Source organism: Heterocephalus glaber, unplaced genomic scaffold (assembly GCF_053883595.1).
Source record: "Heterocephalus glaber isolate CG9 unplaced genomic scaffold, H.glaber_assembly_v1.0 deba00001504, whole genome shotgun sequence".
Classification (NCBI taxonomy): domain Eukaryota; kingdom Metazoa; phylum Chordata; class Mammalia; order Rodentia; family Bathyergidae; genus Heterocephalus; species Heterocephalus glaber.
In genome coordinates, this window is record NW_028258324.1 from 22,808,586 (window position 1) to 22,929,141 (window position 120,556).

General features: G+C 35.9%; 2 protein-coding genes and 1 long non-coding RNA gene across 7 annotated transcripts; all 3 read right to left on the minus strand.

Annotated features, from left to right (window-relative positions):
- Window positions 1-11,432: 11,432 nt before the first annotated feature.
- On the minus strand, window positions 11,433-31,216 carry LOC147825274 (phospholipid scramblase 2-like). The gene is made up of 4 exons (XM_087185980.1): window positions 31,118-31,216; window positions 29,323-29,562; window positions 20,417-20,581; window positions 11,433-16,766 (listed from the first exon to the last, which is right to left on the minus strand). Exons 1-4 carry the CDS (start codon window positions 31,214-31,216, stop codon window positions 16,743-16,745), a joined length of 528 nt encoding a protein of 175 aa, XP_087042106.1. The 3' UTR covers window positions 11,433-16,742.
- An 8,379-nt stretch (window positions 31,217-39,595) lies between these two features.
- On the minus strand, window positions 39,596-74,116 carry LOC110347708 (uncharacterized). The gene is made up of 3 exons (XR_002392452.2): window positions 73,735-74,116; window positions 65,933-66,002; window positions 39,596-54,827 (listed from the first exon to the last, which is right to left on the minus strand). It is a non-coding gene; the product is annotated as an uncharacterized LOC110347708 (long non-coding RNA).
- A 14,795-nt stretch (window positions 74,117-88,911) lies between these two features.
- LOC101701036 (phospholipid scramblase 1-like) lies at window positions 88,912-109,891 on the minus strand. Of its 5 annotated transcripts, none has more exons than XM_013078302.3 (9): window positions 109,563-109,891; window positions 102,524-102,598; window positions 97,692-97,772; window positions 93,782-94,005; window positions 92,472-92,514; window positions 91,914-92,134; window positions 91,634-91,795; window positions 89,641-89,802; window positions 88,912-89,105 (listed from the first exon to the last, which is right to left on the minus strand). In XM_013078302.3, exons 3-9 carry the CDS (start codon window positions 97,768-97,770, stop codon window positions 89,076-89,078), a joined length of 921 nt encoding a protein of 306 aa, XP_012933756.2. In that variant the 5' UTR covers window positions 97,771-97,772; window positions 102,524-102,598; window positions 109,563-109,891; the 3' UTR covers window positions 88,912-89,075. The 5 variants fall into 5 exon arrangements, with proteins under 5 accessions (XP_012933756.2, XP_021108419.1, XP_012933773.2 ...); XM_021252760.2 differs by having other exon boundaries at window positions 109,122-109,582; XM_013078319.3 differs by lacking the exon at window positions 102,524-102,598 and having other exon boundaries at window positions 109,563-109,834.
- Window positions 109,892-120,556: the final 10,665 nt, after the last annotated feature.

The window sequence follows — 120,556 nt, forward strand, 5'->3', positions numbered from 1 at the left end:
TCCAGGGTTGGTGCTGTCCGCGGGGAGAGAGGAGGAGAAGCGGTGAGGAGAAGGCAATGGGGCGGCTTCCGAGGCAAAGCAGAGTCCGCGAAGCGCAGGGCGAGGCCTGGCTTCGGGGCGCCCCGAAAAGGCTGAAACCGGGAGATGGCGGGAAATGAAGAAGAAAACAAGTTGTCACCGCTCTAACAGCAGAAGAAAGTAAAAGATAAGGCCGGCCCACACTGGCCTCTCAGCAGAGACAGACTTCTGTGCCTGGGAAAGTCTTTTGTCAATAGAGGATTAGCACGCTTGGAGAGCTGGGCAGGATCGGGTGCAGACTTGGCTTTGGCAGTGCGGTGCTGGCTGGAAACACTTGGGCAAGGGGCCCAGGCGTTTTATTTTCTTTTGCACAGGCTTGGAAGAGGCCCAGTTGATCTGGGAGGGAGGAGAGACAGCGGGAAAGAGGGGTATTGGGAGCAGGGTGGCCCGTGTTTCCTGACAGGACACACAGATACCATGCGTTACTGTTATAAAACACAATGCTTCTTTCCCAACTAATGAGTGTGAGACCAAAGCGACTCCATTTTGCTAAAATCCACCATTCCCCTAGCCTCTCAAATTAATGGTTAAAATGTGTTTGCTCTAGAACAAAAGATACAATCTGTAACAAACCAAAGTTCCTAAGTTAATTACTCAGCCATCTGTTTACCCAGGAAATGAACATCCTGGGCCCACTAGCTGTAGGAACCGTCTGTCAATGTGCTGACTGTCAGTGCTGGGTGGTCGTGACCATTAGTCACCGTGTCTGCTGACCATCAATACGTGACAGTTGCCCACTAACCTTTGTCCTTCTTTTCTTTTGTAAAACCTATACATGATCCCCCCTTACCCCTGATGAGTTCCGCCAATCAAAAATGTACACTTCATGCTCGCTAAATGTTAACCAATCATGTAACTGCTAAGTGGAGAATCTCCAAACCTTGCTGTAACCTCTATAAAAACCCCGCTAATTTGGAACTCGGGGCTCTCAATCTCGATCCGCTGTGTCGGTGACAATTGAGAGTCCCTGCTTAAACTTGAATAAACGACCCTCGTGTGCTTACATCGGAAACGGCCTCCTGCTGGTCTTTGGGACTTCGCAATCTGGGCACAACATGAGATTCAGTGAGTGATGTGGTTCGTGGGGAAACCACAGAGTCCCGACAGGAGTGGGAGAACCCGGATGTCCTTCGACCTCACTAGGAGCCAGAAGTGGACAAAAGGAAATTTGATTAAACTCTGAGGAGTATTTGGCCCTGCTTCACTGTGGGGGTGGATGATCTGGTGAAGGAATGTGGGAGTGGAGCTAGAGAATTTTCCATTTCCAATTGAATGCATACTGTTTTTAGTGTGTGTATGAGAAAAGTTTTTAAAGTGATAAGAGAAAAGTTCTGAAATGTCCTCGATTTAATTTCAAAGACCTTAAGGATGAAAGGGAGAAACCATTGGGGGGGGGGGTTATTGATAGTCAGTGACCAGCTACCACCTAGAAGAACCACAAACTGTTTTAAAATGTATATTAAAACCTCAGTTCAAATCCTATCAGGACCCCTTCCGTGTCATGTGTTATCCTTGCAGCCTCAGCCTATTCAAAGGCAATAAATGCTTCTTATAACTTGCCCTCGGGGTCAGTGCTTTTTCTCCGTTACATAATCCAGTCCCTTTTACCCATAGCCAAGGTGTGTTTGACTTAAATAATGCTTTCCTCACCGCCCCCCCTCCCCATTTTCATTTTAAAGTACTCTGGCTTTTTAAAGCATCGTCTCTTCCCTGAGTCTCCAGCCTGCCCATTTACTGTGCAGATTTTTGATTTGGCAACTTTCACAATCATGTAAGCCATTTGTCTATTTTTTCCAGAGAAATTGCAAACATTGTTTTGCTTTTTTCCTAAGTACTAAATACTTTTCTCCCAAACAGGAGCTTTCTCTTCCTATTATTGCAAGATAGCTACCAAAATTAAGAAATAAACATCATATAATATTACACACAGAATTTATTGTGAGAAAGATAGCTTCTAAGAGAGACAGAAGGGGGACCTGAAAGTGGGTTGCCAGCCCACCCCACTTCTCAAAGGTATTTTATGGGGCAAAGTCTGGAGGTGAGGCAGGTAAAAAGTGGGACAAAACTAAAATACTCAATGGAAAATCACAAGGTGGGCATGAAGTGGGACAAAACCATGATCAACCAATAAGATTACACATATAGTCAGCCAGGTAATATCAATTAAATGGAGATCAAATGGGGAAGCTAGTAATGTAGCAATCATACCTGGATTTCCAGGAAGGAATGGGGTAGGGATGTTTTGGTCCCCAATTAAAGCAATTGATGTCTATTTAGAATATCAGTCACTGCTATTCATCCCTATGGGAAGTAGGTGGCTGTAGTAGTTTCTCTCTTTTTATTATGTTAACCTTCAGGGAAAGTGCCTCAGTTGTTTTCTAGGCTGAGGGCCCAGTCTTGTAAAGGCACCTCATAATAATTTCTAACTAACTTAGCTGTCTGCAATTTTTTTTCACTCAATAATGTATTAAAATGATTTCTACTTAATTAACAAAGATCTATGTCATTGTCCTTATCATTAAGTAATATTACACCATAAACTCACCACAATTTGTTTGACTAATATGATCTTCAAGTTTCTTCTACAAAGAACATCAAGGAAAATGTTACCATGTAATTAAAATGATAATATATTGCAATATTGCCACATAGAACAGCCCATTTTAGTTGGTAAATATGCTTGAATTCTTGTGGTATTTCCCTCCTTGTAGTAAAGGCCCTTATCACACTGCATTGTTGCTGCAGATCTGTGAATCTTCAAATCCCAGCAGACTGTGAAATCATTACAGGCAGAAATCATTTCTCTCATTAACCAATGCATTGTATTTTTTTGGGGGGGGGGGGTATTAGGATTCGAACTCAGGACCTTGCATTTGCGAGGCAGCATGTGGGGGCACCACTGAGCTAAATCCTTGGCCGTGATTGTAGATATTGAGCCAGTAGGTAGACTATGCAAGTGAATAGTAAGTATGCCATAGAATTTGCTCTAGTTCATATCTTATTGAGAAACTGAAGGCTAACAAGAGTGAGCTTCTTCAACTCTGTGTCCTACCTACACCCTCTAATTAGTATTCACATCTATTCTCATCTTAATCCTAATTGCAGAAGATATGTATCCCCTTAGGCCTCCTGCTTCTGTATTCTTGCTCCATTGGTCATATGGCTTAATCTGTATAGTGTTGTTATAATAAAATATCTGACACTGAGTAATATATAAAGATGCTGGCAAGGCCAAACTCCTGGTGTTGGCATCTAGTGAAGAACCCCTGGCTGCATTACAACATCGCAGAGAAGCTGAAGAAAAATAGCCAAATTTCCTCTTGCTTCAGTATCTTCGACAGAAAAAGAAGTTTTTGTTAATATTAAATGTGTTCATAAATAAAAAGTATAAGGAGTCTGGTACATAGTAGTAATAAGTTAGCTACTGTTCTGTTCCCCAGAGTCTATCACTGACAATTTATCTTGTAGTAGGAAGATCAAATGCCATATCATAAATGTTGATCGCAAGATTTGTACTCATGGGCATTTCATTTAATCCATTTAATTTTATGTTTCTTTCTGGCAAAATGAGATAAAAAAATTTTCTGGCCTGAATATCCCATGATAACTTAATTTTTTATGGTGTGAAAGCTGAGGGCCCAGAGCATCATGCTTCACATATTACAGGTGGAAATCATAGGCATGGGTGAGCAGGGACTTGGGACCCTGCTTTCGCAACATTCTAGAAAGGTGTATGTGGATTGTGGTGCTGGGTGCTGGCAGAGATGCTGTGCCCTCTGCCTCTTTCCCTTTTTAATAGGGTGAGAAAGTTTTGATTTTATTTGAGAAAAAAGATAATTTGAATTTTCATGATAGTTGTCTAGGGATGGATGGAAAAAAACAGCTCTCCAGTACTTGGAGACAGTGAAGTAGACAGACCACCAAGAGAGGGAGCTATACATTTAAAAAACAGCATTTCAGCTTTTTTTTTCCCCAACCAGAGTGTAGGACAAAATGTAAGTAACATGCTCTTAAAACGGTAAAAGTCTACATAAAATAAATGAGTATCTCTGAATACACAAATTCAGTGATGAACTATTAGAATGAAAAGTATAATTTTTGAAACATGGAAATTATATAACATAGATATTATGTTCTTAATCCCAAGGAAATGATATCACCAGCCCAAATAACTTTTATTTAAGTATTTAAGATAAAAAAATAAATATTTAAGATAACTGTTCTTAAAACAATCTTTTAAAAAGTGAATCTAAGCGCAAGGACCTGAGTTCGATCCCTGGTACCAAAAAAAAAAAAAAGAAAAAGTAAATCTAGAGTTTGATCTTGGTACCAAAAAAAGTGAATCTTATTTATGATTAGAACTCACACTTGGAATGAAGGATGAAATCAATGGACAAAGGAATTAAAAGAGAACACATTGTTTTACTTAAATAAACCTATATTTCTAAAAGTAATAACAGCAATTTAAACCAGTAATTTCCACACTTTTAAAAAATTAATACATTTATTGATTTGTATATTCAACTGAAGAAAATTAACATGTGAATTCAGATATGATAATGAAACATAAGTGCAAGTATAAATTTGTGTGGCCACATTTCAATGAGGAAATATAAAATTTCATAATTTGTCTAATACCCAGTAGTAATATGTCATGGAGCTAAGACTTAGACCTACAACTGCTACATTTTAAGATTTATAGTTTTGCATTCTAGGCCAAATGAGAAAGACTTTAGCTTGGTGCAATACAATGATACAGCTCTCTGGCCAGTCCTGACTTCCTGGCCTGCAACCTGTTCAGTTATAAACGGACAGCGCTTGAATCATTGTGCTGCTTTGGCCATCCTGAAATTTCAGTAATATTTGAACAAGGAATACTGCATGTCTAGTTTTCACTGGCCTTAGAAATTCATGTAACTAGTCTTGCTTGTGGGAAATATCTGAACATTTTCTTAAGCAATCTTCATGTTTATAATGAATGTGATATAACCTTTACTAATCAATAAGGAAAATTATTCCTAGAAAATCCTGAGACTGATCCATTTATTTTCACTATTTGTAAAATAAAATAGCTTCCCCTCTCAAATGTAAATTTTTGTTTCCTAAGAGCAATGATATTCACTGTGTTCATTTGCTACGGAAATGCTCTCCACTCATAATGCTGCTTTCTGGAGCTCTTCAAAGGAAGATAGATACCCCTTGGATCCTTCTGTAGTTTTCTAGAATGTTGTGTTTTTGGCTTGAACAAACCATAGGATTTGGAAGAAATGTGACTTCCCTTGGTTTACTGAAAGAATGCTTTGACTCTTGGAATTATCTTGAAAATGCTAAATGTATGGGGGTGGGAGGAGGTGAAGATTCAAAAACAGTCTCTATAGACTTTGTCTTCCACCTAGAATGAATTTATCAATCATAGTTTTCCAATAACATCTCATGTTAATTTGTACAGTAGTCCTTATTGCCAAGTAGAGTTTTTACCAGTTTAGTGGTGTCCTTCCTCCCATACTGGGCTCCTTAAGTACTAGAATGTGAACTTGACTGCTTTTTGTATTTTAGGACCTCTAGAATTTACTGCAAATTTCGATGGGGTGTTTTGAAATGAAGTGAAATGTAAAAGGTTTCCTGATACTGAGTGGCAAATTATGTATTTTTCAGGTGAGTTACATAAAAACTCTCTCATAGTAAATCTTTCTGAATTTCCAAACAGATATGTAAGTGTTTTACTACCTTAAAGCAATGTGTCCAATTAGATTTTGCTTCTGGGTTTTATTTTCTCATTGTAATCTAGTTAATGATTTAGCTAAACAGAAAACAAGTTTCTTATTAAATTAATGTCTTAGCATGAGATAAAGTGAACTACTATAAGAATAAATCTTTCTCTAATGCCATTTGATAATCATCACTGATAATTATTAGTCAATTAGAAACATACTTGTGCAGTGGGATCAGGAAGTTAGGAAGGTTTTCTTTTCTTTTTTTCCCCTTTTCTTCCTTTGATTTTGTTTTTCCTAGAATATGGCACTTGCATATTATAAAAGAGTGACTCTTGAAAGACATAATGTGATTGAGGCCATCCTGTTTGTAAAAGAGGACATCTTTTCTACTTTAAAACTTATACATATATAGTATGGAAGTAATACATAATATATGAATGTAATAACTACATATACCATTATTAATATACTGTATTGTGTTATGTATTACTTATTATAACCATATATATTCTAAGCATATAACTACATATATTTAGACTTGATAAGGCTCATATTCAAATTCACTAATTAAAATCCTATAAAAAATTCTCAACTTTTTTGTTTGTTTAGGTCAGAACAGAGTTGTGTTGTAGCCAACTTACACAGGCTTATAAGAGCCAATTGTAAACACTGCTGCCCAACTCTGCATTCAATGGCATCACACTGATAGGTTGAAATTAGTCATAGTCAATGTTATTTATACCAAGGTCATTGCCAACTACTATGAGCTAAGGCTTATTAGGCTGGAAAGCCAGTGATTTAACATTTATTACCATACCACTGGGTCATATTAACTGTGATTCTATAACTCAATAAGATATTAAAAGAAAAGAAAATTATAGGCCAAAATCCTTCATGAACACAAATGTAAATATCTTTATCAGAATACCAGGTAATATAACTCAACAAAAACAAGTGAGATATAGAGATGTAAATGCTATTTTAAAAATTCATAATTAGCTAAATATCCTAAAATCAATTAATCAACTTTATTAGATTATCAGAATAAAGAAAAAAACATGGCTTTATAAGCAGATATGTTAAATGATTTAATTAATCTTAGGTTGGTAAATAGCTCAACAACTTAGGACTAAAAGTATATTTTCACAATATGACTATGAGTATCAAAACTATGAAAAACCTGAAGGTAGCATAATACATAAGGATGAAATATCAAAAGGTTTTTCCTTAAAGAAAATTTGAAGTGGAGCAAAGATGTTCATTGATAATTCTTTTCTTTATCAACACCTTCTAAGTTTCCACCACCTCTCAATAGCACTGCTCTGGAGAATAAGTCTTTTACATGCAGGATTTTGGGGGATTTCAGATCTGAGTTACAGCATCAATGAAAGAGTTCAGGAAGAAATAGTCAATAATATTAAATGCCATAGATAAGTCAGGGAAGGTAAGTTTTAAAAGAATTTCTTGGTGAAAGTTAAGGGATGGTGGAAATGCAAGAGGAATCAAAGTGAATTGGGTGGTGAACAGAGGGTAAGGAAGTGGAGAAAGAAAGGAAGGAAATTCAAGAAGCTTCAACATGAAAGAAATGCAATAAGAATATTAAACCCAGAGGTAGATATGTGATTGAGGGGTAAGTACTAAGCATATTTAAGTCACTGACCTAAAGCATATTAAAAGTCTAGAAAATAGGGGTGAAATTCACAGGCTACAGTCCAGTCATCTTCTGGAAGGTAGGAACTTGTACTTGTTCCTGGTCAAACCAAGGGGATCTGCACGTGGATCTTCCAGACCACAGCACTCAACAAACAGCATCTCAGACATACATGTGGGCTTTCATCTACCTCTTAATGAAGGGGAATAGGTGACAGATCCCTACACTCTGCTGTATGTGTCTTAAGTCTGACTACTATCCCTTTTGGTGGTCTACTTCTGACCCTTCAAATTTTTGGTGGTATGTATTTCTAGAGTGATCTAGGTCATAGCCTTTCAAGTAGAAGGGTTTTGTTTTGTTTTGTTTTCTAGCAAAACCTTGCTGTTTTATTCTGCAGATTGAAATTCCTCTTACCAGGACAGAATTTATTGAGAAATTAAATATAGTAGTAATGCTTCTATTACGGGGACTGCGTTATCCAGAGACTTTTATAAGGAGAAAGATTAGTCTTTGAGTAGAAATATTCAGGTCTCATTTATTAAATTTCACTGAGTTTCTCTTTTGTTTCTCTTAAAGCCCAATATATCTTGATGTAAGAATGCCCTGTTCATTTGGTATTATCTCATTGAAACCAACCATATCTAAGAATTATCATAAATAATATAATTGATTAACATTACAAATTAAAAACTATTCCCTAGGTAATATAAATCAAGAAAAATCACTTGTTAAGTACTGTGCTAGATTGTGAAAAAATGTCCATAATATTTTGCAGTTCCTTCTTTTAAGAAGTTGGGTCTCTTTCAATATCGCTAGAATGTAGATTTAGGCAGGTCTCTTTATTTGGCCAGTGGAATATTAACAAATGTGATATAATGTAGGCTTTAAAAATGTTGTGCAAAAGAGGATGCACCTTTTCTGCTTTTTGAAACCTATCTATCATATAAAGAAAGTAGGCTAGCTAAGATTAAAAATTGTCATATGACTTTTCAGTTGAGCAGACCAAATCTGATACACAGAAGCCCACAAACATAGACTCCAAAAGACTGAGAAAGTTCAAAATAGAAAGAAATTTCTGTTTCCAATATTTTATAGACAAAAAGAAGGCTGGGAAACGTACCCAGATAAATACATAGCTATTTTACTTAGTAAAGGACAAATGTCTCATCAGCAAAACCAAAATCACAGAGGGCAGAGTAAAACAGTGGAATAGAGAGCCAAGTTCAACAGGGTATGCTCTATTCCAAGGGTAAGGGGAATTGGAAGCATGTGACCAATTCTAGACTTACTGTGGACCAGTGACTACTATATAGATTCCATTTGTTGATGGTGGTTATTTTGGCCTTAGCCAACTAATGAATGTTCAGTAGCTTTTGTAGTCAAATCTCTGAATTCATGTATGCTCATTTGCATTCATAGAAGATACTGATCCTATGATACTTGTCTTGAGCCCGATTGCAGACTTGAAACAGACTTCTAGCAATACTATGAGTGTTGAGAATACTCTGTATATTAAGAAAATGTAAATATTTATTGCCACAGCCTAGATAATGATAAATGAGGGGGGCATAATATTTTGTAGCAACTCCCATAAAGATATTGAGTCTATTTTTCTAGCCCTTGAATCTAGGCTAAGAGATGGAACTTGCTTTAACTTAAAATGAGCTTGAACATTTAAACTTGCTTCTTTGCTCCTTTTGTAACATAGTTATCATGTACAAAAGATAGGTAATAGGAAATATGGATATAGAACCTTCTCAAGTTGGAAGGGCATCAAGAGATGGAGGGGGAAGTGAGGGAAGGGAAAGGGAATAAAAAAGGAATTGGGATGTGTTATGTGCATCTAGCAACTCTCCACAACAAATGTAAACATTATGTACCGAAAACATGTACTAATGAATAAAAAAATTAAAAGTGCTTTGGCTAGCCTTGTAGATAATGAAAGATGTGTGCACTACTGCCTCTGTTTTTCCAGCTAGAATCCAGATTAAGTGACTAAAACCTTCTGTAATGAGTCAGCCTTTAGCCAATGTTTCAATTGTCTGTGCGTACATGAATGAGTCAGGTCCTGATGAGAACTACATAGCATTCTCCTGAGCTAAACACAATGATTATTTTAAGTTACTAAATTTTGACATGGCTTGTTATACAGAAAAATTCATACAAATAATTTTAGCAAAATAAATATACATTTTCAGTGCAAGTTTGTAAGGAACAGGGAAAAGGGATGTTACTAGGACCTCTGCAGTAAGTCCTAGTCCCCTGCGAGCCATGACAACACAAGGCAAATTGACTTATTATACAGGAAAGGTAGAAAAAATAAGACTTTGAGAAGACGCTGAGCTTTGGGCCTGATCAGTGCTCCTCTGGGCAGCAAAGAAGAAAGCCTCTGAGATTGGGGCACCTTTTATTCAGTACATGGGGAGAAACAAATGTAACAAATGACTGAGGACAGAGAGTTCAGCATATTGGACATCAGGAGAAACAAATGTAACAGATGCCTAGATCAATGAGGAATTATGCAGATGAAGATTTTTTCCTTCCAGGATGTCTTCAGCTGGTGTAATCTTGTCCTGGAGCATCACAGCACCACTGGATCATTGAGGTCTCAGTTGTGACTGGAGGCCAAAATGGAATTATGTCTCGATATGCCAAAGCTGGCCTGTAGGCAAGAGAGCTAGGCCTAATCAAATTATTTTTCCCCACAATTATGTAGCATTGCTCCCTACATATCTCCTTTTCTTTTTGTTTTATGTGAGGGTGTTTTTAGGAAAAGTGAGCACACCCAACAATGGCTATATCTATAGTGTGTTTGATTGGCTTAGCTGTCTATAATAAGCATAATTTCTCTTAATTTGGACTGTAAAAGGATTAAAAATCTAACAATTTTTTAAAACAATGTTGGGTAAAAAACTTAAAACTTTTGTTGAACTCAAATAAATATCTTCAGTTATACTTTCCTACTGGGTGTTTAAGACAAGTTACGGTGAGACCTATAATAAATAAAATTAACCCCTTGCTATCTAACAAGGTCAATTAAGTCTCCTCAGGCACTGTCTTGGAACCATTCATAGAGCCTCTTAGCTCCTCTTTCAGTGTCAGCCGCCAGGATATGTCACGGCCTTGCTTGAGCATGTTGCTTTCTGCGAAAGCATGGGAGACTTTTTCCTCCAGATGACATTCCTTTGGCACACTTTCTGTTGGATCTTACTGTTTTGGTGTTCAGCAACTTCCCTGCTCAGGAGGTTGGATGACTTACCAAAGATGCAGGATCTTGGAGAAGGTTCCCTCATGTCCTGGATCTTTTTGTTGTTGTTGTTGTTGTTGTTGTTGTTGTTGTTGACCTTGGAGGGCCAGGGCCAAAATATTGGCTATCATGTTGGCCCAGATACCTTTTTAGTTCTATTCTCTAAACTTTGGTTGTTGAACATTAGTGTTGTAAGAGGAGTAGTGAACTCAACTATCATAACTTTACTTGGATATTGATAAGCAGTTTGAAATAAAAATATAGTTAAAAGACTGTTATTATTGCCAATTATGGTCATTCTTGTGGTTGAATCCCTAAGTAGCTATCTTTTTACAGGATGTCATCTAAGGAAAATATATCAGCCTACAAGCGTGCCTATTATCATAGGTGACTGGAGCGTAAGAGAAAGGCAAATATCTGAATCAAAACGTTATTACCATAAACAACATGTTGGAAGACCCATACAATTAGAGGGCATGAATGCATTTCATACATCAGAAAAGGAGCAGTAATAAATACCACAATTATATAAAACCTTATGTTCTTCAATGTAGTTTGGTACCAAAAGCATCTTTCTAATAACACTTTTTTTTATGCCACAGAAATTAATCTTTTGAAGATGACCAATGTAGACATACCACGAAAACATATTTAGAACTTAACCAATGTAAACATTTTATAATAACATATTTAGAACTTAAACTTCAATGATAACCAATGTAATCAATTTATAATGGCAAATTGAGATAATATCTGTTGTGGTATGTCTCCCATAAGATTATGAAAATTACTAGGGGGTCCCTTCAGTGAATTAAGACCAGAATAATTATTTTCTGGGCGGCTGCTTCTTTATTAACCAAAGGGAGTACCGTGGTCTTTATTTACTTTGACAAATAAACAAATAAAATATATACATGTTTATTTTTATAACTGCTTATGGCAATTTGTTTATTGCAAGTAGGTGACAATACACATTACTTTTGTAAAATAAATCTTGATGGCACTTTGACCAGTTAGCAACCTGGGGGAAGAAGGGCATGCCTTTAACATAGTAACATTTATCTGTAAGCCAATTTAATAATAGGTGAATATCTTTTAAGAAAAAAAAAGTTTTCAAAAGGTGAAAAGGAAAAGAGAGGGAAAAAAAATTGAGCTCAACTGTACAAACGGACAAACAACAGACAAACATACAAGATAATTTATGAAACTAGAGTGCACTCAAATATATTTGGCCAAATTGAATTATAATATCCATTTTCTGGTTTTTAGGTTTATAATTATATATAAGACTGGTGATAAACTTTTGAAGCCTGCTACAGGATTTAAAAAATTAAGTACAAAAGCAGCTTGATCTAAATGGGCTTGTGGAGGCACCTGATTTTCTTTTGAATGTTTAAGCAATTGATGTTTGAGGGTGGCAGGGGCTCTTTCTACTATGACTTGTCCTTGTGGATTATATGGGATACCAGTACTATGCTTAACATGACAAATAAGAAAATTTTTGGATACATTTATTAATATATGATGGACCATTGTCAGTTTTAATATTTTGGGGCATTCCCATGGCAGCAAAGGCAGACAAGCAGTGTTGTTGAACATGGTGCCCTTTCTCACCAGTGACACGTGGCATGTATCATGTGTGAAAATGTATCTATAAAGACATGTACAAATCGAGACTTTCCAAAAGAGGGAACATGCATCACATCCATCTGCCAAATCATATTAGTGGCTAGGCCTCGAGGGTTAGTTCCCTCAGGGGTAATGGGCCATAGAATCTGCTGGCAACTAGGACAGACCATAACCATCTGTCTTGCCTGAGCTCAAGATAGCTGAAAATCATGTTGTAGTGCCTTGGAGTTCTGATGGAAATAGTGATGTGATTCTTTAGCCTGATCAAAAGCAGCAAGGAATCCTATAAGCTGATCTGTTTGTGGATTCCCATATGAAAGTGGTCCAGGAAAATTGGTATGTGATCCAAAATGTCCAATATAAAAGGGAGCAGTTCTTTGATGTATGGCAGTTTGTAATCTTAAAAACAAGTTTAATAATTTAGGTTCTAAGGTAGAGTGAACCATAGCTCCTTCCAGTCTTTGAGTCAAACCAACTGCATAAAAGGAATCACTCAAAATATTAAGAGGTTGGGAGGGTAAGTTTTCGATCACAAATAAAATGGCTAGCAACTCTGACCTTTGAGCAGAGAGACCAGGTGTAGGCAACACATAACTAGAGGAAGAGCTCCAAATTGCTGCTTGGCCCTTAGAGGAGCCATCAGTAAAATAGGTTGAGGCACCTTCCAGTGGCTGAAGTTGAGTAATCTTTGGGAGAATAAACTCATGTCGCTCAAAAAACTGAAACAGAGGATCACTAGGGTGATGATAATCTATCTGTCCAATGAAATCTGCAAAGACTACTTGCCAATACAAAGCAGTTTGTAGCAGCATCTGCATTTGATCCTTATCAATTGGGATAAGATGAAATGAGGGTCAGCACCAAATAATTGTTAGGGTACGATTACATCCCAAGGAAACTATTTTTGCAATTTACTCTAGATACAATTGTAGAGATTTCACTAACTACTTAGATAAAAATAACCATTCCATGGGAAAGACCTGTTTCTGATACCATTGCCCTATTAAACCTGTAGGTGAGTGGGGGGTGTTAAGCACAAACAAATGAACCAGATAATTAGTGTTTATATGAAAAACCTGATGGTTATGTATGCATTGTTCTATTAATTGTAACTCCTTTTGTGCCTCTGGAGTTAATTTTTGAGGGGAATTAAGATCAGAATCTCCCTGTAATATTTCGTACAAATTCTTCAATTGAAAAGTTGCTATCCCTATTTTAGGCCTAATCCAGTTAATATCACCTGATAATTTTTGAAAATCATTTAGCGTTTTTAACTTGTCTGTCCTAAATTGTATCTTTTGTGGCTTAACCGATCATTCTGCTAACAAGGTACCCAGGTAAGTATAAGGCTCAGATAGTTGCACCTTTTTGGGTGCTATGCACAATCCAAAACACACTAAATCCTTCTTTGCAACAGCAAAGGCCTGTAAAAGTAGCTGTTGTGTATTCACAGAGATTAATATGTCATCCGTATAATGTGTTAAATATACAGTAGGAAATAATTTATAAGTAGTTTGAAAAGCCTGTGCTACAAAAAGCTGACACAATGTGGGGCTGTTAGCCATTCCTTGAGGTAACACAGTCCACTGGGAGTGCTTCATCCATTCTTTAAAATTTGTACTAGGTACTGAAAAGGCAAATCAAGGTCGGTCACTTGGCCACAGAGGAATGTTAAAGAAGCAGTCTTTTAAATCTATAAGTGGCCACTTCTGCAGGATTGCCACTGGGTTTGGTAAATCAGATTGCAGTGCTCCCATTGGAATGAGGCTTGCATTAACTGGATGTAAGTCCTGAAGCAAATGCCATTTGCCTGACCTTTCAGGAATAACAAAGATAGGTGTGTTCCAAGGGCTCACAGATGGTTCTAAATGCCCCTCCTTAAATTGTTCTAATATGAGTTGCTCTAGAATGGTTAGTTTCTTCTGTGTTAGGGGCCATTGATCAACCCAAGTGGGATCATTTGATTTCCACTGTAAAGGCAAGGCTGCCTTGGGTGGAGAAACTTCTTCAATAGCCCCAACTAAAAATTTTGATCATATCTAATTCCAAAGCAATTATTTTTGTGTTTCTGTTCTATACACTGTGTTCTGCCCTGAAGTTGCTTGCCTAATCCTTTTCCTGGTTCATATCCCATTGTAGACATCATCTGTTGGCCCGGTGAAGTTTCAGGGGACAACGTAGTCACCATGACTCTTCATTCTTCCAATAAATCTCTGCCCCATAAATTTACAGGTATGGGAGCTATGTAAGGACAAATATGTCCTAATTGACCATCAGGCCCTTCATAAGGCAGGGGAATGGAGCTTTGCAAAACTTGTTGAGGGGTGCCAAGGCCTACCAGAGATGTTTTAGTTGGTTTTTTCCCCCAAGATGATGGCCAAAAACATGTACCAATCACAGACATGTCAGTGCCCCTGTCTATCAGTCCTGTAAAAAATTTACCATTTAATTTAATTTTGTACATGGGGCAGTTTTTAGAAATCTCTTGGGTGAAATAAATCTCTTCTTGAGGAATTTCTGGCTGAGGATCCTCTCAGGAATTTTTTTTTTTTTTTTTTTTTGGTACCGAGGATCGAACTTGGGCCCTTGCACTTGCTCAGCAGGCAGCGAAACCACTGAGCTAAATCCCTGGCCCCATCTTGGGAATTTTTAAAGCTAACATTATTTAATTTTGGTTTAGGCAAGAGCAAATATTGTACAATATAATCTCTTCATTCTATTACCCAAAGTCCTGTGGCGCTAACAGGAACACACAATTCAGAGGTACAATCAGAATCAACAATAGCTGGAATAACAGTAATGCCTTTCAAAGTTAGAGAGAATATTCCAAATATCAAATCAATTGTTCCGGGGTGTGGGGGTCCATGAATTCCTGTGGGGACAGATACCCGAGTCTCACCTCCCAGCAGGTGAACTCTCTGAGCAGCAGGAAGAGCTACGCCTGAGCTCTTGAGTGTTTTCCTGATTAGGGAAGGAATGTCCCTCCAGACACCCATGCCATCTGATTGCATACTTGTGTGCGGGTCTGAACCGGGTACCACTGACTCAGGGGGACTGGAGCCCCCTGGCCCTGATCCCCTATTGTTTCCCAAGCCTGGGGAAGGGCTCGATTTCCATTTCCCAGCAGCAATGCTCCATCCCTATCATATTTGGAGTGACAATCTTTAGCCTAGTGAATGCCTTTTTGGCATCGAGGGCAAAGGTCAGATGGTAACTTATTTTCACTGGACTCAGTGGCTCTGGGTCACCTTGTAAAGCCACTTTCATTTTGCAGTTTTCTGAGATGCCCTGTTTTTCCACAATTAAAACATTTTAAATCAGTGTGTACCGCATAAATGTCGGGAGATTGCTTGAGCCATCAGAGCCGACTTGTATAAAGGAGACCCAACATTTTGGCATGCCTTAATATATGCTCCAAGATCTTTAGAGGAGCGAACAGGATTTATTGTCTGTTTGCAATCCATATTAGCATTTTCATAGGCTAGCTGTAAAATCAGGATGTATGCTGCCTGGGAATTAGAAATCTGTCTCCTAATAGTTTATTGTAATCTCACTACAAATGTTGTGTAATTTTCCAATGGCCCTTGCATGATTTGAGTAAAAGATTGCATAGGCGCACCCTCAACTGGGACAGAAGCCCAAGCCCTCTGGAGAAGGTCCTCTAGCTGGCGAAAGAGTAACACTGGGCAACAGGCTTGCCTGCTTCAATCCACAAAGTAACCCGTGCCCGATAACATATCAATAGTAACTTGTCTTGACTGAGCATCTCCCTGAGAATTCTTATGAGCCTGTTCCCTGATGAATGAACGCAGTTCCACTTTAAAGTGGAGATACTGAGCAGGGGACAGACATATTTTCACAAGGTGAAAAACATCATGCGGAATCAGAGAATAAGTCTGAAGTACATTGTCCAACAAACCCACTGTATTGGAGCTTTGGGCGCCATTAGTTACCACGCTCTGCCTGAGGTCCTTTAGGATGTTAAAATCAAATGAGGCACGAACATACATGTCCACCTCTGAGTTGTCAGGATCAGGCAAAATTGAGATAGGAAAGCACAGTCTCCAACTGTCTTGCTCGATGTCACAGCTTTTTGCAGAGTTTTTACAGAGTTGCCCCAGAAGTGGGCTTCACAAGAGGGGCAGCTAGACCTTTGCGAGATACCTGAGAAGGCTGAGGAGCTAGTGAACTAGAGTCCTCAGCCTGATGCAGTGGTGGAGCAGAAGCCACAGTGAGAGGAAAGCAATGGGGGAAAAAGCCGAATTGTATAAAGGGGACCCAATGTTTTGGCATGCCTTAATGTATTCTCCAAGATCTTTAGAGGAGTGAACAGGATTTATTGCCTGTTTGCAATCCATATTAGCATTTTCATAGGCTAGCTGAAAGTAATCTCTGGCATAGTCTTTCAAGATGATTCTTAGGGTCAGATTTCAAAATACATGTAGTCCTAGAATAAAAATCATAAATAGATGCAATTAGGTAGGTTGGATAGTAGAAACAGCTAAAGGTATTAGACATATGAATGTTTCTTAAGTCTTGTGCTAGAATACCAGGAATATAGCATACTAAAAAACAAAAATCTCAGGATCAGAACTCTCAGGCACTAAAATCTAAGGGCATAAGAATGATAGACTACTTCTAAAAACATTGAAATAACAAATTTGATATAAAGACTCTTAGAGATCAGCAACTAATTCTAGTTCATTTTATTTATATATATATATATATATATATATTTTAAAATGTGGCTATACTCATAGCAGAAAATTGAAAAAGAGAAGGGAAAGTGTTATAGTCAAGCCCTAAAAATCTACCATTAATAATTTGTTTCAAATTTTTTCTGGATAGACACAACTGATTTTGTAGTATGCTTATATTTTGCTGTTTCACTGCATAAAATATCCTCAGTGTTCAGATCATTAAAATTTTGCAAAAGTACTTATTTTGAGCCCTTTTCAGTGTAATACCCATTTAACATACTATTTTAGATACATCATATATAATTTTAAAATTTAGGTTGCTTTTTTTTTGCTCTTTAGTTTTAAAAAGATTGCTACATAGATTTTTCATTGCTTACTACAAAGCTTGTGCATAATTTTTTGCATCTGAATGAATGTAAACATTAATTTTTTATATTTTCCATTTATTTCCTAGAAGTTGTACTCATAGCATGTGAACACTTGAGTCTCTCATCCTTCATTAGTATTTAAGGTTCATCCTTAAAAAGAAAAACTTTATTATATGATAAATGAAAGGGAATATTTGATCTTTTTTGTGTTTCTTTGTGTGTTTTTGAAAATATTTTCTTGTGACCATTGGTATTTGCATTTCCTCCTTGACAAGGTGTTTGAATTTTTTTCATACTCTTTGTACATTTTTAATGGGAAATTGATATTTTTCTTGTCATTTAAATGCAATTTTATTAACATGAGAATAGTATTTCTTGGTCATATTTTGTGGCATATATTTTCCTTACTTCATTATTTGCTTTTAATGATGAATATTATGATTTCTTTTGAGGTATATTGGATTTCACGGTTTGTTATTGTGTAATTTCCTGGCTTTGAAAGACTTTTCCAATCTAGAAACTGTGAATGTTTGTTCTTTACCTTTGTTTCCCCAGAGATTCAATATCTCCCTCACACTGCTTTTGGGTTTGTTTTGTCTTTTTATTAAATTTTCAGATTTAATTAATATTAGCTCTTTAATTTGCCCTTCTTACTCAATAAGTATTTACAGCTATCCATTTTCTTTAAATCTTTAAGTGTATACCAAGACTTTTGTATGTCAGAATATTATTATATATTTGATGTATTTTAAATTTGTCATTATATCTTTTTGATTTTTGAATTATTTACATTTCTGTATATAAATATTTAAATTTTTTAAAATTAGCTTTATTAACTTCTTGTCTTATTTTCTCAGACAATCAAGGCCTGAATGATACTAATTCCCTGAAATTTGCTGAGATGTACTTCTTGGTCCTCTATAAGATAAATTTTTGTAAACAATGGTTGTTTGAGAACAATGCATGCTAATCACTTTGCATGCTAATCACTTGGTATGAAGTTCTATAAATGCCCAATAATTAGCCTTGTTAATTTTATTGTTCAAATTTTGAGTAACTTAATTAATATTGTGTCTCATATCTAGTAAAATTTAGAACTGTTAATAAATTTCTCACTATGGTGATTGTTTCATCAGTCTCTACCTTTTTAATATATCTCTGTTTTAAGATTGTGTTATTAGGTACATAATAATAATAAAGTCTAAGATTAGTCTAAGTCTAAGGTCTAAGTCTAAGATACTAATAATAAAGTCTAAGATTGTTATTGTACTCTGTTTGAGTGAAGATTTTATCATCATGTAGTTACTCTGTCTCTAATGTTTTCTTGTCTTAAAGTCTAATTTTTAAAATTCTGATATTAGCTTCCTTCTCTTTCTAGCCTGTTAATATTTTACTCATATTTTTTTCTTTCAAATTTTGGTTATTATTTTTGGTTTGTCCCTTATAAATCCAAGGTCCTTTAAAAATCTGGTAAAAGCCAGGGATTTAGCTCAGTGGTGCTGCTGCCTGCCTTGCAAGCACAAGGTCCCAAATTCGATCCCCATTACCAAAAAAAAAAGAAAAGAAAAGAAAAAAGAAACTCTTATATTGGATTTTTTTTTTCTTTTCTTTCTTTTGGTACCAGTGATTGAACTCAGGACCTTGTGCTTGTGAGGCAGGTGCGGTGCCACTGAGCTAAACTTTACCCTGATTGCTTAATTTTTTTTGCTATTCCATTGCTTCCCTGCGATTTAAATAGGTGTTCATTTTTAGTTTACTCTTCTTGAGATATATTATCTTCTGAATAAATGTTGCCTTGTTGGGGGGGAAGTTTTTTGTTTGTTTGTTTTTGGTACCAGGGATTGAACTCAGGAACTTGCACTTGCAAGGCAGGTGTGGCACCACTGAGCTAAATTCCTGGCCCCATCTTCTAACAGAATTTAACTTTCTCAGTTTTGGAAATTTCTTAGCAGTTATCTGTACTTTATTTGGTTTCTTTTCTTCATTTGGAATCCTGGACTTTTATATTTCTTTGTGTCTGTACACTACAGTATGAAAAATTTCTTTATATCTCTTAATGTACAATTTTTTTTCTCAGATGGATCTGATCTGCTGCTCACCTGCTTAATTCTTTCCCTGAATCCCTTCATCTTACTTACAAGATCATAGAAGACTTAGTCCTGCAGACTTCACATTCCCTAAAATTTGGTATATAAAGGTAGTTTCTTATGTTCTTTTGCCCCAGGATACAAATATAATCGATAATGATATTTTCTTTTTCAAAATTTCTACATATCTGCTATGGTTTGGTTATTAGAGTCCTTCTGTAATTCGTGTTAAAACTAATTTCCAGTGCATTACTGTTAGGGGTAGGACCTTTAGAAAACAATTTGGCTACGGGTGCTTGCTCCATGAAGGAAGTGCTTAAGAGAATGAGCCCATCCTTTTGCCTTTCTATCCAACTTGTCATGTGAGGAACCAATGTTCACTGTCTCTAGAGGACACAGGAGTCAAGATGCAAATATTGGTCTCTCACCAGGTGTCAGAACAACCAGTGCCTTGGTCTTGTACCTCCAAATCTCTAGAACTATGAGAAATAATTTATACTATTTAAAAGTTACCCAATCTCAAGTTATTTCGTTATAGCAGCATGATGCATTAAGACAAAACTCTATAGTTTCCAAATTAATAGTACATTTAAATTTAAATGAAATGCTACAAAAAATTTTAGTAAAATTTTAAATAGTAACAAATACCAGTAATTCATATTGAATACACCTTTTTCTCCCTATTTTCAGTAGGTTAATGGAGGTTTCTTTCATTAAGAAAAAGCCTTTAAACTTCAATGATCATGGTTCTAAGGCACTCTAGATTTTGCTTTCTTTCCAGTGTGAACACTGAATACATGATGTAATTTGGGAACTGAGGATGATATCAAAAAGGAACAATTTTCAGTTGATCCAGATCATTCGAGAAGAACTATTACCAAAGGTGCAATGATAAGATCAGAAAATGTAATTTTCAGCTGAGTAAAATAAAAGCCAACTCACAATGAGGAAACTTGCTCCAAGAATCAATGCTTTACTTTTAACATCAAGGTCAATTGGAAATTGGATTCTAAATGTATCGGCATCTGTTAGCGGTGGCGCCCTCACAAAACTAGTGGAATGCTTTGAAATATTTCCAATAACAATTTCTTCATCCAGAGATAATAACTAAAAGGAAAAATATATCTATAATAGCAGAAAATATCTGAATTTAAAAAGATAGTCTTATAAGAATTTTAGTAACTAGCATAAGTTATAGAAATATATATTACATTTATAGAAATACATCTTTATGTTATATTTATAGAAATTATACCTATAATCAACAAAGTATGCAATATGAACACGTGACAGCCTAGAAAATATCTATAGACTTTCTAATTTTGATATGAGAATCTGTTTAATTATAACATGAAAACCACTAACTTTTCAGCTCTTTTCCATAGTTAATCCATGACTTCCAAAGTGATTTTGTGGATTCCTCTATCTTTCTCATCCCCACCCTTCCCTATTTAGACTTGCCAGAGCATTATTTTTTTTCTTTTTTCTTTTTTTTTAGTTTTATTTTTTTATTAAAAATTACATGTTTGCATAAGCATCACTTCTTATACCACATAATATTAATTCTTTCAGCACAAGAGATACTCAAGCAAATATAAAACAACCGAGCTGGGAAAATCCTACTACTTGCCCTGCAATGAGTGAGTGGCATAAGGGTAGAGGTATGGCGATATGAGAGAGTACAATAGAGAGGCAACAAACAGACTAAACAAATTGAGAGGACACTTTTACCACAAGGTGCTTGCTTATAGAATCATTTAAGGTGACATTTGGAGGATCAGAAGACATGAGTGAAGAGAGAAATCAAAAGACAGAGAGAGAACAACATTTTGTGACTGAGGAGGTATCATAATTGGAGTGAAGTGGGAGAGGGGCTTAGTGGCAGAAAATGAAAGTATCACATATATAGGTCTCGGTCGTCTATTCTATGCTGTAGTCTTGCAAGCAGTGAACAGGCCATTTCTATGCCTATTTGAGGCTAATTCATTACATGTGTCTTAGATCTCATACTAAATAAGAGACTGGGTTCATCAGGTACTCAATGTCTGTTGAATCTCCACATTTTCTCTCTCGTTTTTTTTTTTTTCTTTTAAAATCAGAACGTGCTAAGGATATTAGAAAAATACCTCCACTTCCACCCTGGGCTCATCTAGCCTGAAGCAGCATTAGACTAAGGCATTAAGACAAGTCATTTAAGGCAAAATTAACCTAAATAGTTTATATTTGTTCATAATGGACTTTTTGGTATTAATTTTGATTTAAAAATATTGTATTCAAGTATGATTCACTTTACTGAGTTTTTTGGTACCCCTTATATTTTATACTTATGATGAATATCTTGTTTGGTTCATCATAGTCCTGACCCTGTAACTAGCTATTACTTTATGTCCCTTCTGTTCTTCTTAGCCCGAATTTTTAGAGATTTATCCACATTCAAGCAAAAGAGGGCTTTCTTATTTCTCCTTCATGGAGTTTACCAAGAATGCCAGCTTTAACACTGTTTTACTTCAAAGTTAGAAGAAATAGGAAGTTTTTTATGTACCTTAGAAAACCTTTGAGGACTTTAGAATAAAGTGATATTTGTTACATCATACTGCAAGTACAACAATGCACAAAAAAATTTTTGTAATTTTGTATCAGTAAAAACAAGCCAAGGTTGTTTTGGCTATTAAAGTTTTGTGCATAAACAATTTTGTTACTTTGGTAACTAATTTGAAATAGAGTGAAATACTACATGCTCATTTTATTATTTTCTAAATTTAAAATATTCTTACTATTCACTTATTTGATTATGTATATTTTAATCAGAATATGCAGGTGCCAATCAAAATCAGTGTCACTAAAATGAATTGACATATTTGTAGGAAAGGAAAGACAATCAGTTTTTAGCTTGGTTGTGCTCAAATGCCCGAATAGATTTTTTTTTTTTAATGTCCTTGTTGAACCTTTAGGGTTCACTGGTTTTGCATATTTAGTATCTTATCAAATCAATACAATTGTTTTTCTTACTTTGGAATCTTAAGCATTGCATAAATGAAGAAAGTTATTTAATTTTATAAACTGTGTTTAATATGTCTAGCAATTTTCAAAATTATTTTCTGTATACTGACCAAAATCTGGGAAGTGAATTAGCAAACATAAAAATATTTAAGAATTAGGGCTGGGGATGTAGCTTAGTGGTTTTGCTGCCTACCTCTCCAGTGAAAGGACCTGAGTTCAATCCCCAGTACCAAAAAAAATGTTTAAGAATTGTATTATACAAAATACAAGTTTCAGAATTTTATAAAATGAAAAAACCTGTATTAATATTGACATGTTACCTACAATACCAGATTAGGTCATTGTCCATTGCAATAAAGTTTAATTTTCTCAAGGACTGGGGATTTAGCTCAGTGGCACTGCACCTGCCTTGCAAGTGCAAGGTGTTGAGTTTGATCCCCAGTACCAAAAAAAAAAGTTTAATTTTCTCTTGCACTAGTTCTTGAAATATTAAATATCAAATTTGTTGGTTAATAAGTATATACTTATAAACTTTTAAATAGTGCCTTATAAGGTATATGAACTACTAGGGCTTAATTACACCAGAGCACCTTAAATTAGTAATTCTATTTTTGCAGAGACAAGTTGTTATAGTAATACTAAATTTTTTCTTTTAATTATGTGACTAAATTATATATACTAGAAAATAACAAAATCTTTAACTATTTTGAACATGATAATCTTAAAATATTATGAATTACTCACATTAAAGTTTAGATCCCAGAGACAGTTGGAAACCAAACATGGCCCTTTGATTTTCATTACATCTTTCTTTTTCTCATTTTTTATTTTAAATTTTGGAAGAAATGGGTGAAAATGCTGATAAACATATCCAATTTTTTCACCAGGTGGAGCTTCAACTATTAGCTACAAAAGATTGAAAATCACTATTGATCCAATATACATGTTAGATTTGTAAGTCGTACATTTGATTGTGTGTTACCTTTTAAGTGTGGTATATTTAAATAGAACTTTCTGTGATTAAGGTGTGCCTCATATTTGCAAATGAATATGGAAGTGAAAGGTGAAAAGATCCAGGGCATAGTGTAAAACCCGAGTTAAGCCATAATTCTGCTGCTTACTAGCTGCTTGAAATGTGAACAAGTGACAACTCTGTGAAATGCCCTTTACATTTGCAAGAGAAGGAAAGTAATAATCACCTTCTTTAGGTATGAGGATCATTTTATAAATTGCCACTCCTCTGAGATATGCCTTAAACTCTATGACAACAAAAGCTGTTTATTTACCCAATATGTCTATGTATTCTCATAACTGTTTGACAATGAAAATATGAATTCATTGGATTCTTTATCTTCATTGTTATTTAAAGTCTAGTTCATCAGAATCAACAGAGACTGGTTGAATACATTTGGTATGTCAAGTACAATGGGTTATCATGCAGCCATTTAAAGGAATGAAGGAGCTCTATGCAGACTGATAGTCTTCAAGTTTTATTGTAATGTGTGAAGATTGCATGATACACTACTAATTGTGTTAAATACACACACATAGCACAAACATACATACATTAAACAAGTATTGATAGAATAACTGTGGAAGGATACATACAAAACTCTAAATATTAGTTGCATCAGAAGAAAGATATAAGAGGCCTAGGAAACAAGCATTTGAGAGAAATTGTTTCTCTTAATTATACTTCTATTCCCCTACTTCCTTCCCTTTTTCCCTTCCTCTCTTTGTGCTTGCCTTTTTTTCCTTGTTTCTCCTTTTTTAAACCTTTTTTTTTTAAAAAAGGCAGATATTATTCATTCAAAAAATAAATGAAGCCTGATAAATCATGAAGGTAATAATCATGGTATAGTTTGTGAATTTCCCCAAAATTGCCATAAGAATAACAGAACAAATATAATTGCAAAACAAAACAAAATCACTGTCAAATTCTTTATTAAAAATTAGGAAAAACATAGCACCAAGACTCAAAATACAAGTAGATGTACTGAAACAAGTAAAAAAAAAGTCCATGAAATCCAGACACCACAAAGTATTCTTTACAAAAATGAAAGCCACTGGGCCAGGGATTTAGCTCAGTGGTGCAGCTCCTGCCTTGCAAATGCAAGGTCCTGAGTTCAATCCTCAGTACCAAACAAACTAACAAACAAACAAAGCCATCTCAGCATAAAAGCTCACAGAATTAGCTAGAGAAATGCAGCTGAAAATGGGATGGAACAAAATAACTCCTAATTTGTTGGCCTGCTGCGGGAAGTATGAATTGTGATGAAGTTGTCCACCCATAAGAATTCGTTAAATAATCCATCCAAGAATCTCTTACATGACAAAGCTTACACTGGCCAGACACTGTTGGGATTAGACTAAAAACTGAGCAAGGCAGGAGGATGTGGGGGTTAAAGAAATAAGGTCAAATAGTTCCAACATTTCACAGTAAAAATAGAAGAGAAATTTCTAGAAATCCACCCTTCTGTAAAAATACAGCATGGAGTACGGTAAAAATACAAAAAGCAAGCAAGCAAAAACCCTACAGTAAGCAGATATAAGCAACACAAACATAAATAATATTGAGCCAATGTTGCTATTAACATTCAGTGATATTATAATAAAAAGAGAATAGTGTCCAGATAATGTTTCTACAGAAAATAAATTTACACTGGAACCTTCCCTCAAAACATAAAACTTTACTAATGTTAATTTTGAAATAAACATTTAGAAATCATAGAAGATATGAATAAGGGGTATAAGCAAGAACTAGAAAAATTCAGAACTGTAGTGACAAAGGGACAGAAATAGAAAACCAAGAGACTATGAAAGAAAATTTCAGAGCTCAGAAAATACTAGAAGAAAAGAAAAGAAAAAATAGTTCAGAAATGAAAACGTAGGAGGAATACAGGGCAGATACAACCGAATATATTATAATGATACAGGAGATGGGGAAAAAGCTCAAAATATGTAAGAATTTCAAAAAAAGAAAATAGTGAAATTGAATAAATACCCAAATCTGTAGATCAATAAACCTTTTCTAAATAAAAGAAAAACAGCTCATCTATCAATTGAAAGGGCATCCCTGAAGAAAACCAGCCTAAAATAACCAGCCCTGAGATGATTAGGAGGCTATGAAAATGTAAAATAGAAGGGAAAAAAGCCCCTTAAAATGTAAAATATATAAAAAGGATTATTATGTCACTTACTTTATATCTGAGTGACTTTGGAAAGTGAAACATGGCATTATTAGCACATATGGACAATATACTTAAACTAGAATGATTCCAGGTGGCTTGACCCTTACAATCACATTACATATGGGGAAACAAAACCAGACAACAGAATCTTGGTTAATAACCTATATTGTATGCCACGGTACAATGGGTTAACATTTTAAATATTCAAGGAATGAAAAATATTAACCAAGAAATTTATATTCAACATAATTAAATTGACCCAGAAAGGCTATGAACAAATTTATGAGCCTGAAAGGGCGGGGGATGTTGTTACTTTGAGCCTTTCCTGGGAAATCAGTCTAGAAGTGAGGTGACAAAAACCAAGATGCAATAAATAAAGATAAGCTGTACACAATATTACATAGTGACTATCGGTACTGACAGTGTACAACACTGCAGCTATTCAAACTGTGAGAAGTAAATGTTGGGGGAAATTGTGACAGAAGAATATGGGGTGATTATCCGTCCTAGAAAAATAGATAATCAGGGATAGGTGGAATTCCACTTCATTATGAAGTGTACTCCACAACAGAAAAATGACAGTGACCATGCAGTCTTTGTGCTCCAGTATTGCAAGTGCCTCACCTTGGAGCAGCCTTTCCAGTCTTAGCAAGAAGACTTCTCACGTGCATGCAAGCGGATCTACAAGGAGCTGTGTGAGTGCCTGCTCCTGGACTGAAGCTGGCGAGGACTTGCAAAGTCTGACCAAGTTGGAGCAGAAGGTTTGTTACTTGACTCTTTATTTATTTAGATTTTTACAGATATTTCAGATCAGTGGTTTTGAACCACTATTGTTACCTCAAATTTATTTTTGTCCTTATTCATTTCTCCAGTTACTATGTACTTTTTAAATGTTATATATATCTCAACTGAATTTAAAAAGATTTCAAAATGAGTAATAACTTATCAAAGCATCAGAAAATATCAAACCATCTAACATATGTAACTAAAAACACCTAAAGAGGGAAGAAAATGGAGAGAGTAATACTCTTAAACTATGGCTTGAAATTTCAAAAATTGGAGAAAATTCCCACATTCATATTAGAAGAAGCTCATCAAACTGAACAGAATGAATACAAAGGAAATTACATCTTGCTACATCATGGTCAAGCTACTGAAAATCAAATCATGCCAAGAAATCAGGGCCTCCTGGCAATAGTCAAGGAAGAAATAAGACCGTCTTCCATTAGTGATTTGGTGATCCTTCTTGGAAAAAATTTTTTGTCTTTAGTCAAATATTATGCTAACAGTACCTCCAGCAAACTTCTTGACTGTTACATTATGAGAAGCTATGAACCAAGACCACCTAGCTAAGCCATTTCTAGTACTTGAACTGAAGCAAGTGTGTGATAATAAATCTTTAAAATTAAAGCAGCTAAATTTGATGATAATTTGTTATACAGTTACACTATAGAACAATGGCAGAAAATCACTAAGGAGATAGGAAATCTGATCTAATAGCAATCTTGATCTAATTAACATTTTAAAATATTTCATACAACAATTTCAGCGTACACATTTTTTCAGATCCATATGAATATTCTACAAAGTAGGCCATATGTTAGCTCAATAAATAATTCTTGGTATGTTGAACAATTATGAATTGTGCTGCTATAATATGAGTATGGTTGTATCACTATAAAATGATGTCTTTAACTCTTTTATGAAGAATCCTAGAAGAGGAATAGTTGAGTAAAATGGAATTACTATTTTTAGGTTTTTGGAGGAATGATCCATAATAGCTGTATTAGTTTACATTCCCACCAAAAATGCATGTCATCAATAGATCAGTGGATAAAAAGTGTGGTATTTATACACAATAGAGCACTACTCTGACGTAAAGAAGGAGAAATTTGAGTCACTTATAGGAAAATGGATGCACCATAATGTGAAATAAAATAAATCAGACACACAAGCTTAAATGTCACATGATTTCTCTTATATGAGAAACAAAAAATATAAAAAGCAAAATAAAATTTAGATAGCATGAAATGGAGAAATAGATTTTTTGCAAAAGGAAGGGGATCAAGAGATGGAGGTAGTGGTGAGGGAGGAGAGAGGATGAAGAAAGAATGAAGATCTGCTACAAATATGTACCAGCTCTCTACGAAGAATGTAATCATCATGTACTGTAAATATGTAATAATGAACTATTTAAAAATTCTTAGGGAGTTTAGAAATATTGAAGTAATACAAATGTTCTCTACAGAATAGAACTGAATGAGAAATAAATAATCAAAGGCTATAAATATACCTCAAAATTTAGAAAGTAAGCAACAGACTTGATAAAGAATATCTTCCAAAAACTGACAGATAACATACATAATGATAAAGACTGATTTTTTTCCTCTACAGTCCTGAGAAAAGTTAACTCTATCTTCTCTTCTACATTTATTCGACATTATATTAGAGTTCCTAACCAGCGCAAAAGTCAATAAAGAAATATGTACATTTGTGTATTTGCTTGTATAAATATAATGAATACATATGGTAAAAGTAGTAAAACTATTTTCATATTACATAAGGGTAAGAATCATTATTAAAATCTACAAAAAAGCTGCTTGAATTTATAAGTGATTTTAGCAAGGTCAATGATAAATGGTCAATACACATAGACCAATTATATATATATATATATATAAAATAAATAGAATATATGTAATAAACATATGTGACAAAATAGAAAATTTAAATTAAGATACTAATAATAGTATACTATTATAAGAGAGCATATTATATCTAAAAACATTAAATATCTAAATATACCCCTTATAGAATATTCTGAAAACCTGAATAGGATTAACCATTACCGGGAATTGTTAAAGAAGACCTAAATATCAGGAGATGTATTCTATAGTCACTGAGCAGAAGATTCCTTTTCTATTTAATTTTCTTGGCACTATTTTTTGAAAATGAATCTCTAATATATGTGTTTATCTAATTCTGGAGCCTCACTCTTCCATTGTTTTATATATGTAGATATCTATTGTACACATGTATAGATATGCACAACTGGTGATAGATGGGAGATATAGTAAAAAATACAAATCACTTGCTGATGAGCCCAGCTGTCTTTCTCTGCTCCCTTTCTGCTTCTTCTCTTAGTGCTTCCCCTGTGGCCCCCATGGCTTGTGGCGGTTGTATCTCAAGGAACTGTTGAGTATCATAAACTTTTTTTTCCTGAACCTCTCTTGTGGCCACTCTTGTGGCTATACTTAACTGATCATCTCATGAAAGAATACCTAATGTTACACTAGTATAGAAACACTAAAATATAAATTAAGAAACTCAAAATTTGCCCTATTCTAGATCACAAATGGATACAGGTGAAAAATGAAGACTTGAATGAATCATTAGATATTTTAGAATTTAAAAAATAAAACAAAATCTAAAGATCTTGTGACCTTCATTGCCTGTAAAAAACCTTACAGGGTTGTTAGCAATTCTCACTCTGTAGATACACGGTCCAAAAATTTAATTCTTTCTCATACTTTTTATTCCAGGGAATTTTTTGTAACTAAGTCCAATGTTTAAGTTTTATCCTACTGCTCGGGGTTGAGGCTTTTTTGAATGTACTCATATACATTCTGAATCACATGATACAAAAAATTTACTGACCTTTTGTAGGCAGCAGCTACTCCAGCAACAGCTGCATCTTAGAGCTTTATGAATAGTAATTATATCTTGACCTACATTATCATAAACTGTCATGGTGAAAGGCCTTGAAATTCCACAAAGGTACAGGAGGAACCAATTATTTCTCTCTTCTGCAAAATAAATTCTCTGTCCTTGATTATTCATGACCTCATAGGTTTTACTAGTTTTCAAATGACCAAGGACTAAAGAATGAAACAATAGGGTGATTTATTATTAATACTGTACTAATGTAAGAACTGTATAAATTACATATCAAATTACTTTCAAATAAGGGATTTTATAGTGGATAATTTAAGTATTTGGCTTTCAGTAGTTTATTAGTATCTTAGCTTCCCCATATAGAAAAATAAAACAGACTAGTTACTCTAAAGGTTCCTTTTACTGCTAAAATTCTTTGCATGGCTCTTCTGTATAATTTTGACTCCAGAGAAGTTGACCCATTACTGTTATGTTTTGAGTTATATTAAATTTTGTCCTCTTCATCTTTTTCTTCCTACATGATATCAAAAAGACCTTATCAGGATTCAATCTGAGTAGTATAAATTAAGAAAAATATTTTGTTTATGGTAAATAGAAGGATATGTGAAGGACTTTAATATATTATTTAGTAAAATAACCCAATTCATCCTTTTGCAAGAAAATAGAAACATTAACTTTTGTCGTAATAATTTTACTTTTGTAATTTTACAAACAAAACTATTCTTAAATTTAAAAAATATTTTAGGTGCCCAAGTGTTCACCATTGTACCATCTAGAATAGGAAAAATAAAACACAAACAATATAGGTATCATATAAGACAATGTTGCAATACTCCCCCTCCAGGAGTACTATGTCCCCATTTAGAATGCTAGGGTTTATATTTAAAAATAACATCAAATAAATAGCTATAAAACATTCCATGGACACTGATTAAAAATGATATTTACAAACTCTCACCAAAATAATAATTATTTTTGTGGTAATGGGAATCAAAGCCAGGGCCTTCCACATACTAGGCAAGCACTGTGCCACTGAGCTACACCCTTAGCCCTGAAATTATCATGTTAAAAAGCCTTAGAGGAAATGCATCAGTAGTTGTGCATAAAATTTTTTCTCTCACTTTTCATAATTTTTCAAATGTTCTTTTATGGGTATATGTTTAATGTTTATGTTGCTCTAATACACATTTAATATTTTAATGCTAAGCTTTAAAACTGCTATATACACTTTCCTCATTAATGATTTCATAGGGATGTGAAAATATTGATATTTCTATATTGTGTCAGCATACTAGAAAGGCATATATTTTTATTTTATATTGAATGCTAAATCATTAAAGTTTATGAATGTAGTTCCTATTTCTCTTTCAAAATTAATTTCATTCTGTAAGTAGGAATTACAAACGTGTGACACAAATTTTAAAAATGCAAAATGGAATGTAAAATTAAAATTAATTTTTCCTTCTAGCATTATTCCATATCCTCTGCATTCTCCAATTTCATAAACATCCTTCTAGAGATATATCAACCTTATGCATCATCTATGTACATATATTTTAAACATGCACACACTACTATATGCTGTGTTTGGTAGTTGTTTTTATATTGAAAATTATCTTTGGAGATACCCATGATAATTCTGTAGAGTTGTATTATTCTTTTAAATAAGTACAGTGTTAAAGTATAAGAAAATTTCCCTTAGCATAGTAGTTTTCTAAATTTATTCTGCATCGGAGTCACCTGCAGATTGACAAAGCACAGCTTACTGAAAACTCACCTCTTGACTTTCTGTCTTGATGGGTCTGTGATGCAGCCTGGGAATCTGTATTTCTATCATGGTTCCAGATGGCATTAATGCTACTGCTCTAGGGGCCATACTTTGAAAATCACTGGTTTGGAGAACTAGTTACCTACACATGACTGTTTAGATTTTTCCAACTAATTTGATGATTTATTAAATTATGAGCGACTACTGCTGTACCTCTTTTGCATTTCCACAACTAGTTTTTACCCCTCTCATAACTTTTGTGATGCTATTATATGCTTTACTTAAGATAATTCATCCCTGATACTTCAGAAAAAGCCCATCAGGGCAGGCCCATCAGGGAAAGCCAGATTTATGTCTTCTTTGAGTCTCTAAAAATGACTAGCCTATGCCTTATTCATTGTGGATACACAAGGGAGTTTCTGGAAGAAGTGATTTTTACTAAAACTACAGCACTTTCAAGTGAAGCAGCAAGAAAAAAAAAACAAAGTATTTTTTTTTAATAACAAACCTAAATTGGAAAGTTTAAAAAAGACATAAATGATCATTTTAGTCTTAAAATCTCTCAAGTTTATAAGAAAAGTCATCAACGGTGATATTACTGTTTTTAAAACTAGAAATTTTATTTACATGGATTGTGGTTTCATCTACATGAAAGAAACACTTCTCTAGAGTGTCATTAAGGTAACTAAGTTCTAAAGGACAGTTTAACTTCTCAGACTTCAAAACTGCCTGGAAACTTACTTCATTCTGCTTCTACTAGCTGAATTCCCAAAGAATCTGTAATCGTTGCTCCTTTTAAATACCTGTATTTGAGAAATTCAGGATGGGAAAACCATTTCAGCTCTCAGGCCTATGTTTAGCAAACCTCAAAGTGCATAACAGCATCTTGAGGGATAATCCTGGAGCCAGTATCATTATCCTTTTCCATGAGAAGACTACTACTGCATTCAGCTTCTCAATTTCTAAGGACCTTCCATGTAGTCCCCTTATGTTTTCATATAGTCTCCTTTATGTTTACTTTCCTCAAACATGAGCAGTGCTTTAATTCATAGGAGTTGATCTTACTACAGCAAAACACATCACATCTTTAAATATGTATATGTATTTGCATACATACCTTCCAAATCAAAACGTTGACACACTATTAATTGATTTATCTATTAGAGTAAAAAATAAAGATAGGGAACATGAAGTAATCAAATTAAATTTAAAGCACATACTAACACAAATAAGTTAATGCTTTTAAGATTTTTAAAGTAATTGATCAATTGTCAATATCTAATTTTCTTGTCATATCTTCTATGTTATGGGGGAAATTAAATATTAACATTTATTTAACCATAGAAACAGGCAAATAGAAGATTGTTAGTCTGTAGAATATTTTATCTTATACCTATTGATAATGTATTTAATATTTTGGTTAAGAAAAAGTTATTGAACAATATTTTGGTTATATTTTTAAAAAATATTATTTAAATTCTGAGAGAATTTTCTATATGCCATTTAAGTAAATTTTTAATATAATTTTTATCCAAATTCTAAAAGAATTTATTACCTATATTCATTTGTGAGATGTTTATAGCTAAGCAGTGAAAATCTAAACAACCCTTTTAGAAGGAAAATGCATACCACTTCATTTTTAAAGTATTACAAAATAGATTGTGATCAATGATCACAGACATCTCAATTGTCAAAGTCACTTATTCAGAGAAACTATCACAAGAAATTATATCAGAATTGATAGCATAAACAAATTATAATTCATTGTCATACAACCTGGTACAGAATAGCTTTACAATTACTAGTATCCATAGTTAACACTTGTATACTAGTTTGGTAATACCCAAACATTAGATGAAATGAGAATTTCTGGAGTTAATTTTCCTTTTTTTTTTTTTTCTGGTACTGGGGATCGAAATCGGGACCTTGCACTTGCAAGGCAGGCACCAGAACCACTGAGCTAAATCCCTGGCCCTCTGGAGTTAATTTTGTTACATTCTTAAAATTGAATCTCCTCTTTTAAAAACTAGGTATTGATTCTTAAATGGGTTTCCTAGAAAATAAATTTGTAGGTAGAAATATTATAATATTTAAAGTATAAGCTTACTACCTTAATAAAAACAAAAATTTAAATTCAAATGAAATGTAAAAATCTTAATATTAATGTTATAGTATTTTAATCCATAGTCAACATTTCATAGCATCAATTATAATATGAAAAAACTAAATTAATATTATGATGGATCAAATCAGTTATGAAATAATTACTGTACCCCAGCCAAATGTTCCAATCCAGGTGGAGAGTTACGTATTGTCACTGATGAACACATCCATTGTATTGCAGGTTGTAGATCACAAAAATCCATAATCTGGATTATGTAAATGCTCTAGAGTTGGACAGATTGAATTGCTTGAGCTTTGTAGTTTTGAAAGTTAACACCATTGAAATATATTTACCTGGTTAGAGTCAAAAATCAACTTCAACTTCAAGGTTTTTTTTTCTTTCAGTGTTGTAATGTCTCCACTTTAAATTGTTTTCAATGAAAACATTTATGACTTTGTATATGTAGTCTGTTTCTCAACTAAAACTAGAAAAGAATCTTGGGAAAACAAGAAGTCAAGTCATGAAAAGCTAAGGGTAGATTGTTACACATATTCTCATGTGACCTTGACCTATTTAAAGAAAACTGCATCTTCATGTTTCAAAATCATTTGAAAATGGCTATAAGAACTCTATCCTCCATATGCCCACCAATCTTTTTTTGTGAAGGGTAGATATTAGTAATACAGAATAATAAGATTTATTTTGGTGTATTAGTGCATGCATACAACATATTTTGATTATTTTCTTTGTTGTTACCACTTTACCCTTTCTGCCTCTTTCCCCCGATTCTCTTCCCCATCTGGTATGTATGTATGTATGTATGTATGTATGTATTTATTATTTATGGATTGCTTATATAAGAGACAATCTGTGCTATTTAACTTTCTGAGACTATAATTACTTAACATGATGGTCTTTAGTTCCATCCATTCTCATGCAAATAACATGATTTTGTTCTTCTTTAGCGTTGTTTAGTCCATTTTCTTTCTTTCTTTCTTTCTTTCTTTCTTTCTTTCTTTCTTTCTTTCTTTCTTTTGTATTAAATTCTTTAATTGGTACATTGTAGGTATACAACACAATTACATTTCTCATTGGGAATTGTACCTTTACATAATGCATCTTGGTTCTTATTTTTTCCCCATTCCTAGCCCTCCCTTCACGCCCTCCACCCTTCCCTATTTACAAAGACTTTATTTCCATTTTTTCCATTTCTCATCATTTTTCCTTTCCCTACTTTCCTTTCCCCTGCCCCTCCTACTACCCCTACCCCTTTGGAAGTTTTCTTCCTATTTTACATTATTGATTATTCATTCTAATCAATGGTACATTTTAGGTATACAATATAATGACATCCATCATTGGAAATTTGCACCTTTACATAGTCTCTCTTGGTTCTTATTTTTCACCCTTGCCCAGCCCTCCCTTCTACCCCTCCAGTCCTCCCTATTTACAAAGATTTTGTTCCTATTTTTCCATTTTCTCATATTAATCCCATTCCCTTCTATCCTTTCCCCTAGCCCTCCCACTTCCTTCCCCTTTGCCCCTTTTCTTCCTATTTCACATGACCTATTATACATTTAGTCCTTATTTACACTTTCAGTTTCTCACACCAGAGAAACTATTCGGTATTTACACATGTGTGTCCTATTTATTTCACTTAAGAGTATGGCCTCAATGTGCATCCATTTAGCTATAAATGTCTCTAATTTCTCATTTTTTATGGCTGAGTAGTACTCCATTTTATTAAAAAAAACACATTTTCTTTATCCAGACTCCAGGTGATGGGCATTTGGGCTGGTTCCAAGTTTTAGCTATTACAAACTGTGCTGCTATGAACATGGTCGCACATATATCACTGCGGTATGATTCTTTTAATTCTTTGGGGAAGATCCCCAGCAGTGGAATAGCGGGGTCAAATGGGATTTCCAGTCCTAGTTCTTTGAGGTATCTCCATACTGATTTCCACAGTGGTTGCACCAGTCTACACTCCCACCAGCAGTGGAGCAGGGTTCCTCTTTCCCCACAGCCCTGCCAGCATTTGTTATTGGTTGATTTCATGATAGCAGCCATTCTTTCTGGAGTGAAGTGGAATCTCAGGGTTGTTTTCATTTGCATCTCTCAAACGACCAGTGATGTTGAACATTTTTTCATGTATTTATTTGCTATTTCTACTTTGTCTGAGAAATGTCTGTTCATTTCAGATGCCCATTTTTGGATTGGGTCTTTAAATTTGGGAGGTCTGATCTTTTTAAGTTCTTTATAGATTCGAGATAGTAGACCTTTGTCTGAGGAAGAGCAGGTGAAGATTTTTTCCCACATTGTGGGTTGTCTCTTCACACTGCAGGTGGTTTCTCTTGCTGTGCAGAAGCCTTTTAATAAGAAGAGATCCCACTTGTTGATTGTTTGTGCTAGTTCACAGGCAACTGAGGTTTTGTTCATAAAATCTTTTCCTACACCAATGTCTTCAAGGGTTCTACCTAACCTCTGTTCCAACTGGTTCCGAGTTTCTATTTTAATATTTAGATCTTTAATCCATTTTGATTTTAGTTTAGTGTATGGTGAGAGATAGAGGTCTAGTTTTAATCTTTGGCAAGTTGAAGCCCAATTTTTCCAGCACCATTTATTAAAGAGGCTATCTTTCCTCCAGTGAGGGTGTTTGGCTCCTTTATCGAAGATGAGATGGCTGAGTGTCTGGCATTGTTTCTGCATCTTCTAATCTGTTCCACTGGACCTCAAGTCTGTTTCTTTGCCAGTACCATGCTGTTTTTATCACAGTAGCTTTGTAGTATAGTTGCAAGTTGGGGATTGTGATACCCTCTGCCATGTCTGTGTTACCTAGAATTGCTTTTGCTATTCTGGGTCTCTTCTTGTTCCAAATGAATTTTCGGATTGTTTTCTTGGGGTCTATGAAGTATGCTGCTGGGATCTCAATTGGAATTGCATTAAATATATATAGCAGTTTTGGAAGTATGGCCATTTTCACTGTATTAATCCTTCCTACCCAGGAGCAGGGGATGTCTGTCCATTTTCTGTTATCATCTTCAATCTCTCTTTTCAGAGTGCCATAGTTTTCAGAGAAGAGGTGTTTGATTTCTTTCGCTAGGATGACTCCTAGGTATTTCAGTTTTTTGGATGCTATTGTGAAAGGAATTATTTGCTCTATTTCTCTCTCAGTAAGTCTGTCATTAGTGTAGAGGAAAGCTATTGATTTTTGTGTGTTGACCTTGTAACCAGCTACTTGACTGAATTTGGTTATTAAGTGTAGAAGACTTTTGGTGGAGTTCTTGGGGTCTTCTATATAGAGTATCATGTCATCTGCAAATATTGACAATTTGACTTATTCATTGCCTATCTTTATTCCTTTTATTTCTTTCTCTTGTCTGCTTGCCGTGGCTAATGTTTCCAGAACTATATTGAACAAGAGTGGTGATAGTGGACATCCTTGTCTTGTTCTTGATTTTAGTGTGAAGGATTTCAGTTTTTGACCATTTAGTATGATTTTGGCTGTTGGTTTTTTCATAGATGGCTTCTATCAGTTTGAGGTAGAGACCATCTATTCCAATTTTTTGTAGGGTTTTTATCATAAATGCATGTTGGATTTTGTCAAATGCTTTCTATCTATGGAGATAATTATATGGTTTTTGTCCTTGGCTCTATTGATATACTGTATTATATTGACTGATTTTCATATATTGAACCATCCTTGCATCCCTGGGATGAATCCCACTTGATCAGGGTGTATGATCTTCTTGATGATCTTCTGCATTCTGTTTGCCATTATCTTATTAAGGATTTTTGCATCTATGTTCATTAGTGAGATTGGCCTATAGTTCTCTTTTTCGGTTGGGTCTTTCTCTGCTTTGGAGATCAAGGTGATTCTTGCTTCCAGGAAGGAATTTGGGAGTATTGCTTCCTTTTCAATTTCATTGAAGAGTTTAAACAGTAGTGGCAGTAGTTCCTCTCTAAATGTCTTGTAGAATTCAGCAGTGAAGCCATCAGGGCCCGGGCTTTTCTTAGGTGATAAGTTTTTAATTACATTTTCAATTTCATTGGTTGATATTGGGTTGTTCAGAATTTTTAGGTCTTCTTCATTCAACTTTGGTAATTCATATGTATCTAGGAATCTGTCCATTTCTTCTGTGTTGTCCATCTTATTAGCGTATAGGTTCTGGAAGTAGGTATTGATGATCCTCTGGATTTCTGCTGGGTCTGTTGTAATTTCACCCTTTTCATTCCTAATTGCATGGATTTGGGCCTTTTCTTTCCTTTTTCTGAAAAGTTGGCTAAAGGTTTGTCAATTTTGATTCTTTTGAAGAACCAACTCTTGGGTTCATTGATTTTTTGTATGGTTCTCTTAGTCTCCATTGCATTGATTTCTCCTCTGATCTTTATAATTTCCTCCCTTGTATGAGCTTTGGGGTTGTCCTGCTCTTCTTTTTCTAGAAGCTTGAGGTTCAGCATCAGGTTGTTTAATTGAGCTCATTCTGTTTTCCTAATATGCATATTCACTGCTATGAATTTCCCTCATAAGACTGCTTTCATTGTGTCCCATAGATTCTGATATGTTGTATTGTCATTGTCATTTAACTGAAGGAATTGTCTGATTTATTCTTTAATTTCCTCTGTGACCCATTGGTTATTCAGAAGTGTGTTGTTCAATTTCCACCTGTTTATGAAATTGTTTGAGTTTCTTTTGCTATGGATCTCCAATTTCATCACACTATGGTCTGATAATATACAGGGGATAACTTCAATTCCTTTGCACTTACTTAAACATGTTCTATGTGTGAGTATATGGTCTATTTTGGAGAATGACCCATGTGCAGCTGAGAAGTATGTGTATTCTGATTTTGTGGGGTGGAACGCTCTGTAAACATCTGTTAAGTTCATTTGTTCAAGAGTTCGATTGAGTTCTAGTATTTCATTACTTATTTTTAGTCTAGTTGATCTATCTATTTGTGACAGTGGGGTGTTGAGGTCCCCCACTACAAATGTATTCATGCATATATGACTTTTCATGTCCCTTAGTATTTGTTTTATATAGTTGTGTGAACTAGAGTTTGGTGCATAGATATTTATGATTGTCATCTCTTCCTCTTGGATTCTTCCCTTGACAAGGATGTAGTGTCCTTCTTCATCTCTCTTAATCAGTGTTGGTTTGAAATCTACTTGATCTGCCAAGAGGATAGCTACTCTTGCTTTTTTTCAGGTTCCTGTCGCATGGAGTAGTGTTTTCCACCCTTTACCTTTCAGTCTATGAGTTTCCTTTTGAATTAAGTGTGTTTCTTGTAGGCAGCACGTTGTTGGATTTTACTTCTTGACCCATTCTGCCAGTCTATTTCTTTTGATTGGTGAATTGAGACCATTAACATTGATGGTTATATCTGAAACGTATTGATTTGTTATTGCCATGACTTTTTCTTTTTGTTGGGTTCTCCCCCTTTCCATTTAATTTCTTGTCATGCCAGATGGGTTCACTCTGCTTTGCTTCCTGGGGTTGTGATCCTCAATGTCTGTTCCTAGGATATTGTGTAAAATTCTTTGGAGTGCTGGTTTGGTATTCACGAAGTTCCTAAGGTGCTCTTTGTCATGAAAGTATCTTATTTCTCCATCCATTTTGAAAGATAGTTTTGCAGGGTACATCAATCTGGGTTGGAAGCTGTTTTCTTTTAGGGCTTGGAATATGTCACTCCAAGCTCTTCTTGCCTTGATGGTTTGTGTTGAGAAGTCTGCTGTGATTTTGATGGGCTTTCCTTTGTATGTGATTTCTTTCTTTTCTCTGACTGCTTGGATAACTTTGTTCTTCTCTTGTGTTTCTGGAATCTTAACAATTGTATGCCTATGTGTAGATTTTTTTCAATCAAGGCTATTTGGAGTCCTATATGCCTCACTTATCTGTATGTCAAGCTCTTTTCCCCTGCTTGGGAAGTTTTCTGCCATTATTTCTGTGTAGAGATTTTTTATGTCATCTCCACTCTCTCCTATTTCTTCATTGAGCCCAATCAGTCTTATGTTATTCTTCTTTCCATCATCTGGCAGCTGCTGGATTGATTTCTCATGTTCCCTTATAATTTTGAAGCAATTTTTCTTTTCCTAGTCACTAATTGCAATCTTATCTTCTATATCTGAAATTCTGTCCTCACATTGGCTCATTCTGCTGTGTAGACTTTCAATGGAGTTTTTCATGTCCTGGAAATCTATTTGCATCTGTTTTATGGATTCCATTTGTTTCTTCTGTTGGGATTCCATCATGTTCCTCAGCTCCTCTCTAGATTTATTAATCATGTCTTGCACTAGGGGCACAATTTCTCCTGTTATCTGAGAAATTATTTCTGATTTCATTTTTTCCAGATCCCCTTTTGTTGCCAGTTCAGTGGGTCCAGGTGGTTGAGTATCAGAGTGTTCCATGTCATTTCCCTTTGTGGTTGCTGTAGGTGATCTGGAAGTCTGGTTTTGAGACTTATTTACATGTTTTCTCATTTCAACTGTGGCCGGGGGCTGTTAGCACCTCCACAGATTACCTCTTCTGAGCTGGGTGAGGTGGGACCAGGGCTGGGAGCAGGGGTAGGTGTGGTGATCCAAAAACCCTTTCCTGTGGGCTGGGAGTAGCCGGCGGGATGGTGGCCTGGAAGCCCCTTCCTCTGGGCCAGGAGTAGTGGGACAGAAGATGGCCCAAAAGCCCCTTCCTCTGGGCTGGGAGCAGTGGGAGTCATGGTGACCAGGAAGCTCCTTCCTCTGGACCAGGAGCAGTGGGACGACGGCTGAGAAGCCCTTACCTCTGGGCCAGGAGCAGCGGGACTCAGTACCTTGGTCTGGTGGTCTGGTGTCCTCTGCATCTTTGTAGTGTGGAACCAGGTGGCTGCCTGTCTGCAGCGGGGTGATTCGGTGTCTTCCGGGGGACTCAGGACCTTGGTAGGGTGTGCACAGACCTTCCTGTGTGCAGTGGGCTGTTTCTGCATATTCCGCGGGACTGGGGACCTTGGTAGGGCGTGGGCAGACCTGCCTGTCTGCAGGGGGCTGGTTCAGCATGTTCTGTGCGACTCAGGACCTCGGTAGGGCATAGGCAGACCTGCCTGTCTGCAGTGGGGTGATTTGGCATTATATACTCCATTTTCTTTATCCATTCATCTGTTGATGGACATCTAAGCTGTTTCTACAGTTTAGCTATTGTGAATTGTAACACTGTAAACATGAGTATGTATCTATTATTGTGATATCCTTTTTTAAATTCTTTTGGCAATGTAACAATTAGGGGTACACCTAGAACAAGTGATATATCTGCTTTTAATTTTTTGAGGAACTTCCATACTAATTTCCTTAGTGGTTGTATTAGTTTATATTCCCATTAGTAGTGTATGTGGGTACCATTTTTCTGCATCCTCACCGGCATGTATTGTTTTTTCTATTCTTGATGATAGCCATTTGGACTGCAGTGAGATGAAATCTCAAAGCAATTTTGACTTGCATTTCTGTAATGGCTAAAATTGCTGAACATTTTCTCATATACTTATTGGCTATTATTACTTCTTTTAAGAACTGTCCAAGTGATTTACTTATTTATTGATTGAGCTATTTGTTTTGGGAGTTTTCTTGGTGTTAGGTTTTTAGAGGTCCTTATATGCAGTATTCTAGATGTTAATCCTCCATTAGAAGGTTAGTAAAAAAAGATTTACTGTTTTTTTTTTTTTTTTGGTGCAGAGGAGGGGGGAATTGAACTCAGGACCTTGTGCTTGAATGGCAGGCACCAGAACCACTGAGTTAAATCCCTGGCCCACCCTTTATTTCTATTTTGTAAGTTGTCTCTTCACTCAGTTGATTGTTTCCTTTGCTGTACAGAAGCTTTTCAATTTGATGTAGGCCATAGACCATGTGTTGACTTTTGCTATTATTTACTATGGTCTTGGGGTCCTATTTAGGAAATATTTGGTTGTTCCTGTGGCTTCAAGTATTTCCCCTATATTTTCTTCCAGGAGTTGCAAAGTTTCCTATCTTTTATTTAAGGTTTTGGTCCATTTAGATTTAATTTTAATATATGGTGAGAAAAATCTACTTTCTAGCATCTGTATATGGATATCTAGTTTTCCCAGCTTCATCTATCACAGTGGTTATCTTTTCTCCAGGGTATGTTTTTGGCTCCTTTGTGAAAAATCAGTGATATGTACATGGGTTTTTCTCTGTATCTTTTGTTCAATTTCACTGTTCTACATATCTGTTTTTGTGCCATTATCATATTGTTTTTGTGACTTTGAGTTGTATAATTTAAGACTGGGGATTGTGAACTTTCCAGCATTGCTTCTTTTGGTTAAGACTACTTTGCCTATTCTTGGTCATTTGTGCTTCCATATGAATTTTAGGATTGTTAGCTCTGTGAAGAATGTTGGTATTTCAATAGGAATATCTCATTGCATCTGTGGATTGCTTTTGGTAACATGCTCACTTTAATGATATTATTTCTGCTGATCCATGGGAGGCTTTACCATTTCATGTTTTCTTCAATTTCTTTCTTCAGTGTTCTATAATTTTCATTGTAGAGGTTTTCTTTTTCTTTTGTTAGGTTAATTCCTAGGGTTTTTTTTAAAGCTATTATGAATGAAATTGTTTTCCTGATTTCTTTCTTAAAAGGTTAATTACTGGTATATAGGAAAGATACTCAGTTTTGTGTGTTGACTTTGTATTGCATACCCACCAGTCCTAAAGCACTTCTCATGGTGGACATGGCAACATTTTGTGCTGGCCAGATAAAATTTTTAAAATATGTTTTGGGGAAGTATCTACCTCCAGTGCCATGATTCTAACAAATTAGAAGAGACAATTGTGGAGCCAAAGCATTCTTATTGAGCCTGTTAAACTTTATTCTCAGTATTTTCCTCAGGATTCTCAGAATTAGACTTATGGAATAATTGTACGAAATCTGCCCCTGGCTCGGAGTTTAAAAGGTTAATTCTATTCCTTGGAGGGAAGAAGGGGAGAAGGAAAAAATAGAAGCTTTCATAAATGGGGAGAGGAAGAGGAGTTGAAGTGAGAGGAGAGAAATGCAGGAAAAAAAAAGAAGCATCAAGATATACATTGTACAGGTACAAATTCCCTATGATGAATGTGATCAATATGTATAACAAATATGTACTAATAAAAATATGAAGTTCAAAAGTTTAATTCTAACTGTGTCTATGCATACATTGAAAGTATTGTAGAATTTGATTATAGTTTTGGGGTAATATTGTATGATCAAGTCTCAAAAAAATACAAGAAAAAATCAAGCAAATAAAATGTACAGAAGAGATAATCATGAATCATGATAATCAGAAAAATGTATTTTTGGGAAAAAAGTTCACTATAGAAAAGAAGAGTAAAATTTATCTTGCAAATTTAAAGATACACACCCTGAGATAACAAGTGAAGTGCAGAAAGGATTCTAGAAAAAGAGGGACATATAAACTTTAGAGTTATTATGATGTTCCTTTGGATGAGTCAGGTGGTAATTTTGTGTTTAAGTTTGAGGAAATGTAAAATAGTTTCCAAAATGGATATTCCATTTTACTGTCTAACTAGCAACGTGTGAGGGTTCCAAATTCTTCACATCTTTAAGACACTTTTTATTGTGTATATTTTAAATTGTAAACACCCTAATGGATGTGAAGTCTTACTACACTGGAGTTTTGACTTATAAATCCTTAAAGGCTAGCTTGACCATCTTTTCCTGTGTTATTGGCCATTCATATATGGCTTTTAGAGAACTATCTACTGAAATTCTTTGACCATGTTTTTATATGTGTTATAAATTTATTGTTACAAGTTGTGAGCTTTTTCAAACATTCTAGATAAAATTTTCTTACAATAAAATTTGCAAATGTTTTCTCCCATTGTGTGGGATGTAGTTTCACTTCATGATTTCTACTGAAGCATAAATTTTCTTAATTTTGATGTAGCTCAATTTATCTATTTTTGTTGTTATTATTGCTGCTTGTGATACAGTGTCATATCTACGAACCACTCTATAATCTAAGATTACAATGGTTTGTTTCTATAGTTTTCTTAATAGTGTTAAAGTTTTAGTTATTAAATGTGTATCTTTGATCCTATGTGAAACAATTTTTGTTTATGGTAGGGGTTTAACTTTTATTTTCTCACATGAACATATCTTGTTGCTCCAGCACCATTTTCTTTTTGATTAGATTGTTCTGTCTCCTTTGAATTACTTTGGCATTCTTGGTGAAAGCTGATTATCATAAATAAAGCCTGTATCTGTAGATTTTTAGTTCCTCCATTGATGCACATGTCTCTGTTAGCAAACTGTCTTGACTATTGATGGAGAAGTATGAGTTTGCCAAACTTGCTCTCTTTTTGTGTGTAGATTCATTTTGGTATTGTTTTCACAATTGCTTTTGTATCTTTTGAATTAGCAAGTACATTTTAAAATTAGTTTTCCAAATTTTAAATAAATGATTCCTAAGATTCTGATAGAGGTTATATTGAATCTGTAGATTCTTTGGGGGAATTTTCCTATCTTAAGAATACTAAATCTTCTAACCCATGTACATGATGTGAGCTTCCATTTATTTAGATCTTTAAGTTCTTCTAACAATATTTTGTAGTTCTCAGACCTCTCCACATCTTTTAAATATTTTTTCCTAAATATTTTATTGTTTTTGATGCTACTATAATTAAAAGTTTCAAAATTTAATCTCACATAGTTTGTAGCAAGAGTATGAAAAATATAACTAATTTTGGTTCACTAATCTTAAATATCACAACCTTGCCAAACCTGATTTTTTTTTTTGTAACAGGCATTGAACTCAGGCAGGTGCTTTCAAGGCAAGCAGCAGAACCACTAAGCTAAGTCCCCGGCCCCAATTTTTAATTCTAACAATATTTTAGTGGAGGTCTTAGGATGTTTTTGCATTGATGATCACATCATCATCTACACATGGAGAATATTTATTTTTTCCAAATCTCTGTTTTTATTTCATTTTCTTGTCTAATTGTGCTTGTTAGAGGCTTTTATACAATGCTGAATATAAGCTGCAGAAACATGCTTGCTTTGCCTTTGATTTTAGAGAACAAAAACATTTAATTCTCTCCAATTAAGCATGGTGTGTTGTTATTGTTATGGGTATGTTTTATAAATGTCATTTATCAAGTTGAGAAAGTTTCTTTCTATTTTTAGTTTTTTTAAAATCACAAAACAATGATTTTGGTCAATTGCTTTTTCTTGGATTATTGAAATGTTCATACAGTTTCATATTTTATGATGTATATATTTATTGACTTTGAGATTTCATACTACTTTGCATTCTTGAAATAAATCCTACTTGGTCTTGATGTATGACTCTTTTTATATCCTGCTTGATTTGGTTAGCTAGAATATTTTTGGAAAATTTCTGTATTTGCTGTTATAAGAGCTATTGGTCTGTATCCTTCCTGTGTGTTGAGTCTTTTAGTAATTAAGAATAAAACTGACTTTCAAGGATGAGTTGAAGTGTTTTTCCTTTTCTATGTTTTGGCATTGTCAGAAAATAATTGATGTAAGTACTTCATTAAATTCTTTATAGAATTCACCAATTAAGACATGCTCCTAGATATCCTTTGTGGATAAATTTTTTATTTGATGTCTTGTTATAAATCTATTGTGATTTTATTTTTCAATCAGTTCTTGTAGTTTGTGTCTTTCTATCAATCTATCTACTTCATTTAAGTAACCCAATTGAATGCCATACATTTCTTCCTAGTATTCTTTAAAATAATTTTTGTTCTTTTTTAATTTATGAAAAAATAAAACAAAATTTCATAACAAAATAATAAGAAAAGAGTTAATACACAATGTATAACATTTTAAAAATAGTTACTCAGAGTACAAAACCTAGACAAAAAAGACTTTTACAGAGAAGAAACAAACAGATAATAGCTCTAAACTTTCTTTTCAATGCATTAAGACAAAGTAGTAGTACAGTATAAATGACACAAATTAGTATATATATGAAAATATTTTTGAAACAATGGAATAGCTAATTTAAGGAATTATTTGAACTTCTCCCTACTTCCTATTTATCATTTTCTATTTTTCTCTCTCTCTTTCTCTCTCCAACTTATATATACAATGAAACTAAGAGAAACCATACACTATTTAAGCTTGTGTGTCTCACTTATTTAACTTAACATTATATTCTCAATTTACATCAACTTACCTATGAATGCCTCAAGTTTGTCTTTCTTCGTGGCAGGTTTTTACTTTATTGTGTATAAATATCTCATTTCTTATTCTTATATTTTTATTCTTTTAAGGTAGACGATAATATTCCTTATTCCACTTATGATTTTATAATCTGAGTCATCATTTCTCTTTATCATCAATCTAAATAGAGGTTTGTCAATGTTGTTGAATTTTTCAAAAAAACAACCTTTTGCTTTATTGTTTTCTTTCTTGTTTTGTCATTCTCTATTTCATTAATTTTCTCTGTATTTCTTTTTTCTGTATGTTTAAACTTTACTTTTTTTTAATCTAGTGTCTTGAAATGAAAGGATGTGTTATTGGTTTGAGATTTATATTCTTTTAAAAAATATAATATTTACATTTATGAAATTGTAAGTACTGCTTTAGTTGTGTCCTTACATTTGATATTTTGTTTTCTTTATTTTTTTCCCATTAAGTCTATTGGTATATTTTAGGTGTAAAATACAGTTACATTCATCATTGGGATCTTGTACCCTTACATGAGTATCTTGGTTCTTATTTTTTCCCCTTCCCCTGCCCTCCCTTCACTCCCCTCACCCTTCCCTATTTGCAAAGACTTTGTTTCCATTTTTTCCTTTTTCATATTTTTTCTTTTCCCTTCTTTCCTTCCCCCTACCTCTCCCACTTCCTCTACTCCTTTAGACCTTTTCTTCCTATTACACAATATCAGTTATACATTTTTAAAATTATAATATCAAGATCTAGGAGACATTACCACAGATTTCACAGAATTTAAAAGGATATAGAAAGAATATTATAAAAATCTTTTTTGTTCTTTTTTCTTTTTTTTTTTGGTACCGGGGATCAAACTCGGGTCCTCGCACAGCAGGTGGCAAAACCACTGAGCTAAATCCCAGGGCCACAAAAATCTTTTTTGAAATAAATTTGCTAACTTCTAAGAAGTACCTTGGAAGACAAATTAATGAAACTAACTCTGGAGGAAATATAAAATTTAAATAGCACCTATTAAATAAGGTATATTCCTAGCTTGAAAACCTACCCATATGACAACAGGCTCATATACATTTTAACTGATAAATTATGTCAAACATTTAAAACAGAAAAAAGAAGGAACACTTCTCGCCTCATTTTAGGAAATCAACATTGTGCTAATCCTAAAACTGGATAAAGATAATAGAAGAAAAAGGTATGAACATAGATAGAAATTTGTTTATTAAAACAAACTATTAGAAGTCAGATCTAGCAGTATGTAGAAAGTGGTTTTATTATAGGGATGGTAGGGTTGGTTCAGCATTAGAAGATCCACCCCCGAAAGTCATCATTTTAACAGAGGAAAGGAAAAAGCCATATGATCCTGTCAGTAGTTGGAGAAAAAGTGTTGAATTAAATTCTACAGCTGTTCATGGTAAAAGCTATCAGGAGACTAGAAGTAGAACAGAACCTTCTCAATAGATCAAAGACATATACTCCATATTTCCAGCAAAAACGCCTTATATGAATGGAGAAGATACAATGCTTTCTCCCTAAGGTGGTGAACAAGGGCAGATATGCCTACTCTTCATCTATCCATTAAACTTTGAAACATAGGCCGAAACCAAAGTAGTCTGGCAATAAAAATAAAAAAATAAAAAAATAAATTAAAAAAATAATAAACAAATAGCATAGGATTGGCAAGGTAGAAGTAAAATCTTTATATGTAGATGAAATGATCATCTACAGAGAAAATACTGAGAAATGTCTAGGAGCCCCTGGAACTTGTATTTGAATTCAGCAGGATTAGAAAACACAAGGTATATACAAAAATTCAGGTCTATGTATACTTGCTATAAATGAAGAATTGGGTATTGAAATTTAAGTTATGTAGGAGTACAGAGGACCTAGAAAAGTATTTAAAAAAAAGAAAAAAAAAACAGTGTTGGAAGACATTTAGTACCTAATTTTAAGACTTCCTCTAAAGCTACAGTAATCAAGGCAGTGTTGGTGTATGGAAAGACATAGATCACTGGAATAAAAGAGAATCTAGAAATAGAACCACACATATATGGTCCACTGAGTTTTGAAACATTATTTAACATTAACATTTTATAGAACATAAACTCAATTCAAGAGCAGAGGAAAAGGTAGCGTTTTCAGCAAATGGCACTAGAACACCTGGTATCCATATATAAAAAATTAATTTCAACCCTTTATTTCCATACATAAAAATAACTTGAAAGGATCTATGAACCTAAATATCAAAGACTATAACTATAAAACTTTAAGAAGAAATTATAAGGGAAAATGTTCATGAATTTAGGGTAAGCAAGAATTTCCTAGGATATAATAAACATGACGTATAAAAGAAAAAAATTGATAAATGAGATTCTATCAAAATTTAAAACTTTAGATGATAACGTTAAGAAAATGAAAAGTAGTCCTTAAACAGACCTTATGTATAATGCATATAACCTAGAACCAGACTATATAAAGAACTCTTACAGCTCATTAATAGACAATCCAATTAAAAAGTAGACACAAGAAGATGAGAAATAGCCAGTACAGCACAAGGAAAGATGTGCAACACTAGAATCAGAAAAAGAGTAATCAGTACAATAACAAGACTGAATTATACACTCATTAGGGAGATGAAGTTAAACGTTTTAAAAGAACAAATGTCAGCTTAGGTGTGAACCAGTTAGAACTTTCGAATACTGCTAATGTGAATGTAAAATGATAAAACCATTTTGGAAAACAATATAGAAATTTCTTGTATTACTGCTAAGAACCAACAGTCCTGTTCTTAAGTTTTTACTTGAGAGGAATGAAAACACATATTCACAATAAATTTGTACATACAAGTTGAGTATCCCTTATCTGAAATTCTTGGGACGAGAGTGTTTCAGATTTTGGTTTGAAATCCACTTGATCTGCAAAGAGGATAGCTACTCCTGCTTTTTCTTTTTGGGTTCCTGTCACATGGAGTTTTGTTTTCCACCCTTTAACTTTCAGACTGTGAGTTTCTTTTTGAATTAAATATGTTTCTTGTATGCAGCATATTGTTGGATCTTGCTTTTGTGACCCATTCTGCCAGTCTATTTCTTTTAATTGGTGAATTGAGACCATTAACGTTGATGGTTATAACTCATAGATATTGACTTATCATTGTCATGACTTTTTCTTTTTGTTGGATTCTCCCCGTTTGTATTTAATTTCTTGTTGAGCCTGACGGATTCATTCTGCTGGGCTTCCTGGGGTTGCGATCCTCACTGTCTGTTCCTAGGATATTGTCCAAAATTTTTTTGAAATGCTGGTTTGGTATTCATGAAGTTCCTAAGGGGCTTTTTGTCATGAAAGTATCTTATTTCTCCATCAATTTTGAAAAATAGTTTTGCAGGGTACATCAATCTGGTTTGGAGGGTGTTTTCTTTTAGGGCTTGAAATACATTACTCCCAAGCTCTTCTTGCGTCGAGGGTTTGCATTGAGAATTCCGCTGTGATTCTGATGGACTTTCCTTTGTATGTGATTTGTTTCTTTTCTCTAACTGCTTGTAGAACTTTGTTCTTCTGTTGATTTTTTTCTGGAATCTTAACAATTACATGACTATGTGTAGATTTTTTTTCATCAAGGCTAGTTGGAGTCCTATATGCTTCACTTGTCTGTATGTCAAGTTCTTTTCCCCTACTTGGCAAGTATTCTGCCATCACTTGTGTGAACAGTTCTTTTTTTTTTTAATGTCATCTGCACTCTCTCCTGTTTCTTCATTGACTCAGATCAGTCTTATGTTATTCTTCTTTGGATCATCTAGCAGCTGCTGGATTGATTTCTCATGGTCCCTTACAATTTTAAAGCAATTTTCTTTTCCTGGTCACTAATTGCAATTTTATCTTCTATATCTGAAATTCTGTCCTCACATTGGCTCATTCTGCTGTGTAGACTTTCAATGGAGTTTTTCATCTCCTGGAAATCTGTTTGTATCTCTTTTATGGATTCCATTTGTTTCCTATGTTGGGATTCCATCATGTTCCTCAGCTCCTCTCTAGATTTATTAATCATGTCTTTCACTATCTCTGCTGTTATCTGAGAAATTATTTGACTTCATTTTTTCGAGATCCTCTTTTGTTGCCAGTTCATGGAGTCCAGGTGTTCCATCTCATTTCCCTTTGAGGTTGTTGTAGGTGATCTGGAAGTCTGGTTTTGAGACTTGTTTACATGTCTTCTCATTTTGATGGGGTGGGGGGCGCTGTTGGCACTCACGTGGCTCACCTCCTCTGTGCTGGTGGGGATGGAATGGTGGCCCGGAGGCCTCCTCTTGTGTGCTGGGAGTGGCTCACCTCCTGTGTGCTGGTGGGGGTCTGATATTTTGTTTTCTCATTTTCACTCATCTCAGTGTTTCTATTTTTCTCATAATTATTTCTCTGACTCACTGATTATTTCTGAGAAAACTATTAACTTTTACAAACTTGTAAATTTCCCTAATTGCCTACATTTTAATTCATTATTTCACTTTATTGTACATATATATACATACATACATTTATTATAAATCAACCACACTGATTATGTACAACTTTTGTTACATTAATCTCTTCATTATTTCTGCTTCTCTGTTTTTATTCTTATAGATTTGTTACTATCTGGAGTCACTTCCTTAGCCTGATACAGCTTTGTTCAAAGCCACCTCTTTTGGACAGTTATTAGCAAATATATTACTTTTCTATATGTAATTGACTTAAGTATAATGTTTTTTTAAATTGCTTTTAAAATCAGTTATACAACTTATATCTTTATTTTCATATGATCATCTGCAGACTTATTTTTTTATGCTACTGTCTTTTCAATTACATAGGTCAAAAAAGAAATAAAACTGGTTGTGGTGAAGCATATTTTTATTCCTAGCACTCTGGGAGGCTTAGGCAAAAAAAATCACAATTTCCAGCTCTGCCTGGACAACTTTGTGAGACCCTGTCTCAAAACAGGAAGTAAAAATATCTGTAGATGTAGTTCAAAGTGATGGTCCTGGATTCAATACTCAGTACCACAAAAAACATGCTACAATTTAAATATATTCACAATATAATTTTATTTACCTATTCACATGTAACGTTTTTCGATTAGACATCATTCTCATACTTTAGTTCTGAGAATAGGCTTTGAAACTTTTTCCTAATTAAGTTCAGTGTGTACATTGACTAGGAGAGTTTCTATTGACTGCTTTTATTTCTGTTTGGGACTCACTTTCATGTTTCTTTAGATGTTGCATAATTTGTTGAAAACTAGTTATTTTAATAACAATATAACAAATCTTGTAATTATATTTGTCTCTTTCTCAGGGTTTATTGTCATGTTTCTTTTTCTCTTTGCTTGTTGAATCTTGAATTTATTAGAGTCTTTATTCTGCGATACCTGTGACCACTGACATCCACTCGTTCAGCTCGCTTAGAGATCATCTACTGAATGTGTACTGTTTCCTTGAAATGCCCTCAACAATCCTGCCACCTGTTTACAGCCTAGGTATAGTTTCTTCTCCTCACTTCCACAGTCTGAAGGTCAGCCAAAGGTGAGATTATTTCTTTGTTGGATTTCATCTGGGCGTGTGTACAGTTCTGCACGTATTTTCCTATCCTCTTTCCTTCTAGATTTTCAGGAATGTGTCAAAACTTTTCATATACCCTTAGGGATATGTCCAGCCTTTCCTTTTAAGAGATTTTAGTCAGCTTCTTATATGGCCCAACTGTTATTATTGCCTCATTCAGCTGTTAATAATGGTCATTGATTGTTTTCAAAAGCTGCTCTTTCTCATTAAGGGAGCACGAAGTCAGATTAAATACAGCACAGTTTCTGTCAGTTGGCTTTCAGGGAACTTCAAGACCAATCAGGGACAATCCTCTGAGGATGATTGACTATTTTGAAATTCTGATATTTTAGAAATACTAGAAAAAGGTTGTTTACTTCCTTGGACTTCTCTCTAGGGTACATTCCAGACAATACATATCCTAATTTTAGTGTCTTTGGTAAACTCGATTAGGTAAAAGCTTGTCAAATCATCAAGTTCTGGTTACTTTTTGCTTAAAAAATTCTTATCTCTCTATGTATGTATGTATGTATGTATGTATGTATCTATCTATCTATCTATCTATCTATCTATCTATCTATCTATCTATATTTTTTGGTGCTGGGGATCAAACTCGGAACCTTACGCTTGTGAGGCAGGCAGCAGAACCACTGAGCTAAATCCCCAGCCTCTTCTCAATATTTTTTATTCTTATCACATTTTATTAAAGAAATAAGTGACCAGGCCATGAATTCAACACTTTGCTTAGAAATCTCAACTAAATTCTAAGTAAATGCTTGCAAATTCCTTTCTCCAAATAAATGTAGGATACAATTAAGCTTAATATTCTGTCATATACAACAATTACCTTTCTTCATCTTTTCAATAACATTTTCATTATTTTCTTCTGACTCACAATCAGTAATGTTAAAAGCCACATTTCTAACAGTTTCCTGAAGTAATAATCCAGGCATTTTCTATTGTTCCTTTCAAAATTCTCAGCCACCACCTCTTATCCAATTTCAAAGTCATAACACTTTTAGGTAGTTAGCACAGGAACATCTCACTACTGGGACCAACATCTGTCTAAATTTTATATTGCTGCAATAACAAATCACCATGCACTTGGCAGTATAAACTACACACTTTCATTATAATATAGTTATGAAGGTCAGAAGTCTAAAGTTCATTTGTTTTGTTCTTCCTGAAGGGTTTTGGAAAATAATATGTTTGTTTGCCTTTCCAGTATGAGGCAGCCTGCATTCTTTGGTTTCTACAACCTTCAAAGTCAGGAGTGTGGTATTCTTTCTTCTTTTACTTTTTCCCTTTCCTCCTAAAAGTACATGTGTGCATACATGAAGTCCACACAAAAAATACATAATAATCCCTCATCTCAAGATCTTTGCTTAATTATACCAACAAAATTTCTTTTGACATGTAAGGAAATATAATCATAGCTTTTGTGGCTTATGAGATGTACATCTTTGGTGAACATCATTCTGCTACTGTACTTCAAGGCAGTTAATTTTCAAGGCTTCTATGAAGGTGGAAAGAAGGGATGATGGGAATAAGAGAACTTGAATGCTGCAAAGCACACTCTTTTGACTGAGATTTCTGGGGATTTTTTTGTTGAATAATGCACTTTAAATTATTGTAAATCTTTAGTAAATTCAGAATTCTGACAAAGTTGATTTTGACAATTTTTTCACCAGTTATTTGAAAGCTTTTGTTGAGAAGCAGACATCCAAAGGCCCTTACTCTAAATTAATGTGTGTATGTGCATGCACGCTTGTGTGTGTGTATGTGTGAAATAATCAGCATGTATGGAGAAATCCTTATTTGGAATTAAAAACACATCAAATATTCCATCTATGTGCCTTAGTAAGTACACAAATATGTTTTACATATGATGAATGTATTTTTAAAGAATTCTACCTACAAATTAACTCCTGTAGGTTTCAATAAGCATATTGTTTTTACATACTAAAATATCAATATATACATATGTTTTTAATTTGTATACATTTATTGGGTTTTAAAGACATGCCATCTAACAAAAACTTATAATGTAATCATGCTGAATAAATTGGAGATCTTTCACATTTCCTCACAGAATCTCCACTTAGATTCTTGCCCTCTTCATGATTATCTCTAGTTTGATAAATCAATATATTATTTCCAGTACAACTAAAACACAAATACTGTTTTAAACACTGTCACAATTTAAATGCTTCCTATAACATAGGACTTCAAAGAACAATAAGAATCGCTCGGTTATATAAAATACTTCATCTGAGCCCTCAGAGAAAATAATCATGTTATATTAGACTTTAATCAAACATATAGGTTTATTAATTCTGGAAGAAAACTCTGACTTACTCTATGAGATCACATACATAAAAAATAGCTTATTTTTAGAAAGAATTTCCAGTTGGTTGAATGTGGCAATTAATAGATCATTCCTAGTTCAACTTTCATTTCAATTTTACAGAGCAATTATATGAACCTCAGAGATAGTGCATTGTCACTTTGATGATTTAGACTTAATGGAAGTCTAAAAAGAGAGTCCAGGTATTCCAAAGAGGAATAGCAAGAACAGTTGGGAAGGATCATGGAATGGAAGTGGGGAGGACAGTTGGAAAAAATGTAACAGGGTACAAAAGAGGAGGCCTCTTCAGGGACAGATATATATTTTATATTATTTCCTAATTATAAGTCAGAAAAGAAGATGAGGTTGGAGGCCTTCTTACTCTGTAACTAAGGCATTTGTTTCTGTGATGAATACATAAATGCCTGTTTCCTGCCTGTATGAGATGTTCAGAGATTTATACTAAACTTATAAATCAAGTTATCCTGTGCAAAAAGAAAGATTTTGCCTCATGTCAGACTGACAACAGTGAATCATCGGTAAATCTGTGGCTCCTTTTGCCTGAGGATCACAGTGTTTTGATTATGAATTTAAAAATCTCCATTTTTTTTTTTTGGTCATGAAGAGGACCATAGATATAAACACCATCATTTGGAACACAATGATCCAAAGTGTGGGTGAAGTATGCAATGATTACCTTAGAAATCGGTGTGAAGAGGCTTGGTCATCTACCTGGCTGACAATACACGGTCTCTCAGAGTTACTATAAGGAAGTGTCTAAGTTATCTTGGCAGATCCAAACAGCTACACAGTAAACATTCTATTTAGAACCCTGAAGGCAATTAGTTCTATGAGTACTTGCTTGTAATAGTATAAAAAGCTGTTAACTTTCCTGGTGACCTGGAATTGGAGGCAGAGGCTAGAGGAAGAGTGGCAAACACTACACAGGCTAAATATGAATAAATGACCAAGTTGCAGACACTTCTCATTGACATACTGACTTCTAAAGGTCTTGCTAATCTTTGTTGAATAATGAATAGAGAAAAAATTTAAAACATTGTATTGTAGACAAGATGGTCGAAGAGCACTGCTTGTTGTCTGCTGAGGTACCAGTTTCCTTTTTTCATGTATGTGAGAGGGTGCTACTGAGAAGTCTCCCTTTGAGTCATATCAAAAGACTAAATAGGGTGTAAGTTAGAATAATATATTTTATAACAGGCTCTGGGCAAAGAAAAAGATAAAGACTTTAGTATCTAAATATGGGAGCCAAAAAATTTTCAAATAGAAGAGCAACATTAATACATGAGGACTAGGGGAAAAAAAGCAAACAGTACAGTGAGCTTCCCTCTAACCTGAGCCAGTCCACCAACCTCGGCTATGGATGATACAAGTCTTCGATATCTGCAACTCCTCCCATCCAACACACACACCGAACCAAAGAATTTGGATTTCTATGAAGAGACGTGTGTATTGAAGGTAATTTCCATCCAGCCCATGATGTCAGTGCGGCATCTGTAGGATATTTCCTGTGAATAGGGACAGAGATTTACCACCTCATCCTATCAGGTCTTCAAATAAGACAAAAGCCCATTGACATTAATACAGGCAAAAAGCACTGGACAGAGGATGCAATTGAGTGAAAGATGAGCTTAGTCTGTCCAAAAGGAACCTCAGGTGGCTAACTTCTCCATGGAGAAGAGAAACAAGGCTAACTAGGTCACAGCAAATAGGCATTTTATAAAACTCTCTCAACCAACTAGCATGCTGAAAATCCCTCCTAGAGATGGGGCCAAAAAAAGCAAATGAGTATTTCAGACCTGTGTCCAATTGACTGTCAGTAACTTTCATAACAGTTTGGAGAAAGTGACAGAAATAAGTGATTAAAAGAGATATTGAGACTACCTCTCTCCAAAGAATAGTATAACCATAGTTTTGAAAAATGGACATTCCCACACACATATCTTAAGCCAAAACTGCTTTATAAATTTTTAATTTTTTCAATTACTGAAAATAATATGCCATGTGTCCTACATTTACCAAAATCATGGGGTTATACAGATATCTCAAAACCTGTAATTGTAAAAGATTAATATTTCTACTATGGGCCTAATCATTAACTAAGAGATATTCCAGCCTCAGTTTTCTTAACTAAATATGGCACTTTAAGTTTTTTTCTAAGTTAGAAAATCCTGTGTCTTAGATATATTCTCAAATACTCTTCTTTGAAGATTGAAGGGATTTCAAAAATTTCAAAGGGATTTCAAATGTTCATGGTTTGATATGCAGAAATCAATGCTGACTTAAGGTTAGGTGTTCAAAATTTAGGACAAAATTTTGAGCAAACTAAAATTTGTAAAACCAAAATTAGAAAGAAAAACTGGACAATTTTGAATTTATTAAAAAAATAAACTAAAAATGAATAAATATTATTTCAATCAAGTGTATAACCTGAAATTTATCACAGATATACAGCAGTAGCATAAGAGAACACCTATATCTTTGATGTAGACTAGACTAGACTAGAGATCCAATATTGAGAATGAAAATTTAATCCTCCCCAAATAATCTGCCAGTTGGTACGCTACCTGTGTCATCTTAAATTCATAGAAATGTTTACAAATTTATGTCATCTGTCCGAGGAAAGGGGAGAATCAGCAGAACACGAGCCATACAATTAGCAAAAATGATGGCCAAACATGATTATCTAATCCTAAAAAAACACGAAAAGAGGTAATGGTTACTCTAATTCTAACAATAAGAAAACCAAAGTTTAGGGATGCTTCATCAAGTGTTTTGTTTATATTCACACAGGTACAAAGATTAGGAAACTGAAGTCAAATTTTGGCCCTATTTGGATTTAAAAATAAAAATTACTTTCACCTATTTCTTACATCTCATAATATGATTGAATTTAATAATCTACCACTTACACTTCCCTAAGGATGGACTTCCCTAAGTCAATTCCTTAAGAGACTCTATTAGTTGGCCAGGAATTTAGCTCAGTGGTATTGTGCCTGTCTTAGTGCAAGGTCCTGAGTTGATCTCCGGTACTGGAAAAACATTTTTAAAAAAGCAAGAGACTCTATTACATTGGTTTCACTAATAATTTTCCAAACGTCAACTCCTATACAACCTATAAGCAAAATAACAGGCTTGTAACCTATACAATAAAACAGAAAAGTACTACAAATGGAGAAGGAATGAAAACTGGATAACCCTTTGGATACACTGGGCATTGGAAAACTACATTGCTTTGAACTTTGAGACACTGTCGTCTTGGGCTGTGCCACCTGATGGGAAACACTGTCTGACCCCTTGGCAGCCTTCCACAGAATTTTCCTCTATGATTTTATTACTTGAGAAGATCTACACTATTTTATATCCTGGGACAATATAAAACTGACAATGAGTGATCAGAATTCTTTTTCTTAAGGACATGATTGCTTCAATAATGCATACTTAATCTTCAACAAGATAAGAAAAAGCATGTGTTTCAATTTCTTGACGCACTCAGATTTTCAAACTTAAAATCCCAGTGTCCTCCTACATTTATGAAAGAAATAATAAATATTGGTCATAAAAACATCAACTGTGTTAAAACTAGAGCATCAGTCCTCCCATATGAATGTCTACCTGCCAGACTTACAGAGGGAAAGGTCATATGTTTCCAATATTTTCTTGCATTTTAACTCACATACAACCTCTCATAAGAAAAATTTAGCTACAATATTCAAGCTCCTTAGTGTTTTGATAGGCTTCCCTCTGCCTATATTATTTATTACTGCTATATAGCTAGTACTTATTAAAAATTCAACATCATGTAGCTTAATCCATATTATAATTGTAATTTGTTGGGTGTGTGGAAAAATGTCACTTGAAAAGTGAAAACAAAACAAAAAAAACCTTATAGTTATTTCTTTAGCATCTCTAACTTTTCAATTGGTGGGAGACAAGTACTTGTCATAGTGTCAGATGCTAAAAGTAAACTGAGACATCTTTATTTTTTATATGAGACATCATTATGAGTCTATCAAACTATAGACTTTCAATTTGAAAAAAAGGAAAAGGAGAAAATTTAAAAAGTCTTTCTGAAAAATTAAAGAAACAAAAATTAGTGATGTGGAATTTTACATTTCACCTTGAAATAAATTTTGCACAAATATATATGTATATATATAAACTTTATATATTTAAAAATAGAGTGATTGCCACACCTGCCTTGCAAGCACAAGGTCCTGAATATGATCCCTGGTACTGGGAAAAAACCAGAGTGATAATATTGTTTAGTTTTGGCCTTTTACATTTTACAATCTCAATAATATGTACTATAGAATAAAATAATTTTTAAAATTCAGAACTCAAATTATTAATAAGAAACAAATTGCTCATTTTCAGAGAAAACTTAGAAAAGCTTAACCAAAGTGAAACATTTTATATTTCTAACAATGTACATTATAATCAATGTAAACATAATTCATGACAATTGTATAATTTAATAAAAATCCATTACTCTGCTTGTACAGATTATTTTTCTAATAGCCTCAAATGGAAAACAACTTTGCAAATAGATGAAGGCATTTTTAACAGATATATTCTACAAATCAGAGGAGTTTTCAGTATACCCTAACATCTAAAATGAAGACACAATGGTTCATAAATCTATCCACATCTCATTCTCCCATCAGCTGCCCTGGTTGGCTTCCTAAGTCTATTCTTGCACCTGGGGCACACTGAAGCCAAAGAGCCTTCTGGTTGCATCAGGTCCACTCAGAAGAATGCTCTTGTGGGAAGCAAGGCATCCAGGCTGCTGATCAGATCCTGCAACAAATACTACTGGGCCCCTGAATCAGAGCTGGTAATCCTTAGGCCATGGAAGACATGTTGAACAGGGCTTAGCTGAACTTCCAAGAAAAACGTATAGGTGCAAGCAATAATTTTCAAAAAAATCCCCATCCAAATTCAAACAGGTTGCTCACTTTGGAAATGTATTAAAGTAACTGAACTCTTTTATGAGGTCTTACTCTATTCTTGAGGTATTCAGAAATTGGGAACAAAACAGCCAAAATGGTAGAAGTTAGGTAAAGTGATCAAAGCTCTAAAAATGATTTCCATACCAAGCAGAGTAAGTTTTATTTGCTTTTAAGTTTGTGTCACTATCATAAGGACAGAGGTCCACTATAATATTTACTATTAGACTCCTAATTTTCAGAAATAAATTACTGATAATATTCACAATTTAATTATTCTGAAGAAACAGTTGTGAATAATCAGTTTCATCCCACATCATACAGAGTGCTTATATTTGTGGTGGTTGATACAACTTTGTGTAAATCTCTTCTCTTTTTAGAAATACAGTACAATGAATATATTCAACATATAACTTCCAGAAATTCATTTTGTTGATGAATCCACACCTGATCTACTTATTGTAGTAAAAATTTAGTTGAATTTCAAACATAGTTTAGCTGACTTAATTAATATTCATATTTTACTGTTTAATACTATATAATCATTACCAATATATGTCAGTATTATCAGATTTGTAATTTATTCTACTCTTCAACATAAAACTAAAGTTAATATGCTTGTAATTAAAGATATAACTATATTAATGTGGAAAAATTTAGGCCAAATAAAATTACTTATTCTGGAATTCCTATAAACATAGAAAAAATGCTTCTTCTAGGTAACATCTATGAAATATAACATTTTTATCCATTTAAAGAACTTTCTTCTAGAACTCTCAAAATTATTATAAGTGTACTAAATGTTATTATTTATGGTGATGATCTCTCCTATATATCTTATGACCTTGATTTAAAAAATATATTTCAGGGCATTTCTTGGAGAAATATGAACATATTGACATTCTTATATACACTGCATATAAGTACATTGTGAGGAAATAAATTAGTACAGAGAGTATATATAAGGCACAGTTTGTTTACTGAACACTATTTAGCTATCATGGGAATATTTGTTTGTTTATAGATTAGATATATAAATATTTGTCTGGGTTAGCAGTTTGCTTGGAGTTTTTATCCATAGTGTATTTTCTCCTAAGTTCTTCTCAATGTTTAAAATATATACAATATTTTCTTTAGAAATATAAATTTCACAATATAGTAGTCTTAGCAACCTGAAATATACAATTTGAAAAACAAGGAAGCAATAATTCTCACAGGAAAAATTATTTTAAGTATCTATGAAGTAGAAAAGAAGAAGAAATTTAATAAGTATATTCTTTATATTCCACTGTAATGGAATAAAATTTTAATTACTATAGTGAATGATATCATAGCACTAACAGCCATATAAAACTTAATGCTCAGAATAAACAGTACCTTTAAGTGGAACACTGATAATGAAATTTATGTGAATTAAAGATCATACTAATGCCTTATAAACAAAGGCTTTATAATTGATTTCTTATAGGTATAGTAAATGAATATTTATAGATGCTCTGTGATGTGCCTAGTTCTTATAGAATGAGGAGAAACAGCTATCAAAAAGAAAGTAGCTCTCAGGTAGCTTATGTTAACTTCAGAGAGGAAGAAAATTTTTCAAAAAAGTTTCCAGAGTTAAGCATGGTGGTACATGCCTATAAACCCAGTACCCAGGAGACTAAGGCAGGTAGATTGAGACTTTGAAGCCAATCTAAGCTACATAGTGAGACCTGACTAAAAAAACCAAAACCCCAAACAAAATAAAACAAAAATGGTCTGATTGAGAAAATTCACAGGAGATTTCAGGGTGTGACACAGTTGCTTTAGATAAAATTTACTTTGAGATCCAAAACATGATAAATAAGCTTTAGGTGAAGTTCTAGTAAGAAATGCATAAAACAGAAGGAAGAACAAATGTAAAAACGCTGACTTTAGGAATGAATTTGGAATTTTGGAAACAGAAACACCATAGGAGAGAGGAAGACTAGGAATGGCAGTTGGTAAAACAACAGGAGATAGTTCATTTCTAGAGGACTTCAGTAACACGTTTGTATTTTATTCTGAACATTACTGGTAGGCATTGGAGGATTCTGAGCAAGAGCGAGTTCTACAATGTTTATATCTTAGAAGGTTTTTATAAGTGCCATGCATTACAGTTTGCTTTGGGAAACACAGACACAAATGATATCCTTACAGAAATTTAAAAAATATACATGGGAAACATTAAATTTAACATTATAGGCAGGAAAGAAAACACTTAAATGAATTATTATATTTGTCAAGGACAAGTTAACACGAGATTTAATATTATAGGCAAGAAAAAATTACTTAAGTAAATTATTTACTGTTTGTCCATGATTTAAATAATTCTGGAACTGAAGATCTGATTTAGCACATTATGTATAATTTAATAGGTCAGATATGACTGTTGAAGCACAACACAGCCACATTCATGGGATATTCCTCTTTATTTGTCTTATCTAGTCTAATCCAGATATTTCAACATTTTGAGCTTCATCAGATTTCCCCTGCTGTGTTTCGGAGTAGGAATTCAGAAGTTGTTGATTGGCCCACAGTAGTGTACATTTTCAAAAGCTTTTGGGGAAAATGTCCAATGATGCAGAAATTCATGATAGAACATAGAGAGTCTCCTACCCTAAATGATAGCCAAGCTAAAAATTTCAACCTTCATAACCTTCATAACCTTCATATCTAAAGGAAGCATGTGTTCCAGTCTCCAGCCTCTGAGCTGGAATCCAGGAATGTTCCAGTAAGAAAGCTTAATTTTCAGGTCACATCACATGATTATCTCTGGGAATTCCAGGTCCTGTGGATTGTTCTGCCCATTGTGACCAACAAATTAAGAATGGCTGACATGTCCTGTTCATCCAAATCCTTGCATAATGAGTTCTGCCTGAGAATACACACAGCATTTACCTGCCTATGGTCAAAAACCACTCCTTTATTGCACAGAAATTCTGGAAAGGAAAATTAAGCAGACTGAAACAGTGAGTATTTGTTCATGCTTGCTCTTGAGTTACCTTAAGTCTTTAACTTCGGTCTAGTGAGAAAGAGTATCTGTTGGCAAAACTATTGCCGAATAAAATTTCAGCTCTCGTTTTCTTCTAATTTTTAGAATTTTAATAATTACATAATTGCTCAAATACTAAAAGCAGTATTTCATTAGCTCTCTTGTAAAATGTTAACTAATCTTTGTACTAACTAACCTTTGTTTGGCTAAGGTAAAGGGAATACAGAGCAGTAGATGATAGTTACAGATACCAACTGCAGATATAAGGACTGCATCGTTAGGGTTATTATTGCCCTTATTTTTCTATGTATATTTTCTCCCCACCCTCTCTCTTCAGTACTGAAGACTGAACCCAGGACTTTGCACATGCTGAACAAGGACTCTACCACTGAACTTCATCCTCAGTGCTTTTTATTTTATTCATTTATTTAGAGACAGGATCTCACTAAGTTGCTTAGGCTGGCCTTGAACTTTCAATCTTTCCACTAGAGACTTCTGAGTAGCTGGGATTATAGCCATGCATCCACATTGTTAGCTAATTTTACATGTCAATTTGGTTACAGAGTGCTCAGATTAAACCTTACAACTTATTTCTGTGTGTATGTACAAGGGTGTTTGAATCTGTGAACAGAGTAGATTTCCCTTCCTTGTGTGGGAAGGTTTAATCTACTCCTTTAAAAGTTTGAACAGAAGAAAAGGTTGAAGAAAGAGGTTTTCAACTCTTCCTGACATGCTGCTTTGCTGGAATCTTGCATTTCTGCCCTGTGCTGCTGGGTTTTAGGCCTTCACATGTAAATTGGAATCTGCACCATTGGGCTTCCCTGGTTCTGAGAACTTTAAACTCACAGTTATTTAGATGATTAAATTTTCTGGGTCTCCAATTTCCAGACTGCTGATTATGAAATTTTTGTCATATAATAATAAATAAAAAATTATATGAGCCAATTATATAGGCTGGGCATGGTAACACAGGCCTGTAATTCCAGCACTCTCAGGGACTAAGGCAGGAGGATAACTAGTTTGAGTCTAGCCTCAGGCACTTTTTGACTTAACAAGACCTTGTCTCAAAATAAAACATAAAAAAAGACAGAGGTGCCACCTGCCCCATAAGCGCAAGGACCAGAATTCAATCCCCAGTACCAAAAAAAAAGGGGCAATATGAAGACACTGAGTTCAATTGCCAGTACCACTTCCCCCAGAGGGAAGAGAGAGGAGAGAGAGAGAGAGAGAGAGAGAGAGAGAGAGAGAGAGAGAGAGAGAGGAGGGAGAGGGACAGGGAGAGGGGGGAGAGAGAGAGTTGTAATGCTATGATTATTTCCTCATTCTTCCATGTGTGTTGTATGTGTATTTTCTTTGCTCTCTTAATCTCTTGTTACGTAACATAAGATGACATATATTATATCTGATGATACTGCTTTTCTAGAGAACCCTATCTAACAGAATGCACCTATTCAAGACAGCATACCTCAGTGGAGAAATGATTGGGCTATGATCTAGACAAACTAATTTACCTAAATTAACATGATAAATAAATTGATTCCATAGCTCTTATTAAAAAATAAATTCCAGAAAGACTTCAGGGAAAGAGGAAGCTGCACCAAAAGGAAAAAAAATATATAAGTAAAGCCATATTTTGTACCATTGGAATCATTAGTACCATTATATTGTACTTTTGGAATCATTAGAACTCCAGGAAAAATGCAGAATTTTAAATCACAACTGATTATTATACTTCTTCCTGTCTTTTATGTGACAATTTTGGAGGAAATTTAGACGTTAGTTATCATATATATCTTAACACATCTTTGTTAAAATCTTTCTACCAGAAATCCTAAGTCCTCATTGCTGTTCTGGGCTCTTTGATAATTATAAACCTCTTCCACCAGGAAGAGGAAAAAACTGCATGTGATACCCATTTCTGACTTTGCGATTTATATTACAGTTATTAAACTGTATTTATAGTATCTATAGGAAACCATTGATTTTGTCTGAGCTCCTCCATAAGGCCCTAACAGAACAATCTGAAATCAACTCATTCACCATAAAGTTTCATGTCACTAAACTGAACCTCCTTTATCTGATTTTCCAAGAAACTGGGACAGGTTTGATAGTGAAATCTCCAACAAGGCCAGTTTTACCCAGCATAATAAGGAAGTCCTTTCTGCTTTAAACTTTAAGTAATCTGAAGTTACCTGATGTTAACTAATTCATTTTTATAATGTTGTTTTCTTGTTCCCACTTTAGCTTCTTTATAAAAAAAACAACTCTTAGATCATGTCCAGTGTAGCATCTCTCTAGTTTTAGATGAGAAAGTGTCCTATTCATAAATATCTAATAAAAGTGAATTAGATCTTTCAATTAAATTTCTTAAAATTCTGTCTTTTGACAAATCTTAATCTCATTTTGTTCCACTTCCTGGGGTTCTGAATTTTCTATTTCATTGCTTTCAAAAAATATTAATGTACAACCTAGAGCCCAAAGAAGAGTATATTTAACTTTGTAAGATCCTAAAACTGTTCTGGGTATACAGTAGGCATCAACTAGATTTGTGTTATTTATCTGAATGTACTTGTTAATTGCTATAGAAAAAATCTCTGACCACTCTCACTCAGCCGAAACACAAACTGATTTACATTTTCTCAAGCCCCGAGACAGCAATATGTGTTCTGAATTGTTTTTGAAAAACCCTAGTGCTATGACAATAATTGCTAGAAATCTAGATCTTGAATTTCCTACCAATAAGAAAGAGACAGTATGTTGCGGAAGAAGGAGAATTGAAAGCTGCCTAGGGGAGAGATGACATTTGTGGGGGTGAGTCACAAATCAAGTAATTTCTATGTTATACAGGTTATGTTTTAGGTAAATTGAATATATTTAAAATAGTTTAGTCAACATCCAAAGAGGAAAAATACAACATCTGTTAAAAGTGGTTCTGATAACAGGCAGATCAAGAGTGCTTGGGTTTCCTAGACACAGCCAGGGAAAGGCAAACATTTTCATTTACCAGCTCACAAGCCTATAAAATTTGAGTCAGAAGTGTTCTGACTGAGGCAGAAGTAGAAGAGAGTCTTTCTATAGAAAAAGTCCTAAAGAATTAAGGGCTGCATATTATTGTGAGACATGCATGTCCATGTTTATGGCAGCATAATTCACAGTAGCTAAGCTCTGGAAGCAGCCTAGATACCTGTCAACAAATGAATGGAAAGACACTGTGACATATATAGACAATGAAATATTGCTCAGCCATAAAAATGAAATAAGGTCATTTGTGGGAATATGGTTTAAACTAGAAACCATCATCTTAAAGATTAGTCAGGCTCCAAAAGTTAAATATCACATGATTTCTCTTAGATGAGAAACCTAAAAATAGAACAAATAACAAGTAAAGAATTAAAATTTTAAAAAAGGTGACAGGAAACCAGGAGGTAGAATTCTGGAGGTGAGGAAGGAGACCAACAAGATAAGAGAGGAAAGTGAGAGGAGTTAATGGAATTGAAATTACATAAAATCTATTAAATGCTTGTGCCAACTTCCCAAAACAAACCCCATCATCGTGTAAGGTTAACATGCTTAATAAAATATTTTAAAAATTAAACTTCTGTATGTTAGGTTGAAAAAAATAACAACAAAAAACCCCCCACCCTGCTTCGAATCAATTTGGTAAGCTAGATATGGTGGCATAGGCCTGTAATCCCACCACTCAGGAGGCTGAGGCAGGAGGATTGCCATGAGTTCAAGGCCAGCCTGGGCTACCTAGTAGTTCATGGCCAGCCTGAACTGCATAGTGAGACTCTGTCTCAAAAAAAAGAAAGAAAGAAAGAAAGAAAGAAAGAGAGAAAGAAAGGAAAAGAAAGGAAGAAAGAAAGAGAAAGAAAGAAAGGAAAAGAAAGGAAGGAAGAAAGAAAGAAAGAGAAAGGAAGAAAGAAAGAAAGAAAGGGAAAGAGAGAGAAAGAGAATCAATTTAGGATAATATCTAGTAGTATTTTACAGTAAACCTTGAATTAAAATTTAGATAATTTCTAGGATAAAGATTGTACTAGCCAAGTATTCTACAAAAGTAGCAAAACAGAAACAAAAAAAGAAACAAAAACTGATGTTCAAGGTCAGTTATTTTCATTTAATTAATGTATCAATCCTAAAAGCTTTTCTAGGCAACCCACTGCTCCCTCACAAATTTGAATTATTTCTTTTTTTAACTGATAAGTAAGTAAACTAAACCTATAAAAATAAGATGGTTACTTAATGCCACACAGCTTACTAATTAAATGAATTAAAATAATTAAACTGAAGTTCTCTACACTCACGTTCATTGAAAACAAAAAGAAGACATTCTCTCAAATTGCCAATTTTCAGTCAAATTTGTTAAAGACTGTCTTTAAGGTGGGTCTTTTATATAAGACTAAAAAGGCTTGAATTTCAATTTATTATATAATGCTATATATACTGCTTACTTGGACACATAAAACTTTTTTCTAGGTACTTTTAGAAAACAAATTTTGGAAAATGAAAAGAATAATTACTAGTGCTGATTAACAAAGTGCTTTATCTTTTAAATTTAGCACTATTCAATAAAGCCCTATAGAATGTGTGTGCACAGATACATTTATACATATATGACACATGTTAATATATAACTAGAGAAATATTCACTTACTGTAGTATAAAGGCTGAGTTCTGTTTTTCAAGGAATACTGATGAATGCACAGAACATACACATCATCATTCTGGACAACAGAAAAAAATTGAAGAGACAGTTAAAACAATTACATGTGTTCCAATATACTATAATAATTAAATATATTATAAACATGTGCATATATAACAATATGTGTATGGCATATTTACAAATACATTAAGTATTATGAGAAAAAATAATGGTGCCATTAGAAATGGTTTTGGAGGCAATGCTTTGAAGAGTTGTGGTGGCAACACTGCCAGAAAAGTTGAAAAATAAGTCAAAACACCTAGGCCGTGCACTTACAGATGTGTGGGGTGGGCTGTTATGGACAAAGAGAACCCCACAGTCAGAAGTCATAGGGCTGGAAACATCTTGGCTAATTCAAGGCCATGAAAGAAATTACACAGTGGAACAGGGAAGTATCCTTAGAGATGAGGATGAGAGGTGCACAGGGCCAGTTCACATGATTTTATTGTCTCTTTAACTGGAAGCTAAGCCTTATAGATCCTGATCTACAACCCACCTTTTTTTTTTTAATATGCCATTTCTTATTTTACTGCAAAAACTCAGTCATTTCATTTTTAAATTGTTGGAATGTCAGAGTGATACAAAGAAAAAATTCTGTTGTTAGGAAAGTTCAGAAAGTGCAAAGCCCCTGAATTTCTCAGTAGTTCTCACTGAGCAAGAGTCACACATACTAACCATGTACCTGCACTTGTTAAAACAGAAGAAATGATGTCTGCTTGTCCTGGAATTGAGACTAGGCCATGCTCAAACTACCAGGAATAACAGTGTCTAGGTAAAACAGGGAACCTGCCAATGAGCTGAGAGGAACAATGTTGTCAAATATTTGAAATTGAAAAAGCCAGCATTCACTAAGTACTTTCTGTAGAACTAGGTATTGCTCTAATTCCTAACATGAGTTATACATAATTCTCCACCCTAACTCTTGTAACTCTTGTAATAGTCACACAATTTCAAAGATGAGTCAACTGAAGGAAATGATATAAAGAAATGGACTAAGATTCCATTGTTATGAAGTAGTGGAGGGAGGATTCAAACTCAGGCAGCTGAATCTGGACCTATGCCATCTACCCCATCTCTTTTTGTCATTCCTCTGGTATTCTAGATTGCCAAACATGGACTGATTTCCAGCCATAATCCCAACTACAATGATACCTTTCAATGACTGCTAGCAGGCTTTCCTCGTCCTTCCTCCTAATACTCCGCTCTCCTGGCAAATAGATACTGGAGAGCCCAGCTTCTGCCTATGATTCAGGGCTGCCCTCTGAGCTGTGAAGCAGTGTAGTTAAGTGGAAGCAGAGCCCTGTGGGGTCTTTTGGGGCAGGACTCATCTTATCACTAGAAGGGCTCTGGAGTGAGCCAGGTATTCTGCTGGAGGAGCTAGGTGCCTTGCTGAGTCCCTGCTCCACTTCCAGGGCTGAAGTGGAAAGTGTTGTATGGAGGGCCAGGGACATGTAAGGTAAAGAATTTACCAAGACAGGAGCAAGAAAGGAGATTTTTTTGAATACAGTGCATTGCTATGGAGCAGAGCTGGAGAGTTCTCAGAGAGAGGACCACCCTCTCTGGGAAAGGCATAGAGACTTTCTAAGGGTTTCTTGAAGTTTAAAATATTGTAGATAGGTATGGAAGTATGGGAAGAGACTGTTACGTAGGATTTAGATAGGGCATTGTATTCCTTGTCTCCTTCAGGCTAATGATGTATGTTATCCTCCTGATAAAATATGAAGCCAGGGCTGTGGGGTAGTGTAATGGTCACATTTTTTTTTAGCAAAACATTTATTGGTACATTTTAGATATACATAATAACATTCATCATAGGGAATTTGTACCTGTATATGATATATCTTGCTTCTTTTCCCCCCTTAACCCCTCTTTCCCTCCTTACATACAAAAGCTGTTTCCATTTTTTCCATCCATTTCTTTGTTTTTCTTCTCCCTCCTTTCCTCCCCCCCCCCGCCTTGTTCTCCTTCTCATTTGAACATTTTCTTCCCATTTCCCAAAGTCTATCATACATTTTATTCCTTATTTCCACACCAGAGAAAGAATGCTGCATAAGAAATGTTCATGGCTGTTTTACAGTAGAATTCTGAAACAGCTTATTTTGAAGCTGAATGTCTGACTCTGGGGTAAAACCTACTGAAGTAGCTGAATGGAGGCTGCCTCTCATTGATTGTTTAGCACCCCAAGGGAGTCACTTCAAGACCCCAGCCCCAGGTCCACACTCTGAAGCAAACACCATGAGTTGGCTAGAACCTCTTGTGTTCAAACCTTGCAGGGCCTGTACAAACTGAGTTGTTGCCAGCCCACTTGGAGCTGTGATAGGCAGGTTCACCCCACTGGGGCTGTGTTCTGGGCCCCAGTCCCTTGCAGGGGATGTCTTCCCCTCAGCCACATGGCTGCCATGCACTGGTGTCCCACAGCCTCCCAGAAGACAGCAAAGACCCAATGGAGTGGCCTCACTGACCCAGCGGCTCCCGTCTCCTCGGCTGGATGCTTGTATTCCATCTGAGCTTAACTCCCCTGTCCCATGCTAGTTTCCTTAGTCACTCAACACTGCTGAAGGGAGGCCAAGCCCCAGGCCAGACTATTGCCAGATGCTGTGGCTTCATCTCAACTCCTTCCTTCTCTTGTTTCTTGGAGAGGCTCCTGAAACTTCTGCCCTGTGCTGAAAAACAGTGATGAACTGGGACACCACTGGGAAAGTCATTAATTGGAGAAGGTGCTGCTCCTTGGTGGAGTTGTCTTCAAGATGCTCCTTTTACTCTGCCCTTAACCTCCATCCCTAAAGGCCTGTGACTTCTTATCCAGAGAAGCAGAGGATGGCTGCTCCATGTCCTGTCCAGTCTTTTTTGGTTATATTGAATGGGAGAAACAGGATAGGGTGTGCCTGTTCTACTTACCTGGTTGTGGGTGCTTCTGTTCACTCTTTTCAATTCTGCTATTCCTTTTAAATTATATTGCATATCACTTATGTTCATATACTTATGAACACTGTGGTCTGTACATCAAACGATGTGCTTAGTGAGGAGTAATTTTAACTCATAGACATCTTAAATATGTGACATTGGTCATTGTACTTTATGATCCTTACTTTGGATGAAAATCACACATAAAGAAGGAGATCCAGTGAACCTACTGGATAATTTTTAAAATATTTCAGTTATTCCTTAATAATTCTCAGATTAAGCAATATTTTAAGCAGTTTCTCAGTGTAAAAATTCATTAAAATGAATGTGTGGAGATATCTTCTCTATAATTCTCAAACTGAAAAATAGCTATCTTAGTACCAAACAAACTGAATTTACAAAGTGATTTTCAATATTTCAAAATGAATTATTTTGTATTGTGCTTGGAATCTTCATAATATACCACTTCATATTTTTCTACTAATGTTTCATTCTTGTAAGTCTGCAGACCTAGTAGGGTCTTAAATTCACCATACTGAATATGGGAGTCCTTACAAATATTAAGAGATTAAAATGAGGTAATGGAAGAAGTCTGCATATTTTTATTAAAACAGCAACAAAAAGTCAATTGAGCACTTTTGTAGGCAAGGTCTTGATTTGAGTACTGTAAAGAGTGTGTACCTTGGGGAGAAAGGGAGGGAAGGAGAGAAGGAAGAAGGGGAGGGAGGGAGAGAGAGAGAATATATATTTCTTACATTGAATTATATCCTACTTTTATAGATGATGGACATTTTGCAGAGTTAAGAAATGTGGCCACAACTGGTAGAATTACAGAATTATAGCAATGGTTTACATCTAAGTCTAATATTCTTAAACCTTATATGATATGTTGCTTTTTGACTCATGATGCTGTGTATTCATTTACAAGATTTATTTTTAAACTGTAGTGTATGCAATAGCTTTTTACATATTTTTAATATTTTTTCAATACTTATGATGATTTTAAATAAAGCATTTGCTATTAACACTTCAGGTTGTTTGTTGATGTCTATATACATTTTATATTTATAATAAGTAATAGCTGTTGATTGTTTATTGCATATCTTATTGTACTGTACCTGTAGTGCTTTCTAAATTGAAATAGTTGTCTGAACTTGTCTAAATTTTGTCTCGCAAATAATCAGGTTTACTCACTTGTTCTTTGTTTATTTCATTAAATCTTTGAAAACTCTACTGATTAGCACTAACATTAGGGGGTACATTGTTTTTTATTCTTAATTGTAAGAAGTATGCATGTCTCCAATGTTTTATAATTATGTATAATGTTTTCCTGTAGTTTTTATCATATTCTAAAGTCATTTTCTAAGAAATATTACCTAGTAGGCACTAAAGAACTAACAGTTTTCTGAAAGTATAACTTATTTTTTGAATATCATACATTAACATTGGAAATTTTCCATTATTTTCATATATAGAAACCCCAGTATTTTTCAGAATAAATATTATCTTCAGCAGGCACCTATGCGTACTAAGGAAAATGGGTGCTGAAAATGAAACTTTCATTTTTTTCTCATAAAATTCTTCACACTTAGTATTAAGATAAACTATTTCCCTCTTCTAATAAGTACATTCTTTCTCCACTTAAATAACTATATTAATTAAAAGGTTTTTAAACTAAAACATGGAATAGTCATTTACTTCTAATACTATTTTAGAAAAAATCTTCAATGTTTTTCTTCACAAAAATAATTATAACTATTATCAGAAAACATTGCATGGCAAATAAGAAGGAGCACAGAAATATAGGACTGTAGTTTTATCCACAAATTAATTTTTTTCTTCTGCTTTATATGTATTGTGTTTGAAATAAGAAAAAAGGTGTTATACACACGATATTCCTTATCTTTGGTGTCATATGAAGGTATAAAAGTTAAGCTCAATTGTCAACTTGTCTGGCTTGAGAGCAGCCTACAGGATTAAAGCAGCACACTTCTGGATTTGTTGAGGTGTATCATGAAGCACTCCCTTAGGTACTATATCTGGTCCCTGCCCCTTCCTCTTTGGAACTCACCTTTTCTCCTTTCAATTCCCTGTGATGTGAGCAGTTTTGTTCTCCCACGCACATCTGCCATTTTTTGCCTTGGAGCTAGCCAAGTAAGTAATGATACCTCTAAAACCACGAGCCAAATTAAACCTTTACTCTTGAAAATTGCAAGTGTTGAGTATTTGGTCTAGCAACTGGAATACTGACCAGTACAGAAAATCAGTACCAGAGGAGTGGGGTCATTGTTGTGATTCTACATGGCCAGTGGTTCAGAAGTCTTTGGAAATGATCTGGGAAAGCATTTGTGAAGGTTTGGAGATTTGGAATAGAGAAGCCTAAGATGTTGTAAGCAGAGATTAATGGAAAATTCTAGTCAGACCTCATAGGACCAGAATGCTTAAAGAAGTGTGGATATAGAGGTCAGGCTCATGAGGTTTTAGATTGGATTGGAGACTCTGTGAGGAATTGGACTCTGGCAAAAAACAAAAACAAAAACAAAAACAAAAAAAACCGCAACTCTACATTTTTCCCAAGTTTAAGAATTCACATGAGGTTGAATTTAAAAGTAGCTTATTAATTGATCTGGTGGAGGAAATTTTAAGGCAGTCCAACATTCAGGCTGAAGCATAGGTACTGGTGGCTGCTGTTAGCCAGAGACAGTAAGAATCAGGAGGAAAAAGCAGAGCACAATGATTTTAAAAACTCAAATTTTGGCCTGCAAAGAACCACATGTAAATTTGGAGCCAAAGGAGTTATGGTTAAGGGAATAACACCATAAACCATAATAACACCAAGTACTTTGAATTGGAACAAAAGAAAGATACTTTGAAGACATTCTAAGAATCAGCAAGAGCCCACCTATAAAGCTAAAGGGTATGAGTATAAATCAGTCACTTGAGAGGGGAGCCCCTGGGTACCCTGCTCAGAAGGTTCGCCTAGGGGATTGGTTCCTGCATTTCATTTCACCATGCTCAGCCATCCAGTTATTCATACACTGCTACTATAGCTGTGCTCCAAGAAGAAATGGCGACTGCATGAGCAGTCAGTAGGCCATGACATCATGCACATGATGCTGTTTTTTCAGGCATGCAGAATTCACATGTTGTGGGAGTATACAGGCTTCTGCCCAGATTTCCAAGGAAGGCCTCAAAGGCCAGGCAGTGTATCCCTGAAAGATGGGTAAATGAAGCTGTAGGGATGAGCCCAAATGTGAAGTAGGAACCCCAGGAAGTTGGAGACACAAGGAATATGGAACATGTGCCAAGGAAAGCTTCAGGCAGTGAGGGGAGTGAAGCTAGCTCAAGAGAGAGGCTGTGTGGGCTGCAACACTTAAGGTCAATGGATAGGGCCACTCAAGCCCTCTGAAATTCATATCTTACCATCATGTGCTCAGATGCTGAATATAGAATTATGGGACTAATGTTGGCCCTGATGAGTTTTGGTTTTGCTTTGGTTCTATTGAATTTTTTCTATCCCATCATCCCTCCTTTTGTTAGAATGGGAATGTTTACTCTGTGTCATGCTACTTTGGGATTATATAACTTGCTTTTTGCTTGTTAGTCTTAGGGAGATTTTGAACTTGTATTTTGGAGCAATGCTGCAACTGTGTCATAGGAAGGGAAGGAAGACTTCCCTTGTGTTTCTGCTTGTATATATCATCCATATTATTAAAGCATTTTCTTAGCCTAGTCCTGAAGGCTTCAAGTACTATACTCTGTGAACACTTGTTCACATATTAAGTTGTTTCAGTCTCTTAATTGTAATGTAAGCAAAATTTTAAAGTCTCCATATAGCTTAAGTCATTTAAATTCCAGTAAAACTACAATTACAATCAAAACAAACACACCCTGTGTTGATAGCCATCTCTAATTGTCTCTGGGTGTAATTAAAACTCAGTTCCGGGACCGGGAATGTAGCTCAGTAGCCCCACACCTGCCTGGCAAGTGCAAGGTCCTAAGTTCAATACCCAGTACTGCATAAAAACCCCAAAACAAAGCAAAAGGATAACAGGGCCGGGGATTTAACTCACTGGTACTGACACCTGGTTCACAAGTGCAAGGGTGCCGAGTTTGAGCCCTGGTACCAAACAACAACAACAACAACAACAACAACCACAACAAAACTCAGTGCAGGTATTTTTACAATCTTAGCTACATCCGCATTCTCAGAGCTGTGTCTTCCCTTTTTACATTTTACATGCACTGTTTTAAAACGTTCACATTTAACTTTAAACATAATTATTGTTGAGGCATCACACTTTCAGTTGAATTTAATAATAAAAAATATGAAAGGAGAAAAAAAATCAAGTTTCTTTTTTACATTTTTCTCACATTGATGCTTTTATTTTCTTCCTAACAAATCTGCTACATCATTTCATGTTTGTCAAAATTTCTTAATTTCTTCCTTCCCACTCTTCTCGTCCTCACTTTCACACATATCCTGCATTATGGAGAGATCCTAGAAGAGTTTGAATGCTGTTTTGTATTGCAGGGCTAACCAGTCAGACTCTGTCCAGTGCTAAATCTGTTGAATACCTAATACCCTATAATACATTTATCTTATGATTCAGTTATAAAGAGTAGGCTTTTTCTTTTTCAATCAAGAACTATGTTACAGGAATAAAAGTATAGAAGATATTTAATTCAATTTAAACAAAAGCTACAAGCATTATGTTAAGCTAGTCATTTGTTTATAAAAGTTATTGTTTGCCAAGTGTAGGATGGTGTTTTAGTTACTTTTCTCATTGTTGAGACAAAATACATGACCCCTAAAGTTAAAAGAAGAAAGATTTATTGTGGCTTACAGTTTGTAGAGGTTTCAGTTCATAATTGGCTGGTTCCAAGGCAGGGTGACATGACAGAGGGGCATCGCAGAGGAGAAACAGTTCATGGCAGGCAGAAGATAACAAGGAAGCAAGCCAGCAAGCAGTGAAGTAATGAATCAACAGCAGCTTGCTTCTCTCTTTTATCCTTTTGTTGGGAGCAATGCTACATAATTCTAGGGAAAAATCATTTGGTTGCCTAGTTCTCTTGCCTACAGCCCAGCTACAGAATAACTCCAGTTTGGCCTCCGGTCACCACTGAGACCAGTGATCCAGTGATGCTGTGATTCTCCAGGACAAGAAACATCCTGGGAGAACAAACATCTGCTCAGTTCCTCATTGTTCTTGGACTGTTAACATCTTGTTTACCGGAGATGTACTGAACTCTCTGCAAGCCTTTTGTTACACCTTGTTTATCCCAATGTGAACTATTGAACTCTCTGCAAGTCATTTGTTACATTTGTTTCTCCGGATGTACTGAATTCTCTGCAAGTCATTTGTTATGAGGTACTGAATAAAAGGTGTGGTAAGCTGGGGGCTTTTGTCTTTGCCACCCAGAGCAGCACTGATCAGACCCAGAGCTCAGCTTCTTCTCAGTCTCTTTTTTCTACCTTTCCTGTAATTCGCCATGTGCTGCCGTGGCTCGCAGGAGACCAGGACTAACTGCAGAGGTTCTGGTAACGTCCCCTTCCCCTGTCCCCTACATCCTTTCCAGGCTATCTGCCCTTTGGTTGATGACCCTCATGCCCAGGGTAACCTTTCCATTATCCACATACAGAATGCCAAACCAATCAGTGGACTGATTTAGTAATCACACACTCTTAATCTCACCATTACACACCTCAGGTCCAGCCACCTCTGAAAAGCCCTACCTATGACTGCATGAGGTTTGAGGGGACATCTAGACACAAGCCATAATAGATGGAAAAAAACTGGTGGGACATTTTTCCATGTAAATAACTGATTAAGTTAAGACATTTGAGTTTAAGCTAACTTAAATGGGATTAAAGTTTATAGCATAACTATACTATGTAGTTTAAATACTCCATGGAACCTGTGACATAATGTATTTCCTTTATGAAGAATTATTTAATTATTTGTTCTCACTCTCTTGATGTTATGTAGCATCTTGGTCTATCTTATATTAATCTACTCATACAGAATAAGTAATTTAATATGGAAGATATATATGTTCTCTGCACTGTTATACTTACTAAGTCATATACATGAGGAGTGATACATAGTCATAGTTTTGTGGATAATTAGAACTCTCATGGCAGATTAGTAAAGTTAGTATTTAAATGACATATTTTCTTGCTATTGTCTTTGCTTAACCTCTAAAAATGAATTTTGTAGACAAAGATGTGAAATGAGCACTTTGTCAATGCCTGACTTTTTTTTTCTGTGACTTCATTCCAGGTCAATGTTTTCATTGTTGTTTTCTCTAAAGAATTGTAATTTTAATTTTCTGTACACATGGGTCATAAATCTCCTCATGAGCATTTACTCAGTAACAGGAAGACAGTGTTGCCTTTGAAAGGATTAGTAATTCCAGCCCAGAACTATGGGAGGGGAATCGGGAATGTTCCTTCCTGTTTTGCAAATCTGTGCCAATACTCACTAATTAATACATCTAGTACACAGCAGTTTCTAAGTTATGTTTCCTGCTTTATGTAACACATCACTAGTTCTTCTTAGATTCTGGAAAATCATGTAGTTTGATCTCTCAGGACTGCAATATTCTCTCTTTCACAATATTCTCTCTTTTCATCAGTTTCACTGGTGAGGATTGAAGTATTACAGAGTAACTCAGAATAAGCACATTCTCACTTTCATATTTCAGCACCTATTTTTTCTCTTTTTGACGCTATACCACCATATATTATATACCGCCACATATTCTTCATAGGATATTTTAATATTTTTATTCCTTTCATTTTTTCCAGCTATCCCTTAGTTTGTTAATGTTCTTTACATTAGAAATTTATTACTGTATTCTAATAGCAACACCTAGTATAGAGGTTTATTGACACATATTGTGGCATAACTACTACTGATTATATTTTTATCATTTCATGTATGGAATGTTATTAACAAATGAATATTCTAGAATTTCAAGGGACATTTCTTTGAATTATCTCATAATTTACATCATATAATTCTAATTTTTATTTTTTCTGCACAAGAAAATACTTATTGAAGTTGATTGTACGTGATACCCAGTTTTCTTGGCATCATGGATGATACATACAACATTGTTCAGAATCAGAGTCTTCTCAGAAAGAGTGCATAGTTTAGAGACAGAAAGTAAGCAACTGTAGTATACAGAAGAACCCCCTAATTCTAATAAAATTACCTTTATATTAAATTGATATAAATATATTTGAGAAATAATTCTTGCTAAATGATGATTAACTTTTGCCATTAAAAGATGAAGAGCATTTGAGAAGGCATAAAAATACAAAAAGCCTTTCCATTTCTAGAAGATATATATTACTACTCATTTCATTAAAGATTTTAGCAATTTAATATCTATTTTTTGTCATTTTAGTTAAAGGTATATAAGTTTTGCTCATAATTTAAAAGAAGTAGATTTTTTATTTCATTGATTTTTCTTATTTGTCTTTCCCTATTAATCTCCTGTTTTATCAATATTACATGTTTTATTCTTTTTTGCTTTAGGTTAGTTTTGTCTGTATCTGTTACCATGGAAAATTGTCTTCTTTAGTTATTATTTTAAAAATTTTCTTCAATTTGACTTTTATACAGTAAAACCTTGGATTTTGAGCAACTTGTTCTGTGAGTGTTCTGCAGGATGAGCAAACATCTCTAATAAATTTTAACGAGAAATGAGCAATTTCTTGTGATATGGCAGTAAGTAACACCAAAAGTCTCATGATCATAACTGAGACAAAAGTTTTTCTGCTATTGTTGTAGTTGTATTGTAGTTGCTAATTTTTTTTGCTTTCATTTAGGTGCTATTTTCTCTCTTCTCATCTTGCTATTCCTTTTCTTTAACTTACTCCTTTTCTTTAGGAGTGGTAGCAACACTATTTCATTATTTACTTGCTTATTCACTTTTCAAATTCTTCCTTTCAAGGTTTTTTCCCTAAATTTCACTCTCTCTCAGACAATCCCATCTTATCTCATATCAAACATCTGTCCTATCCTATTCATTTTGCTCCTCATTTTACCTACCTTTTATTCCTCCCCTGGTTCTTCTCCACCTTATATGTGCACAAATAAATCAACTGACAACTTTGTAGCATTCTTTAATCCCTATTTACACCTCCTTCCTCCTATATTACTCTCCCACCCCCACAAGTATAGTCTTATTTCCCTCATTATTGAACCATCACTCCAACTATAAAAGACATCTAGCAGAATCTGACACCAATCTTTTTTTCTTAACCTATCATTATTATTTCTCCTGTCTACCTCTTGTCTTACTGACTTACAGTCCCCTTTCATCCATCCTCCCAACTCTTTCCTTCCCCTCTCTTTTCACATCACAGAGTAACCACAGTAACAAAATAATACAGGCTGTAAAGTTTATCGATGAAGGGAAAAACTGTAAATGCAAGTTTTAACACATATAAGTGATGTTTGGTCAGAGCTGTTGATGCTGTTTCAACAAATAGTAATTCTCTCATTGTCTTAGTTACTTTTCCTCTTGCTGAGACAAAATACTCCACACCCAGAAGTTAAGGGAGGAAAGGTTTATTTAGCTCAGTTTGTAGAGGTTTCAGTCCACAGACAGCTGGCTCTGAGGCAGGGTGGCACATGGCAGAGGGGCAACAGTCCATGGAGGACTGAAGGCAGAAAAGCAACAAGGGACCTTAACAGCATCTTTCTGCCCCTTTTATCTTATCCAGACTACAAGGATATGGGTGATTGTAAACCACCTGTGTACTGGTTTAGTAATCACACACCCTTAATTCCAGCATCACACACTCTAGATTCAGCCATTTCTGAAAAAGCCACCTATGACCACATAAAGCTTTAGGGGGACATCTTGACTCAAACCATAACATTCTGTCCCTGGCCCCCCCAAGACTCCTGTACATTCCTTTACACAAAAGGCATTTAGTCCATCTCTAAGAGTTGCCAATAAGCGGTTTCAGCATTGCTGAAAAGTCCAAGTCAAAAAGATTTAAGGCAAATTCTTAGCTTCAAGCCCTTGTATAAATGAAAAGAAAGTTCAAGACTTCCAACACTCGATAGCACAAGATAGACATTTCCATTCCGAAGATTATAAACATGGGGATAGCAAGGAATGGGAACAGAGGAAGACCAAAATCCAATAGGGTAAACATTAAATCCCACCCAGTTCCCTTCCAGCATTCTTGGAAATAGGTGGCAAGTTGTGAACTCTAAAGATCTTGGGTGGTTCCACTCCTATGGCACTTCTGGTGGTTGTAGCTCCCATGGCTTCTTTTTGTGGCCAGCTCTGCTCCTTGCAGTTGTTTCAGATGATTCATGGTCCTGGCTTCTTCACACTTCTGGATCTCCACTGCACCTTTGGCTTCACACTCAGAGCTTCACATACTGCCCTCTCAGGGGCACACTGCCTGGCCTCCCAGTTCTTCTTCTAAAATCTTGGTTGAAGCCTTTCTGATACCACAACTCTTGCATTTTGCATGCACCTAAATCCAGCACCAAGTGATGACACCAAGGTCTGCTGCCAGCTGGAGCAGTAGCCAGGCTTTCTTCTCTCTTAGTTGTAGGAGTGCAATGCCTATGAACCAAATCCTGAGGAACAACTTCCCTAGGATGCAGCCATTCTGGAACATAGTGCTTGGGGCTCTCTTCTCAAAGCAAAGTCTTTCACTTTTGCAATTTTGAGGCTGCAAAGGGTGGAGTCCTGCTGCTTCTTTTGATGTCCTCAAGCCATCTTTTCAATTCTCCTGTTCCCTCTGAGCAATCAAGATCTCCTGTGCTCTATCTTTGCAGGCTGAGTCTTTACTGGAGCTTTCTTTTTGGCCAAACTCAAAGCCTTTTAAATCATTCTGCTGGGCTCTTTGCTCTTAATTCTCAACATATATCTGACTAAAACCCCCCAACAATAGCCATGCCACTGCTTCAATATTAGACTGCCTTGAAATTTCTCTGCCAGATTAATTAGTCTGTCACCCCTAATTTCAGTCTCAGCCAAAGCCTCTGGACATGAGCAAAATGCAGACAAACTTTCTGCCAAGGCATAACAATCACCTGGAGTCCAGCAGCCAGTGAAGTCCTTCTTCCCAGCAGAAATCTCCTGAGCCTCTTTTTTTCTGGCTTTCTTGTATTCTAAACTGGACCAAAATCTTCCATACAGTACAGCCTAAATTGCACCAGCTCTACTTTTTCAGCTAGCTTCTCTGTATCTTTCCTAACTCTTCCTCTTCCCAAAAGCCACTCCCGAAGGCTCTTGAGTTGCAGGGCCAGGCAGGTAATGTCACAGCAATTATCTCACTTGTGGTACCAAATTTTGTCTTAGTTACTTTTCTCTTTGGTGAGACAAAATACTCTACACTCAGAAGTTAAGGGAGGAGCTGAGCCTGGTGGCGCACGCCTGTAAACCCAGCACTCAGGAGGCTGGGGCAGGAAGATTGCCATGAGTTTGAGGCCAATTTGGGCTACATAGTGAGTTTAGGGCCAGCCTGCACTAGAAAGCAAGACTCTGTCTCAAAAAAGAAGAGGAAGAAGTTGTTAAAGGAGGACAGGTTGATTTAGCTCGAAGTTTGTAGAGGTTTCAAACCATAGTCGGCTGGCTCCAAGGCAAGGTAGCACATGGCAGAGGGGGAACAGTTCATGGAGAACCAAAGGTAGCAAAGCAACAAAGGAAGTTTAAAATTGTCTTTCTATCCCTTTTATATTATCTACATTACTGGGATTAGGGTGGTGCCAAACCAATCATTGTTCTGGTTTAGTAATCACACACCCTTAATCCCAGCATCTCATTCTCTAGATTCAACCACCTCTGGAAAAGCCCTATGACCACACAAGACTTTGGGAGGGACATCTAGACCCAAACCATAACACTGCTCACAACACAGTGACAAGGTTCAAACCATTTTAATCAAATAGCAGAGGGAATGAATAATATCTCTGAACAAATAATGTAAACATTTTGCTGGAAGAATCAAGCTAAAATGTTCTTTATATTAATTACAATCTCTCCTCACCATACTTGCCCTTAACTCAGCACACACACCCACACACAAACTATGTTTTCTCTCTCTCCGTGTATATAAATATATATACATATTTATGTATGTTTACATATGGTATATATATTTATGTTACATACATATATGTTACATATACAGAAGAACATGGGAGAAGAAGGCAACAAAAGGGTCCCAAGGTCTCACAACTCTCCCAAGGCAGAATTAGCGGGATGTGAATGGAGAGAAAAATCAAACACCAGGTAGTAAAGCTTTACAAATTGATGAAAGAAGACATTAAAAAAATACTTAGTGAATTCAAAGAGGACATGACCCAAAAGTTCATGGAATTATCACACAAAATCACCAATATGAATATGGGAAAAACAAAAAATTGGAAGACATGACCAAAACTGTTCAACATATGTACTGTAAACATGGAAAAAAAAGAAATGGAAGGGGATCGAGTACTGAGTGGTGGGAAAGGGAAGGAAGGGAAAAGGGATAAAAATGAATTAAGATGTGTTGTGTGCATCTACCACCTTCCCACAAGGAATGTAAACCTTAAGTACTACAAACATGTACTAATAAACAAAAATAAAAAAATAAATTAAATTTAAGGAAACATAAATGACAAATTTACCAAATATATAGCATCCATGAAAAGATACAGAAAGATATACTAGATGTAAAAAATTGTATAGAATTTATAAACTGACCAATGAGACAAATGTGAAGACAAGGTTTCTGAAATCAAGGACAAAATTGTAAATTCATCTGAATTGCTTGAAGAAGCCTTAAAAATGAAAAGAGACCAAGAAAAATTCATGCAACAGCTACTAGACAACACTTAAAAGTCAAAGTTAAGGCTAACTGGAGTTAGAGAGAAATTAGAAGATGGACTGTTTACCGACATAGTAAGAAACCTCCTGAGTATGAGAAAAGAATTGAACATAAAAGTAAGCTAGGGTTGTAGAAGACCAACTGGTCTTATGGCTTGTAGCTAGATTTCCCCTAATATACTCATTGATGGGGCTTTTGGGAGGTGGCTGGATCTAGGGTGTGTGTTACTGGGACTAAGGGTGTATGATAACAAATTGGTTTAGCATAGTTCTGGGTATGGATAATAAAAGTCCCACCCTAGGTGTGGGTAGCATCAGTCAATAGGCTTAGAGCCTGGATGGATTATAGAGAAAGAAGGAAGTCAGGCCTGCTGCTGCTGGTAGCTGTTTCATTACTTCCTGCCTGCTTTGCCATGGATTGTTTCTCTTCTGTGATGCCCCTCTGCCATGCCATCTTGCTTAGAGCCAGCAGACAACGGACTGAAACCTCTACACACTGTGAGCTGAAATAAACCTTTCCTCCCTTAACTTTGGATATAAGGTATTTTGTGTCAAACAAAAAAAGTAACCAAAATATCAACCAACTATGATGAAAAAGAAGCTCCCATGACACATTAATAAAATGTCAGATGTCCCACAAAAAACCAGAATTTTAAAAAACTCTTGTGATAGCCAACCGGACTCCATCTTGTGCCTCAATGCCATTTTGTACCTGTGCTTGAACAAAGTGCTTGCACATGAACAAAGCACCCAAAACCCCCACATCCTGCCTGGCAGTAAACTTGCTACAGTTTCAGGATGTTTTGTAACTCAACTAGTGTGTGTGAAACTTCCTTGTAGCCCCCCCCCCCCACTAACCTGGCATGATTCTGCTTCTGTAAGATTCCGCTTGCTCTCCCCTGAGCCCTCCCCAACTGAAACCATGATTTAAAAGGAGAAAACAAACTCTTCCCATTGCCGAGGAAACTTTCTGAGGGCTAACCCTCCTCGGCCGCCAGCTATAATAAATAGGCATGAATCTGGAATAGAGTGTGGTTCATCTCTATTGTCCAAACTCACTCATCTACAACACTCTAAATAAAAGTAAAACTCACATCCAAAGGTAAACCCATTAGAATTACAGCCCACTTTTCAACACAAACTTTAAAGGCCAGAAGAGCTTGGATTGAAGTATTTCAAGCCCTAAAACAACTTACAACCAATATTAACATACCTGGCAAAACTTTCTTTTAAAATAGATGGTGAAATAAGGACATTCTATGAAAAAGCACAACTCAGAGGTATGTGATTACCCAACCAGCTCTCCAGAAAATACTGAATAATAACGTACATGGATATAACAAAGCCAAGAAAGCCAAATATCCAGATGGGCTAAATACATCAAGTAAGGCAAATAAATAAACAAAAAAGGGACAAGAAAAACAAAATAACCATCAAGAAAGGAAAAGCACAATGACAGATATTTATCAACAATTCTCAATAATAACTCTCCATGTTAATGGACTCAACTCCCCAATTAAAAGACACAGATTGGCAGTCTAGATCAAAAAACAAAATGCAACAGTGTGTTGCATTCAAGAAATTCATCTAATCACAAAATATGTTCATAGAGTAAAAAAATCAAAGAATGTAAAACAATATTTCATGCACCACGACACCAAAAACAAGAAGGGGGAGAAATTTTAATCTCAGACAAAGTAAATTTCAAGCTAAAATTGATCAGAAGAGAAAAATGGGAGTTTTCCCCAAAGAGTTATCTAAGGGGCCTTGGATAGAAGTCATGTTGGGTTGTTCCTGTGGCATCACCCAGGTTCAGGTTAGTGAATCGTGAGTGGCCCCAGATGCCCAGTTGCACTATCTATGTACACTATATTATCTCTAAGACCCCACAGGTGTCCAGCCACCAGCATCCAACTCCTAGCCAGGACAGCTACAGGCACAAGACAAAAATCTGTTGAGCTTCAACTTGGGCTGCTTCAAGTAAAACTGTGAGCACAGGATTGCCTGGAGTTGTACAGGCCCCATCTCCTTTCCCAGTTTTCCCAGCAGACTAGATATAAAGGTGTGAAAATTATTCTTAGGCCTTAAGGTTTAATGTTTGCTTTGTTAGGTTTTAGATTTATGTGGGAACTACTCTCTTTTTTTCTTACCTCTTTCTTTTAGAATGGAAATGCTTATATTATGTATGCTCTTCAGCAGTATTATGGAAACATACAAATTGTTTGATTTCATAGGCTCAAAGCTGATAGGAAATTTGCCTCAGGATGAATTATACCTTATATCTTACCCATATCAAAATTAGATGATACTTAGCACTTAGATTTTAAAGTTGATGCTCGAGTGAGTTAAGACTTTTGGAACTGTAGGGATGGAATAAATATATTTTGTATATAAGAAAGATATGAATTTTTTAGGGAAAACTTGTTTTGATTTGAATAAATATGCCCCCATTTATTTGTTGAAATTTAAAACCCTTTATGATGATATGAAGTGGAATCTGAGAGGGCTTTTCTTCATGAATGTAATTAGTGCCCTGGTAACTAATTATATTACTGGCCACTTAGGTTCATAAGCTCAGGTTTTTTTTGCTTGCTGCTGACCAAAGTAAAGGAGGCCATTTATTTTGATAAACAGGAGAAAGAAAAGAATTCACTCAAAGCTAGCTCTGAGGAGATGGGGCCCATTTACTTCAAATCACCGTCTCATGTGTACAGGTGGGCAGGGTCTTTTATAGTAAGGAACAGGAACATAAAGAGATAATGCAGATCTCCACACTTGCTATATCATTTCCAGTCACATTCAGCTCATTACCCCTTCTTGTGGAAAGAAAATTGGGCTCCTGCCTCTCGGGACCAGCATCTGCATATTCTGTCCATTCATCTTTAGCTGTTTATGGCCTAGACTTGAGGAAATTTGGAGAAGCCACTTGTTTCTAAAGGAAAGAAACCTAATTTTTAAAGTTCGATTTTTCCAATTTTGCAGGGCTGGTTACAATTAGACCTTTTTTGCCACTTCATCCTTTCCACCACAGGAGGATATGACACTAAGGTGCCATCACTGAGAGAGGAATTGGGCAACTATGAGTTAACTGTGTTTTTAGGTAACGATGGGTTAACTAGGTAACTATGCTCTTTGTGGCATGTGCCGCCCATGCCCATAGTAACCATAACAGCTTCTGTCACCAAAGGAGCAGAATGGGACTCAGAAAGTCCTGCCAGAACTCTCTGCTCTCCCCACCACCACACCTGCTTCTGTGCTTTGCGTAAACTCTGCTTCCTATATTCTCAGGGAAACTACAATGAAAGTAAGCCTTGTACATGTGAAAAGAGGTATATAGAAAAGAACAAACTTCTATTCTGGGCTCTCGAGATGGATAGGAGTCACTTGCTGAGCCACAGGTGTTAAAAGCCAATTTTGTTCCTATCTTCATATTAAGAGTAGCCTGTCTGGGGTCCTCACAGTTTCCACCTTCATCATCAGAGTGGAGACTAAGCCCCCACTAGACACTGAAACTGTTAGTGGCCTGATCTTGGACTTCAAGCTTCAAAATTATAGAACTCAATTTCTATTCTCTAAAAGCCACCCAATCTAAAGTACATTGTTATGGGATTAAGAACTGAGACATTAGGTACATAGTAGAATAAGATACAATTTACTTTGCCAAGGTGATGGAAGAGGAAATTTCTTTGGGTTATTTCTAGATGGCTGCAGTATACTCATAATGCTTGACTAAAGTTAAAATGTTTCCTAGCAACTGATTCTCAAGATCAACTTCTATTGTAAAATGAAATAGTCCAGACAGAATAACTTTAATATGCTAGTGATAGAACTTCAGAATCCACAGGCAGAAACAAGTTGCTGACATTGAGCTTCAATTTTACAAATTTAGGTAGGTACGAACTTGGAAAAAATTTTAAGCTAATATTTTTTGACACAAGTAACACGTTTGACTATATAAACATGAAAATTATATTGAACCTGAAGTGGAATGTGTAATGTGAGGAGGTTAAATTCAGAGTACTGTGGCGATGGCCAATTAACTCTGTAGATAAACATCTAATGACCCTCCCTGCTTATTAATTTAGAGCTTTGAGTCCAAACTCTGTATTGTCCAGTTAAATTTAATTCTGGTCTCATGCTCCAGATTTTCCTCACTTCCTTTCATGGCTCATCACAGTTTGAAGTTTTGAAGCGAAAGAAAGAAAGTCATTGCCATTGTATTCGCATGCTGTTGTAGTCTTCTGTGAGATGAGAATCTTCTCTCAGTTTGCCATCTTATGTGAAGACATCCTGTCTCTCCCAAGGGGAAAATTAGTACTAATCTTAGGGTTCAGAATGAATTTTACATGCCATTAAAAGACACAATACAACAATCCAATTTAGCCAAAATTTTCCACTCCCTTGTAATTAAAAAGCATTGAACATTATCAATGCACAGTCCTTTACGTTTTCTATTGTTCTCTGGACCTAAATTAGATAAAAATCCATACAATGGTTTAAGTTTGTTACTATTATCAATTGACAACTATGAGGCAGGAGATTAGGGGGTGGCAAAGTTGGGGGCAAGTGAGCATGTGCTCTCAGTCACGGAAATCCAGGGCACATGTGCAGAAAAATCGTTCTTGAAGCCCTGCACCCTGGACCAACCAGAAAGTGGCATCTTTGATTTTTTCTTGAGAAATCAAGCAAGTTTTTGATAGAACAGCCTGAGGAAGGGAGATACAAAAGACAGCAGCCATTAACCTCCTGGCTGTGGTAAGCTTTTAGTGACCCACTCTGCACTCTAGATAGCGTTCTTCTTTTCCTATTTTTAATGGACCCGCACTCACTCTGCAGAGCATATTTCATTTACTACCTTCAATACCTTTAATAAGTGTAAATCCTTGCTAGCTTTTTCACTTGTCTTGACCAACTCTTTGTTCAGGACAACAAGAACCTAGCATCTCTAGAAGGAGCCCACAGCACCCCAGAACCCCTGTAATAAATACAGTACTGACAGATGAGGAAATTAGGGTACAGAAAGACACAGCTTGAAGGAGGCAGGGATAGGTGCAGGAACATTCTGGAAAGTCAGGAGGCAGGCTGTGGTGGACAGGGACAGGGCAGCAGTTGGAGGCAACCTCTGACCACTCTGGCACTGTGCCTATCAAGAATACTTCATTTGCCGGGGATTTAGCTCAGTGGTACCGCCGCCTGCCTCAAAAGTGCAAGGTCCTGAGTGTGATCCCCAGTACCACCCCCCCCCAAACAAACAAACAAACAAACAAACAAAAAAGCCGAAAGAGCAATGCTCTATTCCTGCCACCTAGAAATCCCTGCACTGGTCTTGTTAGTCTTTTGGGCTGGGGATTTAGCTCAGTGGCACTGCACCTTCCTTGCAAGGTTCTGAGTTCAATCCTCAGTACCAAAGGAAAAAAAGAGAGAGAATACTTAACCATGCCCTGAAGCATTTTAAATTATATTTTCCTCAAATGATGGCAAAATTTCTTTATTGAGTCCCTACCATTTAAAATTGTAGGTCTGAGGATGTAACTCAGCAGCACAGTGACTGCCTGGCAAGTGCAAGGTCCCGAGTTCAATTCCAGTATCAAAAAAAAAAAACTGTAGTTGTAGCTGAAACTCTTAATACCCGGGCTGCAGAGAGAGCAAATTAATGGGATGTCTGAAACCAGGCAGTGATTTTCTAGCCAATTTAGTCTACTGCTCCTAATGCTTTTTCCTGTCCCAGTGGTCTCTCCATTTCCTTTTTGTTCTTCTCCGCATCTCAGCTGCTTTCAAGTGCTCATGACAGACTGGTACCTTTGTTCTTTACCTCTCCCTTCCTCTCCATTCTCACCCCTTACCCACTGACCACCTACACCCAGTTTTCTTCTCAAGACTTCGAACAGCTTGATTCACACCCATCACATCTTTTCTCCAACCTTAGTAGGGAGACTTTCTCATGCATTGTTGTAACTACCCAGTAGAAACAAATATGAACATTTCCAGAAATCTCTTTGAAGTTAGAAATTAACTCATTTAATTGTTGCTCGTGTCCATCAAACTGCGAATTTTTTATATTTGATAATTTTTCTCTATGTGAGTACTGCATGAGAAGTTTGTCTAATATTGGAAGGTAAGTGGGTTCTGATACTATGTGGGTCTCTGCTCAAATCTTTGTAGAGCTAAAGAAGGAACTATACAGATTAGCTGGCATTTTGTTCTACTTAACCAAAAACTCAGAATTATACATGGAGGAAAGAAATGAAAATGAAAAGTTTTCACAGAGATGTCTTTACTTCTAAGACTTATTTTGGGTTGGTTTTGCCACGTTCTAGCCAGTTTGGAATGCCTCTCTTCAAACTGGCACAACTAATGACTTGGGATCCAGTTATGCAAGTATCTCTTTTACTTGGCATGTTTCTTACCCCAGAATAAACAAGAGGTGAGTTCCATGGTTCCATTTCATCTTTGGAATGTGGCACCTGTTCAGTTTTTCAATCTGCTGGGAGGTCACAAGACTCTGCTTCTTCTGCAGTTTCCCTGCCCTATCAGTGTTCTCCTTAACTACCTTCTGGAGATACTGGTGGTGTACAGTTTTGCTGGCACTCACACTTACAGTGAGGAGAGTGGCTGTGGTGGAATTCTGCTGAGGATGAAAGGGAGTATCCCAAAGAATTTCCTAATCCCATTTTGCCTTAGCATGAGGGAGATTATGGATTGTTCATTTCCTTTCTCAATCCAATCTTCCATACCAGACATATCACAAAGTTCCTTTAATATATGATAGAGCAAATTCCTAGTTTGTAGCACTGGTAGAGATTTTATTTCAAGTCACCGTATGCCTGTGCTCTTGTTAAAGGAGACACTGAATGGGAGTAAAATGTGTTTTCATCTGAGAATTCAGGAGACCACCTGAATTGATTGACATTTTGATTAAAAGTGAAAATCAAGAATGCCAAAAATACATCAAGTTATTTCAGATATTTGATTGTTATGACCCAACTGACAATTGTTGAAGTTTATAATCTGAACAAATGTTTCATTTATTAACACTTGATTATAATTATTACCATGTCCTGGGATTGTTAAAATACAAGAGTTAAATATTTCAGGTATAAATAATAACTCCAAAAATTATATCAGTAATAGTTTGAGAAAGCCTTTAAAATGAGGATCATGTCAATCATTTGAAATTGGTTATTGTCCTATCTGTATAAAAATTATAGATTTGTTGAAGTATTTAAATATGACTTTCCTAAATGGAAAGAAAAAACCCACTTTATTTTTCTAAATAATATCCATATTGAATAGTATTTGACAATAATGGCCAAAAAAAAAGTTGGTTTAACTTTTTGAATTGACAGTATTTACAAAATAACATTAGAAGATTTAAAAAATTTTTTTCTAGGGCCGGGGATTAAGCTCAGTGGCACTACACCCCCCTTGCAAGCACAAGGTCCTGAGTTCGATGCCCAGTACTGGAAAAAAAATTTTTTTCTTTTGTGGCACTAGGAATAGAACTGAGGGTCTGCCATTGTGTCCCATGGCATCCACCATACCACTGAGCCATACCACCAGTCCACATTAGGTCTTTTGCATAAGTTGTAAGAAGATTTAGTAGGATAATTTATTTTTATACTTAATTTAACTTTAGTAAGGCTTTAATTTTGATATAAAAATGCAACATCAATCAGATTGCCATTCAAAACAGCTTTTTGTAGAAGGTGTCATTTCTAAATGTAAAATCTCCTCTGTCCTTTTCCCCATAATCTGCAGTGAATATTTTAAAATGTGTAAGAAATATATAAAGCAATGATGTCTTAGGTGCTTCCCTTATTGCTGGGACAAAGTACCCAAGATCTACAATTTAAAGGACAGGTTTATTTTGGCTTATATTTCAATCCAAAATTAGCCGGCTCCAAGGCAGGAAGGCAGACAAGAACTGCTCATGGCATGGCAGCCAGGAAGCAGAGAGAGAAGAGAAGGGGGTAGGGAGGGGCATCAACAGGACATACCCCAGTGACGCACCTCCTCTGACCAGACCCCACAGCAAGTCAGCTGTAAGTCCCCATAACACCCTCAAAAGCCCCTATAAGTGCATGACGCTTTGGGACATTTGAGATCTAAACCATAACATGTGATGTAGAAAATAAACTCTATAATCTGAAAAAGCAAAACTATACAACTGAAGTTAAAGCCATCATGGCTTTATTCTTACATATATGAGTGATTTCCGTAAAGAAAGGACAATCATTGAGTTTTCTTTTACATAGTCTCAACAATAGATTTCAATTTTTTTGAAGATACTTTCATCATTCCACTACCATGCTCTCGATTTTGTTTCCTATTTTCACTTAATTTCTTCAAAAAACATGAAGTCCTGGATAAAACATAAAAACAGAAAAGTGAGTAGTCAGAAAAAAATAACAATTCTCATACACAGAAAGCTAAGAGAACAGGTCACATATAATAACATCTGTTAAACAAGAAAAGTTAAATTTAATATGTAAATCTCAGAAAAGTCTGTTGCTATATAAATTCTGCCTTCATCTAATTTAATAGTTACTCAGTTCTATATTTATCTGTTGATATCTGTATGAATTTATTAACTCCCTGGCAATTTCCCTAAATAGCATTTTTATACACTCCTGAAATCTTTCTCTTTCATTCTTTCTGCCTGAACTTTTTGTAGCCCTTCTCTAGCAATACAACTTCTCTACTGACATGGTAGGGGTTCCATATACAGCGTTTTTCAGGATAATGACAGCCATATTAGAGGTAGGGCACATTATAAACAGAACATTTTGGCTCAGGCTCATCAGTTCTTTCTTCCTAAACTGTTCTGTGCCCCAGCTTGTTCCATTCCTCTTCTGACCTGACTAGACCTTAACCAAGATTTGAAAAAACAGACTTACAATGAGAAAACATGCACCAAGCAGCGCAGCTTTTATTTTCACATCAAGGTCCAAAGGGAACTGGATTCCAAAGTTGTCAGCGTCTGTGAATGCCTCTCTCAAAAACCCACTCCAGTGCTTGGTAATTTTGCCAACTACAGATTCTTCATCAAGAGATTTAATCTACATTGCAAAAAGTAAAGTCTTAAGGATTTTCTAGACAATTCATAGCAAAGCTACTTCCAAAGTTGCAGTAAATTTAAACCAACACTGTACTAAATTATACCTCTATGTAACTATGACTGGTAACCCTAGATATTCGTTGGTTCCTGGATATATTTTTAGGTATATGAAAAATTGTTTTACAATAAAGATAAATTATATGAAAGCAATTTTAATGATTTATTATCTATTTTGTATTAAGACAAAAATAATAAATTATTTTAATTAACCCCAAACAAAATACAAGCAGAGAAGAAAAACAAAGTATTTCTTTGATGTAATTTTGAGAAGCAAAGAGTTTACGTGGGCTGCAAATTTAAACACGACGGAAAGCTCATCTCCAGCCACATCAGAAAGGGAACATGAATTGCTGAAAGTCTAAAAATGACAGTTTTTGCAGTCCATGTAAACTCTGTGCTTCTCTCAAAACAGAAATGTGACAGGAGTTTTATTATCCTCCTAATGGTTTGTAGCGGAGATGACAATGAAGCATAATTGGGGAACAATGTGTTATACAGTAAGTAGTTCCTCCTTATCTGTGGGGCTCTAGGGCAGTCCAAAACTAAACCCTATATTTGTTCCTATTCATGCATACCTATAATAAGGTTTAATTTATAAAGTAGGCACAGAAAGCTTAGCTATAATTACTAATCATTAAGTGGAAAAAATATAAAAATATGAGCATACTGTAATAAGTTATATGAATTTGTTCTCCCTCTTTCTCTTTCAAAATATCTTACTGTTGTCATCATTTTTCTGATGCTGTGAGATGATACAGTGCCTGTGTGTGGGGATGAAGGAACGTTTCTGAAGGAGGCATTGTGCAGTCCATTAGGATACTTCATTAGGGCTACTTGAACGCTAGCAGCGAGGCAGCTACCAGTATAGTTGATCTGATAATCAACTATTACCAAAAAGGCTACTAAGTGACTGACCTAATGAGAAGGCAGTACAGATGGTGAATTATGCTGGAAAAAAGGATCACTCGTGTCCAGGCTGGATGGAACAGGATGGGGCACATGACCCATCATATTACTCAGAATGGCATGCAATTAAAACATAATTTCTGGATTCTCCATTTAATATTTTCAGACCACAGTTGACTGGAGGTAACTGAAATTATGGAAAGCAAAACTGAAGAAAGTAAAGTTCTTCTGTATTAACCTTATTAAAACAATATTTGCCTAATTTGGCTTTTTGGAGGAAGTCAGATTTTCTGAATATGGCCGAGAGCACAAGATAGCCTATATGGTGGATTAAAAAGAATTCATGGGCTTGGACAATCAAATTTAGAGGACAAGGATAAAGTTCTCTTTAAAATGAATAATATGGGGGCTGGAGATTTAACTCACTGGTTCTGCCGCCTGCCTTGAATTTGGAAGTTCAATCCCCATACCAAAATAAATAAATAAATAAATAAATAAATAAAATGAATAATATGTAGTGCCACTATAGAGAAACCACCATGTTTTAAGGGTTGCACAATTTAATTTTTATTTGACTACATAGCTTTTTTCCATTTAGCATAATCAACACTGACTTAATCAGAATAGTGAGTGAAATTAAAGATGTAAGCACATTATTTCTCTTCTGGATATCAGTACAAAATATTTCTTTGATATATTTGTAAAATGTTATAAAATTATATTCTTTTTTTTTGGTACTGGGGATCGAACTCGGGTCCTTCCGCTTGGAAGGCAGGCGGCGGAACCACTGAGCTAAATCTCCGGCCCAAAATTATATTCTTTTTACATTAGGAAAGCAAATCTATAAACTCTATGACACTTCTAACCTTAAAATCAATATCTGTACAGCATCTGCATGCAACACATGGACCAGTGATTTTTAGTACATCCTCTCTCCTCTCATTCTGAACAGCATACTTTGGCAGACATGGGTGCCACTTCTGAGTAATGTACCCTATTGGAACACCAGGAGGAGCTTGAATTTCAATCTGTAATACCAGAAGAATATATGTGAATGTAATAATAATCATAATGTCTACAGGAAATGAAGGGGTTAAAATTCTTCCTGAAGTACTTTACAAACAGCCATGGTAATTACATACTGACCTCCTGTAGGCAGCAGGGGAAACAACAGTCATCACACCTTAGTGGTCTCTCCATAGTTATGACTTCTCGGCCCAAATTATCAAGAATCTTCAAGGTAAAAGGCCTACATGGTCCACAGCAATTTCGAGTGCAGCAATCAGTATCTTCCACTGCAAAGTAAACCCTCTGTCCAAGGCTGTTCTTAATTTCAAATTTGTTATTAGTTTCAAAGCCTGTTAAGACTAAAAACATAAAAGAGGAATTCATCATCACAATTTTGTAAGAATAGTGAATCTCTCATAATATAACATTTAGCGATACAAGCTTGGAAGATACTTCAAAAAACACAAAAAAGAGGAAAATGAAATGCATTTAGAAGTGATCTAGATAGAGGAAATGGGCAAAGGGAAAGAAGGAGAGGCTATTCTTGTCAGAAGAAATTTTTGTGAAGATAGACACAAATAACCTGGTTGACCGCCCCATGGGACTGCCAGTGTCATATTTGTGATGGTGGATTTGCCTTTGATTGCAAAAACCTCTCCTCTTTCTAGAAATACAATCAATATAGTGAGTGCATACCTTCCAGAAGTTCAACTTGCTGGTGAATCAGAATCTGATCTATCTATTATAAGAAAAAGAAAATTTGAGCATATCATTAATTATTAAAGTTTAACATTATCAATTTTTAAATTTACATTAGGCTTTAGGGTAAAACTAAATTTTATTTTTTTAATTGGTAAAAGATTTGTGGAAATTTATCACTTAATGTGAGAAACTTCAGGTCAAATAAAACTTTACACTGGAAGTCCTAAAACAATTTTCTTTATAAAAGAAGCTCAAGAAATGATCATTGTTTTATTCATTTAAGCATTTCCCTACAACTTTCAAATTATTAGTGTACTTGATACAATCAGTTATGATAGGTGATAATTTCCTGTATATATTTTATGGATTCTTGATTTTGAAAATGGGTATTTCATTTCTTTTTTTTTCAGAGTATTTCTTAAAGAATTTGTTTCTGACTAAATTTCTTATATCATGGTTGAATGCAGTATGGAAAATGAAGTTAGCAGAATGTGCTGATTTACTAAATACTGATTTTATACTACAACAACATTTGTTTATATGCTTATAAGCTGGAGACACAGAGCTTTTATTCTTATTTTATCTACTTGATTTCTTACACAAAATAAATGTTAAACCTCATATGTCAAAATTCACTATCCTGCTGGCAGCACAAAATATTGGCCTTTTCCCTCTTATTGTTGGTATTTATAAAATTGGATCTTGCAAAGAGCAAAATGGCCATTATAAATGTGCAGTTTTATTAGTTGTAAAAATATGTGTCATATTACACACAGAATATGAACTTTTTGTTTCATACCACTTATTGAAACTAAGCAAAAATCTTTATTTAAAATTTCTTTCAAGTTTCCAGGAAAGTATTCAGTTTGGGGATGAAAGTGTACTGGGTTCAGAACCAAACTCCAGATTGAAACACCAATCCCACTATTTTAGCATTCTGACCCTGAGCAAGGTATATAACTTCTGAGTAGTTCCTCTTCTGAAAAATGGTGATAATTGTAGCACCTATATGCCATAGTTGTTTCTCTAAGAATTAAGTGAGCTAATATGTTATGCTCAGGACAAAGATTGTTTATTGAATATTTCCTATTATTAAAGGTTGAATTCAAGACTATAGAAGACACAGATACCACAGATATTTGCATTTTGCTTAAAAAGTGAATCTGACCTAGAAGAATCAGAGTAAACTGTCAGCAGATAATGTTTTGTCATTTCAGACTTTGGCAAGTTACTCCCTTTGGTAATCTAGTTACATGAACTGGAAGCACAATTGTGTCTTGAGTATTTCATGCATTTGCAATTACCTGACTTAAATATTCCAGTCCAGGTGGACAGTTCAATGGAACTGATGGTGCTGGCATCCATGATACCCCTGTGGGTCCACCTGGCTGATGATTACATCCTTGTTGATTTTGTATAGGAAACTTGGGTTGGACAGCACCCGGGTAGTCAGGTGGTGGGACTGCGTAGTCAGTTGGGGAACCTGGATTTGCACCCTCGGACTTCGGATAGCCAGAATGTGCCGGTCCTAAAAGAAGAACAAGTGAAATAATTTATAACTTCACAGAAAAGTGGAATCAACACATTTTTAATTACCCCAGGTACTACAAACTGACCACTTACAATACCTGTATCTGTGATGTTTAATGTGTTTTTTATCTTTCAATCCACTGTGGTTGCATAGCCACTTCTATTTTGTGGGTGGTAGCTGTGGAATAGAGGTAGCCTATAGCTTTTGCATTCAAAACTCAGATGGAAAAAGGGTAAGAAAGTCAACTATGACCTGGAGTCAGTCATATAAACATATAGGCATGCCTTCAGAGAAAAGAGAAATACCACTGAGTAGAAGATCCAAACTAAAGGGTTTGACCAGTATTTCAAGGACCACCACTCCTGGTGATAATTTTAGAATTCTAACAAATGATATGTCCTATATGTGCAAAACTGGAAATAATTTTCGCCTTTCTCCCCAGGGGGGTTTTGGGAAAACCTGGAGACATTTCTGTCAGAACTACAGAGAAGGGTGGTTCTCTCATCTGGTGAGTAGAAGCCAGAGATGTTGCTAAACATCCTAAAATGCCCAAAACAGTGCCCTGGAAAGAAAAATTCTCCAGCTCCAGTGATATTATATCACTGCTGAGAAACCCCGATGTAGAAATAAAGGAATGCCATTTCTTTCAACACGTTCAAGTTACATATCTGGGTCATAGTTTGCCTGGGGTGCTTTTTGCCTCTTAGTATTAGGGATGGAACCCAAGATCTCTCTGAGCTAAAGCCTCAGGCACTTTTAGTTTTTATTGTGAGACAAGTTCTCATTAAGTTGCCCCAGTTGGCCTTGAACTTGCTATCCTCCTGCCTCTGCCTCCTAAATTCCTAAGATTATAGGTGTGTACCACTGCACTTAAATTTGCCTGAACTTCTAATCTGTGGAATATTCTTTTCCTATGCCTGCATCCATAAATATAAATATATATATATATGGTATTTGGGTTGGAAATTTAAATTTCACAATTTAACAGCCTTTGTTCTCTGAAAAGTACAGTTTGAGAAATAAGGATGGCAAAAATTTTAAGAGGCAAAATTCTTTTAAATACTTGATTAGAGAAAAATTTAACCTGCATACTTTGTAATCTCTGAGAATGTGTGATTACAAAGAAGTGTCATAAACTTATTTGAACAGTATTAATTCCATAAGTATGGAATATATTCTACGTGATGTGTTCTACAATATTTCAACATTAAAAACCACTGGGTGTGGTGGCAAATGACTGTAATCTCAATATTCAGGAGCCTGAAGATGAAGGATTGCCATGAGTTCGAGGCCAGCCTGGGCTAGTGAGTTCAAGGCTAGGCTGAACTCTACAGTAAGATCCAAAACAAAAACAAACAAACAAACAAAAATACACACAAAAACCTAAACAAACTATTTAGAATAGGCAATTATAAGTATTTTTTTTTTACATGGAAACATTTCTGGAAAAATTCACATCCCATTAAAAAACAGGTCTAATAACAGACAGAACTTCACACTAATGCTTTTAATATAGCTTTTATAATTTATTCCTTCTACGGTGAATAGTAATAGATAATAACATGTCACTGGCTGTGTTGTAGAACTAGGGGAAAAACCTATTAGTGCAGAAACATGTTCTCATTGGGCTTATAGTCAGCTTCCCGGAAGATAAAAAGAAAAAGATTTCATATTGATGTGATAGGGAAAATACACAGAGATATCAGGGTTCAAGGCAGTTACTTTAGTACATACAATTTACCTGAATATCAAAAGATGACTATGGAAAGCTTTATATAAAGATATGGTGAAAAATCCTCCAGCCAGAAAGAAGAGAAAATACAAAAACCTGCACTTTGGGAATGATCTGAGACGTTTGGAAATAAGGACATCATGAGAAATAAAAAGAATGGCTGTCATTAAAGCAACAGGAAACAATTCATCTCTGGAGGCCCTTGGAGAGGAGTTTGTATTGTATTCTAAGTGGCAAATTTGTAGGATTCTGATTAGAAGGGTGAGTTCCATGATGTCACCTGTATCTTATAAAGTTTTTAGAATTTCGGAGCACTGGGGTGTACATGAACTACATACACCTTTTTTACATTAAATATACTTTAAATGATCTCTAGATTTCTTATAACACCTAATAAAATATAAATGCTATTTAAATAGCCGTTACAAAAATATATTGTTTAGGGAATAATGTCAAATCTGTACATGTTCAATGAGATGCATTTTAATTTTTAAATATTTTTATTCTGTAGTTGGTTATGAGAAAATGTAGAGCTGACAGTAGTTACCTCCTAAATATGTTATGAGATGAAATGTGTAAATCCACATAAACTTCACATTTAGATCAATGCCTAAAGCATAGAGAACTCTTGATTTTAAGCTGTCATTATTGCTAGCATCATCATCATCTTGAGTACTGTATGTATCCTTGGTTTGGGGAAACAAAACAAAGCTATTTTTCTAATAAACTCTCAGGTTTAATTATACTTGAATTTAATTTTATATGCCTGGTTTTAGGTAGCTATGAGATGGATTAAATATTATAGACTAATAGTTCTCTGAACACAAATGCTGTAAGAATTTACAAGAGAGGTTCTCAACCCTGGCTTCCCATTTGCATCATTTGGTATACTAAAAATTTAAGCCGTTGAGTTCAGAGGTCTGATTTAGTTTTTCTGGGATGGTACTCTGGTATGAGTATTTTTAAGTGTTTCTGCATGAGACCCAAGGTAGCCATGGCTGAGGACTACCACCTTAGAGCCTTGTTGCTTTTCTGGATAAGATCTAGAACTCACAGGGAGATTTTTAAGACAAATAAATAGGCTATTCAGCTCCCAAGCAAATTGGTATGCTCAGAGAAGAAACCAAAATGGATACACTCTTTTATCTAAACCAGATCATCTTTGAGCCTAAGTCCCCACAATGTTCTTTCAATATATGGTTTGCCTGCATACTTGTAAATCTGGGCATAACAAAACCTTTGCCATTTCCAAAGGTCTAGTAATGTTGATTACTGCATATGTGTAATGAAAATTTCTGAATTCTTTTATGCATTGGTTCAGAAAAACAAAGATGCATTCCCTACTACATAGTAGTATGACCCAGTTACTTTTCTTACAGATGCAAAGCATGACTTAGCATGTATATAAAAAATAAGCTTTCATGTGTGTTACAAAATGAAAATGAGAATTACTCCAAAGTAGCTTTGTTTCTATTGATTGCAACTTCCAGGTTTAAGCAATTTTATCATTTTTTCTTTTGTTCTCATTAAACACAATTGTAAACACTGCCTGACTCAAAAACAGCTAAGGACAAATCTCCCAAATGTCATGTCATATATGATCAGAATTTTCAGACTAGATGAATGAAATGATGACAATATTTCTCATTATCTGTACTTCGAGGTTTAATTATATGCAGCATGTATTTCACTTGCTAATGTAAACTTAGTAGTGATTCTATTAGTTCTGCTTTATACTTTTATTGTTCTCTGCAATAAAAAAATTACTCCCAAGGAATTTTATATATAATGCAAAAGAAAACCAGGAATAGTGAGGCTGTCAAAATTTCTTAAATACAATTTTAATAAGAGCTACTAAATGGAGATACATACTCTTTTCCCCCTTCTCTTGCTCTATCTTGGGAGTACGCATTGATTACTATCACTTTGCTTCCTCAATCACATATTTTACCTTGTGGTGTTGCTGGTGGATTTTGCCTGGTATATGCAGTTGGCCAATTTGTTCCTGGATGTGGAATATCCATTTGCATGTCTGCAATTCAAGGAGAAGTAAACATGTCCACTTAAATAAAGTTATGTTAGAAAGGAAGATGCACTGGTGTTACATAATTTTCACTTGTGTGGTCTTAAACAGTATTTAACTAGGCAAAATAAATTCACTTAACATTGGTCATACCCATTATCAGAGCTAATCTGCAGTAAAATCCTGTTTCCAATCAATTCCCTTTTCAGTAAAATGAGACAGCTGAGTTACTGGGGCTAAATTTCTAGTTCTTCAAATATGCTTCTGAGTGTTTAGTTCCCTACTTTTATTTTGTGATATTAGAAAAAAGGAGCTTTAAAAGCAATATAGACTCTGAAGAAAAGTATAAGTAAAACCAGTTAGATGTTGTGATGCTTATGCTAGGATTATGGATGATTTTAAACATACCTAGAATCACTGTTGGAGGAATAATTTTTAAAATATTTAAAATAATGCCTAACATCTTTATGCTTACTCTCAGCCTACACTAATAATATTGAATATGAAATTTCCAACATATAATTTATTCTGACCTAAAAACCCACAATATTTAATTACACTAAGCTAACACATTAAACTTTGTTATCTGATAATAATTAGGACTTCAATAATCTTAATACATGCACAAATGGTTCAACTTAAGTTCTCTATTCACACGTCTCTCCAGTGATACATTTTTCCACCTGAACCATCACTTGTGTCATGGGGCTACAGTGGCTCTGCCTTTATAGAAGTTTATGGTCCAGTAGATACTACACTTACATTTTCTTCTCTATTTCCTTATAATTTACCAACTATAAGTAGAAAATCATTTGTTTCCTAATCATGGTGACATGGATCATTGCATGAATGTGAAAAATATTATTCAAATTTTGAGTCTAACATTTTGTATATGTGTCTCTACTATGAACTTTCAAGTAAGACTATTTAATCATAATTTTATCAGGAAGGCTGCACTGTATACCCCATTTGATCAGTTTCATAGGCACTTCATCAGAATATAGTCCATACAAACTGAGGAAATTCAAGTAACAAAGAAATTTGACTTTACACATTCTACATTACACATTCACCAAATTATGGCAAATCTGAAATACCAAAGGTCATTCCATCCAAACTATTCTCTGCTATTTCTCACCTAGGTGAATAGCCTAGCTCCCTCCATCTCTGGCTGTTTAAATCCTGCCTGCAGCCTACACTACCAATCTCAGCTCAAAACAACAGGATCAGATTCAAATCAGATCTCAAGCAAATATAGTTCATGTCTGATTTAAAGCTCTACCCTTAACTGGCATGTCACATTCTGGCATCTCCTAACAGGGACCATTATTTCACTAATGTAAAACATATACACATTTTCAGGAGCACAAGGCTTCAAGAAATCAACCACTCATAATACCTGGTTTGTGTACCAGAGCAATGACCCTAGATTCAGGAAGTCCAGAATGAATTCATGCAAAGAGAAAATAGGTGAATGGGTAGATGTTCAAGTGGATGAGAACACATGAATTATAGATCAATTTCTGTACTTTGAAATGCAAATTAAAACAGCTTAAAAAAAGCACATGGCTGTCACATTGTATTTAAGATATATTATTTTTAGTTCATCATATATGTGACTATACATTAGTATGCATTCTATGCATATTTAGAAACACTTTATTCCTATTTATACACGATATACAAGAATACCATTTTTTCTAAAAAACTGAAGAGTTAAAAATGTGACTATAATCATGGCAAATGGATCTTTATTTTCTAGGCATTTTTTTATAAGTACACGTTTGCAGTACATAATGATGAGATTCATTGTGGGGAGTTGGTATGTTGGTATGTACTTAGGGTTAGGGTTAGTTAATTTTTTTTTTACTTCCCCTTCCTCTCTCCTCTCACCCTCCTCTCTTCATCTCTAGATCCCTTTCCTATATGCAAAACATCTATTTCTTATGTTTTATTTTTCTAACTCAGGTCAAATCACATTAAAGTTTCTATCATATAAAACACCTTCATTATTTATAAATTCACACTTCAAAAGCTTTAGGAGTTTTAAAAATAAATTAAGTCAAAAGAACAATGAACAGATGATCCCAAACTTCTCGTGGGAAAAGGGATTTGGTCCTGATCATGCCCAACGTTGTAGCGAGATGAATTTATTTTGATTATCTCAATAAAAAAGAATAAAAATTTCAGAAAAACAGTATTTGTTTTTTGATAATTCTCTGACATAGTATCTTTCTCTTCAGAACCTGAAAGTTTTAATAAACCAAAATCATTTTACATATTTCATAAATATCTATTTTATTTAGAACTTTCTGAGGAAAAAGGTGAAACATTATGATTGGCATTTATGTATGCCTATACCAATGTGTATATTATAAAATATATATTATGATATGTATCTAAGGATTTTATTACTATGAATTGCTAAATTTAATAAGGTGAAAGATTTATACAATCTGAAGAGAAAACAGAGTATGTGCTAAATTTAATATAATTTATCATTTCTGTATGATTTCATAGATTATACTTCATAAAATAAGGATTAAGGATTATTAAAGCCATAATTAACAAATAATAAATTTAATACCAAAATGCATAGTGAAAACAGAAGAGTGTTCCAGATCAAAACAGTACAGCCTAATATGTAGCTTTCTCCTAGGTTTTTTTTATTATTGAAAATGTTAGTGACTGGATATTTGTGTGCATCTTTTCTATATTTGAAATAGTTAACTAAGCATCAGATTTTGGAGCATAAACAACACAGAGCATATATACAATTTTAGAAAGTGAATAAAGTACTGTGACAAATAACAAGTAAACTGATTTAGCATTGTAGAGAAGAAAAACAAATTCCTGAAGTAAATTATTTACTGTACTTGTCACGATTTAAACAGTTCTGAAAGAGAAGATCTGATATTAGCACAATGTCTACAAATTTAAAGGTCAAATATGACTGTGTAGAATTATACAGTCACATTCATGGGATAGTCCTTATTCATCTACCTTGCCTTATCCTGACATTTACACCTTTTGGACTTGATCCATTCCCTATGCTGCACTTCTGAGTAGGAATTCAGAAGTTGGTGGTGTCAGTCTATGATCATGGACTCATCCTGTAAAACCTGTGGGAAAAGGTTCAGTGATGCACAAAGTCATGAAGAAGCATTATGATCCTAAGACCCCAAGCAACAGCCAAGGTAAAAATTTCAGCCTTCTCAACCAACAGGGGTAAAGAAGCATGGGGTCCCCTTCCCAGCCTCTGAGTTATGCTCCAGGAAGGGATCAGTAGGAAAAGAAGAAAACTTCCCTTTCAGATCATACTACCATAATTATCTCTGGCATTCAGGACTTGTTTTGCTCAATTTTAAATTTGAGAAGGCTGAACATTAAGGCTTTTTTTTGTTGGTTTTTTTTTTTTTTTTTTTTTGGCATACCAGAGAAGTCAGTCTCCAGGTTGTTGTGGTTGTAGCATCCTTGACAATCCAAGTGAAACTTTGTATTTGATTATTTTTACAGAAACATGACTAGCAAATAAAATAAGGACCAGGGATGTAGCTCAGTGGTGCCGTGCCTGCCTGGCAACTACAAGGTTCTGAGTTTGATCTCTGATACTGAAGGGGGAAAAAATAAATAAATAAAATTCTTCCCAATACTTCTTTCTACCTTTGGAACTTAGATCCCATCTCAGTTTCCCCACTAGTCACTACTTTCTTTTCTATAAATCTCTACCCATTTCATGTCTATGCAGCAGTTTCTAGATTGCAAATCTACATAAAGATTAAAAACATTTTTGTTTTAGTTTAAAAAGTACATATTGGGTTGGGGATTTAGCTCAGTGATTCCAGTGCCTGCCTCACAAGTGCAAGGTCCTGAGTTCGATCTCTGATACCAAAAAAAAGAAAAAAAGTACGTATCTGTAGAAATAAATTGTTTTAGTTGAAGAGTCCATAGATAGCTAGAAATAAAGGATACACTGGAAAGTGGGGAGTTCAAAAACTAAACTAATGCTATGCAACATGTTGGTTGCATATTAAGTGTGTAGCTTTGTAAGGTTTCAAGACCTGGCCTAATAAGGAACAACTGATATTTACTTTTCCTGCAATTAGAGATCATCCCTTCTGTGCACATTAATTCTTGGAAGATAAATTAAACAGACTTGTAAATGTGCTCATTTGTTCATGCTTGCTCTTTTTCTTTCTGTTTGGTTACCTTATTTTGAATCTTAGAATATAGTGATAAGCACCTTGTGACATAACTAGAATGAAATCTGGATACTCACTGTACAATAGATTTTATATGCAACAATTATATATCAAGCATTAATATTTGCATTTCTTAATCTCTAGTGCAAAAATATTAAGTGGTTCTTGACCCTGTACATATGCTAATTTAAATAAAGCATTGTGGGGCCAGGGATTTAGCTCAGTGGTTTTGCCGTCTGCCTCGCAGGCACAAAGACCCAAGTTCAATCCCTGGTACCAAAAAAAAAAAAAGCACTCTGCCTGATGGATAAAATCATTTAGCATGTGGATGCCTTGTTAGCAAGTGGATTATCTTGTTTGTTGTCATACTGATCCTTTGGTTTTCTTAACCTTTGTGGACTGACTCCAAGATGCTATACAAGAGGTGATTAAAAAATTGATGAAATTTTTAAAAATTACAGTAAAATACACATTGTCAAGAACTATCAGATTAATTTGTTCAAGGTGAGGAAATATTCTGAGTATTTTGAGGGCGATTAATGGCAAAGTGTCTCTTACTGTAATGAAGTTTTCATTTAAGCATTCACTGTATTTTGTGATCACTCCTCCTTGATCAACTGCTTTTGGCAATTTCTGTCGAATAAAAACATTAAGGGTATCGTTATCCATCATTTTTACTGGATCTGGCACTGTGATTTCTGGCTCTTCCCCAAAGTCAAAATGCTCATGAAATATAAACATTTTGAATAGATTCAGGACAACCAGGCAGCCATGACATCGCAACTAAAGACAAGAAAGAGGACTTCCAGAACTGCTTCAGACAGTGGCAAGAATGATGGGATGAATGTGCTTAAAGCAAGGGATGAGTGTGTTTGAAGCAAGGGAGAGTATTTTGAGGGGAATGGCAATGTATTTTTAACTGTAATAAACTTTTTAAAAAGTTTTAAACTTTCACTGTTCGTTTCCATCACAGCTTATATATAACTCAATTTTGGAAATAATTAGCTATGTTCCAAGTTGAAATAATTAGTTAATAAGTTCAACATAATTTTGAAATAATGGTTTGTATTATTAAAAAGAAGATTCCAGAAAGACTTTAGGAAAGGAAGAAATCATAGTTATGATGTATTCAAAGGAAAAAAGTCTAATAAATTAGTCTTATTATAGGTAGTATCCTTAGAATCATAATTACTCCAGGACAAATACAAAACTGCAAAACATAATCTAATTCTTACATTCTTCTTCCTGACATGAAAGCTTTGGGGGTGAAGGTTTGAAGCATCACGTACTATAAAAGTCATCTTTGCTAAAGTCATTCTGTCAAAAAATCATAAGTTTGGGCCAGGGATTTAGCTCAGTGGTTCCGCTGCCTGCCTCGCAAGCGCAAGGTCCTGAGTTCAATCCCCAGTACCAAAAAACAAAACAAAACATAAGTTCCTGCTAATGAACAAGTGTTCCCCAAAACTAACAAGTAAACCAAAGAGACAAAAGGAACAAAAACTGATTTTTACAGTGAGTTACTCTCATTTGACTGATTTACTACACTTAAAAAGTCTTTCAAGACAACTCAATGCTTTGAAAATTTAAACTGTTTCTTTCCTCAAAATGAGAAAACTAAGCCCCAAAATATAAAATGGCTATTTAATGTCCTACAGGTCACTAGCTGAATTAAGATGACTTGTGACTATGTGCTTTACATTTATTTCCTTATTTCACTGGAATTTAAAAAGGACCAACAACTTTCAGTATAATTTGTTAGATTATCTTTTAGGTATCTTATGTGAAACAGAAAAGCCTTGAATTTCAATTTACTGTTAGGGAAACATGTTTTCAGTAGGCTAGGTAAGTTTTTACTAAGCATTTAGTAAGACAAAATTTGGAAAGTGAAAAAAACAAAGTGCTGCCTTTTCAATCAAGAACTACTCAGTGTAGTTCTATAGAATATATCTTTGTGTACACATGTGTACATGCATATAAATATTTCCTATATAAATATTCATTTATGATACTTGTATAGCTTTGAAGGAGTACTTATTTCTAGGAGAATTCATTGCGTCTACAGCATGTAAACAAGAACTGGGAGAGATAATTAAGACATTTAAATATATTGTTTAAAATGTTCAAGTATTATGATTAAAAGTAAAATTATGATTAAAAGTAAAACTAATGATTAAAAGAATGATTTAAAGTAATTAAAAGTAAAGTAAAAGTAATGATGCTACAAGAGCAGGTTTTGTGAGTACTGATTTAGATAGCAGTGGCAGTGGCATTGTCAGGAAAGTCTCATCTGAATTGAAAACTGCAAAATCAGCCAGACACAGAGGTTTTGGCACGCGTTCTAGAAACTGGGGCATTATGAACAAGAAAACCTCGCAGGTAGAAACTGTGAGGCTGTAAAGACCTTGCCTTGCTCAAGGTAATGAAAGATCTGTAGAGAGCATGGGAGGGAGAGATCTTAGGGTAGAGAGGAGTCAGGTTCACGCACCTTTAATGTCTATCCAACTGTACGCTAAACTACTGTACACGTTATAAAATCCACCTACTTTATATGCCAACTTCAGAAACCCAATTCGTTTTCCCAATCATTTTTCATTTCCTTGTGTTTTTTATTGTTCAAGCCCCAGAACTGTTGGAAAACTCAAAGTGGTATGAACTCAAAGTTCAGCTGTTAAGAAAGTTCATGAAAGACAAAGAGCCTGATCCACCTAACACTTCTCACTGAGAAACTATCACTCTTCTTAACCATATATCTCCAATTGCTAAACCAAAAGAAAAAGTGACTCCTTGGCCTAGAACCTGGAAATGGCCATGCCCAGGCGACCAACCAGAACAACAATACATAAATAAAACACATGAGAACCAGATAGTGAGCTCGGAGTAGCAATGATGTTGTCAAATATTTAAAACAATAAGAGCTAACTTATTACAATATAGTAGTGTTTAAATTTATATAATATATAATTTTATATAATAATGTTTAATTTTATTCAAGTTCCAATACTGAGCTCAGAGCACTTCCCCCAAGCCCATTAATTCTTACAGGTTTCTGGGAGTATCATTAAATCCCCCACCATCCCTCAGGAACAGGAGGTTGGCAAACATTCAATTTCCAAATGAGATTCAGAAGGGATTGTTCCTAAAAGTTTTGCTGCCTTGTCCAGTGGTGTAGATTCTCAGACCCAAACTCTCTCCTCTTCTGTATGTCCTCCAAAGAGAGAAAGGTCAGAGGTGTCATTATCCCCTAAGCTCTTGAAATTCCAGCTGTGGAGAAATTAATTTGATTGGGGGTTCAGGCTGAGAGGCCCTGAGAAAGATAGGGAAAGGGAGAAGAAATACAAAAGATAAAACCTACTAAACGGTTCATAGGAGACAAGATTGTACCTGATATGTGTAGATTTTTAAAGTGGAATTTGGGGACAAAGATTGGCAGATAATGTCAGAATATGATGGAGAAAGATAAATACGCACCCCCATCTGTAACCCAGGAACAAAAACAAAGAATATCCAAGGGATAGGAGAGCAAGGAGTGGAAAGGGAAAAATGACTAACATATATGTATCAATTGCCCAAGACAAATGTACTTATTATACTGTATCAAAAACATATACTAATACAAGACTAATTAAAAAAAAAGAATGTTCATGGATACTATCAAGTGGCTTTTTTTTTCAGAGCTGAAGATGAACCTAGGACTTTTTACAGGTTAGGCAAGCACTCTACCACTGAGTTACATTCCCAACCCAAATAACCTCTTCTCTTAATAAAAGTAAGAAAATCAGTGTAGGAGAAGAAGCTTTTGGTGGGCTAGAAGCAGTATAGTACTCTTGAGGGAGAGTACTATATATATATAATCTCTTAAGGGCTTTTTTTTTCCAGTATAGGGAGAAAATAAAACCACCCAGCCAGACTCTTCCAGGAGGTAAACCACCAGGAGGATGGAATCCTGTGGCTAAGACACACAAGAGCATTCCTTTCCAGTCCTAGAGACCACCTTCAGACAATGAGAAGAGAACAGAGAATCTCCAAAGCAATGCAAGAGCAGAATACTGTCCAAAGTCAGAAAGCAGAAAAATATCTGGCTATGGCACAACCCAAGAGAAACAGCTCTTCCTCATCTTATTTTCCCCCTGGGAACCAGGGATCTAACTGAGGACCTTGTGCTTGTGAGGCAGGCAGAGTGCCACTAAATCCCTGGCTAAATCCCCAGCCCTCAAGCTCTTCCTCTTCTTATTGAGCTTTTGCACAAAATGAGAAACCACCAATATAGTGAAGAGACAACCCACAGCGTGAGAAAATTTTTTTATCAGCTATTCATCAGACAAAGGACTACTATCTAGAATATATAAAGAACTCAAAAAAAACAGACCCTCCAAATTTAAATCCAAAATTGGTCATCTGAAATGAAAAGATACTTCTCAGATGAAGAAGTAGAAACAGCAAATAAATATATGAAAAAATGTTCAACATCACTGGTCATTTGTGAAATGCAAATTAAAACAATGCAGAGATTCACTCCAGAAAGAATGGCTATCAAGAAATCAATAAAAGCTGGAGGGGCTGTGGGGAAAAAGGAATGCTTCTCCACTGTTGGTGGGAGTGTAGACTGGTGTGGCCGCTGTGGAAATCGGTTAGAAGATTCCTCAAAAAACTAAAACTAGAGGTTCCATTTGACCCTGCTATTCCCCTTCTTGGCATCTTCCTGAATTAAAAGCATCTACCACAGTGATATATGCCCACCCATGTTTATAGCAGCAGAGTTTGTAATAGCTAAATCTTGGAAACAACCTAAATGCCCATCAATTGATGAAGGCATAAAGATATGTTTTTGGGCTGGGGATTTAGCTCAGTGGCAATGTGCCTGCCTCAAAATCGAAAGGTCCTGAGTTTTAACCCTGGTACCAAAAACAAAACAAAAAGTAAAGATTTTTTTTTGTATACAATGGAGTACTACTCCGCCTTAAAGAAGGATAGGCTTTAGACATGTATAACTAAATGGATGAACTCGAGACCATACTTTTAAGTGAAATAAATCAGACACACATATTTAAATACCACATTGTTTGTCTGGTGTGAGAAATCAGAAGTGGAAATAAGGACTAAAATGTATAATAGATACTGGGAAATGGGAAGAAAATGTTCAAATAGGAAGAGGAACAAGGGAGGGAGGAAGGAAGGAAAGGACAAGAAAAAAAGTGAAAACAGAAGGAAAAAATGGAAACAAACTTTTGTACATAGGGAGGGGAGGGGCTTGCGGGGAGGGGGAGATGGGAAGGAAGGGGTGGGATGTACCATGTACAGGTGCAAATTCCCTAAGATGAGTGTTGGCATTTTAAGTGCCTAAAATGTACCAATGAATGTTTTGCTATTTTAAAAAAGAGAGACAGCTCTTGTTTGGAGAAGATAAAGTGGACATATGAAAGGCTGCATGTACTCCTTTAGGAGAGGGATGCTGAGGGCAGGTGTTCAGGAGGTGTAACTATGAAGTGGGCTCACAAAAAAACAGAAGGAAAGTGCTGTACTAAAGACAGACAAGCACTCACTATAGGAAAGAAGAGGAAATGCATGAACTGGCAGAACTGGAAGAGCAGCTGAAGGGGAATGAAGTTCCAAGGTGGGAAGGAAACTGAAGAATGAAAACATCTTGAATAGCAGAAAAGCTGCAAAGCACAGGAATGTACATCCAAGAACAGTGAACCATTCACCCACCACCCGGTAACAAGCTGCTCAAGAGAAGGGTCTCCTCCCAAATTCAAGCAACAGGAAGGTGGGTATGTGCACTCCTAGAGTTGTGCATTTCATACTAAAAAGGGTGCATTTAGTACATTTAATGGGAGCAGGAAATAAATACACTCTCAGGTAGGAAAGTCCACCTTCCTCAAGGATGTGTAAGGTAGTTTGGGGAACTCATGAAAAGATGCAATCTCAAGGATGGAGTAACTGGAAAAGGACACTGACTTAGTAGGCTGGTGGCCCATTCCTGCAAACCCAGCCTTTGGATGGAGGCTGAGACAGGAGGATCATGGGTTGCAGGGCAGCCTCAAAAAAAAAAAAAAAAAAACAAAGAAAAGCCAAAATAAGGCAATGAGCTTCATTTGTGAAATGGAAATATGTGCCCACAAATGTCAAGATTTGGACTTCATTATTAGTAGATTTCAGATTTGAAGGCTGGAAAAAGAAAGTGCCTTTTAGATTTATGAAATCCTGGAAACACGTCCTCAGATTTGGAGCCTGGAAAGGACGTTCTTCCTTGGCATTGTGGGGAAGAAAGTATCCACAAACTTTGGTTACTGGACCTCACATGGGAGGGATCTGTTAATGGGAGAATCCCTAAATTGGAAAGGAAGTATTTTGACTGGAGGTTTGAAAGACTGCGCTCCCAGTTTGGAGGAAGCCAGGGAAGGGGGGAACACACTCAGTTTGAGGGGACTTAGAAACTGAGAAAAAAAATTTCAGCAGCGCTGGAGCTTCTCAAGTAAGGAGGTGCGCCGCCCAGATGTTCAGAACTGCAGAGAAGGGGCACACTAGCACCTCCGGGATCTAGAAACAGGGCTGTGCTCCCCAGAATAGGAGAAAAGGTAATAAAGTAAACGCCTTGCCAAAACACAAGGCAACAGCCGCGGTCACTCTCCCGGGCAGCCCCAGGGATCCCTTGCCCCGCGTTCTCAGCTGAGGTCCCCTCAGCCCTAGGCTAACCCGGCCAGGCGGAGGCGAGGCAGGGCGGGCGGGGGGGATCCTGAGCCGAGACCGCACGCGTCCCCGTCTCCGCCTGCTCTGCAGATTACCCCAGATTACCCCACCCCACCCACCCCCTCCTCCCTGCGGCTGCGCCGCTCCGGGACCAAGCGACTAAAGCTAACTTTTATCAAGTACTTTCTGCTGTGCCGGTACTGCTGTAACAAATTATGTGAATGCACATAATACGCTGCTTTAACTCTTACAATTCTTGTAATAGCTACACAATTTAGTAGGTGAAGCAACTGAAGGGAACTTTGATGCATCCAGGTCTGAGTCCAAGGATGTGAAGCAGTGGAGGCAGGATTCAAACTCAACAGCTCAACTCTGGTGGCCTCAGTCACTGCACCATTTCCCCCACCTCTGGCATTCTGCAGTCCCGAGCACAGTTTGGGTTACAACGATAATTCCAATCAATACTTACTGTTCAGTGAAAGCAGTTTATTAGTCGTTCCTTCTAATATCTCACTACACGGCTACCCCGTCGAGAGCCCAGCTTCTGACCACGCAGGGCTGCCCTGCGAGCTGTGGAGCAGTGTAGCTAAGCAAAGCCTTGGGGGATCTTTCAGGCTGGACACCCCGTCTTTAGAAAGTTTCTGGGGTAGCTGAGTAGAGCGCTGGGGGTCTTTCTGCAGCGGGCCAGGTGTTTGGCTGCAAGAGCTAGGACGCCTTCCTCAGCCCGTGCGCCTCTTCCTGACACTTCCCTGGGGCTCTTGGAGCCCTGTCTCCAACCTCCACCCCGCATTCTCCACCCGCAGAGCAAAGGAAAACTGTAGGCCTAGGGCACAACCCCCTCCTGAGACCCAGGCAGGTCGTCCTGGGCTTTGGGGTTGCGGCCAGACAGAAGAGAACCCAGCTCGCTCACCTATTGCTGCTGCAGTTCTTGCTCAGGAATCCGCTCGCCCGGCGGTGCCTACGCCTCGGGGGGACTGGCGCCCACACCGGCCGCCTAGGTTTCGGTTTCCTGAAACTCTCTTGTACCACACAACTTTCTTCCCTGCCCCCACGCTGGGGCCTGGGGCCTCTATCTTCAGTGGCCGCGGCCCAGCTGGCGATGCTAACACCGCTCCGACGCCGGGAGGAGCTGCTGCCCTGCCTGCCTTCCTGCTCCTTGAGAGGCCCGGAAACGTTTGTCCTGTGGTTCGAGATGGATTGAGACGCGTGTCTCCACCTGGACCTGAGAAGTCATAAACCAGGGAGTGTCCCTTTAAGGGAACTCGCTTAATTCTGCCCTGGATTCAGGTGATTTAGGTTACAATTGACTAGGGGTCATCCTAGTTTGTTGGTGCTTTTTATTTCTTACTCTCTTTCTCTTTCTTTCCACTATATGCTGTTTTAAATATTTCAGAAGTCTAATGGGTCACATTTATTTAGAATGGCATAAAGACATTCAGTAGATATTTATTAAATTCAATTTTGATTTTATTACAAATGAAACAAGTGATCTTCCTGTAAGACCGAGGGCCTTACCAAACGCTCCGAGGAGCTGACTGCAGCGAAGAGCACCTGGGAAGGAACACACCGGACACGTTGGAAAATAAAACAGACCTTTATTAGTCTGGCCAGACGACACTCCCGAAGCAAAATAGCTTAGAGAGGCAACTGACTCAGAGTCCGAGGCTGTTCTTATAGGGGGTTGAGGGGGAGTTTAACATGTAGAATTAAAGAAAAGGGGACAAAGGTTAGTGGTCGACTGTCACGTATTGATGGTCAGCAGACATTTGCAGCTTGTTCTATAGATTGTGGTGTCCGAAACATCGTTCCGGGCAAACAAGGAGTTGAGTAGTTTACTTTGGGACTTTAGGTCTGTTACAGATTTTTATCTAGTGTCCCAAAGCTAACAAGCATCTTTATCCATTAACTCACATTTAATCACAATGGGGCTGGAGGAAAGGAACAAAGATTATGCAGTCCCACATTCCAAATGTAGCTGCATGTGCTGAAAAGAAGTGATGTCTTACTCTTTTGATTTCCTGTTTTTCTACTCATTCTTCTAGTACCCCTAGAAACAGGAACTGAAGGAGTCACTCCTTTCCCTACATTCAACTGTGAACACCACCTTAATGGTTACCTATGCTTCCATTTTCTTAAAAGGGGAACAAAATAAAATAACAAAAGCCTAAGAAATCACCCTGGTGGGAGCACTGGTGCCATTTAGAGATTCAGTAAGAGGCACCAAAAAGTCTGAGGTGTCTGGCCTTTACATTCTAAAAGCCTGAGTTAAACCAGCCCCCCTTTTGCCCTTTTCCCTTTCCCCTGTTCAGCTGCTACCTTCCTGGTGATCTTCAATAAACGTAGCTACTTAGTACTTACTACGGATCAGGAGCAGCGTATACTCGAGGTAAACAAGGACCTATAACAGTCCTGCTTAAAAAGACACAGATATTTGAAGAGGTACTAAGAAATGTGAGGGGTCGGGGACAGAGGTTAAAGGGAATTGGAAAGCAAGGAAGTGGAAAGAGAAATAATGCCAGCTAGTTTTGAATGCTTTGTCTTCCATTTACCTTACTCCTAAATTACCATTCTTACAACTCTGAACTTGTGAAACAACTGAAAATTTCTGTCTTTTTTCAAAATCATAAATGAGGATGGTAATATTATAGACAACTAAGTTAGGTAGAAATATTATAGGCAGACAGGGCTGGGCCCTCTAAGGAGGCAGTGTAGAAGGTAAGGAACATACTACAACTGGAGATGCATTTGTTGAAGACCAGGCCTCAGATAAAGATGGAATGACTAGGCTGACACATGTCCTCGGGGGATAAACAATATACTATAATCAGTATCACCTGGTCCAATAAAGTCTAGATAGGGATCACTCACCCAGGTGGATGACCGGGATCTCCTGAGTCATCTCTTCCAAAAAAGGTCCTTGTTCTTTTCATGTACACTTGCTACATGACTTGCTTCCCCATTGGATCAATATTATTACTTCAGTGGCTATACTTGTAATCTTATTGATCGTAGTTTTGTCCTACATTGTACTCACCTCATGCCTTTGCACTCATGATTTTGCTCTGTAAAGTGGGGCAACGGATTTTCTGCGTACACTCCTGTCTCAGGAGCTATACTTTCAATAAAATTTTCCTACTCTGAACCTCCACTGTTCCTCAGAATTCATTCTTCGATTTTGGGAATGCGAACTTGGCATATCGGACACCTATTAGGTTGGGAGTTATTTCCCCTATATCATTTGGAGGTCCTATGTCAGTGTTTTTATGAGGCTTATGGAAATTAAAATGAATCATGGGTTTAGAATGGTGCCTGGCTTACCATGAACTTTTGCTTTACGTTTAGCTTCTTGATTTCCTGACCATACGTTGCAGAAGATACAAGAAGCCTGGAAATTCAGTAACTTCCATTTGCAATTGTCAAAGTTATTTTACAACCTCTCTTTCCTGGATGAATATTATGGTTTTGAATGCAAAAAATTTTCTTGTCACTTTTATACAGAAGAAATTGCTTTCTTAGGGTGGTTCTATATCTTTTCTATATTATACTCTGATACAAACAGATACACTAAATTAGAAAATTTGAAAGGTGGACTATGGGAGGGCAATCAATCCTCTGCCTAGAAAGGAGGCTAAAGAAAGACAATGGAGTCTTGCATAATTTCAAAGAACTTGGAGGGCTGGGAGGTCAGTGCCTTAGAGTGGCCAAAGACAAAGACACTCCAAACTAGCCATTATTTGTTTGGTACACACAATAGTTGGAGGGAGTATAGGTGAATTAGGGGGCAGTCGTGATCCTATGTTGATGAGATCTTACGTTGATGAGGACCATAAGGAGAGCACTCTTTTTTTTTGTATTAAATTCTTTTATTGGTACATTGTAGGTATACAACACAATTACATTTCTCATTGGGAATTGTACCTTTACATAATGCATCTTGGTTCTTATTTTTTCCCCATTCCTAGCCCTCCCTTCACGCCCTCCACCCTTCCCTATTTACAAAGACTTTATTTCCATTTTTTCCATTTCTCATCATTTTTCCTTTCCCTTCTTTCCTTTCCCCTGTGCCTCCCACTACCCCTACCCCTTTGGACCTTTTCTTCCTATTTTACATTATCGATTATTCATTCTAATCATTGGTATGTTTTAGGTATACAATATAATGACATTCATCATTGGAAATTTACACCTTTACATAGTCTCTCTTGGTTCTTATTTTTCACCCTTGCCCAGCCCTCCCTTCTACCCCTCCAGTCCTCCCTATTTACAAAGATTTTTTTCCTATATTTCCATTTTCTCATATTAATCCCATTCCCTTCTATCCTTTCCCCTAGCCCTCCCACTTCCTTCCCCTTTGCCCCTTTTCTTCCTATTTCACATGACCTATTATACATTTAGTCCTTATTTACACTTTCAGTTTCTCACACCAGAGAAACTATTTGGTATTTACACATCTGTGTCCTATTTATTTCACTTAAGAGTATCGCCTCAATGTGCATCCACTTAGCTATAAATGTCTCTAATTTCTCATTTTTTATGCCTGAGTAGTACTCCATTTTATAAAAAACCCACATTTTCTTTATCCAGTCTCCAGTTGATGGGCATTTGGGCTGTTTCCAAGTTTTAGCTATTACAAACTATGCTGCTATGAACATGGGCACACATATATCACTGTGGTATGATTCTTTTAATTCTTTGGGGAAGATCCCCAGCAGTGGAATAGCAGGGTCAAATGGGATTTCCAGTCCTAGTTCTTTGAGGTATCTCCATACTGATTTCCACAGTGCTTGCACCAGTCTACACTCCCACCAGCAGTGGAGCAGGGTTCCTCTTTCCCCACAGCCCTGCCAGCATTTGTTATTGGTTGATTTCATGATAGCAGCCATTCTTTCTGGAGTGAAGTGGAATCTCAGCGATGTTTTCATTTGCATCTCTCAAATGACCAGTGATGTTGAACATTTTTTCATGTATTTATTTGCTATTTCTACTTCTTTGTCTGAGAAATGTCTGTTCGTTTCAGATGCCCATTTTTGGATTGGGTCTTTAAATTTGGGAGGTCTGATCTTTTTAAGTTCTTTATAGATTTGAGATAGTAGACCTTTGTCTGAGGAAGAGCAGGTGAAGATTTTTTCCCACATTGTGGGTTGTCTCTTCACACTACTGGTGGTTTCTCTTGCTGTGCAGAAGCCTTTTAATAAGAAGAGATCCCACTTGTTGATTGTTTGTGCTAGTTCATGGGCAACTGAGGTTTTGTTCATAAAATCTTTTCCTACACCAATGTCTTCAAGGGTTCTACCTAACCTCTGTTCCAACTGGTTCCGAGTTTCTATTTTAATATTTAGATCTTTAATCCATTTTGCTTTTAGTTTAGTGCATGGTGAGAGATAGAGGTCTAGTTTTAATCTTTGGCAAGTTGAAGCCCAATTTTTCCAGCACCATTTATTAAAGAGGCTATCTTTCCTCCAGTGAGGGTGTTTGGCTCCTTTATCGAAGATGAGATGGCTGAGTGTGTCTCGCGTTGTTTCTGCATCTTCTAATCTGTTCCACTGGTCCTCAGGTCTGTTTCTTTGTCAGTACCATGCTGTTTTTATCACAGTAGCTTTGTAGTAGAGTTGCAGGTTGGGCACTGTGATACCCCCTGCCATGTCTCTGTTACCTAGAATTGCTTTTGCTATTCTGGGTCTCTTCTTAATCCAAATGAATTTTTGGATTGTTTTCTCAAGGTCTATGAAGTATGCTGCTGGGATCTCAATTGGAATTGCATTAAATCTATACAGCAGTTTTGGAAGTATGGCCATTTTCACTATATTAATCCTCCTACCCAGGAGCAGGGGATGTCTGTCCATTTTCTGTTATCATCTTCAATCTCTCTTTTCAGAGTGCCATAGTTTTCAGAGAAGAGGTCTTTGATTTCTTTCATTAGGATGATTCCTAGGTATTTCAGTTTTTTGGATGCTATTGTGAAAGGAATTATTTGCCCTATTTCTCGGGAGAGCACTCTTAACAATAGTAGGTGGAACAAAATAGCAGTCTAATGAAGTTGTCCCTCCCCCAGGTGAAACCTTTCTCATTTTTATTACTACTCAGTTCTTGAAGAACCAGAATGTCTTCAGCTCATGTACTCTTGCCCTTGTATTGTTGCCCATGGCAGTATTATGGGACCATTGAGGCCTCAACTTGTGTCTGGAGGCAAAACGTGTATGTTTAGCCAGCTTGCAGGCAAGATGACATTGGACCTTAGACAGCTATTATGAAATGATTTTTCCCCCCCAAAAATTATGTAGAATGACTCTCAGCATGTTAGAGGTTTTCTATTAAGTTTCTGTACATATGATGGTGTTTTCCTAGATCACAGCTTAATAACTTATACACAACTTAATAACATACACACAAACACATATGCCTTTTCCTCTTTTGTATAAGGCAGTGATTTGTGGAATTGGGAAAGCCATCTTGTGACGGAGCCAGCCGTCACGAGACGAACAGTACCTGAGGAGAGGGGTGAGGATTAAGAAAAACAACACCAATTCCAGGGAAGAGGAGAGGGAGAGCCTTCTCCTTCCCACTTTATTGAGCCTTTTTATATATCCTCCTTCATTACTCACAGCCTCCCTCCCTTCCTCCCCTCATGATCTGGTGACTAATTGTTTTTATAGAAAAAAGGTCAAGTATATCTTTATAATTCTGGGAATATTACTTTCTTGTCCAGCAGACATTCAAATCCTTTCTATATTTGTTGTTCTCTTTAACAGTCAACATCCTTGTTTTTGTACCAGGTTCATATCCTGGCTCATTATGTTCTTATCTGACTCAAGAATCTCAAGAGACTCAGGAGTCTTTCAGGGTTGTTTCAACCCTTCGCTCGCCACAATCTTGAGGCTGTGAGAGAAAAAGTTTTGAGGATCCTGAGGTCTAAATGTGTGAAGTGCCCAAGAACTGACCCTGGACTCGTGGAATAGAGCACCAGATGATATTACCTGAAGGCTGCTTTGTGGTTATGAGGTCTGAAGGGTCTTTATCATTGTTCTTCATCTGATGTTATACTCAGTGCAACCAAGCTTCTTTATTGCTGCCCTCTTCTGGATGGTAGGCTTCATTTCTTTTTAATTTTATGCTATGGTTATAGTTATTTGTGATTGTGGCTTTTTGTTTAGGCTACTGAAACTTATTTGTAGTTAGTCAAAAGCTTTGTACCACTGAAATTATTAAATGTACTCCTTCTCAGATTCTCCTTATTGCTCTTATCTTTGTCTCTTTGGCCATGCTAACTGCTATAACCAGTGGCACCAAGACTCCCACAGCCCCAAAGTGGAAAGGGTGGGCTTCATGGAAAACAGCAGCACAGTGCTGATTTGTTCATTTTGCATTACTAGTGTGGACACCTCCATGGCTCTGATTCACCTAAGTTAGGGGAAAGTTTTCCGTTTTATTAATCAATGTTGGGACATATTGTTGCCAAGGGCATTATCAGCCTCCATATTTAACAACATAACAGAATAAGAAAACATACAAAACCATGTAACAACTGAATGGAAGTATTCCTCTTTGGTGTGTTGGTTGTGGAGGTCTCCTTCATAGCATCATTCAAGGATCCATACTACAATAAGTGACATGCCAATTTTGTGACTTCTATCTAAATTAAGCAAAAAAACAATCAGCTGATTAGGGAACACAAAATTTGGACAAAAGTTAACACAAGATTGGAAGTCTCTGAGAAGTCCATTCCTGTTCCCTTCTGGACTGAAACTGCATCTCTTCATGTTCTTAAGACACACCACTGCCCCCTTTCCATGTTACTGCCTTCTCATAGCTATCTCTTACTCTCCTTTCAAAACTTAGCTGAGCAATCTGTTACTGCATAATTCACTGAAGTCTTAGTTTTGGTTTAATACCATCTCTATGTAATCTATATTATTCTAAGTGCTTAGAAAGTATTGATTAGCTCAATTCTATGCATTATTGCTTAAAAATGCCCATTTTCTTTTTTATAATGGGATCTGAAAAACCTGGTGGTTAAAAATTTGTCTCATTTAGAATGATTTTTATTACAAACTTCTTAGCATTGTTTAAAATTTTTTGCTTAATTTCGATAGAAGTCACAAAATTGGCATGCCATGAAACAAGGCGCAAGGGTACCCAAAGAGGTGATGGGGACCCCCAACTCTCCTCCCAAACTCTACAAAAACAGGTTTGTTGACTTTTGTCATAGAAAAGTTAATTTCTGGACATGCCAGTGAAAAGTATAGGCAGAGTTAGAAAGTAAAAGAAAATAAGGAAGGAGCATCAGCTAGAAGAGCTAAAGGAGGTACGACTGATGGAGAGGACAGACTAGTCCATTAACAAAAGAACAGGACTATTTTTCATGGGTTCTCTCAGGTAGGTGAGAGGTTGGTAACTTACCTTTGGGTCATGAGTAAGGTCTCATGTTTTAGCACATTTTTTCTGGGTGGGACATAGATTACCGGTCATTCTAGCCTTTAGTGACATCCTGGCTTCTCCTTCTGTTAGAACTCATGTTCAGCCTTTGAAAATAAGAGTAAGGTATAAGTGTTGGGTACAGTCTATACATCATTAGCAAAGAAGAATAGAGAAAAAGACATGTTTCCGTCTTGAGTGGGTAGCAGTTCATAGATTAAAGCCTGAAAATATATATGCCCTGTCCCATGAGGATACTTGTCCTATTTCATCCCCTCTTCCATGGAATGGAATTGATGCTGATAAGTGGCTGTTCTTGCATTTAAGTGTGGCCATCTGACTGAACTACTGGCAGTGGAATTTAAGAAGAAACAAATGTGTTATTTCCAAGCCCAGGGTTTTAAGAAGAGGATGTGGCTTCAGAGTGCTGTTACGCTCCTATTACTTTGATGCAGAAGATGTAGAGACTTTAAGGGATGGCACCCCTCACAAAGCAGAAGGATCTTTCTATCATGAAATACATGGATAAAAACTGCCTCCAAATCAGAAGTGTAGGAACCAGCCTACTAGCTGAGCTTAAACCTGACCAAGGGGTGACAAGGATGAAAAATAAGACACACAGAAACAGGTTAAAATCTTGAGGGTCAGGGGACTCCTGTCTCCCTTAGACATAGAGCCCCAAATGACTGCCACACCTTGGCTTTATTCACTCAGAAATGGGCACGAGCAATTAAGGTTCCACAGGATTCATCTGTCTCCCACCTTCCATGGTACTTCTCCCGGGTAAACAATTTAACCTCAGGTGTTTTTCCTTTTCCCTGTAGCGTGCTTGTATGGATGTATGACTTTTTTTTCCTCAGCGCTCACAGAGGCCAATTAGGCCTCATTCTTCCCACCTGATCTCCTCACAGAAGCCCCTTATATAGGAAGTTGAAATGCAGCTTGAACAATAGGATTTTCAGGGTGTTTTTTTTTTTTTTTTGTCTTAAACCCAGTGATAACTATCTCTTCAAGTGGTCATAATAAAACAGAAAGGTTGAAAGAAAACTTTTAATTTAGAGTTTTAAAAACTAAGCTATTCCTTCTAGATTCCTCATGTTGAGAGTGAAACTGTGGCCCCCAGCCCTGGTACTAGGAAAGTTCCAGCAGAGCCAGATTTTCAAAAATTCTCACAGCCTGGCTGAGTCACTGTGTGCATATATCCTTGATTTTGATCTATCCCCCTTTAGTTGAACCTTTAGTGTATACCTACCAGTTGCCCTATCAATTTGGCCAAGTTATGAATAAATCCATTTTCCCTTTATTTTATTTATTTCCTAATAATTTGATGATAACAGGCAAATCCAATGAATTGTCTACTCTGATTATGGAGGCTAAGAAAGCCCATAATTTTTTTCTGTGAGCAGGAGGCCACAAAATTCTTGGTTCCAATCCAAGCTTGAAGGCTGGGAACCCCACAGAGCCCACACTGTAGGCCCCAAGAGAAGTCTAAATGTAGGAAGAAAAGGGGCAAAGGAGAAGGGGAAGTGGGAGGGGTAAGGGAAAGGAAAGAAGGGAATGGAATTAATATGAGAAAATGAAAAAAAAGGAAACGAAGTCTTTGTAAATAGGGAGGGCAGGGGAAGGGGGAGAAAAATAAGAACCAAGAGAGTATGTAAAGGTGCATATCTACAATGATCAATGTCATTACATTGTACACCTAAAATCCACCAATAAAAGGATATACAAAAAAAAAAAAAGAAGTCTAAATGCCTGAGAACCGAAGGCAGCTGGGTCAGCTGAAGAAGAAAGTGATCTGAATGCCCATTATATGAAAAAACAAAAACAAATGCTGGTGAAGACGGAGAGACAAAGGAACCTTTATACACTGCTGGGAGATTGTACATTAGTACAGCCACTGTGGAAAACAGTATGGACACTCTGGAAAAAACAAACAAACCCCAAAATAGAACTATCTGATATAGCAAGTTATCCCACTTCTGGGTATTCATGTGAAAGTAATAAAGTTGGTATACAAAGAGATACCTGGATGTTTACTGTGGCATTATTCATAATACCCAAGAAATGGAATCAGCCTAGATACCTGTCATCAGATGAATAGATAAAGAAAATATATTATAAATACACAATGGAGAATTATTCAGCCGTCAAGAATAAAAGAATGTCATTTGTAGGAAAATGGTGGAATATTTTGACATCAGAGACATAAGATTAACCAAAATAAATCAGGCTCAGAAAGACAAGTATTGCTTTCTTTTTTTCTCATATGTAGAAACTTGAAAGAAAAATGACCTAAAGTAGAAGAGGAACTATTAGGGGTGGGAATGGGGACCATGACGTAGGAGAAGAAAGGAAGGTGGACATGATTAAAGCATAGCATATGCATGCATGGAATTTTCACAGTGAAACACATTAATATGTACAAATAATATGCACATAATTATTTAAAAAGAGGAAAGTGATTCTTTTTTAGCCTTTTGTTCTATTAAGGCCCTGAGTGGACTGGATTATGACCATCTTTTTGGTGAGAGACACCTTATCTGTCTAGTTATTCAAATCCAAAGATCCTCTCTAGATACCCTCATAGCCTACAGCTTCTAGTCCCTAGGAAGCAGGAAAAATATAATTGTTTTGTCACTCCCACAAACCACTTGCTGCTCACTTCAGAACAATGTTAACACTTGTTATATATTTTTTTTCCTGCATGAACCAGGCAACTTTCTATTGGACCACAACTAGGGGTGTTATAATTCATTGCAATTCTGATACAATTTACCTGGAGAAAGTGTCAAAACCTGTGAGTTAAAAGCTCAGTCCCAAAAGAATGTCTCCCACTTCAGACACTAGTTGCAAGTACTAGATTGTCACTTGTACAGTTAACCTTCAAAACCTACTGTTTCCAGATCTGCTGAGTCAATCAACACAGAGGAAAAATTTGGGGGGAAGAAAAATGCACAGTTTTCATGTACTGCGGAGGGGTTACAGGAGGTTTGCTGGGTTCACAAAATATGATATTAAATCAAGTGCTTTGAGATTTCATTTTATGAAACATATATGTCATATTTTTAGCACCAAATTTAAGCAAAAGACAATAAAAGGACTTACTTTCAATGCACATATGTGAGAAGGGAAACAGTGAAAATGGAAGGTGAATTAGAACATCATAATGGGACAGGATACCATGTTTAGCTCAGCAATAGTTGGTGCAAGTGGGAGATGAATACTGGGCAAGGATGAAGGTAAGGAAGGTGCTTGGCAACCAGGGCTTCAACTTATCCTAAGTGAGCTCTACACCTTGAAGGGCTCATCACATCACGCAGGAAATTGAGTGATGCTAAGTGTGACCCCTATATGCTATCTTACTAGTGGCTTCCCATGCTGAGTCACACATGGGAACCTCTCCTGTTTGAGAGCCAGGAAAGGACTTGTCCTCAGAAAGATGTCAGAGACAGACAGTCTTCACAAGTTCCATTGGTACAGCCTCCCTTACGG

Bases quoted from the DNA above. Each gene is read 5' to 3' on its own strand.
- LOC147825274 (XM_087185980.1), bottom strand. From the start codon at position 31,216: ATGGCCCCTAGAGCAGTAGCATTAATGCCATCTGGAACCATGATAGAA. The intron at 20,582-29,322 runs GTCAGTAAATTT...TTTTCCTTTTAG, and splicing joins GTAGCTGCTGCCTACAAAAG to TTATTATCTCTGGATGAAGA. The intron at 16,767-20,416 runs GTGAGTTGGCTT...TTTTTATTCTAG, and splicing joins TTGGAGCAAGTTTCCTCATT to GACTACATGTATTTTGAAAT.
- LOC101701036 (XM_013078302.3), bottom strand. From the start codon at position 97,770: ATGCAAATGGATATTCCACATCCAGGAACAAATTGGCCAACTGCATAT. The intron at 92,515-93,781 runs GTAATTGCAAAT...TTCTTATAATAG, and splicing joins GACTGGAATATTTAAGTCAG to ATAGATCAGATTCTGATTCA. The intron at 89,106-89,640 runs GTAAGTCTGTTT...TGTTTTATCCAG, and splicing joins TTGGTGCATGTTTTCTCATT to GACTTCATGTTTTTTGAAGA.